This window comes from Vigna umbellata, chromosome 3 (assembly GCF_029865625.1).
Source record: "Vigna umbellata cultivar VRB3 chromosome 3, Vumbellata_1.0, whole genome shotgun sequence".
In the NCBI taxonomy this organism is placed as follows: Eukaryota; Viridiplantae; Streptophyta; class Magnoliopsida; order Fabales; family Fabaceae; genus Vigna; species Vigna umbellata.
Window position 1 is genome coordinate 41,432,320 of NC_142167.1, and position 144,179 is coordinate 41,576,498.

The following is a 144,179-nucleotide window of genomic DNA, read 5'->3' on the forward strand; positions in this document are numbered from 1 at the left end:
ACGTGCTGGAGTTAGAAGACATCCAAATTCGCCCAGACCGGACACTGGAGATGCAACCTGTTTGTGTGGAAGACAGCCGCACCAGACTCTACAAAGGCAAAGATGTTCATCTCGTGAAAGTAGTGTGGAACGCCAAGACTGGTGACTCAACATGGGAGGTGGAAAAGACTGTGAAGGAGTTGTACCCTCACCTATTCCCTGGTAAGCTTTAGAATTTTCGAGGACGAAAATTTTTGTAGTTAGGGGGAATGTGAGAACCTGATAATTAGTACACATTAAATCAATCTCTGATCACTATTTAATGCACCGTGACACGTCAAAATGCACTCACCTTTCCACTGCATGCGCCTGCCATGTGTCACGGTTGGAGCATTCTGAGAAGGTTAGTGGGAGACAAGTGGCGTGTGGAGGATGGGAGTTTATTCTGCAGGGAAAGAGAAAAATAATTCTGGAAAAACTCTCCCTCTTCCTCCTGCATGCTTCATCTTCTTCTCAGAATTTATGCTTCCAAAATTCTCTGCCCTCTCTCTAAACTGTTTTCATCTTCTTCCTAAGAAAATTCACCAGCAAACCTTTGATCTTGTTTCAGACACCATAGAAACCTTCCCTGCACTGTGAACCTCATTCTGATCCGAACAGAATTGAGAACTGAACTGGTAAGTTCTCATCTCTGCACCTTCGTCCATTTGGTTCATGCACACCAAAATTCTGGTTGCATGCATAAGTTAGAAGTCTGATCTGCTTACGGTTTTGGTGTGTTAGATTAAGTGGAGGTGGTTGAGTGAAAGTCTGATAGAAAGCTGTAAGAGCACGAAAGAAACTCTAAACAATTGAAGTGAACTGCTTGATAAGGTAAGGGAAGTTTATATGTTTAATTTATACTGTTTGATTTATGATCTGAGATGCATGTATGGAAAGCATGATGTTTGAGTATTTAGGAACGTTTACTGATATGGAATATGATTTCTGGTTTGTTTTGCATGTGTGAAAAATATGAAGTTGAGTTGTTAGAAATGATCACTGATATCTGATATGCATTCTGGTTTGGATGAATCTGTCATGAACTGATACGGCTTGTATGAATTATATTTGATGTTGAATTTGTTTTAAATGCATGTTGAGTTGATTATGGATGAATGGAGAATGGCTATTGTGTGGTTGGAATGATTTTAAATGCATGATGATGATGTTTGAAGGGAATTAAACCTGAAATGGAAGTATAAAGTTGGAAAATGGAAATCTGGAAAAATTCTGCTAAGTGTGAAAAATCTAAATTTTCTGATCATTCTCTGTTGCAAAAAGGACGTTCGTCACTGTACGGTCTTAGACCGTTCGGTTTTTGGTTAACATGACTTAGATTGGAATTCATTCATTTGGAATGAATTCTGCTCGAGAACGAGCGTCCCCCAATTGAGTGAATGAGCGTTCGTTCTGCTCAGTATAGATCAATATTTAAAACTTTATAAATAAGTGACGTTCGGTCTTAAGTCGAGCGTTCGTCCTCAATGACGTTCGGCCTCATGTCGAGCGTTCGTCCTTATTGTTGTTCGACCTTATGTCGAACGTTAGTTTTAGAGAGCGTTCGTCCTTATACTGAACGTTCGTCCAAAGTTGGCGTTCGGTCCTATACCGAAACGCTCGTCCTATAAAGCGCTTGGGTCATAACCAGCGTTAGTGCTGATTCGTGCTTGGTCATTGACCTAGCGTTCGTCCACAGCAGGGTTCGGTTTCTAACTGAACGCTCGTCCTTATTATTGAATTCTGAGCGAACGTAATTGACGTTCGTCCAAAGTAAATTTCTGAACGTTCATTCATTGACAGTAAGAGTTGTTTCTGTACTTTAAATATTCTGGTTATTTATCTAAGTTATTCTGTAAGATAATTATTTCTTTTGATTCAACCTAAAGTTCTTGTACTCAACATCTTCTAAGTATTATTCTGAACTTCTAAATTCAATCTCATCTAAATTCTTTAAGAATTCTTAATGTCCATCAGTGAATAAGAGTTCGTTTCTTTTGTTCAGAAACGTGAAATCAAAGGTTCTGTAATAAGTTCGTTTTATTTGAGTAAAGAATGCATGACGTTAATGTTAAGAGAGTGGAACACAGAATGAAAATGTGAAAATGAGAAATGTTTAATGTGGACGAATGATATGTTGAACGAATTATTGGAATTGGATTTTTACGAGCGTTCCAGGGAGGAACGTCTCTTATATGATTGAATATTGAATTGTTAAGGTATGACTGTGGTTAGTTAATGCTGGCTTGGTCCATCCTGATATTCCGTGATACACCTCTTCAAGTAGAAGGGGGTAGTCATGCGTGGGAATGGCAGGAGGTCCTTAGTCCATAAGTTAACATGGGCGACGTAAGAACGGACTTACCTTGAGTGGCAGCTGTTTGGTGTTACCCAGTTACTACACCACTCGGGTGCAAGGACGCCTGTAACTACATGGTTCATACAGTCCGGACGGTCTGTCTTATTATATGCCTTTATATGATTATTATTTGATGAATTACATGCTGTATGTGTGTTTAGAAATGTAACTGTATGTGTTGATTGTATAAATTAAATATTATAAGCTTACCCTTGCATTTTCCATTGTGTTGTCTACTGTACATGTATACTCCGTCTTGTCAAATGCAATGATCATCCGTTGTGGATGTGAGCAGATGGTGGTACATCCCTTGAAGCAATGCTGGAAGAAGAAAATTTGGACGACCCCAATCTGGTTGAAGTTGAAGTAAAGGCCGAGCCTTAGAGTGCTCGTTTGATTTAGGCTGTACATGTTAGCATAGTTATAACGTTCGGCCACCTATTTTGTAAGGCCGTTCGTCTTATTCATCTCTGATTGTATTTTGGTGCACGTTAGTTTATGTATTTAAGAGCGTTCACTCTTGGTTTTATTGTATGCGTTTACACGCGTCCTCTGTACTGATGCCGTTAGGCTTTTCAATCCAGTTTTAAATGCAAAGACTGTTTGTGATTACTGTTAATTGTAATTAATTCTGAATTATAGTGATTACTGTATTTTGGGATGTTACATTCAACAACCTATATATTATTAGATATCACTTCTAAAAAAAGCATATTATATAAAAAAATAGAAACTAAAACACAATTAAATTTAGTATGATAAGTATTCAAGGTTCAGATTCAAAAATATTCAATAAAATATTTTATTATTCAATATAGAACTTTTTTGTAAAGAAAAAATCAGAAATTATTTCAAGACACACATATGTTTAAGTTTGTAATACACTCAAAAAAAAGTATGAAGTATTGATGAAAATACTCCAATCAACTTCTCATCTTTATAAACAATTTCCTACATTTTTTTTCTTTATGAAACTTTAATAAATATCTACTTAATAATAACACTATATTTTCAAATAATTTTTTTTTGTTTTCATTTCTTCTAAATCTAAGCTATACGTTGATTTATTTATTCCAATAACTTATTTATAAGCTAAACTATATGACTCTTGGCTCCCCTTAGTTTCTTATCTAAATTTTCATTCTTCACCTTTTTTCATAGAAAACTTAAAATAAATTATTCATTTCTCAATTTTTCATTTTTAATTTGTTAATTTTTTTAGTAATATCTTAAATTCAAATGTTGGATTTAATTTTATTCCATTAAAGATATTAATTTTATTAATAATATATTTATCTATTATAAAGAGAGGGATGAATAAGTGGTCCAATTGGCAAAAAAGGAGCAATATTTTGGTGTGGTATAAGACCCTACAATAATTGCAAACCATAGAATAGTAGTGATGCTTGCATTATCCAAAGAGGGTAAATATGTTAATAATTTAAATTTTGAGACCATAACAAAGGATAACCATATGCTTTTGTTGATCTTGAAAATGACATCACCAATTTGTTTAATTTTATCCACTAACGAAGAGTTTTGAATGAGGGCCACACACATCATCAAATACAACTTTGAACCTCATTTCATACTTCATATAAAGTACAATATTACATAGTGTACCAAATTATTCATTGAATCCCTTCGTCTCACCTTTTTTTCTCATTTTCTTTCTTCTTCAAATTTTCCATTAATAAAGTCAAAGTTCAGTAGTGATGGTGACCGTAGAATAGTGGAGTAGGGAGTTTTAAATAATTCATGCTCTTTTTCTTCTTTTGTCTTTTTCTTATTGAGTTTTTCTGTCTAATATAGACATGAAATAAAAAAAACTATGCATTGTTATAAGTAGTAAAAATAGGTTTGGTTGGTTATATAGTTCATAGGAAAAAAATTACACTAGTTTGTAAAATCATTTATCTTAAATTGATTTGGGTTATTTTCAATTAATTTATTTATTTTTTGGGTTATATAACATCTTATTTTAATACTATTAAAACTATTATAAGAATCGTCACACATTAATAGTTAATTATGTCAAAATGAGCTATAACCTGCGAGCCAATCCAATCCACCACGGGTTTGAGTCGGGTTGTGTTTGAAAAAAATAAAAATTTTTAAACGGACCAATTTTCAACCGGGCTCACTTAGAACCCGGCTTACCACTGGCTCACCCGGGTTGAACTCGTGGTGAGCCGGGTTGACTCACCAACCCACCTAGTTTAATTTAATTATTTATTATTTTGTGTTTTAATATTATTAGTTAACATTTTTTATTGTATTGTAAATGGGAATACAGAAAAGGACGTTTCAAGAGAACAAAATATTATAAATCTATCAATCTAATTTTATAAATGGATAATTGAAACAAAATTTATCAATATTATAAACTTATTTATTCGTTTTTTGGGTTTGTTTTTGGATTACATTTGAGTTATATGTTAATTTTTTATTATTTTGAATTGTCTTTGAAGTTTAACATTATTTTAGAGTGAAATTATTTAAATTTGAATTAGAAAAAATTATAAGTTTTTTTATTTAAAAAAAACTTGTAATTAAGTGAGCCAATGAATCAATTTATTTAACCCACTAACCCGTGGTGGGCCCGGGCGAGTTTAGACTTTTTCAGCTCACAAATAAATGAGTTGGGTTAGGTCGACTCACTAAGTAGCCAACATGTGGTGAGTCGGGTCAAGTTAGGCTGAGTGACCTGTTTTGACAGCACTATACAAGATCCTAATTTATTAAGAGTTTTATCACGCTAAAATAAAACTGTAATATCAGAGTTTTACAAAATATCATATAAATGTAAAAAGTAAAATCCTAAATTAAGTTTTTGCTCCAACACCACTAAGCACCTGCTCAACCAAAATATTCTCACTAAGCACCTGCTCAACCAAAATATTCTCATTTGTTCACACTATCAAGGTAATCATATCAAACAAGAAAAAAAACACACACACACATACATACACAAACAAAGATAAAAGGGTGACGTAATTTTACCAAAGAACAAACTTACAATTGAGTTATGAACATAATAATTAAGCACAAGTGAATCAAACCATTCCAAAGCATACAAACAGTATCTCTAGACTTGACCATCCGAATACATGTATTGATGTAGAACTATGACATGTTATGCATTTGTGGTGGCCTCTAATGTTCTATAGAGTCATTGTTAATGAGTTTCACTCTATCACACACAAGGTTAGTCCTTTAATGCCTTAGGTCAAGGTAAAACCCCTAGACTATGACTTTTTACTCCTTTCACCACATACCTCACCCTTCTCTACTTGAGATGTTAAGACAATATCATATAGAGACCGTCTAGCATCTCAAGTTTTGAAGTTAAACAAAAGCATTAAACAGAATATTATTTTGTATGAAAGGTTATTTTAAAGAAATAGCGTCTAAGAGAAAATTATTTTGGAACATTTTTTGTAGACGAAAACAAGCTTATAATAATGTTTTCTAGAGTATATTGTCTTATGAACAAAGTTTCATAAACAGTGTATAATAAAAGGAAGTGTATTTCTTAATTAATCATCTAATAGACGATATGTGTAACAAACAGTGTTTTATGAACAACATATACCCAAACGAACAACTTTTACAAGCTAGCATTTTATGAACAGAAGCGTATATCTCAATGATGACACTAAAACATAAAATATGTTTTATTAAAAACCAATGTTAATTCAAGCAAACGTCTTATGAAATGTACCATCTAACAAAAGACCGTTAAACGTTGCTTATCTCAAACAATTTTTTATAAAGCATATAATGTTTTACACCATCTGATGATCATATATGTTGAATGCTTTATTAAACGATGCATTTATTAATGAAATGAAAAATGATAAAATGTTTTGAACACGCAATACGACCTAATGCTTATCAATGTTCAAAATATTTAATGCATGTACGATAAAGTGCTTCAATTCTTGTATACCTTGTTCTTGATATTTGTGAAGATCACAAAAGCAGAAAGACTTTATCAGAATCACTACATCCAAGAAAAAAATATTGAGAGATATGAAGAACATTCTAGGAATGTTTCCTTCAAGACTTCTATTTTGACACATCGTACAAGCTACGATTTGCTAAAAGCTATGACAAAGCACTGTATCTCTACAAGGTAGGCTTGAGTTTGACTTCTCACCAAAAGGTTATATGCTCTACATGATGTCAACCTCTCTGTCTAACGGTCATTTCTTAAGAAAAGCTATAAATAGACGGAAGTTTGAAGAGAACACAAGAAGGATAATATAGAGATCATTTGAATGTTAAAACAAGCTTAATGTGCTTATACACCGTTTAAAGCTATATTTTCTAAGAAAGAAAAAAACAATAGTAAAATCTCATATTTCTTTGTATTATTTCTATTCTCTCTTTGAGAGTTATCATTATGTATTTGCTTATAACACTAAATGTGTTGTACATTCTACGGAGAATTAGAACACTTGGTGTTTAGCTTAGTTGAGTTAAACTTCTAAACGAGTTGTTTAAGGTTGAACCATAAGTGGTTAGAATACTTGTATACTAGAGTGGTTAAACATAAATTAGTCGTGTTGACTAGGTGAACCAAAAGTGGTGAAAATAGTCGTTGTAAACTTGGAAAGGTAAAACTTGTGTAATCTTCTTAAAGATTAGTGAAACCCATTAAGAGTTTTTAAGGAAGAACTAGACGTAGCTCAGGTTGAGTGAACTTGTATAAAATTTGTATTTTGTTGATTTTCTCTTTGAAATGTTTTCCATATACACACTTTGTATAAATTATATATCTTTCATAATCTATTAGATGTTGTTTTGAGAAAGAATTTTAAAAACACTACTCACTTCCCTCTATTACTTTCCTGTGATTTCATGAGATTAAATGGTTATTAGAGTGTCACGAAACACCCCAATACTGAATCCTTACATCAATACATGCACACCTTGAAACCACACAAGAAACTCCTCCTCAAAATTTTTTTTTGCAATATACTTGATACATACGCATAATCATATTATAGCATCACAAACATTGCACTAAAGAAAGTTACATAGCATTCACTTTAAATCATCTATGTATATATAGTTTTAATGTCTAATTTTTATGCAAAGTAAAGTAATGTAAGGGAATTTCTTTTTTTTTTTCTCATTCGAATGTTACACCATTTTTATCTTACAAAGTGAATAAAATATATGAATAAATTGTATCTTTATATATTTTTTAATCATCAATAACATCTATTTTCTCGAATAAACATTAAAATCTATTTTCCGGTTAAAATTTGAACCAAAACTATTCTATACCTCTTAATATTCACCCGCTCATAACGATTTTTTAAAATTAACATATATATAAATAATTTGTTCCGTAGTAATCATAAAACGGAGTTAAATTTGCATTCGAATTGCTACTTTTCTCTTTTTAAATGACTAAGAAGTTATATTTTAACTATTTGTATTAGAAAGTAAGTTTAAGCCTAACTCAACCTCACAAAACCAGCTTGTAAGGTGAGGTTTGCACCTCACTTATATATTATAAATTGGCCTTATCTCTAGTCGATGTGGGACTTCCAACAATTTGATATAAGAAAACACGCTTAACCTAATCATCCTTTTTTAAAATTTTGTGAAGAATGAAATATTTTATTGGAAGTTAAATCCAGAATTGAGAAATATAACGAAGAAGGTGGAAGAGTGTGGGCTAATGGAAGTGTTATGTGTTGTTTGTTGGGTTCACTTTCCTTCGAAGGCAAAAGTGATGAGTGAGAGGCGATACTAAATCTAAAGGGTACATATTAAAATGCTCCATGCATGGCTTTTGAGGAACAACGGTAATTATTATTCTCTTCAGACAAACATGTCAATCATTTTTGCTTTTATGCCAAAGCCTGAATTCGAAACTGTTAGTATAATAATCAATAGGGAGAGCCATACATTTCAATGTAGTTTTAACCAGAAAGAAAATCATATACTACTTCTAGTATATTTGCAATTCAAAGCTTAGCTACTCCTTTCACAAAATAAAGAACTTTAATCAAGGACACGAGAGATTTAATATTAAAGAGTTATGAGTAAATTTAAGACTATGTTATTATTTTTAATTTAAAAGTTTAAGATAATAGATTTGTAATTTTTTTTATTTAATATAAATTGCTTAACTTCTTCATTTGTATTTAATATAAGAAGCATTTCATTCTTCAAATTTTAATCATCTTTCGTTTTCCAGTATGTAGCTCTTTCACATTGGTATATCTTGCCTCAAATAAAAATATTTTACTAATTACTTTTACTCATATTTTTATTTATATATTAAAAATTCTACATTAACTAAAAATAAAATTAATTTAAAATATATAAATAGATACAAATCTCACATTATTAATTTTATAAAATTGAATTAAATTTAAAATCTATTTTCTTAATAAATTAAATTCTATTTTAATCATATATATATATATATATAAGTAGAAATAAATCCCATCTTCTCAACTAATTTTATGAAATTTTCATAAATTTAACACTTGAGATACAGTTAGATGAAACTCATATGAGAAAACTTTTGATACAAAATTTACTTAAACTTATCACTTGAGATACAATTAGATGAAATTCATATGAAATTGTTATTGATACAATAAATCTTTATATAAATTATTAAATTGAGCAGGATAAAAGTTATAAATGATATGATAAATTTCTTTGTTTATGATTTATCTCATAATAAGATGCGACCTGTGATATAAAATAAGCAATAAGTCTATTATTTGGTTAGAGTTGTTAATGTGTTTCTCTTGATATACATACATACACACACACATATATATATATATATATATATATATATATATATATATATATATATATATATATATATATATATATATATATATATATATATATATATATATATATATATATATATATGACAGTAACCCATCAACCACACCAACCATGATGTGATTAGTCCTGTATTTAACGCTTGTTCTTTGCACCGCTAACATTGCCTTGATTGTGTGAGTTATTGCTTTTATCTATCTATCTCAGTGTGTGACCCCAGTTGGCAGTGTTAGAGGCTATTATTCCATAGCTAAGACAATGAGACTAATATTCCGGACACATTTTAATAATTATTTCACATGTCTATCTAAACGATCCACTTTTTAATCAAATATCACTTTATTCAATCAAAAAATGCCTACCTTTTCCCCATTAATTATTTGTATTCTTGTCCATTGCAATGTCGTTAGTTCATGCTGTTGTTTGACTTGTTTGGAGGAATCCATCGTTCGGTTCTAATGTCCTTTCATAAAATATTAATTAAAGAAAGGTTCTCATCTCCTTTATAATTGCAAAATCAATGGTTTAATAATGTTTTTAATCTTTATATTTATAGTAATTATTTAATAATTGTTATACCGTATGACCGGATGATCAGCTATAGACAAATGATTAGACGGTCCGTTATAACAGACTGAATGGTTCGAGTACCACACATGTTCAATGTGATGAGTTGGCTTGTTAATGGAAAGGTGATTTAGGATTGAATGGGGTGGGTTCGAGTTTTAGGAGAAAGAAAGTTAAGGGAAACCTTTGTTTTATTTGTATTTTTGCTTAGGGTTAACCTTTATTTAATTGGTGTAGAAATTAAATAAGGGGGTGTAGGAAGTAAAAGAATTTGAATCAAATAAAATAAAATAAAAGGATAGAGAACATGAGATAGAAGGGAATTAAGGATTTAGATAGGTTTGGTTTTAAAAATATATTATTATAAGTGAGGAGATATGAAAGGTAGAGTTGTGTTGATTTATACATATTAAGATATAGATAGAGGGGTGTATTGTGTGTCAGAAACCCAAGGAACTCTAAACCAAAGAGAGAAAACAAAGGAAGAGAGAAGATTGAAATTTTTAGGGATAAGAAGAGAGAGAGCAACAAAAACTCTTAGAGCAAAGGAAGATTGGTGGTGTTTTGGGATTGTAGATAAAGCCCTAGTATTAACCAATGTATGAGAAAACTTACCTTTGTTTGTTTGTCATTGTATGTTATATGTTCTTGATTATCTTGATTCATAATCCTTGTTTTGATGCATGCGTACATAATTATGATTATGATTATATGTGGTTATTGATGGGTAAGTGATGAGTGCATATTTATGCCCACATTTATGGTTTAAATTCAAAATTTTGATGAAATTCTTGTGCTTAAATGGTTGATTTGAAGAAGATTTGTGACAATTGAAGTTATCGGGTTTAGAAATTAAAAAGGGTTTAACAAGTGATTTTTAGTGCATAAATTATTCTTGGATGTTATAACGTTTGTTGGTGAAGTTGGAGTTAAAGTTTGATTGATTCAAAACTTGAAAACAAGTGATCCAAGTTACAAATTATAGTCTGAATTAGTTTACTCATGAAGAGGAAATTACAAGGAGTTGAGCACACCCCTCATTTTTCATTTATACAACAACCCTTTTTAAGCATTGAGTCATTTTATTCCTACACCCCTAAATTTTACAAATACAACCCCTTTTATGAATTGGGCCAAACAGTTAGCTTTTTCATCTACACCCCTAAATTTCCCTACACATACCCCTCCTAAATCAGACTACACCATATCATGCCAACTCATCAGTCCTGCCACATCAGCCCTGCAATGTCAACATCTTCTTCAACCCATCACCAACAAAAACCCTAACTGCCTCTTCCATGCACCACCACTAGTGTCTCGTCGGCCACCTCGCCGTCAGCTGCTATAACCACCATGGCCAACACCACCGTCAACGCCGCAAATTGCGCTGCCACAAAGCCACCATCTCCAAACTGTCACTGAACCTACAAAAAAATTGAAACGCAGAATGCGAGATTGAGCGTTCCTTCTCGCAACAGTTCGCACCACCCAATCAAACCCCATTCTGCAAACTAAATCATATCGCAAACTCCTTTGTGCTTCATCGCGCATTTTATTTTACCATGTATAACACTCCATTCATGGAGTGCTAAGCTTCTAGGGATAATCCACTTTAATTTCATTAGGGATTCTGAGGTTAAGTTTCAACTTGCAAAATAATTGAAATGGAGAATGCGAGATTGTTCCTTCTCGCACTAGTTCGCACTACCCAATCAAACCCCAATCTGCAAACTAAATCATATCGTGAACTCCTTTGTGCTTCATCGCGCATTTTATTTTACCATGTATAACATTCCATTCATGAAGTACTAAGCTTCTAGGCCTAATCTACTATAATTTCATTATGGATTCTGAGGTTAAGTTGAATGCATGTGTTTGTTTCTTTTGATTATTGATTTTAGTTATCCTTCTTCTATGTGTTTCATCTCTTAATCACATTAAAAGTAATGATATTTGCATCATAAGGTGTTTGAATCTACATGCATATTGATCATATGAGTTCAAGGGTTTCTAGGTTTGATTGAGAATGTACTTTGATTAAATTTAGGAACTTTCATATAATTAAATAGGTTTTTTGCTACTAATTGAGAATGTACATTGATTGGTGGTAAGAATTCCAACTATAATTAATTGAGAATTTACTTTGATTAATTAACAATTAATTTGGTTAGGAGATTTAGGAATAGACATGATTAAACACAATAGAATTCGATTGAGAATGTACTTTGGTTGAATTCATTGTGAATAATCTAGAAAGGTCTTACTTTTTTTTATTGAGAATCTACTTTAATTAATTGTAAGATCGCTATCAAGTTAATTAAGAATGTACTTTAACTAATTTGAAACTCGAACAATAATCAATTGAACAATAATTTGTGGATAACCAATGATGAATCTATCTTGGAAAATAGTGGAATTAGCCTATTCCATTACAATTGTTTCTAAGTTTCCTATTTATTCTTCAATTAAACCCAAACATTCTTTAAACATTAATTTTATTAGCATAGCCTTTCACTTTTATTTTTAAGCATTACATAACATTTGCTAACCTTTTAGAGTCTCCATAATAATCAAATATTGAAAAGCAATTTCGTATTCATTGGGAAACGATTTAGGATTACTTGAACTCTATCTAGTTTGTTGACTACTAACTTGACAATACTGAAGTTTCCTTGTAAAAGTAATATTAATTCGATAGCTTCAACAACAACGTCAAATTTAGCGTCGTTGTCGGGGAATACAATTAGTATTTTTAATATTTTGATTTTGATTTTTTTTATATTTCCCTAACGCATATACATTTAATTTAGTTTAAGTTTTTTTGTAGTCTTTGGTTATTTTTATTGTTAGAAAAATCTTTGTTTTTGTTTTAATTAAGAATTTCTCTTGAGAAGTATTTGAGATTTGTTTGAACATACTTTGGGTAGGAAAAAACCTTGGTACTTAAGTTGTTCATTGTGACACACCTCTCTTTCCTGGGAGTGGACCCAAACAAAGACTTACTTATTTCTTATTTGAAATCTTTCTTTAAAACAAGAACAAAAGAAAAAGAAAAGATTCAAGAACAGAGGAACATTTTCCACATCTGAAGCTAGTACAAAAGTCTTACCACTTCCATTATCTCTAATCATAAATATATCCTTTGATTCTTCACCTAATCCTAACCCAAACAAAATGGCACAAAGAACTATAAGATAGCTAGCCACCTCCCACAATACAGTCATGTGTAGTAACATTGAATATGCTAATGAGGAGTGCGAGTTGAGAAATAACTTATTAGGTGTCTTACCTCCATTTGCAAGAAAAACATATTTTAAATGGGAAGGTAACACTTTCAACTCCAGCTTTTGACTTTCAGTTTTCTTTTCTTGCTGTAATTTCTCATATTGTATTTCATTCGATGCAAGTGCTTTTGCTGAATTCAAGTGTATCAAATATTCATCAACTTTCTTCTCATCTTCTTCTTCCAATTCATCACAAACACCAATTAAAGCTTTCTCCAATGGACTTGCTTTTGCCAATTGCTTCCTAGTTGATAGACAAATTTCATCTATCACATCCATTTTGAAACATTGTTGTTTGTCTTTAGGGTGCTGGATTGCTTCAAAGACATTAAAGTTGACTTCATCATCCTGCACTTTGACCTTTAGTTTGCCATCATCAACATCAATAATGACCTTAACAGTCTTCATAAAAGGTCTTCCCAATATCAGAGGAACTTCAACATCTTGCTCAATATCCATCACCACAAAGTCAACTGGGAACATGAATTTATCAACTTTAACTAAGACATCCTTTGCCACACCATAGAGGTATTTCATGGATCTATCAGCTAACTGTAATGTCATCCGTGTAGGTCTTACTTCCAAATCTCCTATTCTTCTTAGCATGGACAAAGGCATCAAAAATATACTAGCACCCAAATCAAGTAATGTTTTACCTACTAGCAATGTCCCAATTATAACTAGAATGGTGAAACTTCCAAGGTCCTTGGATTTATGAGGTAATGATTTTCTTATTATAGCACTACCACCTGCTTCAAGCTCTACTTTTTCTTCAGAAAATCTTCTTTTCTTTGTTAGGAGCTTATTCATGAATTTTGCATAAGTTGGCATCTGCTCCATAGCTTCCACAAATGGAATATCAATCTGCAGTTGCTTGAAAGTATCTATGAACCTTGCAAATTGCCTTTCCCTATCCCTTTCGGATGAGTTATGAGGGTAAGGTAGGTTCTTCAACTGTAGTACATGTTTCTCACCTTTCTCCCTCTTTTTCTCTTCATTTCTATTTATTTCTTCTTTTTCTTTTATTTTATTCACATACTCACTTTTATTTTTCTCTTCCTCTTCCTCACACTCATTTTTCTCTTTCTCATTTTCTTTTTTCTCCAAAATTTCCTCCTCCACAACTAGATTGTCTCCGATCCCTCTTCCCACAGTTTTACCACTCTTGATAGTAATTGATTTACAATGCTCCTTGGGATTAGTTTGGGTGTTGGCTGAAAAATGATATGCCTATTGATTTGATAGTTGTTTAGCCAACTGTCTCACCTGTGTTTCAAGATTTTTGATTGAAGCTTTTGTATTTTTCTGATTGGTCATAGAAGCTTGCATTAATTTTTCTAAAGTATCCTCCAATTTGGTTGTTCTTTCATACACAGATAGATTTTGTTGTTGATGCTAATAAGGAGGTTGTCTATTTGAAGGACCAACATCTTGTTTCCATCCAAAATTCTGATTTTGATTGTTTTTCCACTCTTGTGAAAAGTTATTGTTGTTAGAGAAATTACCCGTTCTTCCTTGATTACTCACGTATTGAACTTCTCCTTCTTGTGGTCTACTTTGATATGAACAATGACCATTGGGATGGTCACCTCCATAGAAGTTACATCTCATGGGTTGTTGACTAGGAGAAGGTTGTACTACTTTTAACTGCTCAAGTAAATTATCCATCTATTTGGTTAATGCTTCCATCTGATGAGTCAAAATTTTATTCTGAGCTAAAATTGTATTTGTAGTACTGAGATCAAGCATTCCTTTCTGTTGAACTATTTGTCTATTATGTTGAGCTTGATGGTCTGTAGATGCTAGTGCCTCAATGATTCTTGTTGCTTGCTCTACGTCTACAAACATCATTGTTCCTCCAACTGTTGTATCTAATATCATTTTTGTGTTTGGCCTCAGACCATTGCAGAAAATATTTAGTTGAGCAATATCTTCAAACCCATGATTTGGGCATCTCCTCAGTAAAGAATTAAATCGTTTCCAAGCTTCACAGAATGGCTCATCTGGTCCTTGCCTAAAAGTAGAAATCTCAGTTTTGCCTTAATGTAACGAGAAGGTGGAAAGAATCTATTCAAGAATTTGTCTTCTACATCACTCCACTTGTTCAAACTCTGGTTTGGATGTGATTTAAGTCATTCCTTTGCTTTGCATGTCAAAGAAAAAGGAAACAAACGCATATATACATGGTCAAGATCTCTTTCTTCAAATCCCATAGTTCCTATCCGTTCATAGAACGTAGAAAGATTAATATATGGATCTTCATTATCCATTCCAGTGAATTGATGAGAACTGATTAGGCTAAGGAAAGCTGGCTTCATCTCTAATGTTTTGGTGGTGGACGGTATTACTATGTTAGAAAAATATCTTGGCCCTTGTTGCATAGCATAGTCTCCTAGTGTTCTTCTAGGTGGGTTGATCCTTCTTTCGCCATATTTTCTATTTCTAGATGTGTGATGGAAGTATTGGAAGATTTTTCCTTTGTTTTTCCTTGCTTCTTGTTTTTTTTCTCTATTTCTTCGAGCAGTTTTTTCTATCTCTAGGTTAAATGCTAATTGATCTTTAGAAACCTGAACTCTTAAGAACATAAATCAAAACAACTCAAGCAAGGATTAGTACAAAAGAGAAAACTAAATAAATTAAATAAACTAAATAAATAAAATAAATAAATATATTCACAAAGCTAGATGAGATAACTTTAAAAATTCAAAAGAAAACTGTTCCCGACAACGGCGCCAAAAATACTTGTTGAATCTTTTGGCAAGCGTACCAATAGTCAACTGTAGTATAACGATTTTTAAGTAACAATATCAATCCCACGAGGAACAACTTCAATTAAATAGATAAATTTATCTCAAATAGCATATATACAAGGGTATTCAATATGATTCATAATGGATTTTGATAATTTATACTACATTGCTTAAAAGTAAAATAGTAACAGCAGATAAGTTAAAGAAAGTTTAATATGAGAAGTTGGGATTGAATTCATCTATCTCACTCGTCTGCAATCTGAATGAATATAAACATATAACAATTGAAATTACCAATATTGATGCAACACACAGAAGTAATTTATATCGATTCCTCGCGTATACAATTCATAAGATCAGTTCCTTGAATATTGATTCTTCACACATCCAACAAACTGTCCAACATTATATTCAAGTGTTATAAGCAACTGATAAACTGAAATATATCCCTAACATCACAGGATATCAAGTATTCTTATTCAGATCAGATTTTAGAAATATTTTCCAATCACTTTTAAAACCCACATTCATAAAATTATTGATCAGATAGAATCAAGCACTAAGAGCAGAACAAAAATACCAATATTAAATAAAAACAAGAATGCTATATATAAATATCACCAGATTACATCCGAGTTCGAATCGATTACATTCAATCCCAAGAGAAAAGATTAGCCACTCATGGTAGCCATTAGCATTCTAAGAGATGAAGAAGAAGATACTACAGCTAAAGTGGAAGAAAAACTCTTTGGATAACTCTGTGATATTTTTCTCCTCCGCTCTCTCCGTTTTTTCTTTCTTTCTGACTCGTGAGTATATATATTGTGCGAATTCTAACTTAAGCTAGATGATTATTGCTTAAGCGAGAAGAAACTTCCTTGAGAAGATAGGTCATTCTCGCTTAAGCTAAATTATTCTCGCTTAAGCAAGAATGACTTTTAAGTTAATGGCTTCCTGGACGAATCTTGCTTAAGCGAGATCATTTTAGCTTGGGCGAATTGTTGCAAGATTTGCTCTTCTATCTTTTCTCTTCTCTCTTAATTTACCTGGAACATATACAAAATAGGGATCAAATGATTTCCTTTCAATCAACAACTCGAAAACATATGATTACATTTCATCTTTCTTAGATTGGGGCAAATTGATACAAATGTACACAATTTATAACAGAAGTGCCAAAATTTCATATGAAAATTTACTACTTTTTTGCACTTATCAGTAGACCTTCAAAGTTTTCAAGTAAATTCTTTTGAAATTAGCATAAGGTCTTCTTTAAATCTTTCATCTAAATACATGTTGCTTGTGGCTCATAAGATTGTTGGTTTTGTGTTTGATGACACTTGCATATGTATCTTTGATCTTGGTGGAAAGATACACAAATTAACCAACAATAAGAAAAGGGTTTTTTTCATAAAAAGAACACGAATATTTGAGGACAAAACCTTTTCAAAAGGGAGGGTATGATGACATATCCTTAAAAATTAACTCTTGCGTTGGAATGGATAGTCTTTCAAACATATACGTCCAACACAAGACAACTAAAAGCTTCAAAGATGCTCATACTCTCGAAGTCCTTGATCATTCATTTGATTTAAGGTGTATCATTTTGGGAGCTATATTCTTCATTTACTCACTATTATAACATTTGTTGAGTTTTAAAATTGGTATTTCATCCTGTGGAGAAGCGCACAAAACTCCAAAGAAGATAAGGAAGTTTGCCTGTTCCATGTTGAAGATTTGAGGGCAAATCCTTTTCAAGAGGAAGGGAATGATTGCAAATCCCCTAGCCATGGTCAAACACTTTCAAGAAAGTGAAAGCCATCCATGAAGATGAAATCAACTCTACCTTGTGGGCCATCTTTGGAACCATCATGGAGCATGGATTGAAAAGTAGTGTAGGATATCTAGACCATTGTATTTGACCATGTAGTGTAGGTTTGTTTAAGGCTTGTATTAAGGCCTAAGTAGCATACGATTTTCCTTAAGTTAGACATCCAAACCAAGTGGAAAGTGTGTGTCATGTGTCATGCTTCCATTGGAGAGGATTTTCTTTTTAGAAGTGGCTACATGGCATCCTAGGAGTGGAGAGGATTTCTTTTAGGTAGTGGCCATATGTCCCTCCACCATTGAAGAAGATTTGCTTTTAGTAGTGGTCACATGACACTCTAGGAATGGAGAGGATTGTGTTTTGTGAGTGACCACATGTCCTCCCATCATTTGAGAGGATTTGTGGACACTTGTCCACTCCTTAGAAGGCCTCATTTTTGGCCAATGAGAGCAAAGGTGGGAGATCATGCTTTTAGGGTTAGAAGGAGACACCCTTGGCCTATAATTAAAGGTGTCCCCACCCTTGTATTTGATCTTGGAATTATGTAATATTATGCTGCCAAATTGTAGTCATACACTCCCTTGATCAAGACTAGAACAATCTAGTGGCCCTTCTAGTCACCTACCTCATGGATTTGGCCTAACCTCTCCTTGAACCATCAAACTACCTTCCATCTTCACTACCTAGCTCAAAATCGTGAGCTTACCTTCTCACCACCACCATTTGTGTGACCGACACACCTCCCCCACCTCATTTCCACAACCATTTTCACCTTAGGGACCATCTCCTTGTACCCTTCTAAGTTTTGGTCCAACGTAGCTAAGGAGGTTGCTATGAATATGTAAGGTGCCTCAAGCTTAGAAGGTCTTCCTACTAAGGAAGGAAGCTAGAGGTTAAGAATAAGAACTTATAATTAGAGTAAACTCAAGAGTAAAACAAGGCTTGATAGATTTCTGCAGCAATTCATTACTTGGCTCAAAAGTATCTTACGAAGAGCTAAGCACTCCTATTTATAGGTAAGGGAGGCCTCTAACCATCTCATCTTTCACTCCTAAAGTTGAAATAAGTTCTAGTTGTGAAGGCCACTTGGAGTAGTCATACTTTTCATGCCAAATGAGCAAACACATGGTATGGCTCGATCTATTGTCATTGGGCGCACATTACGGTCGTTGGGCGACTAAGGTTCTCGCTAGGCGCACATCACGGTCATTGGGCAACGGAAACTCTCGGCCAAGTCCAAGTTTTTGGCCAAATTATTGGCATTGGGCGCCCCTTTGATGGTTACTAGGCGAGTGGACCTTAGTTACCTTGAAAAAAATGGACCAAATAAAATTGGTTAGATCTAGTAAGCATGGTCTTGAGTTTTGTTGGATCCATGACACTTGTTGGAAGTCGTATGCTTCTTCTAAGGCTTGAAGAAAGGCAAGAAAAACCTTTGAAAATCCTTCTTCTACTTCTTTCTTCTAGCCTTAGCTTAAGTTGATGTTCCTTGGATGGATATCCATTTAGTTTCCTAAATGAGTTTCCATCAATAACTCCTTTGAAAAAGTTGAAGTTGTGTCATGTTGTGACGACTTCAATTCTGTAATGACATGAATTAAAGTCGTGTCATGTTGTCGTTACAAAACTAAAGTCGTCATAACATGACATGACTTCAGTTTATACGACTTTAGTTTATTTCATTATAAAACCGAAGTCCTCACAACATGACACGACTTCAATTCATTTTATTACAGAACTGCAGTAATCACACATGGTACAACTTCAGTTCATTTCATTACAGAACTGAAATTGTGCCAATATGATATGACTTTAGTTCATCCATAGTGAAATCGGTTTAACATGACACAACTTCATTTTGAATTGTGCCAAGTTTGCACGACTTGTCCAAACTCGTTTTTTTTTTTAAACTTGCTCAATTCTTGTAATTTCATAAAGAAATTACACTAAAATAGTAAAGCAGTCATTATATGCATGCATAATAAACAATTATTATCACTAAAATGATGCTCTCGACTTTCACTTTGATACTTCTCTAATTTGTTTTATAAAACAAGATTTGGAAATCCACGTTCTTTCACATTTACTTATGACATGTAAAGAAACATAATATAACATAAGCAATAATAATACGCTATTGCAAATTCAAATGTAATATATTCTCAATCTCTAAATTTAAAACCATTTAGTTTTAAAATTTTATATCTTAAGCATTTACATATACTCTTAAATATTATTTATAAAATCCATAAATATCCATTTGTACATGAGTGAAACTTAAAAAGATTCAGGATAACCTCAATCTCAATCCCTCCCTTTTAAATCTTCTTATTAGTAGGATATACTTATTTTTTGTTCTTTGTTCACGTATATGGTGAGAATGCAATGTGTATGTGAAAGGAATGGATGTTAACCACTCTACCTTATAATAAATGGAAAATGAACTCTAATATATTTGCATAGTGATTAAACATTAAAATTATGTTTAGTTTAAATATATTATTTTGATTTTCTTAAAATTATTAGTCAAATTCGGTTATTGCACTCCTATACACCATTTGAATAATTCATACACAATGGTGAGGCTTCATTGGGGTGAGTGGCCTCGACTCCTCTACCTTGTCATTAAATCGATCATTTTCTCAACGAGAATAAATCATAACAAAAATGTTATCGGTGATTAAAGAAGATACACTTATTTCATATGTTTATTCACATGTAAGATAATGCAATATGGTCTAGGAAGAAGAAAAATTCTCACACTATTTACAAAAAATGAACTCTAATAATATAGATAAAGATTGAACATTAAAAATACATTAGGTTGAATATAATATTTTCACAGGTAAAAATTATCAGTAAAGATGGGCATGCAAAATTCAATCTATTTTTAATGTTTGAATACGCGTGGTTTGTGTTTTCAACTTTTTCTTTAAACTTTCTTGAAGAATTTATAAGTCAATAATACCTTTAGTTTTAACATCAAATTAAAGAAACATATGAAAAGTATATGAAGTTTGACTCTTTAGAGAAGTTATGATTGATTGTGATGATAGGTACACGATGCCCATATGGTGATTGGTCGCATGCACGTTTAACAAAAAAGAGAAGCAACCACTGTTCATAAAGATGCACCCTTGGTTGCAAACCTTCAGCATACACTATGCAAAGTTTGTCTAAAAAAGGACGATAATGTAGCATTATTAATCTGGTAATTAGCTTCAATCACCAAATCTAGGAAAAATTAGCATCATACTCTTAATCATGCACCCATCTTAGTTAAAGTGATAAAGTGATGATCAAACACGCACCACGACACCAAATCATTCGGTTACGTTCTTAATTAGTTACACATATAGTATGTGGATAATTATTAGATCACTTCTGGGTTGCTTTCCTTATATGTTTGTTTAGTAGAGGAAGAAAGAAATATGAGAAAGAGACATAAATTAAAAATGAGGTGAATACAGAGATTAATTGAAGAACAATGAAAAATAAATATTATTTATATAATTAATGTTAGAATTGAGTTTTAAACCTAACTCAACCCCATAAAATCGGTTTGTAAGATAAGGTTTGTACTCACGTCCGTTCTAACCTGACTCTGATACCATGTTAGAAAGTGGTTTTAAGCCTAACTCAACCTTACAAAACCGACGTGTAAGGTGAAGTTTACACACCATTATGTATTATAATTTGATCTTATTTATAGTCGATGGAAAACTTTCAACAATTAATCTGTTAATATTAATATTGCTAATGATAAATTTATTTGTTATTCTTTTTCTAATAAAAAAGCAATTCTTTTTCTAAACAATTAGATATGGACGTCAAATAAAAAAACAATTCTTTTTCTAAACAATCAGTGTAATTGATTATGGACGTCAAATAAAGAATGTGTTTTAAAATTTTAAGTAATATATTGAGGAAAAGTAAAATGAAATGTTTTAATTGCTTTTACGATTTTTTTATTTTCTTAAAAAAATTAGTTCCCATAATATTTTTAAAACATTTTCTTTCCACTTCCATTATATGAAAAAACTCTTTTTCTTCCCCCCTCTCTTATTTTTCTTAGTAATTAAAAGAACTATTAATATAATGTAATTTGTAAGTTTCTTCGACAATTGTAATTAATATATTTTTGTAGAAATTAGGAAAGGTATATTACTTATTAAAACAACATTGCCTTGTCCCTTTTTTTTATTAAAATAATTGAAAAAGAGAGAGAATAATATCTCACCCACTGAAATGGAGAGAGAGATACATGTGCTGAGATGCCTTCAATGATTGAAAATGAAACCGAGACATGAATTTTCTGACAAGTTTATGAATTGTCTTGGAATGGGATCATTCTTTCCCTTAGCCCTTAACTCTTCTTTTTTCTTTTCACTAGCCACTTTCTTTGTGGGATGTTTGGGAAGAATGAGCACTGGTATTCAGGTGCACTCACGTGCTTCCCACGTGCTCACTCACTCATGTTTCAAAATTTGTTCATTGTTTGTTTAACTCTCCACTTATTCGAAGAAAACTAAATATTTGAATTTCTCGACAAACTATCAGGTTGAAATCGTAAAACTTCAAGTGGTTTATTATTAACTATATTTAAAATATAGTATGTTAGAGATATTGAACACCACCCCACTTAAAAATTCAAGTTGGTGTATTCCTTGTTCTAAATTTTATTTGTTTTCTAAAGATTGTTGTGCATTAGATGATTGTTTTTAATTCATGTTCGTATTTGAATTATATTATGACCATATTGTACAACAGTTTGTATTAGTAAATTCTTGAATGCACTAGTATTAGGTCTAAGAGTGTCCAATCCCAACAAATTAAATTATTTTATATTTTTAAAAGTTCGTATTTTAGGACTTTTATTGGCAAGATTTTGGAAAAAAATATGCAAACTTGAAAGTATGAATCCTATTTTGTTTTAATTTTGTAAACTCGTAAGATTTTTCTTAGGTGAAATATAAGTGTGACATAATTGTTTGATATTGATTTATTGAATGCAAAAATTTAGTTTGTTTTATTTAACATTTAATGTGTAAATTAGTTTTATATTTCATCCAGTGACCCTATTTTTCTATTTAAGATTCAATATAAAAATTATGTTAGATCAATATGAGAAACTTATTTTACCAATTTCTACAACATATCAGGCCAGATGATATTTTCTAAACTTTGTTTTTTATTTTTTATTTTCACTAATGGATATTATGTTTTAAAACTCTTGACACTTGACATTTCCTATACTTTTTATATACTTCATTTCATTATATCGTTTTCCATTGAACTGTATATATTGATGGTTTATGCATCACATGATATTGTTGATTTTGGTTGGTTATGCAGTAATTTTTCAATACATAGGTTGCTTGGCAAAGAACAAAAAGTAAACATGCTTTTTTTCAAATGAGGATGCAAATGGTTTTAATTACAGTCCAATGTTAACCAATAAAAAACAATCTTATTAACAATCATTTATTTTTGTTAAGATAAGATCGTCTAAACAAACATTGTTTTGAAGTTTAAAATTTCGTCTAAACAAAATAATGTTTAATTGTGTATGATATCTATTAAATGTGTTAAACGCTACTTTTAAAGATGACTAAACAATATGACATAAGAGTGTCTAAAGTATATATAAAAAGCGTTAAATGTTAGCTCCTAATAGAGTGTCTAATTGCCACAACGTCTAACAAAACATATAAAGTGTCTAACAAAAGTTTCGCTAAATGCTTCATTACTAAACAATTTTACAAGTTACTCAAAACAGACTAGCATCAAACGATCACCAAAACGAATCGTGGCTCATCGCCGATGTTGCCGCTCACCGCCACGTTTAACAAACGAATTAAAGTAAAGAAGTTAAAAATAAAACAAAAATAACAAAATAAACTAACGTAAAAATATAATAAAGTAAAAATAAAATAAAAATAGAATTAAAATAAAAAACTAGTATAGAAAATGAAATAAAAACAAATAATATAAAACGAAATAAAATAGAATTAACATGATAAAAAGACATAAAATAAGATAAAATGGAATTAAAGAAAAAACATATATTATTTAGTCACCCGGACGAAATTGGGTGTTGACACCTAGGTCATCTAAGGGTTTGAATGCATGTAAGTTCAAGCTTTGTTTGTCTGTTGTGTTGTGCTATCTTTTCTGTGCAGATTATCAACTTTATTCAAAAGTCTACTCAAAATGAGAATAACTTTCAGAGACATGAGGATATTCAAAGAATATTTCATACATACCTTTTGTTTGTCTCATCCGTACACACCATAATTATTTTACAAGGAAGCAACATAGCTTCTGACTCCATCATACCAAAAATAAAGTTAAAGCTCAGTAGTGGATCTTTATCGAAAATTTCTATATAAAGAGAAGTGTTGTAGAGAAGACAAGAACTTTTCTATTAAAAATATTATAAGTTCGTTATCTTTCTCTAAGCTATTTTCTTTGCAACTCATCTATGAGAAGATCTTTTACAAGTTTTTATAAGTTCACTATATTATTTATATATCCTTTCTGAGAGTAATCTTTTGTCTTGTAAGAACTCAAGAACACTTGTTGTATTTAGATTCAAAAGTGAATTCCAACACTTTTATTATTTAACTCAATGGAGTTAAACGTTCTAGACAGGTTTTCTAGTGTTGATACTAAGAGTGGTTAAACTTGTCTAACCAACTAGTTAGTGTTGTAAACCAAGAGTGGTTAAACTCATATTAGTGGAACCTCTTAATAGGTTGTTGAGAAAGAACTGAACATAACTCAAATTGGTGAACCAATATAAAACTAAAATCTGCCTTATCGCATTTGTTTTCAAACAACATTTTCCATTCAAACACTTTTGTTAGAGCGGCACAGCAGAATGATTAATGCGTTCAACAAACCAAAACGAGGGTGAATTTGTTTCTTATCGCAAATCGTTCTTTTTAATAACTTTTTCGTGAATATAAATTCCTTAAAAGATTTTAAACAAATTAAAAGAGTAAGGAAGACAAAAAATTGCACAGGTAATTTTTATACTAGTTCAGATCACAAAGATCCTACATCTAGTTATTAATCTCAATTGTTTCACTAGCACAAACCAACAAACTATTACAACCACAAAGAAAATAAACAAGTCGAAGGTTAGAATACCTCTCTTGTTACCCCCAATAGACGAAAGTTACTTTCCCTGTAACCCACAAGGGATGAACTGCTCCTCCGAATGCTTCACGAAGGATGACCACCTCCTTTGAATCTTCACAAAGAATGACAGGCGTTCAACTCAACAACAACAATAACACTCAATCACACTTTCAGTGAAAGTTCTCGCTCTATGTCAACACACCAAGTTCTCAAAGCTACAACACAAGGGTTACACAAACCCTATATACTTATCACCGCACAAAGCAGATAAGAATTTCGATATACACTTATTTTGTATGTTGTATTTTAGAATGAGAGTTTCAATCTAATTTATAAAGATCTCACTCAAAGATACCTCTAAAAATTTGTTGTCAGTTGTTTAGCATGTAATAATCGATTATCCTAATATGGTTCAATAGTCAAAACTTATCTGTTTTTGTGTCCCTTATTTTCACACCATCTCTTTTGTCTTCACACCATTATCTTATTTTTGAAAATACTAATATTATTATTTCATGTTTTTAAGCAAAAGAAAAATCCTTTATTTTTTAAATCTCCCTAGTTCCTCCCACCACTCTTTCTTCTCTACTTTTCTTGTCGACGCTTATCTTCATGAACTCATTTTTTTCGCCATTATTCTATAAATTAATAAAAAAATAGTTTTAATGATATTTTTTAGTCAACAATATAAAGACAATGGAATACAAAAGAAAAATGGTTAACCGTCTTATATTTATATTGTGTAAATCTTACATAAAATACAACATTATCATATGAATCCCCATCATAGCTTCCAAGATTTTACCAGATATAAAATCTTACATCATGTATGTAATGTATTATTTTTAATATATTATCGAAACTGGTTATGCATAGAAAGTACGTAAATTAGAGAACTTCCAAAAAGTTAGCTTCTGAAAGGGTAAACTCTCAGAAAAAAATATAAAAATGAGTGAAAGGAGTGCAAATTGAATTCTCTTTTAGGCTATTGCTTTTCCACTTCATAATTGTTAGGTTTAATGTCTCGGTAGGTCCTTTTTTTCGTCTGGAATTTCAAATAAGTTTCTTACTTATTTGTTGTCTCAATTGAGTTCTTATTTTTGAAAAATTGAAACATAGTGTTAAATTAGACAAACGCTGTTTTAGAGACCATTAGGTGACATGCTGACAATATTGTTTTAAATGACGTGGCAGTAAATACATGATTGTGCCGTGCATTTTGTAATTTCCGAATTAAAAACTTGAGGAAAAATTGGGGAAAAGAACTTAAAGATAGCCTCTTTCTCCCCATTGAGAAATGTGAAAACAGATTGGAGAAAGTGTGAGTGGAACCTTCGCCGGAAGTCGCAATTGCGTGGGAGGCGACGATGTCGTTGGTGAGGAGCTTGATGTTGGTGGCAGTTTTCCTCTCGGCAGCGAGCACCGACGCGCCCCTGGGTTCACAGCGGTGATGGACACCGTGGAAGCCAACATTGGAACCTGGGATACAACTACGAACACACAAAACACCAAACCCACGACATAGGGACAAAGCCACTGAACCCGTAAAGCAGTCGGTCCCAAACGCATCGCAGATTTGAAAAACGCAGTGTCTGAGAAGATCTCTCTTCACAGAAACAAACATAAAAAAGGGCAAAGTGAGAAATTGACGGGAAAGTGAAAAGAAAATTTAAAAAACCAAAGAGAACAAATGAAAAACCATTACCAATTGAAAGTTGCGATTGACAAATGAAGATTCAAAGGGAGATGGAGAGAAATTGGAAGCTACTATTGACAGAGGGCAAAGAAAGCTATTTTACATAGATGAAGATTTGAAAAGAAATGTTGGGGCAGTGAGCAAAACAAGAGATAGGAGTGAAAATTTTGAAATTTTGAATGAATGAGAAAGAGGATGTGAGAAAAAATAGGTTCATTAAAAAAATCAAACACTTAAATCTTCGTATATCTTAAATCGAGTGTTTGGTTAATTGTGATTCCTTTTGAAATCTAGTGTTTTTCACCCACGAATCCTAATTTCACAATCCAACAAAAACGTTGTTTTTTCTCTCTCATGAACCCTAATTTCGCATTTCTCAATTGTAGAGAAAGGGGCTACCTTTAATTTCTTTTTTCCAATTTGTCCTCAATTTTTTAATTCAAAAGTTCCAAAATAAACATCACAATCATGTAGTTACACGTCATTTAAAATAATACGGTCAGCAAGCCAACTAATGATCTCTTAAACGATGTTTGTCTAATTTGACGGCAAGCCTTTTTTCGTTTCAATTTTTTTAAAAATAAGGACCTAATTGAGACAACAAATAAGTAGGAGACTTATTTGAGATTCTGGACGAAAAAATTACCTATTGAAACATTAAACCTAATTATTAAATGTATCTCCACAACATGATGAAAAGACTTAACACCTTTCATTATTGCATAATGTCATCTATGTTGTTGCCTCAATGCTAAGAAGAGAGGAAAAATATTGTAGAAAAAAAAGGCCATGTTCTATTTTTTTTTTCAAAATGTATTTCGTGTGCTTTGGAACACATTATATGCGTTCCCAAAAATTTATTCTCAAAATCTCGGTTAAAAAAATTTGTTCTAAAATGTATTTTGAAATTCTATTTAAAAAACCTCATTCTCAAAAGTTCTGTTCCAAAAATCTTGTTTTGAAAATCTTATTTCTGAAATTTTGGAAAGCTTGTTCTGAAAGTTTCGAAATATATAATCCGTAAGTCACTTCTACATAAGATAAATTAGTCATTTTGAAAATTTGAGAGGTAGTGTGATGAAATTTTAGGGGTACAGAAAGTAGCATCTTTTTTATTTTCCGGTGTGTAGCCCTATAATTAATGGGCAAGAATTGCTGGCCCATTTTGATTCTTCTGGATCGCAAAATGAAACCCCCTTGTTTTCTTGAGTAGGAAGTTGAGATCGACACTTTAATACCGGAAGAGCACCGTCTCCACTCTCGACTTCTTCGTTGCACTTTCTCGAAAACCAATACACCACTCTCGTCGCCGCCGTCGTCATCGTCGTCGACCATCGCAAGCGCTGTCGCACTCCGCCGTCATCCGTTAGGGTTAAGATGAGTCGAGGAAGTGGAGGCGGATACGATCGTCACATCACTATTTTCTCTCCCGAGGGACGCCTCTTTCAAGTTGGTACGTTACTCGAATCTCTTCTTTTCCTGTGACCTCTAGCAACAACAGCGACGTTTTGATAAGTGAAATACGGTTTAGATCTTTCACTTCAATTTCTGCAATTCTGTGCGGAAAACAATTATTTTTGTGTACTTTAGAAGAAATCATTGCTGTAATTTTTGTGATTTCAGTTTAGATTAGTGGTAGTGGATTAGTGTGCCAGGATAGTAATGTGGAAATCGGAAGTTAAGAAATGCGCTTGACTCTGAATTGATTGATTGTGTGCTCACTTACGAATGGAATATTTTGTTCTCTTTTCATAATGAGTATCTCTTTGTCCTTTTTTGTGTTCTTTTCTTTTTCAATTTTTGGAATAATGTTATGTTCAGCCTTGTTTTAGCCCTATCTGCCTTAAATCTGTAACTCTCTCTAATTAACGAAATGGCCTGGATTGGGGTAGGTTTATGATTACACTTGTTTGACTTGTTTGGAATGAGTTGACTAGTAAGTTAGGCTATAGTGTTGAGTGGTGGAAATTTTTATGCATCATGAAACAGAGTATGCTTTCAAGGCTGTTAAGGCTGCTGGAATCACCTCAATCGGTGTCCGAGGAAAGGATTCCATTTGTGTTGTTACTCAGAAGAAGGTTCCGGTGAGTACTGATAGTTGGTTCTTTGATCTTTGTTTTGTTTATGTGTGCTGGATGCTTAAGTTAGGATAACATGCAGGATAAGCTTTTGGACCAGACAAGTGTTACACACCTCTTTCCCATCACAAAGTACCTTGGTTTGTTGGCGACTGGCATGACAGGTATATTTTTCATTCCATCTCTGCTTCTTTTGTTGTAGGCATTTGTGAATTTATTTTGCATATCTTTTAGTTAAAGTATATGTATTTTTATCTGTACAAGTTAAATTGGGTAGAGTTTCACAAATGTTGTATCTCGATTAAAACATAAATTACAAGTTCAAAAATATGATATCAACCCAAGCTACTGGTTAGTGAGAGGATAAATAAGAAAGACATGGTGATTATTAGATAATGCTTATAATTTTCCTAGATTATGGCATATAGGAAATTAGATATTCGTTTTGGTGCCAAACCTTTGTGTTTCAGATGTACATTTTGTTTCATGTGTAATATTGATCAATAAATCTATGAAATCTTTCATAAAATATAAATAATAGTTTATGATGAGAAATAACCTTAATGTTACTGTCGAAGTTATGTCTATGGATAACATAAACTATGACCAGGTTCACATTCTGATGGTGATATAACTATAATTAATAATTTATGAAGAGAAAAGACTTTAGTTATACTGTCCAGGTTTTGCCTACTGATAACATAACATACTGGATTCGCAATAGAGACAATAATATTATTGTTTTTTCTGTAAATTAAACTTTGATGTATGAGCACATGTTCAAATTTCAGTCAGAGTAAACAGAGCTTTTTAGTTTTTCAGATCTGTTTAGAACTGAAATTTCCTTACATTATAAATTCATTTTTTGATTTATTTTGGAATACATCTTTGCAGCTGATGCTAGGACACTGGTCCAACAAGCAAGAAATGAAGCAGCTGAGTTTCGCTTTACATATGGATATGAGATGCCTGTAGATGTGTTAGCTAGATGGTAAGCAGTTCAGTTTTTGAAACATATTTTTCCACCATAATATTACAAGCTGCTGATTATTCTTTTTCATATATGCTTGCAAATTATCATTTTTTAATGAAGAATTTCATCTGCACTTCATTTAAGGTAACTGGATAAGTACAAGATAGGCATTGATCCATATTGTTGTAACGTTCTTCTAATAATTGGATTGCGAGTGGGAAGTCCATTGGTCGTCCTACTTTGTTGACTAGGTAGATTGCAAGCTGACGAATCAGTAAACAACCTAATGTACTAAAACAGTGAAGAAACTGCTCCTTTCAAACAGGTGCTGCTGTTAACAGATCCCACAGTAGGAACCGTTAGGGCCATGGATTTATATGCCATTTTCGGACATTAATTTCTTTATTAATATTATCATCTGTTTCTGAAAAGGATGCTGAATGCTAATGAAGAATGGAAGTGTTAGACCTGATATTTAGTTTTATAAGGGTTGAATTTATTTGGTGATTGGTGAGATTGCTCATTGATGTCTTTCCTTTTTCCTAGTTGGTTTGATAAAGAACTTACTGCAAATTTTATAGTAAAGTTGGCGATTAACTTTCTCATGCATTTCCATCTGCCTTGTTTTCTATCTGTGGTTTTTTGTCATCTTCACCTAGTTTTTCTAATTTAATAAGTAATAAACTAGTTGTGTCCAAATTTTCATCCAGTCTCTGGAAATAGCATTGATTATGATTAAACATTTGGGATATAAAGGTATTTGGCAAAGGATAGTAAACCATTTCTTAGACACTTTTAGAGTTTGAGCTTTCTATGGCTGCATTAATGTACTTATAAAAATTCCTTAAATAAAATGCTATCAGCTTTTGCAGCAGTGCCACCGTGGTAGTGTTGTTTGCTTTAGCATTACTTCTAAATAACTTGTGCTTTTGCTTTCAATTTTATGGTTCGATGTGGTTGTAGGGTATTATCTCTGGGTAATCTGGTCTGTCAGGATTCATTTCTGTGATCTCGAAAGGATTATCAAACAGATTTTTAAAGTTAAATATGTCTGCTAGCTTTAACATTGAAGATTGTGATGGTATTTTTGTCATTTTTATGATTTTCTGTATTGAAGTATATAGTAACTGAATATGGGTTCGATGAGGAAATCTTTTTGACATGTTTGATGCATGCAGAATAAATTTAATTGCAGTGGTAGTTGTGTCTATGCACATTGTGGAAGGTTTTCGGCTGCTGCCTTGTTAGTGTAGTATTCAGTATGATACGGTTTTCTTAAGGTGTTTTTATGGTTTACAGCTTTGCTTCTTTCATTATCCATGTAAAAAGAATCCTTGTTTTCTTTTGTACATTTTATCAATACCAATATATAAATAACCTTTTCTGCCTGTCTTCTCTCTCTCTCTCTCTCTCTTAACTTGAATATGCCTCAACATTATTTTGAAAGAGTCTTTTTATAATCATTAATCTCTTAAATTGAATCTGATTGTAGTTTTGAGTTTTATCAAAGGCTACATTATTTTAGCTACTGTATATTAGGATTCTACAACTTGCAATATTTATAACATCTTTTGTGTCTGCCTTTGTTATCTTTTATACTTACAGGATTGCAGACAAATCACAAGTCTATACCCAACATGCATATATGAGACCACTTGGAGTAGGTAGGTTTTCTTCTTAGCTTTTTCCCTGTTGAACAAATGTTTAACTTTTTTGAAAATTCGCATAAATTGTGTTTGTATCATAAAAGATATTTAATAATTCAATTACCTACGATTTTTATTGACACCATTTCTTCTTTCTGTGATTTCAAATCTGTTGTGCCATGAAGTTGCTATGGTTTTGGGTATAGATGATGAATACGGACCACAGCTTTACAAATGTGATCCTGCTGGTCATTACTTTGGTCACAAGGTACGTGGAAGATCTTTCTGACTTTGATTGACAGTAGATATTTTAGTGGTTTGTTGCTATTTAATCAGAAGATGAAAAACATCTTGATAATAAACTCAATTTTATAAAAGTTTCTAAGTTATAACTTTCATCGATTTAAATGTCTCATGCATTGAAAATAATTATCTCACATCATTAAATAGTTAAATGATAGAGGGGTTTGGGGATGACTACACCAAGATTGACTGGTGCCTTTATTCATGAAAGTTGTTTATTCCATTTCTTCTATTACAAGTGTAAGATTGCATTGTATGAGCTTACTGAGATGATTTATTGATTGAACTACTGAACCAAATGAAAAGTTATCATGGCAGTATAACTACAGTTATGATTGACCAAGAAAAGGAGGATTATAACTAGTCAATAATGCCGGTAAGGGAGTATGTAAATTAGTGATTTTGTAAAAATGATTTAGCAACCTTGAATTCATCACAAGTTGTTCATATTTTGAACTTTATGCAGCAATTATCTTTATAATGTACTAGTGTTATAAAATGTGTAACCATATATGTAAAAGATCTTGAACCTTCAACTGCCCCTAAATTGCCCCGTCCTTATTTGGTCTAAATTTTACTTCCTAGTAGAACTAGTAACATTGAGAAACTTATGCATCTTTGGTGCTTAGTGATTTTGTTATTTTAAAAAAAATCTGTATTGCAATTTTTGTTTTGTTAGATCTGCTGACTACATTTCCTTCTGAATTTTTCATTGCTTGTCCATATATATGTAAGATTATGATGCACATTGGTTTCGAACCTTGTAAACTTTTCAAAGCAAGTGATGGTGTTTCTGTTTCTTCATTAGTTCATGCTTTTGTTATCTGTTCGTATTTGTATACAGAAATTCAAGTGTCTAAGAATCTATTATGATGTACTCAGGCCACAAGTGCTGGATTGAAGGACCAAGAGGCAATTAATTTCTTGGAAAAGAAGATGAAGAATGACCCTTCATTTACTTATGAGGAGACGGTGCAGGTAGTGCTCTTTCGATTTTTTTTCCTCCATTTATATCTGTTTAGTTTGAGAAATAAACAATCTTTACACTGGTTTTTTGGTTGATGTGGAAAATGAAGATCCCATGTTTTGTCTCCAAGAATGTCTGTTATCAAAGATATATATTTCATCATGTCAGATTTCCTCCATTCTTTTTTAGATAAACAGTGAATTTTGTTGGTTTTTTCTTCTGGCAACATAATTATATTGTATAGTTGTGCTATTATGTTCTATAACTATTAGTCCGCATGAAACTTACTGGACAAAATGTTGAATTCACTTGTGTTTGCTGAAGATTATCTGTTCTAACAGAAGTTGAAAAGTCTGAAACATGAGTGAGTAGATTTAAATAATCTCAATTTTGGCTTTGCTTAGAATAGGAATGATGGTTGTTATCTTCTGTAAGTGTTAATGCCAGACAGAGGACTTATCCATGGGAATCAGATAATGTTACAAGAACTAAACTTTTGGTTCCTTATTAAAACTATATCTTATTACGTTAGTTATGACATTATAATATTTGTTGTCCCCGCCTGTATCTTAATTTAATTAGTTTCTTATCTGTATTTATCTCATAAATGGTTGTTAGTTTTTGTTTGCAAGACTTTTACCAATATTGCAACTAAAGGCATTTGAAATTGAATTTTTTAATATCAATTTTGTTAATAGTTATTAAATTTCGTTTCTATGTTCTGACTTGAAGATTTCCCTGCCTGTTCTTTTTTTTTTTTTTCTTTTTATCAGACTGCCATTTCTGCTCTCCAATCAGTTCTTCAGGAGGATTTTAAGGCCACTGAGATTGAGGTAGAATTTTATTCCCCTTCCTAATTGAAATTTGCAAACTAAGCCATATCTTTATAAAGTTATTGCCGGATTTCATTCGTGTGTAATCCCTAGCAAAGGACCAAGACTGGTCTTTAATATTAAAAAGATTTTTAACAACTTTCTTGTTCCTTCTTGTTAAATGTAAGCCATATATATTTATCGTACACAGCCTATTGCGTTTGTTTGAACAGGCAATTCGTGTCAGAACATTTTTCTTCTGCTTTCGTTGTTTCATTAGTTTTACTTGTAGGTGAATAGAAATCTAACTTCTCATCCACTCGAGTTGCAATTCTTTGTGATTCTAATGCTTAATTTGGACTGCTAATAAGTGAAACTGATATTGGTGTGTAATGGAGGATTGTGTTGTAAAATGGTGGGTAAACTGAAGGACTGTATTTTAACTTGTTCCAGAAGTGGATACTTTATTTTGAAATTACATTCAGTGGCGTTAATCTGTGTTTACAATTTTTATGTAAAGTGCGACTTGAAGGATTAAAATTGTTGCGGTTATAACCATTGAACAAACGTTTTCTTCACTGACTTATTGCAAATGGTTGTGCCTTGCGTTTTCCAGGTTGGAGTGGTGCGAAAGGATAATCCAGAATTCAGAGTTCTAACCACTGAGGAAATTGATGAGCACTTGACTGCAATAAGTGAGCGTGACTGAGTTCTTAATAGCATGTAATTGTTCAATCTTTCTAATGCTAGATTAAATTATGCATTTGCTTTCTCGGATCACATTCAACGAATTGATTTCCTTGTGATAATTTGATTAGTATGTAACCGAAGAATGTTGTTGAAGATGGTATTTGCTTCCTATTACAAGTTTATTTGGGAGAACATTTTATGTTCAACCAATCTCTCCATACACTTTAAAAGAAGTTGGTGATTACGTAATGAAGTCATGCATGGTGTTAAAAATTTTGGCCTTGCGTGGAGATTTGAACTTCAACTTCAGTTCAGGACGTGATCTTTCTTTATAATTTAAAAAACAATTTTTATGTGATTTTCCTATGAAATCATCCAAATAAAGTTATATAATAAGAAATTAATTTCGCATGTGAAGAAGCTCTATTCCGGTGAGCTCGAAACTTTATGAGAGCAAATACAATAATGTCCAGTTGAGAAGCGAATGTTCGCCAAAAAAAGATATCTGAACGATACATGTTCTCTCATTTGTGTCCGAATTAGGGTAGGAAGCGAGAGTCTTCCAATTGGGTAAAAGAGGTTGAAGATGAGTTGAAATTTTGGTATTTTGATTGTTATAAATAAAAAATAATTATGTTTTTAATATTTTTTTTATAAATATATTATAATAAACAAAAGACAAAATCCCGCGATTATAGGTAAAAGAAACTTACTACTTTTGTACACAATTAATTATGTATATGTGCAAACTTTTATATCCAGTATCTATCTGGCCATCTCTCTCTTTTTTCGCTTCTTTTTTTCAATCTAGTCATCATGGGAGACAACGGTGACTAGGGATGGCAACGGATCGGGTCGGGTACGGATAGTGCCTACCCGCAACCCGACCCGACAAAAAAAAATCCACCCGCTACCCGACCCGCTACCCGTACGGATACCCGCTTAAAAAATATCCGCGTATATTTTAAAACCCGCGGATACCCGTGGATATCCGCGGATACCCGCAAATATTAAAATAATATATATTTTAATAAATTATTAAAATAAAATTTAAATAAAATTATAAAAAATACATAAAATATAATATAAATTAAATTAAATATAAATTTTAATTAAATTTAATATTGTAAAATATAAATTAATGTTAATTTTAATTAAATTTAACTTAATAAAATGTAAATTAAATTTTTATTTTTATTTTTTGCGGGTAGCGGATATCCGCGGGTACGGATAGTATAATATCCGCACCCGACCCGTTTATAAGCGGGTATTAAAATATCCGCTACCCGCAGATTGCGGGTAGTAAATATCCGCGGGTATCAACTATCCGTCGTGGATTTTATCCGCGGATATCCGCGGGCGCGGATTTTTTTGCCATCCCTGACGGTGACCTTCCATCCCTCCCTTCATAAAGGCAATTTAGTTTAATATTTATTAAACAGTTGAAAAAAGCAAATAAAAAAACATTTGTTATCATTTTTCTGGCAGTGCCCTTAAATTTTAAACCGAATGAAGTAAAATGATGAAAAATAAAACACTTTTCTCTTTAAAAGTTGACTTGTTTGTAACTTTGGTTTGATGCTAATTACATTTTATTAATAATGTCAGTATTTAAATTATACCAATTGTAATAAACATAGTACATTGCTATTTGTAATTTTATTTTACTTTTTGTAGTTTAGTTTCTTAACTTGTTTTCTTTAATTTTTGGTTTCTATTTCTTTTAACATACTCTAAATCTTTAATTTTTTATTATTTGTAACTTTATTTAATTTTCAGTTTTAAAAAGTCGACGTCTTCAATCTTAGTCTGTAAAGTAAATTTTTTAGTATTTTCCATAATATTACTATGTAATTGAACAAAAAAAATTTAATAAAGTTACAAATAGTTAAGAATTAAACTATCAAAATTACACAAAATGAAATTCAAGAACCAAAATTATGAATAATCAAAAGTTAAGAGAATAAAATCACAGAAAAAAAATTAGATACCAAATTAGGAATTTTGTAAAACATAGAAATCAAAATAACAATTAAGTAATGTTTTTTTAATAAGAATATTATCAATCTAAAACTTAAAATACAATTGGGGAACAACACGAATTAAGTAATGTATGTAAGTTTTATCCCTAATGAAAGACAGTCACAAAATCATACTAAAGTGAGTGATAATATTATTATAAAGTTAATGATATCATACTTTGTTCGAAGTAAGAGAGTTTAATTCGATAAATCGTCTGATATACTTTGTTATCATTTTTTTTTGTCTTTCACAAGGGTTTTAAAAAAATTATAGGAGTTCATAGGTTTTACGTCTGACATACTGAATTGTTTAATATCTCTTTTAAAATTTAATGATATTTTCTCTCTTTGCCTGATTAGAAGTTTGAGAGAGAATTTGAGTTCTACCATAATATTTATTTCAAATTTTTCTTCCATTAACTAAAAAAATCCTTACAAATATATAATCATACATATACATATACATATATACATATATATATATATATATATATATATATATATATATATATATATATATATATATATATATATATATATATATATATAAAAGAGATAATGTTATTCATCACTTTATTTTCTCAAATGGATATTTAAGGATCTCTTTTATTCATAGATATTGAAACCAAATCAAGATCCATTTCTTAATATATCTTTCTATCTATCGATAAATAGAAAGATATAAATTTCTATCTGGATCTATCTCCATATTTAGGGGGATTTGACCTATGTTGAAGGTGGCTTGCTTACCAAGCCACCTACTTGAGAAATTAGTCACCAGAAAGAAGCGATGAGGACGCAAAGCTATTTATGAAGCTTCCCCTTGTAGTCAAAGTACTTGACGTTACTTTTATTCAAAAGGCTTCCGACTTTATCCGATTTTCATAATTGTAATCATTTGTCATTCTGATGCTTCATCCATCAACCTTTTTTTCAATAACGGTACGCTCTAAAGTAAAGGACAACAATCTTTACTTTAGATAGTTAATCATATAAAAAGGGGATTCAATAACAGTCTAAGACAACAAGGTGCAACCCGTATGGATATAACTTCCATTTTGCTAGTCTGCCCCATAGTTCAAGCATGAAAAAAATAAGTGTCACTAACCTAACTTCTTTCAATTTTGAGCATCAACATCAAATTCAATAGCTATAAAAAAAAGCAAGGGATTCTAGCAGCCTCCTAGGCTTTATCAAGTTGCGGCTTTTAATAGATTATGAAATATGGACGTGTGTCCTAGGATTATTAATCTCCCTATATTAAGTGGACGAAACTATGTCGTGTGCGATGGGGTGGGAGTGTACGGACCACCGTCCCCACCTACAGTAGATCCAAATCAACCCCTTCTCTTCAAGGATCCTATGATTCCTCTCACGCTTGTGCCCCCGAATATTCCTACTTTGCAAGAACCTCTACTATCATATAAGGTTTGAGGTGACATACTTTATTCAAGGTATGATCTCCTCAATTTCAGGAGGATGCCAATCTCTAGCATATGACCTCAACTATAACGAACCAGGTGATAGTTGAATGCTATGTTGAGGCAACATTGGTAGAGGATGGGTTTGACCCATTTTCTATACTTGATAGGTATAGGACCTTTGTATCCTTCTCCATTCTTTGCGAGGGGAACTTCTCTCAAAATGCACCTATCATGCCTATGTTTCTCAAATGAGAGAGTTTGGCACTAGACAGAGCATTTCATATAGGTAGGTCATAGACATCGTTACCAATTTTGATGTGAACCACATTTACGAAAGAGCTTATTGAGGATCTTTAGGGATATAACTTTGAAAGAAATTTCGTAATTTAGTAAAAAATAAGGAACATAATTTTCGAAACTTCAACATCTTGAACTACAGAACTCCAATTGAGGTGTTTCCAAAATGGTGTCAAAGATCACATTTTGAACTACAAATTAGATGTGTAGAACGAAATTTATGAATAAGATATAAAACGGGGCAGAAATTGAAAAAGAAAAAAAAAACAAAGGGACAAAGATAAACAAAAGAAAAGAATCATTCTTCTACAGGAGGAAACACACAGAGGATGGAAAGTCCTTTGATACAACCAAGGATTATTGAATCACTCAAGAACTTAGGAGAATCACTCTCACTAAGATAGAAGGGATAAAACCCTAATTTATCTACATAAAAACCTAACTTGTGCATTTTTTATGAAAATAGTTAAGCTTATAAGGGCTAATGTCTAAGTTTCCAAATTGGGCCCTTATTACAACTTGAACATAAAGTCAAACTAAAGCCCACTAACTGATTGACCCAAAGGCATAATTTTGTCAACCAATTTTACAAATATTTGGCTATTTTAAAAACAAACTAATAACTTGTAAAATAAAACACCAACAAAATGATGTTTTAGTTATCCTCCATTTGGGCCATAATGCAATTCACCATTTTGGCGTTTTTTCTTGAAATTTGGGCTTGTATTCAATTAATATGGACAACACTTGTTGAAGAGCTTCCTTTGCTTCCTTGTTCTAGCCCTTGTCATAGGTCCTCCAAGTCTTTCAAGTGGATTATTTTCATTGCTCATGGTCACATCTAATCATTGGTTGGATTCACATCAAGCTCTCATCTTCTTTTGGAGAAGGCTGGTGGTAGGTGGATTTAACGCTTATAGATGTATTTTAAGTTTAAGAGCGATCACTTTGAACTTTTACTATATTTATAAAATAAGCGAAGGTCATGTACAACAACCTTAACCGCACAAACTTGGGTTGGGCCTACCTCCATCCCTAGAGGAGCCGTATGAGGCGGAAGCTCCACATATGGTTTTGAACCCGAACATTTCCAGCAATGGGGCCTAGGAACCAATATGATGATTGAATTAGGTAGGGTGGTTGGCCTATGATGAGTGCATATTTATGCCTCATTTAGCCTTTAATATTGGATTCTTAATTGGCTTTTGTACTTTAATAGAATATTTTAATTAGGATTTGTTATAATTGGGTTTATTTAGCATGAGATTAAAAAACATGTTAAAAATAACTTTTAAGTTGCATAAATGTTCTTGGGATATTTTTATGTGTGTTAGTGCAACTATAGCTCAATTGAGCTCATTGAGGTGTGAAAATAAAATGATAAAAGTTTCATGACACCTTAAAGATAAATCCAAGAATTCCAAATAATCAAGACCATAAGAAGTTAATCTAAGTATAGCATGAAAAAGTGAAGAAATTTGGCTAAGTCAAGAAGAGGAAACAAACAACGAAAAATGGATCTTGTGGTTTTCTCTATTTCTTCTACTAAGAGGACATTAATAATTGATAAATGTTTATGATTAAAGATAATTTGGGGAAAATGTCTTAAGATATTTTATTTGATATTGTTAAATAATTACCTTATTTAACTATATCAATAAATATGAAAAAATAATATTTACCAAATCTTTTTTAATCTAGCATATATCTTCTCAAATATTTTTAGATCTTTACAACAATCAAATATTCACTCTCCTTCATTATGCACATTACATTTTCTTTCTTCTTGGAGAGCTCCCATGGAGGTTTTTTCGTTTTCCTTTTCTTTGTACTGAATTCGTATTTTAAATTCTCAACTTTATTCCATTTCTCTTTTGTTTCCATTGGCCATTTTCGTTTTCTGTACTTTGGGTTATCTTCCATTTTCGTTTTCTGTTTTGCTAGCTTGTTGTGTTGGTTTTTGTCCTTTCGTTTTACTCTTTTCAACTCGTTTTCTAGCTTAAGTTTTATATTGAATATGAATTTCTGATTGTAGTTTTGTTGGTGCATTTTTGGGTTTGCATTGCGATTTCATTTTTGCATTCATTTTGGTTTGTAGGTTGCATTTCATTTTGTAAGTAGGTGTTCATTTTCTAGTGCAGTTCCGTGTTTTTCTAGCTCTTTGTTTTGCGTTTTTAATGCTTGGTTGCAGTTTCAATTCGTTCATAATTGTAGCTTAATCGATTTGGGTTGGTCATTGGTGATTTTGCAACGTTTTCCATGAGATTCTATGCTATTATTGCGATTATGCTACTGCCACTTTGCATCTCATTCTCTGTTGTGCACTTGTGATTAAGACACGCTTAATGGTCTAATTTGGGTTAATTATCGCTTAGTTAATTAATATATTCGGTGCATAATTGATTGAACAAGGTGCATTTCGTTTGCTTAATTCAAATTTAGGATAACCCAGTTGATCTTCGCTTAGTTGGTTGATTGGTGTTGGAATAGGGTAAAGCAATGTTTAGTTAATTATTAATCGAGGATTAGAAGTGTTGTAACTGAGCTGATGACCAACCTGTCTCTAGTCAGTGTTTTAATTTCGAGTCTTAATTAATTAGTAAAACTGTCCACATAACCACCACAACCACGTGTTCGACCTAATTCCTAAACCACATTTGGTCCTTGAGAGATGACCTGTGGGTCATTCTCCTAACTTATACTGCACTTAATTGTATGTTAATTTAATTCGGGTACAACCTCGATCAAGAGACTTAGGAAAACACATTAAGGGAGCTTAGGAACCCTTTGAGGAATTCAAAATTCATCCACCCTCTTTTCTCTCATCTTCTCCACACTCTCTTCTTCTATTTTCATGTTATTTCAACATTTCATGGAGTGTTAAGCCTCTAGGGTTGATTATGCTGTAATTTCTTAACTGGATTCTAAGATTAGATGAATAAATTTGTTTTTTCTTTTGATTGTTTTTGTGATTTATTTTTATATATGTCTTTTGCTTCTTAATTAAGTAAAAGTAATGATTTTTACATTATAGCAATTTAGCATGATGTCAAATCTACATAACATATCAATCATATGAGTCCAAGGGTTTTTAATTTTAATTGAGAATTTACTTTGATTAAAGTTAGAAACTTTCATATGATTGAATGAGTTTTTGTCAATAATTGAGAATATATTTTGATTAGTGGTAAAAGCTTTAACGAGAATTAATCAAGAATGTAATTTGGTTAATTAGCTTTTTACTTTATATAAGAGGTAAAAGAATATACATGATTAGGCATAGTAATATTTAATTGAGAATGTACTTTGGTTATATTTACTATGACTAATCTAAAAATTATTGCTTTTAATTGAGAATTTACATTGATTAATTTGAAAATCTAAGGTAATAATTAATTGAACAATAATCTTCTAGATAACCAATGATGAATCCTATTTTGAAAAAGCAATGAAATCAACTTATTTTCTTTATCATTAGTTTTTATCCTTTTAAATTTCTTTATAAATTTCTTTCTTTCTATCTTTTGTTACTTCGTTCTTTAATCATTTCTTTATCTTTATCTTCTTTATTATTTTACTAACCCTTTCGTATAATTTTTATAAGAACTAATATTTTAAGAATAAGTTTCGTCTTCGTTGGGAGACGACTTAGGGTTGAATTTACTCTTTCTATTTTGTTGACTACTATCTCAGCAATACTTAAGTTGTTGTAGTTTAGTAGTATTAATTTGATCGCGTCAACGACAACGTTAACAAATTTAGCGCCATTGCTGGGGAACATGGTTAGAATTTTTATTATTTTTATTCTTATTTTATTTTTGTTATTTTAATTTTTTTATTTGTTTATCACTAACATTTTCTTTTTCTCTATTTTATTTTCCATTATTTATTTTATTTTATTTTCTTTAGTGGTGATATCTGTTGACTTAGCTGCGGAACAAAAAGAAAAGTTGTTACAACATGAAAACAAATAAGACTTAAATTCATTTGATATCATTGTAGATAAAAATTTAAAGATACATGCATGTTTATTTTCTTTTTTAGCATAAGTAGAAAAAAAATTATTAAAATTCTAAAAGTATTTGTTTTTATTAAAAATAAAAAATTTAAAAGTTAATAAAATTGTACACAATGACTTGTACTTCATAAAATTAAAGAAAATAAATTTTGACATATGATAAGATTGAGCCAAAAGATTCAAAAGTTTTTTGTCTTCTCCCCAAAATAAGTCTATAAAAGATAATTTTTGAAATAAGTGTGGGGGAGACAAATATTAATTAGAATTTTTTTTCTTGTGTTTTTCAATTTTTGTTTTATTTTCGTAAAAAGAATGTGATTTCTTTTTGAGAAAATTGTGAAAGTATTAACTTTCTTGGTGAAAGTTTTACATAATAAGTCTCATAAGAAATTCACCCAAAAATATTTTTATTGTTTTCAATAAAACATATTGACATTAAATTTTAGGATTTGATTTAGTTATTGGAATTATTATAATCTTGAAATAGTAGTCATGTTTTATGTTGAATGGATTGTTGAATTGATTAGAAGTTAGCCTAATTGATTCATAACTATACATTATTAATTGAGTTAATTTTAGAATTACTTGGTTGAATCTTTTGTGAAAGAGCTTTAGTCTTGTGAGTTTTTAGCCTAAGTGTGATGGATGAATCATCGTGTGCCATTCCTATTTTTCTTGAGTGACTTGTTCATGTTTTGTTTATACTCTAATATTTAGCTTGATTATTTTGTTTTGCAACTTAGGTATATATGCACTATTTGATATGATTGAGACATTTCTTGTGTTTAGTTATTTGGCCAAATAAGACCACCCTGATATTAATCTATTGATAGTCCTTTTGAGCCTTAAACTTCTTTTTCTTGTTTTAAGCCACTACAAAATCCTGAAAAGAAAAAGACCATATTATCCCTTATCCTAGTATGAAAGAAGGAGCTAATGAATTATGTTAGGAATGAGTGATGAATAAAGTGTGTAAGGACCACAAAACAATAAAAATGGAAAAAAGAAGAAACGAGTTTCACGAAAAAAAGAGGAAAGAAAAAAAAAAGATAAGAAAACGTAAAAGTGGGAAACAAAATGTAGAAAAAGAAGGATGATTGTTTTCTCATAAAGTGAACAAAGAAAATAATATATTTGTTTTCCAAAATCTTTGCTCCTTAATTCTTTTTATCCAAACTTTTTAAGTCTTTATATCCTAAATTTTTCCTACCTTTACCTTGGCCACATTACAACCTTTGAAAAGTCTTCATGATCTTTGAATACATGTTTTCCATTAGTGAATGAGTATACATTTTAACTTGAGTGATATCTTTCATACAGTATTTCCTCATAAATTCAAAGGATTAACTCGTGTTTAACATAGAGTTTTTCCATTCGCATGATTCATGACAACTCTATTTCTACACTTTAGAGAACAAGGCAAAACCTTTCCATTAGAAACATGACACATGACCACTACTAAGGAGAAATCTTCTCTATTAGGAGCATGACACATGAACAATATTAAAGAGAAATCATCTCCATTAGGAGCATGACACATAACAACTACTAGGGAGGAATCTTCTCCATTAAAAATATGTCACATGGTCACTACTCTACCAAAGGTTAAAGACCAAGAAGCTCTTAACCTTCGAGAGCAAGCCACTCCATGCGTATGTTGACTATGAAGTCAACTACGAGATGCGCCTCAAGCTAGGTCATTTCCAAGCCAAAAACCCTACACTACTTAGTCCAAATACAAGTTAGGTCATTTTCAAGCCAAAAACCCTTCACCATTTGGCCCAAATACAAGGTCCAAAAGAAATATCAAACCACTTGACTCATTATACAAGACTCAGAAGAAAACCCTATACTACTAAACTATAATATAAGACCCAGAAGAAACAAAAACTCATTAATGATCCATGATGATAAGAGACCTACTTTCATAGATAACTCTAACTATTTTCAAGTGTGCTTAGTCATAAGGAAATATATCATCAATTAACTAACTACAAAAAGAAATACTAGAAATAAAATTTTAAAATATTTATTATAAAACTCCCAAAAATATAGTTAAATAATAATGTAAAACATATATTTTATTTAACATATTGATACAAAATTTAGGTTATAAAGAATTATGGTAAATTTGTCAAATTAAGCATTTAAGTGAACACAATAACCGCCACAACTAAACTTGTCGGGGTCTGGATATTTTCAATCTCCTATTCATAGGTTCCGTGTTTCAGACAGTAAGAGTCTCTTCTTTTTTCCGCTCTCTAAGACTCTGTTTGGATCCCAATAAAATATAAACGCTGACTCGTTCAGTGCTAAACAAACTTAGAACAAAATATTTGGTTCCCATTTCCCAAATAGTTATCTTGTTCTCAATCTTACATTTATTTTTGTCTAATTGTATATTCAGATGAGTTTGAGTATGAGTTTGTGTGGTAGTTATAGTCCTCAGTTTCCATGTCGCAGAATTGCAAGCTGCAATCTTCACAACGATGGTAATTCTTCCATTTTGTTTGCTTCCATGTTTATCAATGGGTATTTTTTTATTTCTTAAAAATCGCAATTTTCTGATTTTGTTAATGTTTATCTTTTTGTTCCTTTCTGAAGAAGTACCAGGAAGGTCATATGAAATTCTTGAAGAAATAATTTGCTGATTTTGCCATTGTTGTTGGATGTAGCTCTGTGTATATAATTGTTAAATACACCGAAGAATTGTTTTACTGTTTATACTGGTCATGTGTGGCATGAGTGGATTATGTTTGTGGAGAACATCTTGCTCTATTTAAAATATAAATTATTGGATATGTATGGTTTCATTTTTTGTTGAAATGAAGGTGTGGGGGATCTGGAAAGGTATTTCATGTTCTTACCATTGGGATTTAGAACAATGTAGTGCCTATTTATTTCACCGGGTGTTGCTACCCTTATCATGTTTTTGAGTGAAATATTAAACATGATATCCTTTCTTTGTTTTTGACACTTTTGTTGTTGTAGGCAGCCATGTTATTCCCATCAATACGCACCAAAAGCCTTCGGAACCTAAAAATTGTCTTCAGCCAAAATGGAAGATTAATGGCAATAACTTGACCACATGGATTGGAGTCATGACAGGTAGTAGTTGAAAATAGGGTTATTGGGGATTATGGATTAGCCTCTCAGTTATCCCTTGTTTCTTTTGTCAAATTTATCACAAGATGATGTGTTATCTGATAATTTTTTTCCATCTAATTTAATCATGCTTCTTCTATTTGAATAAGACGTGTTATTATTTAGTAAAACAGACTTAATTATGCTGCACAGGCCTCTTTTACACACTTGTTAATTTTTTTTCTATTCATGCATTTTCTCTAATTGTTTTTTCCTTCTGTTGGGAACACGGAACTTGTTAGTGTCAACATTTTTTACGGTGGTTATATTTGGAACTTGGTTTAGTTGACTTATAAACAATCCTCCTCAAGGATAATTCAAATGTATATACGTGAAATAAAATGGTGAAGAATTCGTTGCTTCTGCTGGTATTAAATGCAAATTTTAGACCTATAGCTGTTTGCCTGAATTACTGACTCAAATATTTTGTCAAATTCCTGATCTTTTGTCTATTCTCAAACTTTTCTGTGGAATGTGCTACTGCTACAATATCGATTATTGGGATTAGTTAATTGTCTTGGTGAATGACTTGTGTTTCCATCTTTTTCAGCAGCACACTTGGTTGCTCCAGTTGCTGCAAAAGCTGTAAGTATAGATAACTATGTTATTGATTCATTTCAATGTCTATTTGCATAAATAATTTCTGGAGTTATTTTCTTATTTATGTAAAGTAAACTCATTCAATGTACGTAATGGTCTTGTTAAAATTGATTATTGCGAGTAGAGAATGATACAGAATGGTTCTTTTTTCTTCCTTTTATCTGTATGGGATATTAAACTTAAGGTGTTAGTTTTTTATGAGCTAATGATAACTGGAAAAGGTTGTTCAACGAGGTTATTCTGTGAATGTCTCTTTGATAGTTGAAATGACACAAATTGTTCTAAATCCTGATAAACTCTAAGGATCCAAGTGACAGTGGCTGCCTCTTTTTGTGTCATGCTTTGTATAGCACTCTGTGACTATAATTATTTTATCGACTCAGGAAGTAGCTTCTTCTATTTATGCTTTGGCTGATGGAAGCCTCAGTGACTGGTTTGGAGGCTTTCTATTTTCAGCTGGACAACAGGCAAACGAAGCTGTTCAGGGCCAACTATCATCTCTCAGTTTCACTAGGTCCCCTATAAATTCCTATTCATTATTTTCTTTCTATTTCCCCTCCTCAAAATTGGAAACATGTATTAATAGTTTTTGTTTGCTGTTTATTTTTGTTTATAGTTTGGCTGTAATTTATGGGGCAGGGCTTGTAACCAGCCTCTCTCCCTGTACACTTAGTGTCTTACCGCTGACCCTTGGTTACATCGGTGAGCATGCTGCTGTTATTATTTTTAGTATTACTGTCTCTTTTAGTTGCCTAAATTTGAGGTTTGGAATGATTTCAGGTGCATTTGGCTCTGGCAAAAGCAAAGCAGAGGTAAAAACTAGTTTATATGACATTATTGCCCTCTCCTTTTACGATCATGTTAGAGGATTGAAGTTTTTCTGATTACTAATGCTAAATACTAGCAAGGGAGATGATTTTAGGAATTAAATCTATGTTTTTAATCTTTTAAGGTTCCTACTAAGATGCATAGATCTGACATGTAGCAGAATTTTACAACCAGTGTCTTGCAATTAATTTGAAGAAGGCTTTGTCTGTAAAATGCATGGATCTTTGGTCTTTAATTTTTATTGAAACTGTATATACATTGACCTTATTAGTTCAATAGATTCATAAATGAGGAAATCACTAAGACCCATAGAATTGCATTGATAATTTTTTTCTAAAGTGCTTCATTTTCTCTACTCATCTTATTTACATCAGTTCTGTTTGAGACTCTCTCATACCGACACCGACAAATTAAGACAGCATTATCAATCTCTTCTTCCTGCAGGTAGTTGGAGATTCCATTGCGTTTTCCTTGGGTCTTGCAACCACATTAGCACTGTTGGGTGTAGGAGCTTCATTTGCAGGAAAAGCTTATGGACAAATTGGACAAGGATTGCCCTTGGCTGCTTCTGGTTTGGCAATAATTATGGGGCTGAATCTTCTCGAGGTACTGAAACAGTTTCTTCTCCCCTTCAGTGTTCTAAAGGTTACAAACTTTCTATTTATGAAAATCAGTGTTTATATTTTTTTTCTGCTATTTTATTTCATTTTGCCCAACAACACCCATAACTCACTCTCAGTCAGCAGGGTTATTTTTTGGAATCATTTCTGTACTAGATCTTTAAATCTCAACGAATTACAGTGGATTAGGCCTGTCAAAGGACTCAAAGATCAGTCTTGTAGTTATTTGATATATGTTGAGATCATTTCTTCCTCTCTTTAAGTTTTATGACTAAATTATGAATTTAAATGTTCATGCAAGCTTTACATTAGTTACACTTGAAGAGCTTAGAAGTAGCTAAAAACAGTTTATTTTCTCTTCAGTCATTGTTAGAATTTACCACTATATTTATAGAGTACAGTAATGCACAATACAAAAGGTCAAGAAATCCTACAACCCTAACCTAATAGTTGGGTTCCCTTACATAAATAATAATAAAGAATATTACATTTCAACAGTTACCTTAATCTCTGCGCAGTTACATTTAGAGCATTTTCATCAAAGATAGTCTGATATGCACTAATGCTTAGGAGGCATGCTTCACAGTTTTAAGCTTTTTACAATAGAAAACAAACACGCATAAATAAACTTTAAATGCTTATCTATTACAAATTTTTTCTTGAATAAAACACTTCATTTATATTTGAATTCACTTTGGGGAATTTTGCAGATAATTGAATTACGGCTGCCGTCATTCTTTGACAGTTTTGATCCACGTGCAGCTGCTGCCAATTTTCCATCCAGTAAGTTTATGCTCTTGTGCCGACCTTAATTATTTTATTATTTAAGTTTGTACGCAGAACATTTTATGGTGAAGAATTCTATTCTTAGGTGTGCAAGCATACCTGGCTGGGCTTACATTTGCATTAGCTGCCTCACCTTGTAGTACACCTGTTCTGGCAACCCTTCTGGGCTATGTTGCTGCATCCAAGGTACAACTTATTAATAACCATTAGGTCTTCATTTTTTAGTAGTGACGCATGGTTGCCAAAGGAATTTTGCTCACTAGTTTCAGTTAATGAATTAAAAACTCTGGAGAGGGTTCTTGATGACAACCCGATTGAAAAATGATGAAAAATGGTTCGTATGGTGTGAACGGAATTGAAAATTATGCAGGTTTCTAGAAAGGTTGGGCCTAGGGAAGGAGGCTAGAGGAAGCTATGGAGAACCTCTAGCCAATGACTCTCAAGAGAAGCAAGTTTCTGGAGTGACTCAATAGAGTTTCTCTAATCATCAAAGAGTATCTATACAGTGATGTTTATCTGTGATATCCCCATCTTCATTTAGCCAATGAAGTTTGTAAGGTTTGGGATGGGGTGTCAGCTAAATTTAGCTTCTCAACCAATCTAGTGCTGCTCAAACAACTATCCACAATTAGAGAACATGTATTGTTTAAAACATTACATCTTGTATGAAAGATGTTCTTTCTTTGGGTGATGTGTGAAACACTAGGTTGATTGCTAAGAAGCCTTCTAACCATAGGAAGATTTCCTTCACAAGGGTATGCATTCTCTCCATTAGACTCTTGTGTTTTATCACTCTCACTGTCACTAGCCTCTGACTTTTCTTCACTACTATAGAGATCAATGCCTCTCAAGATCATAGTCCTTTTGGTGGGGCACTGAGCAGCTATATATCCTCTTTCTAGACACTTAAAGCACTTGATGTCACTAGTGCGAGTGTGTGTGGATGATTCACCCTTGCCCTTTTCTCTCTCCTTGGCTAAATTCTTAGGTGGTTTTTCCTATTTAAAAACTTTCTTGCCATAAGAACTAGAATGATCTTGATCTTTCTTTGAAGAAAATTTTCTCAAATTTTGTTATTCTACCTTTATACACATTTGAACTAAATCATTCAAATCTCTATAAGGTAGAAGTTCGACTCTATCCCTGATTTCTAGGTTTAGACCACTGAAGAACCTAGCCAAAGTGATGTCCTCATTCTCAACAATGCCTGCCCTCATGTATAATTCCATTTTCTGTCTATATTCTTCTATAGTCATAGACTTCTGCTGAAGTCTTTGGAGTTCATCCATGAGTTCTCTATTGTAGTAGGAGGGAATGTGCCTCCTCCTAAGGACAAACTTAAGATCATTCCAATATTCAGTGGAAGGATCATTGTGGTGGCGCTTCTCTTAGACTAAAGAGGTCCACCAATGCATAACATACCCTTGAAAGCTAAGTGTTTCTAGAGGCACTTTTCTTTCTTCATTGACTTAGTGACATGCAAATATTTGCTCCACCTTCGTTTCCCAATCCAAGTATGCCTCAACATTATCCTTGCCATGGAAGTAAGGCAAGTCAACTTTAATTTCCCTAGGGGTATGTTCTTTTCTTTAGCTGTAGAAGACTATTGATAATATTCCCCTATTCTCGTCCCATCTTAGTCATAAGCTGACTCCTCACTTCTACTTCCCCTTGATTTTTCTTTTTTTTTTTTAATTTGTTCTTCTTTTAAAAGCCTAATGTCGCCATAAGTGGAATTTGAAGTTCTTTTGTCAATTTTATCTCTTCTCCTAAGTTGCACTTTCTCATATTGCCATAGGTTGAGTTCTCGAGTTCTTTAAAAAATTGTTTCAAAGTGTGAACCGATTTCTCGAGTCACTCCCCTCATGGTGAGACGGATGTCTAGACATCTTTTAATTTCAAAAGTTTTCCTAAAATGAAAAAGGTTAAGTTTTCACTAGTTCACTCTCAGGTAAGAGAAGTGAGTCAAAGACTTCTTAAATACTAAGTCTTACCTAGCCAGAGTTTATCCCGCTACTTATTCTACCACTTTTCACAAAAGGATGTGCTTCTGAAGTTAGAAGATTTTAGACCACAAACAAGCAAACAATTACTCTAAGACCCCTAAACACTAAAAGAACGGACTCCTGAGTAGCAAGGCTTAGAATTTAATATCTTTTAGCCAACCACCTAAACGTACAATAAAGACAACTAGGCAAATCCTATGGTGAGGCTTGTTAGCTTTGGCTTCCAAGACACTTTCACAAACTACACCAAATTTATTACAAGAAAAGTGAATTCCAAGATACGGAAGAACACCAAAGGCTCTTCCAAGACACTTACCTTAAAGGCCTTTACAAACAAAGAAAATGGTAACTGTTACAACTATCAGAATTAAGAAAATAGAAAATGCTCTCCACAGCTTCTCGTGTTTGCACTCAAGCTCCTCTCCAATTCTGTGTTTAACACTTCTGAGAGGTCTCCTTGGAGTTTCTCTTAAGCTTCCACCCCCTAAGATGCTACCACTAGAAGTAGTCCACCTTCCAAGAATGATTCTGCACCACTAATTCACACCAAAACCGAGAATCCAAGAAATAAAATAAAGAACGGCTTCAAACAAGAAAAAATAGCTAAACTCAAATGAAGATAAATTGAGACATTACAAGATAGCCAATAATGACAAGCAAAGAAACAAAAGCTGCAGAAACAAAGTAAGCACCCAAAGTTTGGACCTATAGAAAAGCTCTAGAACAGATTTAAAAACAGCATAAGACCAAACTGGAATGACAAGACTGGTTCATCTCACTTTGCCGAGTCCACAACAAGTGAGATCATTCACAATTTGTTAAGGTCGGGCTTACCATTGAACAGACCAGACACTGATTACAGAGGTCAGCATTTATAGTCATGTGCACACTAAACCGGAGAGCTACCATTCATGCATATTTTCTTGTGGTTTTCTTCTGTTTCTTTTTACTCTTTTTACTCTTTTCCTTTTTTTTTTTAAACTGAATTTTTCTTTCAGAATACTCTGCTAGATAAAAAAAATAACAGCTCTCAAGATAATGTAGTAAACTGAATGTAAAACTGAGAATCTGCATAATTGAAATCAGACAAGCTATGAACTTGATATTGATCTAGTATCAAGCATGACTTCATAATAAAACATAAAGAATGACGTTCAACGATAAACCACTTCGGTGAAAGTGGTACATATTAAAACTGCATAATTGAAATCTATCACCGAGCTCATTTTAAGCCAATTCCCAGCTCCAATGGTTGACAAAGTTTACACAATGCAGAAAAATCATTTTGAATCACTGGAAATTGAATTTAATCGATTTAAACTTTGGAAATTTACAAGTTACCATCAAGTTATGAACTGTAACTTTAAAAGGTTTCTCATCTTACTTTTCTGTAAGTTGATTGCGTTTCGTAATAATGTTCATTTGCTTGTCACTTTTCATATTTTGTCCATCTTATGTGGATGAAGAAAATAATGAATTCATGACAGGATCCTGTGATTGGAGGCAGCTTGCTTTTGACATACACAACTGGTTATGTTTCTCCCTTACTATTGGCTGCGTCTTTTGCTGGAGCATTACAAGTCAGTACATGTCTTTTCAGGCTATAGATTAACTTAAAATATCACCCTTTTAAAATGATATCTCGTGGAAAACATCATTTCTGATTCAAATCTCAATTCGCAGAGCTTGCTTTCATTTCGCAAGTTTTCAGCATGGATAAATCCTATAAGGTAATTTTTTAACTTTTCAATGGGGGATCACTTTGCATATAAAGGGTAAACCCATGCCCCTCATACAATTTATGTGCTGATAATTTTCTAGTTTCTAAAGACTGGATTATCCACTTCCCTTTTGAATTTCAGACTTTGTACGTTTCTTATGAATGCTACAATTTTCTTGTCCCACAGCGGAGCAATGTTGTTAGGTGGTGGTGTATATACTTTCTTGGATAGGCTGTTCCCAGCTACAATGGTGATGTAGAAAATCTCTTGGCTCTTGATAGGCCATGATCTCTTACTTTAACAGTTACATGTAATATGTATATATGTCATACAAAGTACTTAATTAAATAGAATCAAATATGAGACTATTGCACATCACAGCCAAATTCTTCCCCTATGTACAAAATATATTTGTTGGTCTAATTACCTTCAAAGAAGAAAGATTTTGATAATGATAATCAGTGACCAAATCATGCTCTCCTTAAGGGACGTGAATTACAGTTTTATGGTTTCGAGCATATGCCCTGGTGCCACATTCATTACCAGAACAAAAGTTTAAAATGAAATATCACCTACAGTGTAAGCTGAAAATTATTAATTAGAACGAATTAGCACGTTAGCGAGTGGAGCTTAATTGATAAGAGAATAAGCCATCATGGCATTAAAAAAATATAGTAAATCTTGAAGAATTCTCATACTTACGTTGTGTCCTCCATTGAAGTTAGTCATTTAAACACATTGAACGCATCGTATAAAGCCTTACACTTCTTTTATTGTTCAAAGTTTTGAATAAATATTACACAACTTCAATACTTGAATGAAATGAAACAAAATGCTCGCCCAAGGAACTATGACTATGTTTTGGACATAGTTCACATGAAAGACTGATTAAGATGTAAAAGAGAAACAGAATAAAATAATTAATATCACTAAACTTTTATTGTGAGTACAACTATGGACACAAATGAAGCAATCACCCGATACAAGAAGAAAAGTGAACTAGCTCAGCAGGTGTAGAAATGGTTTACAACCCAACGACACGGGGCAAGGGGAAGAGAAAAAGAAAGGGCACTTTGTCTGTAATTTTAACTAATCTTCTATGGTATGACATTGCCGGCCAGCCCTGGTAAATTAGTGCTTTGCAAACATTCCTTGTGTTAAAGAGGAGAAATCATAATCGCTCCCTGTCTTTGAAGTGGTCGATGATATTGGATATGCTGATGATACCAGAGATCCCGACTCAGGTTTACTTGCTCCACCCGTTGTAGACGAACCATTAACTGGAGCAACTTGCCCCATAGGATAGTAACTGCAACAATAGGCTATTAGTTAATTATAAAAGAGAAACGTAAATAAAAAAAATAGAAAAATCAACAGAAACAATATGGACATATATTTTCCTATGATGACTTCTATGAAGTAGAAGCATTGCATGGATTCTGTACTATGAGCAGAATCAATTATTTAAGTGAATGAAATTTATTTGCAAGCGTTAACAGCATATTTGAAACATAATCTTCAGCCACTAAAGCCTTCACAATACGCGTAAATTTGTAAAAAATGTTGTAACAAGAATGTCTCATTGTCATGCGTTCACTATGAGATAACGGACATAAATTCGAAGTAGCATATGGGACAGTGAAACCAGAAATTGATCGATGTGAGAATTCTGTAACTAGTTGGCACCGGCACTTGACTTTGAAAGGAAAAGAATAATTTTTTTTATCACTTTTTTTTTTAATTGCATGTGTTCTTTCCATTTAAATGACTTGACGATGACCGTGGTCACAAAGTATAAAAGTGACTTGTGAATAATTTTGCTAACACCATAACGGTAAATTTAACGAAAGGAAGATATTGACACAATTTTGAAAATGAAGTAACCAAATTAAACATTTTATTAATTTAGGTTAATAAAATAAAGATTAATTTGGGATCAAATTAAATGAAATGAAGAACCAAAAGATTAATTTGGCCAAAGGAGAAAATTTTATTAAGAGAAATCAACCTTAATAACTAAAATTAAAAACAAATCCAAATAGCCTTTTGGCAGCACACAGCCTATAGACTCTACACATGATTTTGGGAATGACGAGTCCTTCTTGTTGACATCAATATCAACCTAAGATACTCAGAATCTAATGGTTGGCTCATAGTTCAGGCCAAACTCCTAATACCCATGCTGAAATTAAATACAGTGTTTAGAAACAAAACAGTGCTGTACCTAGATTGTGGATACTGAACTGAACTCCCTGCTGAATGCGCTGCAGTCAAGTTCATTGTCTACCATGGAAGTTAGAAGAGAAATAAATGAATAGCTGAACAGTTAAGAACAAATCATTAATCAATTAACTTGATGCTTCCATGAATAATTTACCTGCATTAGTTTTTGCAACTCTTCCTGATTTCCCATGGGCATTATACCAGGGACTGGATAGCCAGCAGCTGGCCAACTTTGGACAGGAATATTGGATCCAGGTTTTTGTATGCCAGCTGGGTTTTTGGAATCCCCACTGGCAGGTTTAGCAGCAGCAGCCATTAGAAGAGACTGTTGTTGTAAGCTGGCCAAGTACTTGGAATCCACACCACCAGATTTAGCAGCAGCAGCCATTAGAAGAGTCTGTTGCTGTGCCAGCATGGCTAGCTGCTGTTGATGCATTGCAAATGGAGACACAACATTTCCCTGCAGATGTCCAGTTTACTGGGTCATAAAAAATCTTATTTGCATACCATAACAAAGCAGCACATCTATGGATAGAGAATCAACATCTAAATTGACTTCTTCTGATGTCTTGGATAATAATAAGTCACATTGGGCAAGGAGAAATGCACAAATAGCAACAGAACGTTTATATTTTAAGAAAGAGTGCTAACCATATATCATGTTAACAAAGAAACTCAGGCTTCAACAAACATATTGAAGCACCTGCACATACCTTCTCAAAGAGGCTCATGATATCATTTTTTACATCTTTTTGTGGGTTTTCTGGAGTTGAACTTGTTGTAACTGAAGGTGAGTCTTTAAATAAATCCTCAATTCCAGAAGTGGACTGAGGTCTACTGTCAACTGATTTTGTGGTATCATTCTTCGCAGCTGGCAATGCCTCTGTAGCAGCTGAACAATAAACAACAAAATTAAAAACTAAGACAAACACAGCAGATTTAAAAACAAAAAGTTTCAAAAACAATGCCTATAAGCACTTTCATTAGTGCTTCCATGGTGTACTTTTTCAAAAGGATGCCTGTGACATACACTGAAAACCTGCCCAGTTATTATCATCAGCAATAGCTTCAGCTGCACCTGAGCCCTTTTCACTTGGATCATCCATGGATAACATGTCAAAAAGATCCGTAGAAAAGTCAACTTTTGGAGGGGAGTTTTGTGTTGTGTCAGTAGTCTGTTTTGAAGTTTCAACTTGTGGTGGTGGTGAAACAGGTTCTGCTTTATCAACATGTTGAGGTTTTCCCACGGGAGCTACCTGTTCGGAAATTGATCATTGTCACACATCTAAAATAGTATAAATAAACCATGAAACTTTCAACTTCAAAAAGAAAGTCAAAAAATTCTATTCTACCGAAAAGAGAAAGAAAAGACAAGGTCCTTTATCTATGTTATCATATAAGTTATTGAATGAATACACTGATATAAATGATTTTATATATTATAGTTGTCAATTAATGTCTCATATCTATGGGCTTGACTACAATCCTACTTTTTCTCCAGTGGCTAAAATGGCTATTGTCAAACTTTTGTCGTTGGGCTATGCCAATAGGGTTAGACCTAATGTGAATTGTATGGTTTGTATTGTAAGTTGTGTCGATCTTTCTATGGTTTCAAGCAATCTCCATGTGCTTGTTTTGGAATGTTCAGCCACATTATTCAATCCTTTGGGTTGAAACACAGTGAGACAAACCATTTTATTTTGCATTTGTCACACCTCCCCTAGAATATGTGTACTCCACAAAATATGTTGATGATATAGTCATTATAGCGAATGATGTTGCTAGAATATCTAAGTTAAAGGAACACCTATGCAATCATTTTTTAGAGAAAAGATTTTGGAAGTCCCAAATATTTTTTGGGCATATCAAATAAAGGAGTTATAATCACTCAAAGGAAATATTCTCTTAACATCCCTAAAGAGACATGTATGATTGATTGTTAACCACTGAATTGTCCTAAGGATCCAAATCAAAAATTAATGGCAGAACATGAGGAAGTTTTCAGTAATCTAGAAAGATACAGAAGATGGGTTGAAGAACTTATTTATCTTACCACTACTAGACTAGATATATCATTTGCAATTAGTGTTGTGAATCAATTCATGCATAATCCTTGTATTGATCATTGGAATGTTGTCATCCATTTTCTAAGGTATCTCAAAAAAGCTACAGGACAAGGACTACTTTATGAAGATAATGGGAACACCCAAATCTATAGATACTGTAATACTAATTGGATTAGTTCTCTTATGGAGAGATGCTCTACTACAAGATACTATCTCTTAGAAAAACAAGAAATAAAATGTTGTTGTTCAATCGACTATTGAAGTTGAGTATAGAACAATGGCATCCCTCACTTGTGAGCTTATATGGGTGAAAATAGGTTTTTGTGAGATTTAGCCAATAAAGATGTATTGTGATAACCAAGCTCCTCTACGTTGCCTCTAATCCATTATTTCATGAAAGAACTAAACATAGAAATTGACAATCATTTTATTCAAGAAAAGTTGTTGTCCAAAGAAATATGTATTAAGTTCGTCATATCAAATGATCAACTTTCAAATGTATTAACAAAATCCTTGAGAAGACCTCAGATTGAATTTATGTGTTTCATGTTTGGCACATACAATCTGTACACTCCAGATTGAGGAGGAGTGTTAGAATAAGTTGTCTAAATAGAATTAATTGAAAAGTTGTTGTGTTGTACCAAGTTTTGAGATATGTTTTTTCCTATCCTCTTATATTCTCTATCATACATTGTATCTGATATCTCCTAAGAGAGGGAAATTCACTCTCTCAAATTCATTCTATGTTCTTTTGTATATTTCTAAGTCCAATAAAATTTGAAAAATGCCATGATGGGTTCTTTTATTCATTTTTGTCATGATTAGAGGAGCATTACCAAACCACCAATCCGATCATTGTTCTTTCAATAGCTATTTGGGCCATTTTTATTCCTTAAAAATAAGGAGAAATCCTAAATTTAAACTTGACAGCTTATTTCTTATAGCTCCATGCATTCCCTTTTTTATTAGTTTAATTGCTAAAAATACTTGTTGATCATGAGTCAAAACTCTGATGGCAGAGCAAACACTACAACCACAATGCCACATATAATTCACCATATCAATATGAGAAATATTGTTAAATATCTGATATAGTGCCACTACAAGGCTATATAGCAGAATTTTGGCATATTCTGCTATCCACCACTGGTAACCTTGCAGGGGGAGAGAGAGAACAGGGGGAGAGAACGCTTACCAGTTCAGGCCCTCTGGGAGGAGCAGGAACACAAATTCTTGTAGCAGGAATAGCATTTGAAGGTTTGATTTTCTTCCTATCCTCAAAAGTATTCTCAGACACAACTGCATGATTATGGCCAACCCTTTCCACGGGCCTTTTCTCTTCTCGAAAACTAGAAGGTGATTTTGGTTTCTCATTCCTTGCAACCCATCTCTTCTCTTCATACCTTAAATTATATGCAATGATTTGAAAGCAAAGAATCATCTTCACCACGTGCATATAATAAGCATACATTTCTAACTATTTAAAGATTGAAATGAACAAAAATTCAGTCTGGTTAAAGTGTTCATCAACAGACATACTTTGCACGAATGAAATTTTCAATTCCAACTCTATCATAATTTGGGGGTAATTCTGCTTCCCAGTAATTGTTTGCCTTCTCATTTCCCATATCTATATAGGGCCAGAGAAAGAAAATCAAATATAATGAGAAGACTATATAACTAATGCATACATACTAACAGAACTCGAAATAACCACAACGTCCTGACAGTTTAGATTCCCTTACGTTGAATGAATGCAACCTGCTCTGGAAGCCAAGTGTCCAAAGTTGCTGAGCGAACCTGCAGTCAAGCTACCAATTAAACATATAAATAAATAAGAATTTTGCTACCAAGTTGAAATTTAGAACCAGCCTTTATTTAACACTAATATTTAGAGACTTACGGTGACAACCGAGATGCAAATTACCAGCTAAAGAAGGCATATATCCTTCTACTACTGCTACTCATTAAGAATCCTTGTTGACAGTATTTAGCAAACAAGCAAGTGAAATGAGCTTGAAAATAATACACCTTGCCTCAATAAATAATATCGTCTAGACTATTAATTAACATTTCATAATTGAATTCGCAAAGATTTTATTTCCACACAAGATGACTATAATACATAATTTCCCCTATTGATTTAGATTCTGATAGATCAAATAGAAACCATTTTAAGAAACAACATTACAAGAGACCGACAGATTCAATCACTTTTACAATACCGAGGAACATAACATTACCTTTGATATGTGTACCCCAAGACTTCTATGTATACCAGAACACTGCATGCATATAAAAATGCCAAGATTGACACTAGCCCATCTTGGGCCCCTGCAAATAAAATTTTAATAGAAATTTGTGAACAAGAAAAAAGAAAGAAAAGTCTCAGAAAATTCATACACAAAGAAAATCCAATTTTCACAGACAGATTAGCATCAGTATATTCTGCTATGCTTATTGACATCAGGATGTGAGATAAAGATTCGATCATTTATAAGCCAGAAACATACTTAGCTTTGCAGTCAGCACACTCCTTATTCTCTGGTAGTTTAAGAAGTCCTTCTAAAATCTGCACAGTCAATTTAAAGTATATATGAAATATACAATCAAAGGATAAAAGGGAAAGGGTCAAAGAAAGTGTATATAAGTTTCAATGCATGAAACAATCCATAAGTTCATATTTAAAAAATAAGGATTTCAAATATATATAGCAAAAGAATATATGTAAACTGATAGACATTCTAATGAAGAAAATTAACCAACCATCCAAAATAAAAAAGGAAGTATGGGCCTTTGCAGCTCATATAATATATATATATATATATATATATATATATATATATATATATATATATAATAATAATCTATTTATTTCTTTCTTTCTTTCAAATCAAATAAAATCCCCACAAAGCTTTTTCCTTATAACCGCAACCAACTCAACGAATCAACTTCTCCGCAATTATAAGCTCACAAACACCCAAATACTTGTGATCATCGAGGAAAATCAATAAAACAAGAAACACCAAAACAAAAAAAAGTCTGATCATTTCTCCAGATCAACGACAGAGATTTTGAGCTACCATAGCTTTCCAACCGACAATGCTTCCAACGGCTCCATAATATTTTACTACAGCCTTCAGTCCACCATCACCAACATTCGATCCATTTCTACATAACTTTTCTTTTAATTTTAAATTCAATCCCGAAAATTGCTACACATATAACACGCATATCAATTAAGCTATAACCATTTATCCATTACCACCGATCATCGATCCATTTCCACACATCACATCTAAATTTCTTTTCCTTTTACTTCAAAAATACGCATCAAACAATTACGTCATACAGTATGCAATCACACAACCTCGCGATTCCGAAGTTCGATTTCTGGATAAGTGAATCGGAAAGCGATCGAATCAAATCCAGCAATTCGGAATTCTCCTTTCACCATTCCATCGTTGAATCAAAGTTTACGAAATTCGGAAATGGCGCATTAGCGTATTGATAATATTCAGAGGAAAATCGTGGAGAATTGGATAGAAAATGGGGAAAAACCTTCTTGTGTTTGGCGTTGAGCTCTTTGGAAACGTTGGCCTTCTCGTTCATGATGCTAATGAAAAGGTTGGGCGTCGGCGAGAGAGAAAGGCGAAGAAGATCGAAGGGCAAATAGGTCTTTCAATGCGCTTTCTCTCTCCTCTCTCTCTCTCTAGTTTGTGATCTCTGTTACGAAGAGAAGAATGAAGAAGAGGAGGAACGAAGGAGAAATAGATATCGCACTTTGACTTTTAATATATGCGATTATGCCATATTTTCTCCCTTCGCTCTCTTATTTTGGCTTTTCGTGCATATCTCTTTTTTGCGCGTCAATTAAGTTAAAGTTTTATATTAACTTTTTAAAAGTAAGCCAATTCAAATTCGAGGAAAATGCTTGTTATACTATTTTTAAAAAAAAAATCATAAAACTTTATATTAGTTTAAAGATTTATTTTAGTATTTATTTATAAAACATTTATTTTAATTCAATTTTAAAAATTTTATCAATTTTCTCGTAAAACAACAATTAATTGATTTTAAGATGGGGACATCATATAGTTTTCTCACAAGACCGACACAAGACCCAAGATTTTTATGAACAACTTTTCAAGCGTGTACCTTATATTTAGTCATAATTTAAGTATGGATTAGTTTTTCGTTTTCTCTTTGTACGGGCTATTTAATGCCATTCATATTACTGAAATAAATTAAGCTTTTGCATTCTTATACATAGCCATTAGAAATTAACATTGGTATCATTGCCACTCACGGGCCTGATATTCAGAAACAAAAACACAATGGCTAACAGTAATAGTTTCCTTAGTATTCCTAGGTTTGATGGTGATTATGATCACAGGTCCATGCTAATGGAAAATTTATTGAGATCCAAGGAATATTGGACAATAGCGGAACAAGGGTATAAAGAGCCGAAGAAAACAACAACGTAATCCCTTCCCAAAGAAAAGTGCATGAAGAGCACCCAAACCTCTGCAAATTATTCATTCAGATATCTATGGTGTAATTTCCCTAGAGTCTCACAGCCATAAGAGGTACGTTCTATTGCATACTCCCTACAACAAAATGGAGTGCCTGAGAGGAATAATCGCACACTGATAAATATGATCAGGTTCATGCTTATAGCTTGTGAGGTTCCACATAAGTACTGGCCAGAAGCAGTAAATCAAGCCACCTATGTTCTCATTAGATGTCCTACCTCAACTTTGACAGATATGACACCAGAAGAAGAATGGGAAGAAAGAAAGCCAACAGTGAGTTGCCTCAAGGTGTTTGGTTGCATATGATATGTGCATATTCCTGATGCAACCCGCCAAAAGCTGGATGAGAAAAGTATCAAATGCATGCACATAGGAGTTAGTGAAGAATCCAAACCAAAAGTAGTTGATGTTGACTCAGGATTCACCGGGAAATCAAATCCTGAAATAGCCGAGAGTTCATAAATTATAAGAAGCAGAGTCCTTGAACGCAACAGAAAGCCACCAATATGCATGTAGGACTATGAATTTGGAGTTGGATTATCAGAAGAAATAACTGATGATGTGAAGCATCTCACCCAGGAAATGCAACAACTCACTATGATTATGACTAATGATCCTCTCACTTTTGAGGAAGCAGCTAAAAGTCAAGTATGGAGGGATGCTATGAAAAATGAAATTAAAGCAATCGAAAGAAATGACACTTGGTAACTCACTGATCTATCGCCAAGAGCAAAGAAGATTGGTGTCAAATGGTTTTTCAAGACTAAGATAAATAAGAAAGGTGAAAATGACAAGTGTAAGGCATGACTTGTGGCTAATGGATACGCTCAACAAGCTAGCATTAATTACACTGAGGCATTTGTTGGCTAATTTTGTCCATTGCAGCAGGTAGGGAATGGCAAGTTCATCAACTTGATGTCATAAGCACATTCTTACATAGAGAAATAGTAGAAGAAGTATACGTAGAACAATCTTAAAAAGGCTCTCTATGGTATTGTGAGGTATTAAGTGTTGAAAACAAACTTTACAAACTTAAAAAGGCTCTCTATGGACTTAGACAAGCCCCTTAGGCATGGTTAAGCAAAATAAAGTCCTACTTTATCATAGAAGGATTTGAAATAAGCATGACACATAATACTTTTGAAGTACTCCATAAACTATAAGAGGTTGAATAGTGTTAATAAAAAATCTTTTTCGCAACCATCCTTATATAGCACTTTCATCGAGTATAAGTGTAACATCCCAAAAATTCACACTTTAATAATTCAAAATTTAAATATCGTAATAATACATTTACGGTAACACCACGTAATCTCACACTTAAATCTATACATGTTTTAAGCTCAGATTTAACTGCAAATATAACATGGAATCCTTCTAATTTGTTCTTCCATCTCTTTCTTCATTTGCACAGGATCAGACGACGTTCCTTCATCTGCTCCTGTATAATGAATTATACGATCATCGCACAAACACAAACACAAACAAGTAGGATGAGCTAACATGCAACAAATCATTTATAAAGCATGTATAATTACTTCAATACAAATGTCATATAATAATTAAGTCAGACACCCTCATACCATCGTACCACAATTACTATTGGACACTCGTCCCACAGTACCCAATAAACACTCATCAGGATGAACGTTAATGAGCAATTCAACGAAAGGTTCCCTACTTGTGATGCCATTCTTAGTCCCCTCACTATGTCCAAAACCGGCACATAGACCAGGACATCTGACCCTCCATATCATTCACAAGATTAGTCCCCTCACTATGTCCAAAACCGACACATAGACCAGGACATCCAACTACAGGACCCTCAACATCAATATATACACAAATACCATATCATTACAGAATCTCTCCAGGAGACTCATACCATGCTCATATTCCTTAACTCATATTATACCATTACAAAATCTCCCCATAATACTCATATCATGAGCAAATGCATAATCCCATATCAACATCATAAAATACATTCATCACAGTAATTTATCATATCTCATGCATTCACATATATCACATTACAACATATATTCCAAACATTTGTACACATAATTCAATTCAAACTCAGAATCCAACACTATTTGTAGAATACTATTTGAATGAGCACTATTCACCGAACTCTATTGAACGAACGCTACAGGACGAACGCTACTGGACGAACGCTACTGGACACCGCTATTCACCAAACACTATAAGACCGAACACTATTTGGACGGACGCTATGAGATCCAACACAATCTGGCCGAACGTTCCATACTGAACACTATTTGATTGAATCCTATTTGAACGAACGCTAGGGGATCATGTACTATTGAGACGAACGTTAAAACCCAGAACACCATATTGACCGAACACTCTTAGAACGAACACTGAGATCAAACACTAGGCCGAACGCTCAAAACCGAACACCAGATCGAACAATATTAGGCCGAACGCTATTTGATTAAACGCTACTGGGTCGAACGCTAAAACAAAGAACTCCATATTATATCGAATATTATTTACACGAACGTTAAGATTGATCACTTAGCCTCGACGCTAAACGCCAAACGCTATTAGACCGGATACCATTAGGTCGAACACCAAAAGATCGAACGCTAAGATCAAGCACTTAGGCTTCACGCTAAGACAGCGAACTCTACTAGAACAAATACTATTATTTCGAACACTATTGGAACGAACGTTCAAAGATCAAATCTCATTGAACACTGCCTCTGACGAACACTATCTGAGGGCAACATCATCGAGACCGGACGTTCCCTACAAACGACCACTAACTATTAACGATCCTTACCTGAGACAAGCATCATCCAAACCGAGCACTACCTATGAATGATCACTACCTGAATCATGCATCATCACGACTGATCACTACTTATTAATCGATCGCTACCTCCGAACAACATCATCAATAAAGATCATTCCTTATAAACGATCGCTATGAGACAGAACACTATAAGACCGAACGCTAAGGTCGAAGCCAATTTAACCGAACACTATAAGGACGAACGCTAAGCTTGAAACCCAATTAACCTAACACTATAAGAACGAACGTTTTGAGTCTTACTTGAACGCCTAGAGCACTCTGCCGAACACCTAAAGTATTGGCCGAACGTATTCAAACTAAACCTTAGGGTACCAAATTAAGACCAAACACTAGCTACCTGAGAACAAACATCATCAAGACCGAACGCTCGCTACTACCTATGGACATTCGCTATCTGAGAACAAGGAACATCAAGACCGAACGCTCGCTACAACCTATGGACGTTCGCTATCAGAGAACAAGGAACATCAATGCCAAACGCTCGCTACTACCTATGGACGAACGCGAACGCTCGCTATTACCTATGGACGAACGCGAACTGTCGCTACCTTAGAACGCCAAAACCGAACGCTTGTACTATTTTGGCCGACCACTAATTGGTCGAGCAAATTGGACGAACGTCCAATTTTGACTCACCAAAATTGGACGTACGCGCATTCTACAAAATTCGGCAGAATCACACCAAATTTTCCAGAAACCCAAAAAACCCATTGTTTCACCCTTTTTTCCAGATTTGCAACAATATAAATCACTCATACGGATTCATAGCAAAGAAGGATACACTAAACACAAAATTATTCATCAAATAATCATAATATGATCTCAAACATATTATTCCTACAACCATCCTACAGCCAAGAACTTTGCCCCGATCGGAACGACGAAAACGTTCGGTTGAAATGAAGCCCTCTACTTCGCGGAGGCCATGGTAGCATCAGAATTGAATTCCTATGGTTCAAGGTGCTGGAAATCTAGAGAGAAGTCAGAGGAAGTATTTGTTGAAGTTTTAGAGAGAGGAATTAGTTTTGGAGAAAAATGACACCCACACACAGTTTCACTTCCACTTTCTACTTCCATAGAATGAATGCACAATCATTTCAAAAGAAGCCAAAAAAAAATGACAATTGCTGCTCTCCATTTGCCAAATACAATAATCAACTTCTTCCTATGGGGCGGCTGGTGCTTCCAAGCAATAATTGTGCTTCTTAAAAAATTCAATAATTGAAGGACCCCATCTTCTAAAATATATATAAATACATAGGATCTTACAATAAGATTTTTAAATAGTTGTTAAACGCTCGACTTTGTAAATGATTTTACTCAATGAATTATTTTCTTTGTGCTACATAGGATAATTGTTGCAGAGTTTGTAAGAGCTTTTCTTTTTAATGAATAATCATTTAGTATGGAAAGCTATTATATTTAAAACTAAAATGCAACTGCAGGTTTAGTAAGAGAAGCATTTAGACAAAATTAAAAAAATAAATGAACAGGTATTTTTATACTGGTTCACTCCAACTAAGCTACGTCCAGTTTCCTCTATCCATAGAGGGTTTCACTATAATCTTAAACAAGATCACAACTGAGTATTATCACCACTCCTTGTATCCCTAGGCATTCCTGGCATCCCCCAATATGCTGCCTAGTTGAGTTTCATCCACTTCCGATTGTGTAGTATTCTTCACCACTCCTAGTATCTCTAGTCAGCGAATAACTTCTCGTTACCCTAGACTAGCTGAGTATTCGCACCACTCCTGGTACTAAATAATCTTGGTATCCTCTGATACGCTGCCTGGATTTCCTTAACTCCTCTAAGTTTCAACAATAAATGTTTTACTTCTCTTCAGAATTGCAATCAACAATTGCTTACAAGTCGTTTAGACTATTACTTTCGTAGAGAGGATATATGTTCAATACAATATAATATGTAGATTTTGTTATCAATGAGGAGCATTGAAAATTTGAAGATAAATGATATTGATGCATTTTCCATATTATCTCTGTTTCCAATTTTGACACTCTTGCAATTCTCTACATATTACTTTTGTTCAACATTATATAGCTTAAAACTTGAAAAGGGTTGAACCAGGAAAGCTACATCTGCTATAGGTTGTCAAGAACTCCATTTCTTTGATTTAAAGAGCTGCATCAACCTCAATAGCAGGTGAAGAGGAAGACAACTGGACTTTGGAACCTACTACATGGTAAACAAAAAGAAAAATTACTTTGGAAAGAAAAGCTTATGCTGGAATTTACTTGCTATAGGAAGTTGTTTTCACCTAGGATAGTTAGCCAACTAGTTTTACAGTTAGTTCCTATGTATAAAATAGAAATTATGTAATAGAATCAGGGAGTTTTTGAGTGTATCAGTTTTTGACAAATTAATTGTATTTCTAACGTTTATAGTTTATTTTATATAATAATATTTAATTTGGTTATTTATTAATTCTGATTTATTATTAAAACATTTGTTATGATGATTAAATAATTTAAATTACTAAAAAATTAAATTACTACATTACCGACGGTTTTGGAGGAAACCCTTGTAAGTAGGGGCGGTTTTGTGCAAGCCCAACTATTTCCGGCAGTTCTGGAGACAACCCCTGCAAATAGAGACGGTTTTTGTGAAACCTTGGCTATTTCCAGCGGTTTTCGTAAAACTCCGGTTATTTCCGACGGTTTTTATAAAATCCCGGCTATTTCCGGTGGTTTTACGAAACCCGGGATAATTGCGACGGTTTTGAAAAAAAACCGCTGGTAATGTTTAACGATGCTACTTTTACCCGCACTTTTTTCAACTACGGAAAACATATTTTTCAGGGTTAAAACCGTCGGTAATGCTAAAAATAACTCCTCGAAAATTGTGTAATTTTATAGTGCGTGATATAATTAAATTACTAATTTTTTAACAAAATTTTCTTATAAAATATATTTTATGTTGAATCTTACTAAAAAAATTATAAATAATATTTATATTTATTATATAATATAATTTATTCATTTATACAGTTGATGAAAGAACATATCTAACATCAAATGTTCGAAATCTCGCGTTTGAAAATAAATTGCTATGAATAATATGGATGACACAACAAATTTAAAAAGAAATTGATAAAATAAACTTTAATAACTCCTAAAATAATAAATTTAATTAATTTAATTTTATAAAATGAATTTTTTAAAATGAAATATATACATACTAAAGTAAATTTACATCATAGTTAAGACATCTGCTTCTATTTTTCACTTTCACATTAAGATTTACCTTATGTAATATATTATGAGAATTGCCCTACCTGCAAACTTTTTAACAGAAGCTCTATTCATGTAACTTTCATAATTGTAACTCCTATATGATATGATATTTTGGAAGATTAGTTCAATATACTATATAAAGTATCGGGAGATATCTTGAAAAAACTTTGGTGTGAAGGCAAAGCAAAACATGGTGGCAAAACCTTATTTTAGGAGTAAAATGCATTGTGCGGAATGATGAAATGCAGAATGCCAAAGAAATTATGAGAAATAAATATTAGTGAACAAATTATAAAATGAGAGTGGGTGTACCAAAGTCATAGGAGCCATGTGACTTCCACAAATGGTTGGACCTACTTTGCCCATTTTTTACCCTTTGCTTTCATATGGATAATGTCCTTAAAAAAGAAAACAATATTATTTATATTCACTTTGTTAGTTAATTCATCTTAATCATTTGACTAATTGTTCATTGTTTACCTTTTGTGATAGGGAAATCAATTGCTTAATCATCCACCGCTTTAATCATTTTGACTATATTATTTAATCATACCAAACTAAAGATGTTGAAAGCTTTCTTTTTCTGTTTTCTCTTTTCATTTAGTTAAATAATCATATAGAATCAAATTAACATAGAAGTAGTTAATATCCCAATTCAAAGTCTTGACATTATTTCCATTTGTTTTTTAAAATTATTTATTAATTAGATTTTATTCATCTTCCTATTGAGATAAATTAATCCAAGACAAAAACTTCATAAACCATATACATTAAAAAAAATATCAGAGTATTTATTAAAATTTTGTATAAAATATTAATTACAATATAAATTTAAAAGGCATTTTGTTTTACTTGTAATATGATATTGAAAGTAACCATCATTTTATTGTAAGACTCTTAACTTTTATATATAAGTTAGCTATAGAAATATCTTAGTTAATATAAGACTTATTTTCACTAAGGTTATGTGATTAATATGGTAAGAGCTTGTTGTTATGGGTTAAAAGTTGTGTGTGCAAACCTTAAGTAGTGTAAGTAGTGTGTGTTATTTTAGGAATTGGTAATTGTGATAGTGTAGTAAAGAATGAATTATACATTTATTATATGATCATATAATCAAAACACGATTTGGTGGCTATTGTTGTGTGTGATAATACAGAGGGGCAAGAGTTCGAACTTAGGTGAGTTCTTAACTTGAGGTTGGGTAGGATGAGTAGAAGGCGCCATGAGATAGACCGGTTGCACGTCAGAGAATGAACGCAAAAGTGGAAAGCCATAAGTGGCAAAGTTCGAATCGAGAGTGGTTGTGTTTGATAGAGCGAACTAGGTATGAGGAGCTAACTTTATAATGTGGTGTTGTTCATTTGTTTCAAGTCAGAAAATGTATGATCTTGTTCGGTGCTTGACTACATTGGTTTATTACATATGTTTGCATGCATTTTGGTGTTGCCAAGTGATGTTTCAATGAATTATAGTTTTAGACACCTTGAGATAACACCGTGGATCTATTATAATGGGTGATATGGTTGTGTGCAAAGTCATGTGTCTATTGGAATGTGTTTCTTGATGATGTATGACTCTCTTGGCACTAAACTATCTATTTAGCTTAGATACACCATTGGGTAACATGGGAGTATTTTGTTGGAGTGATTTTGGGACTGGTTACAGGATAAATAATTGAGTGAGCCAAATGTGAGTTGTGAGATCTTTAAAGCTATTATTGACTTCTCCAAAAGTAGGAAGTGATCCATTATGGTTGGCGATGATACCCTTAAAGTTGGGGTTTATCTTTCGCTTGTACAATGCAGTGGAAAGAGGTTATTATTGCCTTTGTGAGGCAAGGGAAGAGGATGAGTTACGACGAGAGAGGTAATGGTTCTGTGAATATTGTTTTGCTTAGTGAAAGAGTCATGGTGTTGAATCAACAATGTGGTGTGATGGTGGTTATGTTTCTTTAGTATGTTTTCTTGTTATACTTCATTAATCCGGGGTTATACTTTTTCTCTTTTGAGGAGGTAGAAAGGTAGTCACCTTTTCTCTTGTGAGGGGCAGAAAGGTAGATCTCTTGTTTTTAAGATGTCGGTATCAGGACAACCGGTATCGTAGATTCACACAACGGAATAAAGTAAGCAGAATGCGTGTAGCGGTCAATAAATCAAGTTAAAATAGTCGGTTTTCAAAAATTTCTTTTCTTAGAGAACTTTTATCAAACAGTTGATGTGCTAAGAGTTTAAAGAGGGTAGAGTTCAAGAAAATCAACACAAAAATTTTATCCTGGTTCGAATCAAAAGATTCTATGTCCAGTCGTTAATCACTATGAATAGTGATTAACCTTTTTCACTAAAATAATGTTTATACAGATTACAAGATATGAAGTAAAGATTAAGAAACGAGAACACCTTTCGTCCGACAAACGAACGAAAGAACCTTCCTTCGACAAACGAACCGGAAGAACCTGCTTAGCCAACTTGAAGAGAACCGCTCCGACCTTAGACACACTAAGCGCGAGCTTCTCCTATTCACAAGACTTGACTTAAGCAACTCTATCACTTGAGAACTTCCTCAGACAAACTGTATTCTCAAATGACATAGATCCTTTTTCACTCTCAAAGAGCTTCCCTTAGGCACAAAGCTCTAATACTCTCAAAATGAAAAGTTCAGGTTAACCCTCTAAGGGTTTTAAAACAACTATATATAGACAGCTGGTCTGAAATTGAAAAGACACATTACAACTGCCAGTGATAATCGATTATTGTTAGTGATAATCGATTATTCAAGTCCGTTACAGGGTTTTTCAACAAGTGATAATTGATTATCCTGAGGAACAATCGATTATTCCAGGGACTTGGGCAGTTCTCATCAGGACCAATAATAATCGATTAATTGAAGTAATAATCGATTATTCCAGAGCGAAATGGTTTTTCAGGAAAGCTCATGATAATCGATTATTCTACCATATAATCGATTATATACGTAACTAACTTAAAGATACGAGATTTCTAAGTGTTTACAAGTTGAAATATTTCCTAATACATTTGCAAACTATGAAAGTGCTTTTAAAACAATTATAACTTGATTCTTCGAGTTTTATCACTTGCAGCATCATCAAAATCTTTTATCTTCAAAGTACCAATGCTCCTCATTGGTAACATAAGAGACGGTGGAAGAGATGAGTCTCTTCGTCTAGAGGGGCGGTAGAATAGATTAGGATTCGAGTGCTGCCTTTTCATTATGAGGGGTAGAAAGGGATGAATGTCTCGTCGTAGGGTTTTGGCTCATGTTGAGTTTAGAGTTGATGTGAGTAGCTTGAGGAGCAGGGGAGACAGGTTCGAAGTTGTGGTGGAGGAGTACTCAAATTGTTTTATTTTAGTAAACAGGGATGGTGCGATGAAGTTTGGAAGGAGACATACGTTTATAGAGATGGTTGGTATTGACACAAGATTACCTTTAGTGGACAAGTTGTGTAGAACTAGTGTGTTGGTCATGGTTCCTTATAAGGGAATGTATGGGTGGTAATTTTATTGCTTGTTAAAGTCTTACTATGTGTTAATTGTATTTGATGTGATAGGATTGTAATAAGGACTTAACATTTGAGATATAAGTGTGATATTGGTGTTTTGATGTTTATTTTGTTAGCTCACTCGTACATTTATTTGTTTTGATTGTATTTGTTGCTATGATCGTATAAGATATGCGTTATACGAGAATAAATAAGTATACAGATGCTTCTGGAACTATGTAATTGATGAGAATATGGAAATTTTATAAATATTTGCTTATGTTTGTTTGTGTAAAAGTTTAATATTTTTCATTTATTTTATTTTAAAGTTATAATTAAGTTTATAAATTTACAAAATGATCCATCCTAATTTTAAAATAAAAAAAGTTCTTATATTTAACACGCTTAAATGATATGGGAATTGGAACTTTACATTTATAAACTTTGATAAAATAGATTTCTTGTACACAAACTTATTTTAATAAAATAATTTTAAAAATGAAATATTTTACTCATTAATTTATTTGTTAAAATTTTCTTTCGGTACAAATTAAATTTAAGAAAATTGAGTTAATATAAATTAAATTTATAAACTCTGTTTCAAATGTGTTTTTATAAATGAAGTTAAATTAAATTTATTGTCGAAACAATCGGTACCGTTACAGAGTCGTATAGCGGAATAAATTAATAAAGCGGAAAGCGTGTTCAGTCAAACTCGTAATAAGATGGTCCGTTTTAGAAATTTAATTTTCTTAGAGAAAATTTCTCAAACAGTTGATGTGCATAAAACAGTAACGAGTATAGGGAGTAGAAAAATTGACACACTGAATTTTTATCCTGGTTCGATTCAAAAGAATCTACGTCCAGTTGTTAATCACTATAAGAAGTTATTAACGTTTTCACTAAAATCAGTTTCACAAATTACAATAAGAGTGAATAAAAACAGATAGATAAAACCTTCCTTCGACGAACAAACCGGAAGATGATCACCTTGCCAACTCGAAAAGAACCGCTCCGACTATCGACACACGAAACACGAGCTTCTCCTATTCACGAAACCAGGCAAAGCACTTGAACTAGCTTTTTAGAACTTCCTCAGACAAACTGTATTCTTAAAAAGCTCAGAGTTGTTTTCTAAGAGTTTTGGAACTACCTTATATAGCCAATTGGTCTAAGTTCGCAGAGATGAATTATAACTGCCACAGATAATCGATTATTGTTAGTGATAATCGATTATTTGAGTCCGTTACAGGGGGTTTTTCAAAAGTGATAATCGATTATCTTGAGGAATAATCGATTATTCCAGAGACTTTGGCAGTTCTCATCAGAACTAGTGATAATTGATTATTTGGAGTAATAATCGATTATTCCAGAGCAACGAGGTTTTTCAGAAAGGCTCAGGATAATCGATTATAGCTTCTTATAATCGATTAAATGCGTAACAGTTCTAGAAATACGAATTTTTCTAAGTATTACATGTTTAAGGCTTTTCCTAATACATTTATAATCTACAAAGTGCTTTTAAAACAATTATAACAGTCTATCGTCTTTCAGAATGATCAAAATCATTTATCTTCAAATTTACCAATGCTCGGTAACATTTATCCTCACACTATTATTTTTATGAACTTTAACTATTTTAAAGCAAGAAAAAATATATTAAAAATAAACTATATTTACAATTAGAGTTTAAATATCAAGTAATTACAAGCCATCAACAAATTATAAAGTATGTTTAATATGATTTTTAAATTATAAAATACACAATTATGACATATTTTTCTTTTATAATTATTGATTAAAAACTCAACAATTATAACTATAATTAATTTTAAAAGTCATTAGTGAAAACACATGTTCTCTATTTACTTTAATAAAAAGTAATAAAATTATTATTATTATATATAATTATAAAATTAAATATAAATTCTTTTTATAACTTTATTTATTTTGTAGATAGTTTTATAATTGAAAAATCGATTAAGTTTAAAAAGCAGTCAAATTGAAAAAATCAATTAAATGTAAATAAACAATTACTTAAAACATAAGATTTATAGAATAATTATTTTAGTTTAAAAAAGAATTTTATTTAAAAAGTAAAATTAGAAAATAAACGTAAACATAAAAAAGAAAAATCTCTTATTTTTATTATAATATTAACCATCAAGTTTTTAATTATACTTATTGTGAGAACCTGATTAATTAAGCACTTAAATCCACACTCTGATCACCATTTACTACCCCTTTGCCACGTCAAAACCCACTCACTTCCACTCTGCATGCGCCTGCCATGTGTCACTGAGGGAACGTTCCAAAAACGTTAGTGGAAAACAAGTGGCATGCAGAGAATGGACGTTCGTCCTGCGTGGGAAGAGAAAAATATTTTCTGGAAACCTCTTCTCCATTCCTTGCATGCTTCATCTTCTTCCCAGAAAATCTGAATTCAAATCCTCCAGCTTCTCTCTAAACTCTTTTCATCTTCTCTCTAAGATCACTCACCACCAGCATCTTTGCTTCCATTTCAGAAACCGTAGGATCATTCACGGTGTTGTAAGCTTTCATTTGAACCGAACAAGTTAGAATTCTGTGACTGGTAAGTCCTCATCTCTGCACTTCGTTCATTCAGTTCATGCGAACCAAAATTCTGGTTGCATGCGTGGGTTAGGGGTCTGATCTGTCTACGATTTTGGTGTATTAGATTAAGTGGAAGTTGTTGAGTAAACTTCTGGATAGAAAGCTGTGAGAGCAAGAGTGAAACCCTAGCATTTGGAAGTTCACTGCTGAACCAGGTAAGGGAAGCTTTAGTAATTTAATTTAATACTGGTTTGATGTTCATGACAGTAATGAAGTGTACTGGATGTCTGAAATACATGAAATATTTGATGTTTGATTATGTATGAAAGAGCTTGTTGCACTGGCTGTATATGAATGATAATGTTTGAAACTGTATGTTGATGCTGGTATGTCTGCACTTGAAAATGGATAATTCGGGTTGATGAGATGATGAATATTGTTGAATCTTATGCAGAAAGTGTGATGTATGGTTTGGAATATGATTGAATTTCTGTATGATTTGGAATGATTTGTTTGGAACTGGAAAATTCATTATTGATGATGGAATAATATGAATTCTGTAATGTATGAAATTTATGATGGAAATGAAACTTTAAAGTTATGAATCATATGAAAATCTGTGAAGTTATCGAGTTGAAAAATCTGGAAATTTTTATCTTCTCTGATCGATCATGTACGCTCGTCATCGAACGGTCTTATACCGTTCGGTTTCCCTGGAACATCACTTAGAATAAGGATTCTTTCATTTGGAAAGAAATCTGATTAAGAACGAGCGTTATTGGTGTCAAGAGTTAGGTGAGCGTTCGGCTTAGCCTAACGTGTCCAACAATTGAAAATAAAGTGAAGTGTAGTTAGGACGCTTGGTCTTGTTTACCAGCGTTCGTCATAAGCAGCGCTTAGTATTATATTAAGCGTTCGTCCAAATGAACTCTCGATCTTAGATTGAGCGTTCGTCCTAGTTAGCGTTCGGTCTGATACTGAACGTTCGTTCAAATGTGCGTTCGTTCTATTTGGTGCTCGGTCATTGACCTGGCGTTCGTCCTAAGGAGGGTTCGGTTTCTACTGAACGCTCGTCCTTATAATTGCTTCGTGAGCGAACTTCAACAGCGTTCGTTCAATTTATTAATTAACGTTCGGTCTTTGACTGGCAGTGCTTGTTTCCGAATTTATTAATACTCTGGTTATTTATTTGGATTCATTTAAACTGTGATGGTCCTTTTCATTTAACCTCAAGTCCTTATACTTAGAATTTTCCTAAGTATTATTCTGATATTTTAGACTCAATCTCAGTTACATTACTCCTTTGTCTTAACGTCCGTGAATGGGTAATGGTTCGTTTCTTTTGTTCAGAAACGTGATATCAGTGTATTGTAATACATTCGTCTGGATCTATTAAAAGATAAACTTGGTTTAAATTAAGAGAGTGGAACATAGAATGGAAATCTGAATAAGAGGAATGTTTAACAATGTGCGAATGATAGTGTGAATGGATTTATTGGACTGGATTGTGAATGAGCGTTCCAAGGAGGAACGTCTCCATGATGTGAATATGAGAGGTAGTGTAGTATGACCATGGTAAAATCGCTGATGGCTGTTCATCCTGATATTCCGTGATTGCTCATCCTCATGTAGAGGAGAGTAGTTCATGCGTGGGAATGGCAGGAGACACTAGTCCTACATAGTACTTTGGGCTGATAGGGGTTAACCTCGGGTGGCAGCTGATGCGAATTCCAGTTATTACGTCACCCGGGTGCACGAACGCCTGCGGTTACATGGATCATACAGTCCGGACAGTCTTTAATTATGAGAATTTGCATGAGTTACTGTATGCGTGGATATATATGTATCTAACGATGTATGAATGGTATGATTGATTTACTATGTTTAAAAATTATGCTGATTGTATTGAATTAAATTACCTAAGCTTACCCTTGCAATTTCCTTGTGTTGTCTACTGTATATGTACGTCCGTCTTGTCAATGCGATGATCATCCGTTGTGGATGTGAGCAGATGGAGAGGCACCTCTTGAAGATATGCTAGAAGAAGAAAATTTGGAGGACGCCAACCTGTTAGAAGTAGAGGTTAAAGCCGAGCCTTAGCGCGCTCGTTAAGTTTTAGTCTTTGGTTTATCTGTATAGTTTTTTTTTTTTTTTTTGGGACGTTCGGTCAGTTATTTTGTAAAACTGTTCGTTCTGATTTATTTCCTGTTACTCTGAAACGCTCGTTAGTTTGTACTGCAGCCGTTCAGCTTCGAAACCTTGAACTCTGTTTAATTTTAAAGACTGTTTACTGTACTGTTAATTGTAATTAATTCTGATCTATGGTAATTACTATATTTTGGGATGTTACATTAGTGGTATCAGAGCAGTTTTGTTCCTTAAAGGAACACTGTAGGTTATGAGCATACTATGCTTTTGCTGTGTGCTCAACGTCCGTTTGATGAATGATTCAAACTTCTTAAAATTTGCTAATAATTGTTTTCTCTGCTTCTTAGAGAACTAATGGCACCAATACCTCCTTCCCAACCTCAACCAACCGAACGTGATGCATCTGCCCACAATAGGCTATTGAAATCAGTAATAGGAGTACTTCAACAACAGAACGCTGCATTAGTGCAGCAGATTACCAATGTTTTACAAAGTTTGGAAGCTGTACGTGCCAATTCTGAAGCGACCCAAGAACAGCTGGTGGAGATCCTAGAAATCACTGAGAATATTTCAGGAGCATCCATTTCCTCTGGGAATAAAAGGACCGAGTGGAGCTTGGAGAGTTTCCTTCAACATCATCCATCTAAGTTCAATGAGGAGTGTCTCCCTGGGGAGGTGGAGAAAGTTAATATATTAGAGAAGAACGTGACAGAAGTGGAACAACATATGAAGCAACAACAGCAGGTAATGAGAGGACCCAAATCTTCAAGGAATATTACTAATTCAAGGAGGACAAGGAGGACGCCTTACGCTCGTACTGGATTACCATCTACTCCTAATGGGTCTCGAGCACAATCGTTAGTTGCTGTCAATCGGTCTGGACAGCAAAGGGCAGTGAAGTGTTTTAAGTGTGGAGGACCACATTTCCGATCGTCGTGTCCCCAACTGGTGGAAGCAAAATGCTGCCTTCAATGTGGGGGAAGCGGACATGTCAAGAATGAGTGCAGCAAGGGAGGACGAGCAGAGTTTGGGCCACCAAATGCTGGCAGAGATCAACCAGGAAGAGGTGGCCGAGCATAAGAGGGATGAGTCTATGTCTTAACGTACACTGAAGCAACAAGTCCAGGTACGCTTATCACCTGCACTTTCTTGCGGTATGAAATGTCTTGCTGTACGCTGTTTTAATTATTGTGATAAGGAAGCAGTCTGGTCTGATAGTGTATACACCAACAATTGGATTAGTTTTAATATCCGACAGTGAGATAGACGCTTATTAGGATATTAGGGAGGGTGTAAATTTCTATAATTGACTACCCTAGGAGACTACTTCCCGAGAACGGGGTGTTGACGTTCGGCTTCTTTTAAGATTAGACCATTCTGTAGCAAAAAGTAACAGAACGGTAATAACAAATACTTGGACTGGTGAGTCTTCCTGGAGCGATGCCAAGGATACATACTTAGAGTAAGAATTGAGTCTCTTTCACACTTATGCTAGATGCTAGATTAACATCAGTAAAATTTTTTCAAAATAACCTTTACCGAGTGGATGGGAACCAAGAATTAGTTAAGTAAGTTGGATTTTTTGTTATGTAGTACCCACTTTTTACTAGCGTATAAGAAGGATGAATAAGAATGAAACATTTGAGAGCATTGCTAGGAGTGTTAAGGATAAGAAGAATTGTGAGTAGAATAGTTCAAAGTGTGGATTACTGGATGAGCAAAATACAAATACTAGGGCGTGTGTAAGCAGTGACAAATCGAGAGTTGGGTTAGTTGAAAGATTCAGGCACTTAACATTTTAAGGGATGATATGAACGTTATTAGGGGCCTTAATTGGAAGTAGGAAGTGAAGCGCTCGGTAGAACCAATCGAAAGTAAGTAATGAGCAGATTTTTAAGTTACGAATGGGTGGTGTATTGGAAATTCAGCTAAAGAATTTGGTCCTTTATAGTGGATTTGGAGATGGATTTTTGCAAGGTCATCACGATCAACTTAGTAGATGGGTTTATGAGCAGGAGTAGCTAGGTTTACGTGTTATAAAGTAACATGTCAAAATGTAAAGGTGGAACTTTGTAGATCACACGACAACAGGATAGGGTTACCTAGAACTTAAGTCAATTACCTTTATAGATCGGTCATAAGGTAGAGGTACTATTAGAATTACTGAGGATAGGCTGACCAAGAAATTTTGCTTTATGATCATCGGTTTGAGGACTAACCATAATGATGGGTTTAACTCCACAGTAGGTAAGTAGATTTTTTTTTTTTTTTTAGAATCCAAACTGGTAGCAATTCTGGTAGACATTTTCAGTTCATCTCTAGGTTCCGTACAATCATTGAAGAGTAAGTTGGGGGAAACCAATTGATGATTTGTTCAACTTATTACTCCAAGCGAACGGCCAGACGGATAGGAAAAAAATCCCAAAACAGGAAGACCTGGGCATACGCATGTTTTGAGTCTATTATGGGTTAGAGATGAAGTCTCATTTTCTCCAAGAACCAAGCAGTTCAGTCCTTGCATAAACTGAAGAAATTTGATACTCTCCACCAATCAATTGGAAAAGTTTCTATGCTCTCCTTCTTAAACAGTAACTGTCAGATAGACCAACTTTTAATTCATTTAGTGGGTTTTCTTGCTGATTAGTTGTTCGGTTTTCGTTTAAACGTTCGTAGTGAAACTTTCTATTCTCTTCTTTCTGCACGTGAGTTATAAACGAATGTTCTATTTTTCTCTTCTTGGACATTCGTTATCTCCATTCTTTACTTGGATTAGCTATATATATATATATATATATATACATATATATATATATATGTATATGTCTTGAATTTCAATTAATAATAATTTTTCCCCGTGTTGATCAGATTACTTGTGTAGGTGTTTTCTCTCCTCTATTTCTCTGATTCCTTCTGTTTCTCTGTTCACACTCGAATCAAACAGTGATAAACTTTCCCATTTCACCATTTTCTTTGGAAAGACTCGTGATTTCCTACTAGTAATTTTCCCATTCTGTATTTATGTCATGAGTTGGTCGACCTTTCAAAGCTATTATCTCTTTAATGAAATGTTGTCAACCAGTTCTTTACGTCAGCGTTCTTCTGTAGTTCATTTTCTTCCCATGATCATTCAGCCTTACTCAAATATAACCGATCGGTGTGGTTGAAATCGATTACGCGTCTGCCAGTCAAAAGTTAATAATGTGCTCGCATGGCATTTGATCGTGCATCTTCCTGGGTATTATGGAAATGGCTCATGGCGATTGTGTAAATGTGGTATCAATCTGCTCAAGGCATTTCAGTAGTGCGGCTATCGATCAAGCTGTGCCATCCCACAAATCCATTCTTTTCCGTCATCAACAATCGCTACAAACGAACACGTTCGCTATTTCCATCGTCGCTCACAAGTTACTGTAAACAGTGAATTCCCTTCAACCGAACACACCCTTAAGGAGAATAGGGCCAGTTGCGTACGACATTGCCTTGCCTCCTCAACTGTCCAACCTTCACCCATTTTTCCACGTTTCCCAACTTCGGAAGTATATAGCTGATCCATCACACGTACTGGAGTTAGAAGACATTCAAATTCGCCAGACCGGACACTGGAGATGCAACCTGTATGTGTGGAAGACAGCCGCACCAGACTTTACAAAGGAAAGGATGTTCGTCTCGTGAAAGTGGTGTGGAATGCAAAGACTGGTGACTCAACATGGGAGGTTGAAGAGGCAGTGAAGGAATTGTAACCTCACCTATTCCCTGGTAAGCCTTAGAATTTTCGAGGACGAAAATTTTTGTAGTTAGGGGGAATGTGAGAACCTGATTAATTAAGCACTTAAATCCACACTCTGATCACCATTTACTACCCCTTTGCCACGTCAAAACCCACTCACTTCCACTCTGCATGCGCCTGCCATGTGTCACTGAGGGAACGTTCCAAAAACGTTAGTGGAAAACAAGTGGCATGCAGAGAATGGACGTTCGTCCTGCGTGGGAAGAGAAAAATATTTTCTGGAAACCTCTTCTCCATTCCTTGCATGCTTCATCTTCTTCCCAGAAAATCTGAATTCAAATCCTCCAGCTTCTCTCTAAACTCTTTTCATCTTCTCTCTAAGATCACTCACCACCAGCATCTTTGCTTCCATTTCAGAAACCGTAGGATCATTCACGGTGTTGTAAGCTTTCATTTGAACCGAACAAGTTAGAATTCTGTGACTGGTAAGTCCTCATCTCTGCACTTCGTTCATTCAGTTCATGCGAACCAAAATTCTGGTTGCATGCGTGGGTTAGGGGTCTGATCTGTCTACGATTTTGGTGTATTAGATTAAGTGGAAGTTGTTGAGTAAACTTCTGGATAGAAAGCTGTGAGAGCAAGAGTGAAACCCTAGCATTTGGAAGTTCACTGCTGAACCAGGTAAGGGAAGCTTTAGTAATTTAATTTAATACTGGTTTGATGTTCATGACAGTAATGAAGTGTACTGGATGTCTGAAATACATGAAATATTTGATGTTTGATTATGTATGAAAGAGCTTGTTGCACTGGCTGTATATGAATGATAATGTTTGAAACTGTATGTTGATGCTGGTATGTCTGCACTTGAAAATGGATAATTCGGGTTGATGAGATGATGAATATTGTTGAATCTTATGCAGAAAGTGTGATGTATGGTTTGGAATATGATTGAATTTCTGTATGATTTGGAATGATTTGTTTGGAACTGGAAAATTCATTATTGATGATGGAATAATATGAATTCTGTAATGTATGAAATTTATGATGGAAATGAAACTTTAAAGTTATGAATCATATGAAAATCTGTGAAGTTATCGAGTTGAAAAATCTGGAAATTTTTATCTTCTCTGATCGATCATGTACGCTCGTCATCGAACGGTCTTATACCGTTCGGTTTCCCTGGAACATCACTTAGAATAAGGATTCTTTCATTTGGAAAGAAATCTGATTAAGAACGAGCGTTATTGGTGTCAAGAGTTAGGTGAGCGTTCGGCTTAGCCTAACGTGTCCAACAATTGAAAATAAAGTGAAGTGTAGTTAGGACGCTTGGTCTTGTTTACCAGCATTCGTCATAAGCAGCGCTTAGTATTATATTAAGCGTTCGTCCAAATGAACTCTCGATCTTAGATTGAGCGTTCGTCCTAGTTAGCGTTCGGTCTGATACTGAACGTTCGTTCAAATGTGCGTTCGTTCTATTTGGTGCTCGGTCATTGACCTGGCGTTCGTCCTAAGGAGGGTTCGGTTTCTACTGAACGCTCGTCCTTATAATTGCTTCGTGAGCGAACTTCAACAGCGTTCGTTCAATTTATTAATTAACGTTCGGTCTTTGACTGGCAGTGCTTGTTTCCGAATTTATTAATACTCTGGTTATTTATTTGGATTCATTTAAACTGTGATGGTCCTTTTCATTTAACCTCAAGTCCTTATACTTAGAATTTTCCTAAGTATTATTCTGATATTTTAGACTCAATCTCAGTTACATTACTCCTTTGTCTTAACGTCCGTGAATGGGTAATGGTTCGTTTCTTTTGTTCAGAAACGTGATATCAGTGTATTGTAATACATTCGTCTGGATCTATTAAAAGATAAACTTGGTTTAAATTAAGAGAGTGGAACATAGAATGGAAATCTGAATAAGAGGAATGTTTAACAATGTGCGAATGATAGTGTGAATGGATTTATTGGACTGGATTGTGAATGAGCGTTCCAAGGAGGAACGTCTCCATGATGTGAATATGAGAGGTAGTGTAGTATGACCATGGTAAAATCGCTGATGGCTGTTCATCCTGATATTCCGTGATTGCTCATCCTCATGTAGAGGAGAGTAGTTCATGCGTGGGAATGGCAGGAGACACTAGTCCTACATAGTACTTTGGGCTGATAAGGGTTAACCTCGGGTGGCAGCTGATGCGAATTCCAGTTATTACGTCACCCGGGTGCACGAACGCCTGCGGTTACATGGATCATACAGTCCGGACAGTCTTTAATTATGAGAATTTGCATGAGTTACTGTATGCGTGGATATATATGTATCTAACGATGTATGAATGGTATGATTGATTTACTATGTTTAAAAATTATGCTGATTGTATTGAATTAAATTACCTAAGCTTACCCTTGCAATTTCCTTGTGTTGTCTACTGTATATGTACGTCCGTCTTGTCAATGCGATGATCATCCGTTGTGGATGTGAGCAGATGGAGAGGCACCTCTTGAAGATATGCTAGAAGAAGAAAATTTGGAGGACGCCAACCTGTTAGAAGTAGAGGTTAAAGCCGAGCCTTAGCGCGCTCGTTAAGTTTTAGTCTTTGGTTTATCTGTATAGTTTTTTTTTTTTTTTTTTTGGGACGTTCGGTCAGTTATTTTGTAAAACTGTTCGTTCTGATTTATTTCCTGTTACTCTGAAACGCTCGTTAGTTTGTACTGCAGCCGTTCAGCTTCGAAACCTTGAACTCTGTTTAATTTTAAAGACTGTTTACTGTACTGTTAATTGTAATTAATTCTGATCTATGGTAATTACTATATTTTGGGATGTTACACTTATCATGCGAGTTAATTTTAGGTTTAATTTCTAATTTAGTTTTTTATTTTTATTCGAATTTTAAAAATATTATAATTATTGATTTTTTTTTCAATTTAATCTTTTGATTTGTAAAGTATCTAATTTAATCTTTTAATTTTTTCAAAATATTTAATTTGATTGTTTTCACTAATATGTTTGTCGTCAAGAATGAAAGTTCTCGATACAGATTTATTTTCATTAATTTGGTTATTTTTTTTACATATATTGTCGTATTTGTGCAGAAGAATTATTATTTATAACAAAGGGCATTAATAAAAAAAATTCAAATTAGACATTTTAAAAAAGGAGTAAAACCTAAATTAGAAAAATAAAGACCAGAGATTTTTAAAAATTCTAATAAAATTAAAGAAAAATTAAGCCAATGATTTAGGTTGTTGTGGTAGGCTCTTTGAATAAACAAAGCATTTTTGTTCCAATACGGGACGGTTTGAAGGAAGTTCTTCTCTCTTTCTCTTCGTAAGTTCCTCTTTACCTTTCATGCTAGGGTTCCAATTCCTCTTTACTTCTACACGTAATTTTGTCTTAGTTCTTTCCCTTCTAATTGTTAATACTTTGAAAGTAGAAAGTAGAAGAGAAAAAGAAAACTCAGAGGTCATTCTTCCAACTTTGAGAAAGGAAATAAATAAGTTGAGAATTTAATTTTGATTCACTTTGTGTGTATTTTAGGCGATCCATTGTGTGTTGTCCATTTAGAAACAAGTTAAACACCTTCGGCACTGAATGAAATATGCCTAACTAATGTTTACTCATATTGTTTTTGTTGTAGAATAAGTGATATAAGATATTGTGTAGAATTTCATTTTATTTAGTGGTGTACTATATTGGAGATTGTACTGTAATAATCTTTGGTGTAACTGTTGAATTCTATTTGAAAATTTGCTTATCTCTCTGTTGTCCAGTTGACGATGTTGGAAACTTGCTCTGTCTTTTGATATGTTGTGGGTTTTAGGATTCCTTATGGTGGTGATTTCGTTTAAAATGACTGAAAGAAGGGTGCTGTTTTAAATCAAATAAATTTTTAATTCTTGCGATGATTACAAAGGAAGACACTTCAAAATAAACTCGATGCATATTTAAGTTGAAGACTTCACATCAAATGAATACTGTCAGTTGTACTTTACATTTTTCATTTAATTCTGCTTACTCGTGTATGTTATATAATGGTTGTGGAATATATTTTTATATTTTCAAATTTGAAGTACCTTCATGTGTCTTATAATGTGTGAGGTTGTTTTCAAGCTTTGTAGGTCAAGAGTCTAGAAATGTTCATTGGTTATATATATGAATACTATAAATACTCAAGTTGTTTCTTACCTTGTTGATAGTAATTTGCTAAAGACTAGAGGCTTATCTCAAGCTTTTAGTGTTTTAGGATAATTGGCATCATTAGGCTGCAATGAAACTGAAGCATTTTAGGAAAACATATGTGGTTAGTGTGTGTAACCTAAGTGACTGGTCGGAGAATTAGATTTATAACCAGTGTGAATTTTATCATGTTTTAATGCTATTATGTTGTTATTGATGAGGTTATATATGTCCCTTTTGAAGTCTTTCTACTCTTTGATTTTTTGGTGTAGTTGTGCTGTCTGAGTATTTCTCTTTTGATGTTTGCTCAGCTGAATTAAAAAGTGGATTCCTTTGATCATTTGAAGGGTAGCAATACCCTTGATCAAATGATGGAGAGTGGACCTATTGATCAGCCTAAACCACAACAACAAATGTGGTGTGAGAAAAAACAGACTGCTGTCCATGAGGAAATCAAGAGAATGAACCAACTTCCTGCTAATAGTGCATATGGCATGCATCGTCTTAAGGTTCTTAATAAAATTCTGCAATTAATGTCAGTTAAGGTAAACCATTCTTTGTTTATCAGCCTTAGGTTGTTTAGTCATATACTTTGTCTTATTTTTTAGTTTCATAAGCATGTATTTGAATTTTGGTCATAACAAGTGACTAATCCTATTACACTTTTATGCTGCTATTTCAGAGAACTGTATCACAGGAGCAGGAGTTGGAGTTGCTTTTTGCGGGCCTTTCTCTGTAAGAGTTATCATTGATGATGGTAAGTTCCGGGGGAATCAATAGTAGATTTATAACTATTTTGCAATGTTCTTTGTTCTGTGCATATGAAATCTAAATGCTTGTTCTTTTCGCTTTGGAGAAAGGATATTTTGACAACCATCTATTACTTACACAACTATTTGATCACTATTTTTATTAATAAAATATTAAATTACGATATTTAATTAAAATATAAATTATGTTATTAAATAAAAATAGTTGTATAATAGTGATATTAAAATATGTTTGTCAACATAACGTGGCTCTTTGGCTTTATATATTTTGTTCCTGAAATTCATAATTGCAGTTTGTGTTTTTGTTTTTAAATTACATTAATGTAATTTGGGTGCTTTTTATGTTTTTAAAACCAACTGATCCAGGTGTCTTTTATTTCTCATTCAGCCCCTCATAATCTGCACCTTGAAGGTCAAAGGGGAAAGCACAAGGCTTGTGGCTGTCTTTAAACAATCTTGCTCCTCTTTAGCTACTGTGTTTAATATAATAATAATATACATCATGTTGCATGTAAAAACAGCCTCCATCCCCTGTTTTCCTTCATGTCATTAGTGGTTCATTCATGCTATGGATGATGATCTTTCTTTCATATTCTGCTCATGGATCATCTAAGTCCGTTATTGATAAATTACGTAATTCATGCTATGGATGATCTTTCTTTCACAAGCTGGTCATAGTTCATCTATGTCCATTGTTGATAAATTCTGTAATGGCTCTGGAAATGACCTGAAAAAGAAAATGTTGAACCCCAGTGCAAAATATATTGTCAATGTTGTTTGAGTTTTTTGAGTTGTTAGAACAAAATTTTAGGGTGATGGTATTATTTTTTTGTGTTGTTTAATGAAGACACACATTAGTGATTTTGGGTACAGTCAAAGCATGTGTTTTAAATTTTTTTATATGGCTACTGGTAATTAAATAATGACAAGCTCATTTGTTTTATAAAATATTTTCTTTACATTTGAAAGTAATAAACTCCTTTATAATGTCAACTGCGAATAAAATTATCATTTTGATTGAATTTTTATTTTGTTGGTGAACTGATATTTGAAACATAGCATAAACCATGGTAGTTGAATCGCTTCGCCCATAAGAGAGTTTAAATTTTGAATTGTGACTCGTATTGTGAATAGGAAGATTTATAAACATTAAAAATTATAACATATATAAAATTGTAAGATATATAAATATATAGTATGTAAAAATGAAATTAATAACAAAATCTCATAGTTAAATAGAGTGGTCGTATATATGTCTACAAGAAACTAATGACGTGAGCTAGGAACAATCTTGGTAAGAATGTCTACAACTTGAAGTTGAGTAGGGACATGAGGGGGTGAAATAACATGATCATAAACTTCACGAATAAAGTGACAGTCTACTTCAATATGCTTGGTGCGCTAATGATGACTCTTGACTTGATGGAACAGTGGCCAAAAGAGGAATGAAGGATGTAGTGGAATGAATAAATAAGAAGTAGAGGTGATTGGTGTGATTCAACATGGTTTAAACGATGGATTGAGATGAGGTAATGATGAATTTTTATGGTTGGAAGGTGGTTAGAGGAGGCCTCTTTAAACTCTCTAAATCGTGACTCTCAAGGTGAGAAATGTGCTATGGAGTACTCTCAACAGAAGAACAACTCATTCACTCAAAAGTCCTGAATACATGGGAGGAGCTTTACTTTTATAATGACGCAAAGACTCCCGAAGTGTAACTACCAAGCTAATCATTAGCCTACATTCACAGATGAAGTGCCACATGGAAGCCTACATGTACAAGGTAAGAAAGACGTGCAAGACATGTGTGAAATACTATAGAAGCCTCTAGACAAAAACGTTGAGTGGAAGACACTAGTCGTTCGACGCCTGATATGCGAGATGGGTGTAGGTAGCTACTGTAATTCTTGGGGCTAGCTACCCTGGGGTTTTGCTGAGCACCCACTAGTTGAGTGACTTGGCCACGTCGTTGGGCGACCATGGAAAGCCTTGATGGGTTGATCTTGAGCTTTCATGCTCCTTGTTGATTGGTCTTGACAACCTTATTTGATCCTTGTTTAGTTATTTTCCTTTTGATAGGTCCATTGTTTGGACTCAAGGTACAATCCACTCCTTCTTGAGAAAGATATGTCCTCAAATTTGGCGGGTCGTCTTTATTCTAAAGACATCTGGATTTATTATTGAAGTTGCTCCCAACATTCTTGGAAGTTGGTCATTCTTGGATGACTTTATTTTTTTGGGGTCCACATGAACCCTTCCTGGATCAAATATCCTTCTACAATAAACATCAAACATAATCTTAATTACTTTTTGTTTTATAGAAAAGGTAGATAGAAAGATAACATTAGAATAAGACCTCCTCATATTTTGATTTATTTTATTGATGAAAATTGTGAGTCCTACTTCATAAAAACTTTTATTTTTGTCTTGAGTTAGTTGGAACCTTTATAGCAACCTCTTTAAGCTAGGGCCAAAACATGAAGAGATGTTATGGTGATGATGAAGGTGGGGAAGCTATGGAGGATAAGGGGTAAGGCTCACAACCTTTGGTGTTTTAATGGTGATGGGATGATGTGTTGAAGATGCTCTTAGAGAGTTAGGCAAACTCTAGAGGAAGGTGGCTACAGGAGACCACATGGGATGCTCTAGCCTTACCTTTAAAGACTAATAGAATGACTCAACAATTTGACAGTATTTCATTACTAATCTCAAAGTGACTACAAGGGTGGAAACACCTCTATTTATAGGCTAAGGGTGTTTCCAAAATGTAAAAGAAAAACCCTAAAAACACTTCCTTGACCTAACTTCGAGACAAAGGCAAAAATCATTTCCTATAAGAGAAGGACATGTGACAACTACTTATGGGAAACCCTTTCCATTCCTAGAGTGACATGTGACCACTAATTATGAGAAAATCTCTCCAATGTAAGCATAACACATGGCCACTCTCACATGGGACATCCCACACATTCTTGTCCACCAAGCTAGGTTAAAACTTTGACCACATGATCAACCTAAGCTCATGGACATGCATTTTGGGTCAACATTGGGCCTTGGCCTTTGTTGACTCAAGTGGTATAAAAACCTTACATTATTTAGCCTAAAATACAAGGCCTAAATTAAATCCAACACTACTTGACTCATAATTCAAAGCCTAAATAAATCTTAGACTACTTGACCCAAAATACAAGGTCCAAAAATTATTCCTACTCTAGAAGCTCCATGAAGGCCCAAGATGGCCTTGAAGAGAGAGTCTAGGCCCATCTTTCACAGATGACTTCAACTCTTCTTAAAAGTGATTGGTCATGGCTAGAGGGTATGTCATCAAACCTAAAAGGTAACACTAACTCAAGATGTTATTTGGAAATTTTGTTGAGGAGTTTAAAATAATGGAGGATGGAATTGGAATATTTTCACAAGAGAAGTTTGGAGAAAAACATAAGACTTAATGATAATGGGAGAAAAGATTAAGGATTGGAAGACTCCTTTAAAACTCTTGAATCCATCATAATTGTGGGAGTGGAAGGTGTCTTCATAGCACTTCTTTGAATAGGCTTTCTTCCCTATGCTTTTCTCTTATCTCAATTTCATCTTTCTCTTTCTCTATTTCTCTTCTCTCATTTTCTGCATTCTCTTTCTTTTCTTTCTCCTCCCTTTCTCTTCTATCTTCCTCATCTCTGACTCTTTTAGCTCTTAGAATTTCTTATTCTCTAACTTTTAAAGCTTCTTTTTCTTTCTCTTCTAACTCTCTTAATTTCTCTTCACTCTTTTTAGCCTCTCTTTTTCAAGTTTTTTTTCAAACTCAGCTTCCCTACGAAAGAACTCATCAACACCTTTAATGAAATCCTTTCCCTTTTTAATGAATTCTCTCATTAGTTCTTGGTTTCTCTCAAACGAAGGAGGAACAAAGTTTCTTCTCAAGCAAGCTTTCGATTCACTCCAATCTTGAATGAGGGATTTTCTTCCTTTTCTACTCTAGACTACCTATGAGTCCACCATTCACTTGCATATCCTTCAAACCTAGAAATGCATAAACTAAGAATATAGGATGTATTATTTATAGTAAAGAATGGATGCAATTCATCAATTTTCCTTTCCTAAGCTAAATATATTAATGTATTTATGTCTTCACCAAAGAAAGGAATATCTCTCTCAACCTTATATTGAAATCCATCATTATTCCTATTTTCTCTTTTCCTTAGATGCACTTCTTCTTGTTACCATAGATTGAATTCTTTGAGTTCTTTAGAAATTTGTTTCAAAGTACTTTATTTCTCATAATCACTCATTTTATGGTGAGATTGATGTCTAGACATCTTTTAATTTCAAATTTTATCCTAAGTTGAAAAGGCTTAAGATTTCACCAAAAGACAATTCTTAAGTAAGAGAGGTGAATCAAAGACTATTTAAGTACTAAATTTTACCTAACTAGAATGTCTTAGACTACTTACTTGACCAATGTCAAAGAATGACTTTTGAAATTAAAAAGATAACTCATACCAGCAAAGTTGAATTTTAAAACAACTAGACACCTATTCGGACTTTGGTGCGACAAAGCTTAGAGTTTAATCTTTTGTAGCCAAGTCACTCCTAAAAACGCAAATTAAAAACAAAGTGGAAATCCTAAAGTGAGGCTTGTAGCTTTGGTTTCAAGACACACTCACCGTCTAGGTTCAATTTTAATTTTGAGTTCAAAAAGGTTGGCTAAGAGATGGAAGAACACCAAAGGTTCTTCCAAGACACTTGGTTTCAAAGGCCTTTTACAAAGTAACAGCAACAAGAAAAAATTACACATTCAAAACAAAGGAAATTAAGCAATCTCTCAAGTTGTAGAGGTATTTTGGAACAAGACAATAAGGTATCTCTTAAAACTAGTCTAAACTATTAAGGTTTTACTCTCAAAATGGGTCTGCATATTGCTATTTTAACTCACGGACAATTGCATTCTACTATAGTGCTTTTTTTTTCTCCATTTTTTTGCTGTCAATTCAAACCAATTTGATCATTTGCAGCCTTTTAGATTGGCGATTCTGGAAAGCTTCCACCTCCTAAGATGTTACCACTAGTTATGGTAAGCTTTCTAAAAGGAAGTAAAAGATATATAATTTATATAAGATGTTTAGGCGACAGGTTTTATGAAGTGCGTAAGTGGAAAACGTTTCAAAGAGCTAAGCAGAAAACATAAATTTTATACTGGTTCACTGATCCTAAGCTAGGTCCAGTTTTCCTTTAAGAACTAAGGGGTTCCACTAATCTTTAAGAAGATTACATGAGTTTTACCTCTCCAAGTTTACAATGAGTATTCTCATAACTCTTAGTTCACTTAGTCAACAAAACTAGTCAGAGTTTAATCACTCTTGGTTTATAAGTATTCTAACCACTTTTGGTGTCAACCCTAGACAACACGTATAAATTGTTTACCAAATTTAGGTAGACTGTGTACTGCATGACTTGAGCCAACTCGGGAGAATTTTACCAAATTAACCCGAAAGTTGAGCGAAACTTCCATAAGCTGCGAAAAAAATTACAATTTGGGTGTTCTACTAAGGGAATACCTTTCACGTCTGAAGCCACACTTGAAGCCATAACACCTCTATTATCTCTAATTATAAATACATTCTCCAATCCTTCACCTGATCCTAACCGAAACAAAATGGCATAAGGAACTACTAGACAATTAGTCACCTCCCATAATACAGTCATTCGTAATAACACTAAATATCCTAATGAGGTATGAGAGTCTAACCTATTAAATGCCCTGCCAAAATTTAGTGGGTTATCAAAGGATAATCCACACAAACACTTGAGATAGTTCCACATGCTGTGTGAAAATTTTAAATCTCCCAAAATCATCGTGCCTGCATCTCACGACTACACCACTCCAATCCCAATCTGAAACCCTAATTTAGATGGGGAAGGGGACTACCACATAGCAGTCCCTAATTGAACAGTAAAATTTTTCAAATATCTCTCATCTGGTAAACTCTTGTTAAACCCTAGATCCAAAGTGTAATTTTAGACAACATAAGAAGGACTAAAGTGCAAATATTGGAACGTTTTGGGATTTTATGCAATTTTGGAGAAATAAAAAGGGTTGAAATGCAATTTTTGGGAAAATTCAGTTGAGAATAATTTATTAAATATTTTTCAAGATAATTATATATGAAAATATCAACAGAAATATCTACCAAATATTTTAAAAACAGATAAAATCTATTAGGAAGATATTACACTACGAGATAAAAAAAATGTTATCAACAGAATAACCAAAATCCAAGTCCAATCAAAACCTATATAAAGAAACCTAGGGGAAGCAGAAAAAAAATCATTTATTCACTCAGAATTCTCCACTAGAAAGTAATCATTCATCACTCCTCTCACTTTTATTTTGATCATGTATTCCACTCTATTCATAGAAGACTAAATTTCTAGGACTAGATAAAGTAGATGAGACAAGAAATGTGACACAAGAATAAGAAAACGAGAGACTCTTATCTCATTAAGAAACGAGTAATAATAATCTGACAAGGAGATATGAAAAAAAAAACAAATTTACATCATGTGAAAAATAGAAAAAAAAAATTAAAATTTTCAAAATAGATTGACCGACTTGACCATTCACTAATCACCGACTCTCGAATCACGATTTACCTCGCCATTCAAATCTACATATTGTGCTATTGAAACATAATTAAACAAAGGTTTAATCATTCAGGAGGTCCCTTTTTTTAGTCAGAATCTCAATTTGGTCCTGTTCTTATTCGGCGTCTCAATTGAGTCCTCCTATTTTTGTGAAAATTGCAACAATTGGGCCCCTACCGTTAAATTGGGCCCAACGACGTTACTCTATGGTTGACGTGGCACGCTGTACTGACTTCTTAATTGACGTGGCTGACATTAGTAGGGGCACCTGAGTCTCACGTGGATATTTAATTTTTTTAAAAAATAAAGAAATGGAAAGTAGGAATGAAATATTAGGATTGAGATTGAATTTTATCGAATTAGGGATTGGGATTAGGAGAATTTTGTTTTGACATTGTGGGGTTCTTGTAGGGTTCGTGCAAAGTTCAATCAATTTCACAAATTGGGGTATCAATTTGGGGATTTAGGGTTTAATCGTAGTTGACATTGACAAAGAGCGTGCAGTTCTCCATCAGGTGGTCGTCGGAGTTGTGGGACTTTCTTCTGCTAGAATCTTGAGTGGCCAGGTTAGTAAAAGTTTGGTTTTGTATTGATTATTGATTAGAAGGGTCATATGTTGTGTTCTTTTCATTGCGATGTTGGGTGGTGGTCCCCCTCGTTGTATTGTGTTCCATTTTTTATTGGGATGTTGTGGTCTCCCCATGTTTAAAGTTGTTTTTCTTTGTCTATGTTAGTGCATTTTGTTTATGGTTTTAATACATGTTTTGTCGTCATGTGATTACATTATAGGTGTATAAATACATATATATAGTGTTTTACATCATGGACAAGGATATTGAGGTTGTCTTTCACCATGGAGGAAAATTAGTTAATGATGGGGAAGCTTAAGTATGAAGGGGGGGGGGAGACATCTAGGTTTTTTTTTGACCTAGATGTTTGGAGTTATTTCGTGGTTGTTAGTGTAGTGAAAGGTTTGGGATACAATGGGTTTAAAGATTTGTGGTACTCTGTAGGAGGGGCTTCAGTGTTGGATGATAAATTAGAGTCTTTGTGTGATGACACTATTGTCATGCATATGGTTAATTTAGCTAGGCTGAATGGTGAGGTGCATGTGTTTGTGATACACTCTGTTTCTGAACCCGAAGTCATACACATGCTGGAATATGTTGGTAAGGATGAAGGACAAGTTGAAGAGAGGGTTGATGTTGATGGTGAACAACAAGTTGATGGTGTTATGGAGGAAGAGGTCCATGGAGTTGAAGAAGTTGGTGGTGTGTTAGAAGAGATGGGTGATGTTCATGGACAAGTGGAAGTTGAGGCTGTTATGGAGGAAGAGGTCCATGGAGTTGAAGAAGTTGGTGGTGTGTTAGAACAAATGGGTGGTGTTCATGGAGAAGTGGAAGTTGAGGCTGTTATGGAGGAAGAGGTGCATGGAGTTGAAGAAGTTGGTGGTGATGGTGAAGTAGAACGTGAACAAGTGAATGAAGTTGAACAAGATGTTGATGTGCGAAGTTGGAATTCCTCTTTTGACAGTGGTGGTGGTGATGGAAATAGTGAGTGGTTGGAGGGGCTTGTTGATGTCAATGTTGGTTGCGATATAGATGATGATATACATGTAGATTGGGAGGGGAATATGGAAGTTGAAGACCAAAGTGTGTCAAATGACTTTAGTGGACCATGTTCCAGTGAGAGTTCTGACAACATGTTTGATGTTAATGTAGAGGGTGGGAATGACAAATGTGGGAATCAGAGGTTCATTAGATGATGAGTGAGAATCTAAACAATTAGTTAGTGGAGCATATAATGATGACAAAGTTAACGATGTAGAGGGTTATGAGACTTTTGCAACATTTGTTATGCCTAAAAGTATGGTTGACTTGAAGTGGGAAGTTGGGACATATTTTGCTGAAAAGAAAGACATTTTGGATGGTATAAAAAGTTATGTGTTGGATAATAGAAGAAATATTAAGTTTGTTAAAAAGGATAAGAAAAGATTAAGGTTCAAGTGTGTGGGTGCAAAAGGTAAATGCCCATGGAGGTTATATTGTGGTTATATGGAGGCAGTCAATACATGACAGTTGAGAACTATGCTAGACAACCATACTTGCATCAGGGAGTTCAACCTTAAATTAATTGATGCCAAATGGTTGAGCAAGAAGTTACAGAAAACAGTAAAAAAAAAATCCAACAGTTAAGGGTGTGGATATAAGGGAAAAAATTCAAAGAAAATGGAACATTGGTATATCAAGGTGTATGACTTATAGGGCCAAAAACATTGCAATAAAGCATATTGATGGCTCTTTCAAGGAACAGTATAAAAGGTTATATGATTATGCCCATGAGTTGCTGGCTAAAAATCCAAGATCAACAGTGAAAGTAAAGGTTGAGGATGTGGGGGGTGAAGTCCTTTTCAAGAGATTTTATGTATGTCTAAAGGCCTGTAAAGACAGTTTTCTGCCATGCAGACAAATTATTGGTTTAGATGGAGCATTTTTGAAAGGTAAGTACGGTGGTGAGTTGTTAACAGCTGTGGGCCGAGATGGAAATGAGTAGATGTTGCCTATTGCGTACGCTGTTGTTGAAGTTGAGAACAAGGATTCATGGAGGTGGTTTTTGGAACTATTGGTGGATGACCTTGGAGGGGCTAAACTATGTTCTTCATTTACCTTTATATCAGACCAACAAAAGGTAATACTCATCATTAATTTTACTTGTATATTTTAACTTGAGGGCCTGAAGTTTTTGTTGCCTTTATTAATTACTTGTATATTAAAATTGCAGGGTCTACTTCCAACAATACAAGAATTGCTTCCTGGAGTTGAGCAAAGATTTTTTGTGAGGCACTTGTATGCCAACATCAGGAAGAAATTTCCTAACAAAAACCTCAAGTATTTAATGTGGAGGGCAACTATAGCCACACACCCACAAACCTGGGAGATGGAGATGAGAAACATAAGAGCACTGAACGAAGATGCTTTTAAGCATTTGATTGTCATCCCTCCAAGATTAGTCTTCAAAACTACAACACAATTCGTTATTGATATAATGTGAATAATTATTTTATTATTTGTTGTAGGTATTGGTCAAGATCAAGGTTCACTACAACAGCTAAATGTGACACCTTAGTTAATAATATGAGTGAGGCCTTCAATAGTGTCCTCGTAACTACCAGGAGTAAACCCATAATTACCTTGTTGGAGGAGATACAACTTTACATCATGCAAAGATGGGCCAAGAACAAGTCAAGCATATCATCATTTACTGGATCCATTTGTCCCAAGGTCCAATCCAAATTTAGAAAGGAATCTCAGTTAACTAAAAATTGGATTCCTAGGTAAATTCCATTAATGACTTATGTGTTATGTTAATTTGTTATTTTGGTTCATAATTATTGTTGTCTTCTTCTCCATAATTGGTCAACCAACAAACTTTTTGAAGTTCATCACATCTCTAACAGTGGAGATAAGTTCGTAGTCAACCCATGCACATGCAGAACTTGGATGGTCATTGGAATTCCCTACTGTCATTCATTGGCTGCAATGAAGTTCCTCAACATTGATGGAGAACAATTTATTCATTCTTGCTACATGAAGTTCACATATAAGGAGACATATTCATCAATTATATATCCCATAAATGGAGCCAACATGTGGAACATTACTCCATATCCTGATGTGTCCCCTCTACATAAAAGAGTATTGCCTGGAAGACCAAAGAGGAAACAAAGACTAGAGCAATGGGAAATGAGGAATGATGATTCACGAATGACCAAATCTGGGTTGCGGAAAAGATGTGGCATATGTAGGGAACATGGCCACAACAACAGTCGTTGCCCATCGGCAATCCAAGCAGAACTTGTGCATTGCGAGGAACAAACTCCATCCACTCAACCATTGATGCCATCAACTTAACAATTTGAAATAGCACATCAGACTCAACCTCAAGCCTAGTATAGTGTAGGAATGCACTTGTGTAATAGTTTAAGCCTACAAAACATTATGTAATACTTTAAGCCTACAAAACATCATTTAACAGTACATGTAGATAACATGGAAGATTCTGCTTTTGTCATCCAAATTTTGGTTTCATAGTTATTTTGGTATGTTTTATATTTGCCCAACCATTTTTCTTCATGCTATAAGGGCTGATATTTACAATATTGTTTAATGCTTTATCAAGTTTATGTAATCTGTACATGTACTTTTAATCATCTAATTTGAAGTTTGTTTGGACGAAATGCTTCATTTTACTGATTGTCATCCAATTCTTATTTGTGCTTATTAGTTCACTATGAACTCATGTCATATGATGGTTGTTTTTTATGGTGTTATGTTGTTTCACAGTTCTTTACCAAAAGTATTTTGGCCAAAAGTTAGAAACAATATTCTGAATTACTTTGTTCATTACCAAAAGTTAGAAACAATACAAACTTTTCAACTCAAAATAACTTTGGTTCATTGCATCCTAAGTACATTCCATCATAATTACAATGAAAACACTCCTATGAACGAAAGAACACTAATGTAACTACAGTAATGTTCACCACACAAAGAACATAAACAACCCTTAAGAACACGTTAAGCCTATTTTCCAATTTCTTCACTGATTTGTCCGAATCACTTATAATCTTCCATCCACCTTTCATTGCTTCTCTATTCAAGAAAGACTCAGTCTTGCCTTCACACTATACACTCCTTTCCCTTTCCACAACCCCATCATCAACACACCATCTGAAGTAATTGCAACCACCATCTTCACCACCATTCTGTGACAAAAAAAACACCAATTAGGGCAACCTCCAACTCAAAAAAACAACAACGAAAATACGTTACCTTGATCTTAGGGTAGCCCCATAATTGCTTGCCTCTGTTCTTAGCTGTTCTCGCAGTTCTGACAACACATTTCATCCCACAATAGCAAAACGGAGTAACACAATCACTGCTAGATCTTCCTCGACCACCACCACAGACCACATTATCGTCTTGCTTTCGCCACCCAGTGCATGACGAAGACGAATAGGGATGGGTCATCTTCAAGCACAACGAAGTTATCGACCTTCGAAGAAGAACAACAAGCTGAACGAAAATATACCCTTTTATTAGGGATTCAAGTAGGGATTTATACCACGTTATCTCCCTTCAACTTTTATCCCAGATTTTACCAAGTTTTTAATTTTAAAACTACCCAAATCCACATCATTCAGTGTGCCACGTCAACCATAGAGTAACGTTGTTGGGCTCAATTTAACGGCATGAGCCCAATTGTTATAATTTTTACAAAAAATAGAACCCAATTGAGATGCCGAAGAAAAACATGACCAAATTAAAATTCTGACAAAAAAACGAACATCCTAAATTATTAAACCTAAAAAAAAAAAAGGAGTTTTCAAGATTTAAATTTATTAGAGTAGTACAATTTATATAACGAATAATATGGTCCTTATACCATCTCAAACTATTTCGATGATTAGTTTAAAAGTTAGAATGATTTTATAATTATAATTTTATGATTTAATAATTATATGATTATATCATTTTTGTAATTTTATAATTTTATAATTTTATAATTCTATAATTTTAGAACTATATAATTATACAATTTTATAATTTTATATTTTTTACTTTTATAATTTTATAATTTCATAATAAAATATTAAAATAACATATGACAATAAATTAACAAAATAACATAACAACATACTAATTACATCACTTTATAATGGTATCAACAGTTAATAGAAAAAGTAAACAACAAAATATTAATTGAATAATATAAATTTATTTAGTATTAAATATTTCAAAAAAATTATTAAGAACTTAATTAAAAGTTTCTAATTTTATCAGAAAGTTAAAATATAATTAAACCTAACATTAATATATAACTGATAATTATAATTAAATTTCTTAATTAGCATAAATTAATTTCATTTCATTTAGTTGAGAGCAAGAGAATATAAATTTGATTTGGCTCTTTGGTTACAAATATCTGATGTTATAAATAACATCTAAACTAAATAACATTGAAAGCTCCTCCATTACAACACAACCACATACACTTCCTTAATCCCCAAAGAAGATTATCATCGGAATCGAACACTACCACCGGAGAACATGGTCGCCGCCGTCACTGATATGGCCCGACGCCATACGCTTAGCCAAATACTGGTGGATCTCGTCAAGTTTGCCGTGGGTTCTGCCATAGATGGCTCTCGCAAAATCATCCCAGGTCATTTCTTCTGCCTATTTCAAACTTTTGTTTTCATTTCACTCTCATCACTAACTGTTTGTCTAACTCTTCATATAGAATCTCTGAAACGGGTTGTTGCACTTCTTTTCTATCGGAATCCAACCTTTAGTGTTTGATTTGGGATAAATTTAGGGAAATAAATTAATAGTCTTGTTTTTTATCAAAACATCTTCACACTCAACTGTAAAAGGAAGGAAATACTTAATCACAGTTGAATTAATTTGTGTAAAGGAATTAAATTATTTCTGTAATTAGTTTGAGTTTTTGATCGACTGAGTGCTCAACCATGAATTACTAATGTTGGGTAATTTATTTTGGTTTATACTTCTATTTTAGGTTTGTATGCTCTTGCTTTTACGTCTATGCTTATTTCATGTTGTATTTGTGCTTTCAAAAAGTGCATCTAAAAATTGTGGAGGAGAGTGGAAAACGAGGTATTGGTATTGATATTATTTTACCTAAATAAAGAATTTTAAATAACACTCATTTAATATGTTTTAAGAATTGAAGTGAATGTATATGTGAAAAGTGAGTCATTAAACATTTCTGTGGAGCAACTTCAGAATTGGGAGTATCTTGTCCTCTGTTTGATTATGAATTTGTCAATTAGTCTGGTATTACTTGTCATCCATATTCTTGATTCTATGTCATAGGATAGCCATTGACTTGTGACTTTATTAACTGGAATTAGTTTTTCTTAAGCGAGGAGAGTGAAAAAGGATAAAGTAATGGTTGATATTAAATCTAACTGGAATTTTTTTTTTCTTTTTTTTTTGTGTTCTTAATTTTATCACGATTTAACCATTGACATTAATAGATATAAGAGTATTGTATCCTCTAAAGGGTACTTCTCATTTTGTAAGAATCATATCCTTGATACTCAGCTGTTATTTCTGGGGAGTTAAATTCAAATCTTTTGCGATTTCTCACATCTCCTCCTTTGGTTTTAGAGATAACTGAGTGCTTTAAACATTTGGTGAAGAGTTTGGTTTTCTGTCTGTCACGTGTATGAAAATGCTTTTTTGGAAGAGGCAAAACTCACATCGATGATTTTTACACTGAGAATCAATTTTTAACCATCAGCTTGAGGATATACTTACCTAAAACCAAGAAAACTTCACTCCTTATGACTTTACTAAGAATTAAGGGGAATTTACTCACTCAATGAGCTCTTGAATCACAATGATCCTTTTTAATTTTTTTTAGTTCTCAAAATTGCATCCGTTTCTAATTTCTTGTTCTTCATTTAATGCTTGAAGGTTGAGAAAATTCTTGCAAGTTTGTCTTATACTTGAGATATTCCTGCTACATTGACTATATACATTATCAATGTTAAATGGAAAATTAGTTCCTTCAGTTACATCGTTTTTGGTTTAGTATTTGTGTGAAAAAAATGTCTCTACTGACGTACATATGCAAATATCATTACTGTATTTGTTACAGGTAGGAAGCAGGTTGATAAGATGGTGCCAGAAGGATTGATTAACATACCCTTGCCAACCCCTGTAAATACCAAGAAACATCTTGACTTAACGGTTACAAATGACCTACATTATGAGACAAAAACGGAGGAAGTGAAGGAAGACATGAACAGCATAAAGCAGCAGTACAAAACATCAGCCAAACGTGCTGATCAGTCACAGATTCCAAACAAATCGGATGATGGCTTGAAGGAAATCAATCTCGTGCAGGGCAAGGGAAGGAGAGTATTCATCCGATCTCGTTTATAGAATGGAATTTACATAACATACACCAGAGATTCTACATATAATTAAGATAGTGTAACATGATATGTGCTTTGGTTTTCTTCTCTCCCCTCTCACAATGTTAGATGGGAAGGGATAATAACTATCTTGCTTGGGGTTTCACCGTTCGAGTCTGAGTACTGTGACTCGTTGTGTATCCTATCAGTCACCACTTGAGGTTACCAAATCTCCTAGGTCTTATAACATGTCCTTCCCCATAGTATTGATATCATCATATAACATGCAGTTTAAGATCTATTTTTCAATGTCCTGTATGTAACGTGTCCTATAACATCGGTTTTTCAAAGAATTTACAACAATTTACAAACCCCACTTACTTTTGTTTATTTCATTGTATTAACATAGAAGTTGAGGGCATAGTTATGTGTTTAAAACTGGACGAATTGGTGAGATTATGAAATCTGAACTATGTATTTGTTATGAAACATTATTCTATTGGTTTGGCTAACTATTGCCATATTAAGATAACAACCGGGGAATCTTTTATTTAATTAAATATTTAATCAACTAAAGGAATTTGTAAAAACATTGGTTTATTTTCAGTTCTTGGGCCTGTTTTATTTTCAGTTCATGCACCCCCATATTTTCTAAACTTCACACTCCTAATCTTTATTTTATTTCTTATTTCTTTCTTTTTATTTAGGCTTGCTCTTATTTTATTTGCACCTTGTTAATTTGTTTTCTATTTTCGATCATTTATAGTATTTTATCTTAAACACTCACTTTTTAAAAATATAATATAAAAATAATAAAATTACAAAATAAAGAAAAAGAACAAGAAGATGATTTCTTGCATTTGAGAAGGTCGAGTAGTTGTGATTGCCTGAATTGTTTGTTTAATATCCTTCTTTTTTTGAAATAACTAAATAAAGTTTTAAAGATATAAACACTCGTGTGACCGTGGACGTCGTTTTAGTACTTAATATTTTTTTTCTTAAATAATTAACATATGTTTTAAAAGCTGAATACTCGTGTGATTATCGTCCTAGTGCTTACTACATTTTTCGAAATATATAAATAAAGTCTTAAAGATAAAAATACTCATGTGACCGTCCGCGTCGTTCTAGTACTTAATATCTTTCTTTTCTTGAACATATGTTTTAAAGGTACGAGTACTTGTATAACCGCTCGTGTTGTCGTAGTGCTATATACCTTTTTTGTTTATAAAGAAATTAAAATATATTTCTAAAGGTACGAATACTCGTGTGTCCATCGGCGTCGGTCTAGTACTCATTACCTTCTTTTTTTTTCTCAACCATGTCAAAAATACAAAAAAAATATAAAATCTTCAAAAAGTAAAAACATATACATTTTCAAACAAACAAACAATCTTCTAACCAGAACTATGTGATCCCTAATTTTTCACTGTGAATGAGAATACGTAGAAGTAAGGTCAATCATTGTCGGGTTCACTTCCCAAAAATCCAAATCATTTTCGAAAATCATTTTCAGAAATCCAAATCATTTTTAAAAAACTATCTAATTGTGATTGATTATTTTGGATGAAAATAAGTAAGAGGAAGATCAAGCATTCTCAAGCCAAAAAAGCTAAAAAAAATATCTTTTATTTCTTTAGAGTGCCATTTTTGGGATAATTAAAACCACATCAACTTCACATATTTAATTAAAGATACTGTCTTCAGGCCTCGGTAGGTATTAATACATTCCTTACATGTAACTGACTCCCGAATCCACAATTTGGTTTTCTTAAACCATGTCTTGTTTTATGGTTTTTGTGTAGTTTTTTCGAATAAACTATGATGATGACTCCAAAATCTCTTTTTCAAACTAGACTTTTTCGTTTCGTTGTTCCGTCACGATTTTGTCTTAATTTCAAAATTCAGCAGTTGGAGGCCACTGAGGATTTTTCAAGATGTAAAGAGAATTTCGACCTTTGTATATTGAGAATGTATGCGGAAGATATTCAGCAGTATGTTGAAGCGTGTGAGGTTTTCCAACAGAATAAATATCAAAATTTATACCCAGCCGCTGTGTTGCAGCCGCAGCCAGAAGTCACAGATGTTTGGTCTGACATATCAAAAGATTTTGTGGAAGGTCTTACAAAGACACGTGGGAAGGATACCATAAAATAATAATGGTGGTTGTGGGACTCAATAAGTACGCTCATGACAAGGGTAAACTAAAATTGTAAATAAAATGATTTTTATCTAAGGTTTTTGACAGGAAGCAAACCAAAAGTGTGGCCTTAATGGCTAAGCTGGGCTGAATTTTGCTTCAACACCAATTATAACAGCTCCACTAAATTGACACCATTCAAGGCCTTATATGGATGTGACCCACCTCATCTCCAAAAGGGTACCACAGTACCTTTAGCAGTAGAAGTAAACAAACATACTAACACATGTAAGAGACGATATTCTCCACTACTTGAAGACGTACCTTTTGAAAGCACAAAATAAGATGAAAAAGTTTGTTGATCAACATATCGCACACTTGGAGATTGGTTATATCTAAAATTAATACCCCACAGACTGAAATCCTTGGCAAAGAAAAGGAATGATAAATTGAGTCCGTGATTTTATGGCCCTATACTTTCCTTTATATTCAATCTATTCCTTACACATACTTTCTTTGCAATTGCAAGATGAAAGAGGTTATGAAGCACATGAAAAAATGGCTATAGTAGTATATGTAATAGTAAATAGCTTGTAACTCAAGGGTTTCTATTGGAGTTTAGATCAACAAAAATAACAAGGTATGCAACGAATTAACACAGACACAATGAAAGCAGAAATGTGTGGAACAAAACTTTCTAGATCTTTAGAAGTAGTGTCAATGTATCTGCATCTTATTCAAAAGACTTTGGCATTTCTTGCACATTTATTTACTTATTGTCTCACGCACAAGTGAGGATCAGCACTGATATAGAAAGTAAATACATTGAATTTAAAAGTACTCAACAATCCTTGTCCTGGAATCACTTTGACTTTTTATCTAAAGCTACATTACTTTCGTTATAAGCCTTGTATGGTGCAGCTGTATACGCATATTGCTGATATATAGAGAAGAAAACCATCTCAATACAAACCAAAATGTTTTGGTAGCCTTCTTCAATGCGTTCCACAGTTAACCAGGAGTGACGGGATCGGATTATTCCCAATGCTGCCAGGAGATCAAGCACAATTCCCTGCATAATTGAATGAAATTAGCAGTTAACTTAATATATCATCTGCACTAAACCATCACAATTTTGTATATATAACACAGAGATGCCATATTTCCAGGATTCTTCGTGCGTATAGTTCAGAATCCTGAATAAGTTTAAGTGTAATTTGCTAGTCCTCAATATACATAGGGTGTGTCTGGAAGAACTTATTTATTGTTTATTTGGATTTATTTATTGCTAGTCCTCAATATAACAGCATATGCTAAGTGTATAAGCTGTTTTCAGCTTATTTCAAATAAACGTTTTTGGATAGTTCATGAAAATGACTTACAACTTGTATGAAAACAATTGAATTTATTTCCTCTTTGGTTAGAAATTTTTTATAAGTTCTTCTACCAATAAGCAAGTGATTTACCTAAACAGGCCTATAATCTAGAATCAATTAGTTAACTAAGATTGATGTGCAGAGACGGAAGACTAGCAGTGATGATAAATTAGAAATTCCAAACCAGATAAAGCATTTCATCTTAAAAAAGGATATGAATTTTAATAGAACAATCTAAATTCTACAGAAGCAAAATCTTATATAATTGTTTATCCATCATGGTTCAAAATATCAAGCTAAGGCATAGGAGCATACCTGCCAAAAGCAGAAAAAGACAATTCCTTTTATGCACAAAAACTTGGCAAGAGGCTTATGCGGTTCCAACTCTTTAGAAAACACGTGGTAGAAAACAACAAGAGAATAGAGTGCAAGTGACACTGAAATGTTTAGGATGATTGTGTTTGCCCAGCTGACCCAACTGGGATAAACATCAAAATACTGCAGTGTTATCATCAGGATTGAGCACACCGGACGTATCACAACAAATTGCCAAGTCCAGTTTTTGAGAAGCTTCAGTGTCTTATGGTCCAAACGTGTAGTGTGAGGCTGCAGATTGTGGCCATGACAAGTAGAAATGTTCAGGAATGTAAGCATTACAATGTTTAGTGTAATTAATTGACGAACAAGTGTTGCTGATGATTCTAAGTATCTTATGAAGCATGCAACGTTATGCACAAAACCCCGCCTGCACTACGTAACTAGATCTCTCCTTCACTTGGCAAGAAGAAATGACTAGAGTTTTTTTCCAAAGTGAGGGCTTAGTATGGAAAACATGTAAAACCTGTACGTTTAAAATACCCTATTAGTTAGATTTTGTTTTTTATGAAAAATAAAGAGAAAAGAAAACAGGCAGGCTATTTAACTTTTAATATACTGCAAATGGTGGTTTTAATAAAACATATTTATTGTTATGTTAAATCCTAATGTCACTTCACAGTCATATTATGTGTGTGTATAGAAAACCAGGTTGTTGCCCCTGAAAAGGAAACATCAAATACAGTGAAAGTGGTCTCAGTGTTAGTTGTGGCTTTAAAAATGCAATATCTCAAAGTAACAGAGGAGAAATAATAAAAACAATAAAGCTGATATGATAGAAATATGATATTGATCTTTATTCATCTAATACTTCTTGCTCTCTCTGCTGCTCTTGTTGTAATATCATTAAAAAGGTGTGATTAAGAGTTGGGAGTGGATCCATGAGCAGGATCTGTGATCTAACTCCACTCAAAGACATTCAAACCCATAAAAAAACCGCATAACATAATCGTGCTGCCTATATGATCTAGCATTTCTCATAGCTAACAGGTTGTTGGGCTTACACACCGAGGAATTGATCTATAATGCCCAACTCTTCCCACATTGATTTCAACTCAGTAAAATACTCTGTGACTGTCAAAGTACCATGCCTGAAATTGTATAACTCTCACTGAAGTTCTATTGTATCTTGCAGATTCCACATTGACTATAAAAATAACCAAATAATAATATATAACTGGATGTAAAACTCACCTTACAAACTATTTTATAAAGTTGAGTTAGGCCTAAATCAACTTTCTAATGATATCTTTTTCTATCAATACAGACTCATTGTTTATCACAATGGAAAGACAAATAACACCAGTAATGGATAATACTAACGAATAAAGCACCCCTTTTTCGTACATGGTCCAACAGGCCATACATCTACTACTCCAAAAACTTCACTTGTGTGATGCACCATTTCTGCAAACATAATTATGCAGCGGAGCACATTCATAAAACATTACAAAAAAGTTTGAGTATCAACCACCTGAAAAAGTGTCATCGGAAATGAATGGTGAATCTCTCTTCCCTTGATCTCATCCGGCACTATGTTCTTACTCAAGGAAATGTTCAAATAACTGTACATCAAGCTCAAAAACTTAGCAATCACCTGTTGGCAACACATTGAGTAAGTTGTGAACTACTGAATTATAATGCCTTAAATCTCTAAAATGAACTAAATTTAAATATACGTAGCATGAAAATACTAGTAAGGGTTACCCAGAAGACCATAATAAAAATTATCTGTATAAATCTTACCAGAGCCTCATAACACTCTTTAATGGAGTCCAATAGTGTGAAAAATGTTTCACTTCCAAAGAAATTGATCAAACCAACATAGGAGTCTACAGCATACAATGGGGCCATAAGGATTATAATTACTATGGCCTTTTGCTCCTTTGGTTTCCTCCAGTTTGAAACATGTTCTGCGAGTAGCTTCATAGCAAAGTGAACTGTTATCATGACACACAAAGTGGATCCATACAACACGATCTGTGCAGGATGCATTTGATTGTCTCTGATGTTGAGCTTGATAGTACCTTATTGAACCTGCAAAAGGATGACTAATGTGGTCAAGGGAACTCAGCTGAAGATAATAATATCGTGAAAGGTAGCTCATAGGACTGTAATGCAAAGCATAACCAGTTTTAGTAAAGACTCATTTATGGTTAACACTTAATATGAACATTATAATCAGTTACCATAATGACAGTTAACAATAAGGATATTAATTTTACAAGTTTGGAGTACGATTTTCACGATGGTGAGTCCGTTGATCATTTGTTACTTCTATGAAAATTGACTATTCATTTTCCACTTATCTGGTGAACCGGTGAACATGAAACTTCAATACTTCCATTCTTTTCCACTGATGGTCTGCCTTACTCCTATTACATTCCCCTACCCATTTCTCCCAACAGCTCAAGATTGACTAAACCCCACCAAATAGTCTTTTATACCACCCTGATTCTTTTCATGACCAGGCTTTACTGTGTCTCTATCAAATGACTCACATGACAACAAAAGAAGAATTCTTGCATCCAACTCAAAATCACAAGATAGAGGTAAAGATATAAGTTGTGATACAGAACAATCAGGCACTACGATGTTGGACTGTCCCAACTGAACCACACCATAGATGAGACACCCAAAAATCACAGAGACTATTCTCCAGGGAAATAGAGTACCGATCAAGCCACAACTTCTGTCCCTATTGGTGTTGCTCTATTTGCATAGCTAGGAACTGAACCCCTATCATATGTTTAGAAGGTCCAAGTTTAATCACTCATTTAGTACCACGTTTTCTACAAAAACAGCCTCATTAATCCCCATTATTCCGTTCTGTTATGGAATCAACTACCTAAATCGCTCCATCAATACTCACTCTCCTAAACCCCTCCAATAATCAATGTCCTAAACCCCTCCATTCATTGCCAAGAACCCTAAACCCCTTTTAAATAGTCACACCTTCTAGAGCACAGAACTCGCCCTTGATCGAGCATAATAACACTTCTGCCAAAAACAAGTGTATTTCCCTGACATCTCAACAAAAGGGTAAGAAAAAAAAAAAAAACTCACTTCGAGTGAATGGTGTGACTGACTATAACACCACAACTACTAAATCTTATATGCCCTTCTGTTCTGCACCCTAAACCAAAAGTGAAGCCATGAATCTAGATTTATAGAGATTCCGAATGAATAAATGCACTCAACAAAAAAAAAAACAAACATGTACACTAAATTTGTATCTCAAAGAAGCAAAATCATTCCAAAGAAGTGAATAAACCATATGATAGTACCACGACAGAAATATAATCACACAAATCATGAGCAAGTTTGGAAATACAACAGCAATGGCGATGTTACCGAACTTTGATTTACCTTCTTTGGTGATTTGTGTAATTGTATTTTGAAAGTAATAAACACCACAATTAAATTCTTGCCGTACCGTAGTAGGGAGTGATAGATTAAACTGGTGATGGAGAACACTATGATGCACAGTCAAAGTCCGGATCAACAACTTTCTGGAAATTATGAAAAGTCCAACAATAATATTTAATTTATACAATAAACATTCATATCATGTTTTTAAATATATAAGTTGTAGCATAAGATTTTATTTTACCTATTTTGGTTTCTCTTTTGGTACGGTCTATTCAAAGTGGTGTTCCTTTTTTTCAAAAGTTTACTAACATCTTACTTCTCGCAAAAACGATGCACGTTAGTCCTTCTTGATTACGGCGTTAAAAAGACTAACGGCACAGCTGCCCAGCTGACACAAAACTGATGAGTTATATAGTTATGATTGAGGTGACAGTGTGATTTGCTGATATGTATTAAAATAAAATAATTTAAAATGAACCTACTTTTTTTGCCCACACATGCATCTCACCCTTACCCTACGGTTATCATAAAAGTAGGTTCATTTTAAATTATTTTATTTTAACACATATCAGCAATTCACAGTGTCACCTCAATCATGAATGTACAACTCATCAGTTTTGTGCCAGCTGGGCGGGCAGCTGTGCCGTTAGTCTTTTTAACGCGGTAACCAAAAAGGACTAACGTGCATCGTTTTTGCGAGAAGTAGGATGTTAGTAAACTTTTGAAAAAAAGGAGGACCACTTTGAACAGACCCTACGAAAAGAGGAACCAAAATAGGTATTAAACCGATTTTATTCACTTAAATGGATTTGGGCGAGAGTGATTGAATTTGAGAGGATTTGAAGATAACTTTTTTTTATTGTTTATTTGAGTGGATTTGAAGGTAAATGAAAGTAAATTTGGAAGTAAATTTTTTTAATCTGTCACATGAATCAAATCCTACATTAATTTTCACAGACATTGTTTCCAAATCTACTCTCATTTATCTCTAAATTCACTCAAATAAATAACAAAAGAATTTATCTTCAAATTCACTCGATCAATCTCTCTAAATCCATGTAAACAAAGATAAGATTTGTCGAAATTAATGATTCAAATCTATGTTTGAATGTACAAAAAGAATACTTTACATTAATTCTGTTAGTATGCAGAAATTGCACGTTTCTTCCCCTACAACACATGCTTTATTCTATATAAGAGAAGAGACACGGCGTTTTTTAATATTTAAAAAATAGAAAGAAAAATCAAAGTGATAAATATTAAATAGAAAGACTATTTAATGTATAAATGATAAATATTTAAGTAAGAGCTTTTTGGATCTGTTTAATGTATAAATGAAAGTTTAGAGAATGTTTAACACTTCCGATGCTCTACTTTTAATAAGATAATGAAAATATTTAATTTAGAAACAAATTAAGAATATAAATAATGCTTAAGTTGAGAACGTTAGTGAATTTAATTAAAAAGTTAAAACTGCGGTGATCTTAAGTTACAGTATCCTACCTCTTAATAAATCCATTACTTTTTTTTCTTAGTCGGAAAAAATAATTAATATGAAAATAAATCAAGAGTAAAAGATCGACTGTTTCATTAGGTAATGACAACATGGTCCACTTTTTTTAAGAATAAAATTATAGTCATTTTGCGATAGTAATACTTATATTTAATGTGCATAATTAATTATATTTTACATCATCACTAATGCCATCAACAACAAAGTTTAAGAGTTATTATTGCTAGGTATGATGAAAATACGTAGGTGCTAGAAATGGTTAAATTAAATTATTAAATCAAAAGTGTTTAATATATTATGATTTTAATCATAGTTTTATTTAAACAATACAATTCATATGGTTTTTTGTAATGAAAAATACAGATATGATATTGAAAATTTATCAACGATAAACTTATTACGACACAATATAAATTAGTTAAATATCATTTAGTAGCCTATTTAATATATTTCTAGATATTATGCATTTACAATTTAGAAAAAAAAAATCTAGAAAATCAATAAAAAAAATTTGAAAACCTAAATAATAAACAAAAACTAAAATATTTATATTGATTTTAGTTTTGTTTTTTAATTTATCACGCCACTAAAGTTTATATTTTTATTTCTTATAATATACGTGTAGAATTATACTTATTTATGACGAAATAAATTCTTTTACCCATTTGAGTAACCAGTAAATGTAAGTATCATCTTTAATATTTTATATTTAAAAAATTATACCACTATTAGTTATTATTTTTTTTTAATAAATTTAGTATCAAGCTTTAACATCCTAATTAAATTGACATACTAAAACTCCAAAAAAAGAAATATAGATGACATATTTGATGTTTCTAACTATTTTTTGTTATATCCAAGATATATCTTACTATATCTTTTAATGTATTTTTTCAAGAAAGGAATAAAATAATAAATAAAACTGATCAAATGCAAACCGTCTTGTCATAAATTAGAATGGATCATATCTTAAACCAAATAAACTAACTAAAGAATTAAGAAGACCAAGGTAATTGGATTAGATAATTTTTCTCTCTAAAATCAATCGAATTCAATTCAATTCATAGACATTAATTTGTATAATTTTCGAGTAAATACATTAAAAGGAAGAAAAACAAATTAAATTGTAACATTTTAATTTCTAAAAAGAAAAAAAAGAGTTAATTTGAAAGGAATGGAAATTCAATACCTATTTGGGGACAAAATTTACATTGCACAATATGAAAACAAAAAATGAAAGTTGAATTACTAAAGATTACACATACAAATATGAGAAATTACTTGTTGAATTTCTACAACTCTGGACAAGATTTTAATGATCAACTAAGTACAAACTATAAAGCATCAAAATCTAATCCCCGCAAACATTTTTCAAACAGAATGAAGAGTGCGATAAACTAGCTAAACACTAGCTACAAATTCTACCAGTGAGGGTATATATAAATTTTAACTGGTGTTCGTGAAGTGTGATTGCATCCGTACTAATCTGAATCACTCCATCATCCGAATGTTGAATACTGAAATTTTGTATGAACTTACTCTCTCAAAAATGATTCTGTCAAAGAGATTTCAAAACTTCTCCAAGGACTAGTCCCCATTGAGTCCAATGGCTGCCACCCTGCATTTAGAAAATCAAATTAAAACCTTAAGAAGTGAGATCTTAAGAATGATTCGACTTATAAAACCGATTTATAAGACGAGGTTTGTCTCCACTTATATATTGTTCACTTATATATTGTAGATTTCTCTTATCTCTAATCGATGTAAGATTTCTAACAGTATTATTGAATGATACAAATGACCTTACTTGACAAAATACAGCAAAAGGCTCTCTAAGAGGTCCATCACACGAAAGCTCACTTGTACTTCCATCAATGAAAGTCCCATCAGCAAAGATCACCTGAGATTGATAAAAGGGTTGATACTGATGACTAGGAGAGCAGAGTAAAACATCCTAAAAGGTTCAAAACTGACAAAAGATGATAGATTGGGGAGACAAATCTGAGTAGACCTCTGATGCATATCCGGCAGTGGTGCCTGCAACTGGTTTGGTATATGAACCGACTGGAGAGCTTCTCTGAACAGCCTCACAGAATGCAAGGAGACGCTCACGGCTTCCTAGCTGGACGGCCTATTGCATTGAAGATGAACTTTATTTTTCATCTTAGTAGTTATCATATTTATCAAAGATAAATTGATCAATAAGTACTTACAGAAGAAAATGAAAATGTGAAATGAATCTAACTTCTGCTATAAGTACTTACTGAAAAGTGTATCCAAATAGGACTTAAATAGTTCTCTAATTCATCGATAGTATTTCAACCAGTAACAACTTTTTGCTAGAAATGCAGACAACATTTTATTTAAGAAAACAGAAGATTTAGAAAGAAAACCTGAACTATATCAGAACGGGGTACACGGGGGAGTGGCTGCACTTTATATCCTTTAGATGCCAACACTTCAGCAATCAGGAAGGAACCCTTAAATAGATTAAATAATTGTCTCACTACAAAGCATGAAGAAGAAAAGCACAATCTACTGATTAAAGTGAAGAATTCAGTACCTTGATTGCTTCCCCAACCATTTGAGGTGAAAGAAATAATCCCTGGAAAAAGGCTCGCATGATATCACCTGGAATTGAGCCACAATCCAAGCCAAGTCCAGGTGCAGAAAGACGAGCTGCAGCTGCTTCAACCCATTTTTGCTTCCCAGCAATATATCCACCACATGGTGCAATTGTTCCACCTGGATTCTTGATCAAACTGCCTGCAATCAAATCTGCACCCTGCTACCAATGTACAATATAAATATGTAATACTAAACATACAGGAAATCAACAAAAGCCAAAACTATCAAGTTATCTCATACCACCATGGGAGGTTCGATGCTTTCAACAAATTCACCATAGCAATTGTCCACCATGACTGAGCAGCTGGGATTTTGCACCTGTACAAGTATAAAAAGTTACAGCCTTAAAGGAGAATAGCACAGACGAAATAAACTGCAAAGGTACCCCTTATTGTGAAACCTAACCTTGATTATTTTTATTGCTCTTGCTATGTCATTGACACTCAAACTCCGGCGCCATGAATAACCACATGACCGTTGTATGAGGGCACATTTTGTTTTGGGTTTGACAGCACTCATCAGTGAATTCCAATCAAGTCCACCATCCTCAGCAAGCTGGAGCAAAATACCCAAGAAGAGTCTTAGAAAGCAGACTAGTGAATTACAGCCAGAAAAAGTATTAGTATGTAGTGTCATACGGGAACTTCTCGGTACTTCACCCCGAAATCTTGGAGAGAACCCAGTCCACCAGAGTCCCTTTTCCCAATTACTTCCTCTAGTGTGTCATAGGGAGCTCCAGCAACTGCCAAAAGCTGCCAGCTATATCAGTCTAAACCTTGTTCTAGTTACAAATACAAGTATTCAACAGAAAAATATTCTACAACGGTATAAGGGTAACTTTTAGCAAATAATGAAAAACAGAGAATGTGATAAACAATGTTACCTCATCTCCAGGCCTCAGGAGGGCAAATAAAGCACATGTGATAGCATGAGTACCTGAGAAGAACTGTTGACAGATGAGAATATTATAAATCATATACCTAGTGTCGTCTAAAACGGATAGATGCATGCAATTTTTTCCCCACAAGTGCTTAGTGTGTTTCTTGAATCTGAACTCATGATATCCTGTTAGGATATAAAGTGGGAGGTAATGAGAAGGAGAAGAAAGGTAGGAGTGAAGTGAGGCCGAACGGTATTGACAGTAAAGGCCGAACGGTGGAAGGCATGGAGAGGTATGTCCGAACGCTAAACAAGGGGGAGCGACCAGGACGAGCGGTAGAAGAGGGGGAGTGACCGGGACGACCAGGATGAACGGTGGGTAATGATAAGGTTTGGAAAGTATATGAGAGAAGAAAGTATAGAAGGAGAAGGGGACCGAACGGTGAGAGAAGGGGACTGAACGGTGGAAGATGGGGAGAGACCAGGCTGAACGGTAGAAGGCAGGGAGCGATCAGGCCGAACGGTAGAAGGTGGGGAGCGACCAGGCCGAACGGTGGAAGGCCGAGCACTAGACAACGGGGACCGAGCAGGCCAAACGGTAGAAGGCAAGGAGCGACCAAACCGATCGGTAGGAGGCGGGGAGTGACCAAGCCGATCGGTTGGAAGCAGGGAGCGTGCGGACTGAACGGTTGGAGGCAGGGAGAGTGCGGACGGAACGGTTGAAGGCGGAGAGCGTGCGAACCGAACGGCTGATAACAGGAGCAACCATACCGAACGGTTGGAAGCAGTGAGGAAGCATCGGAACTGCCACAGCCATTAGGATGGGCGGGAAATCAATTAGAATAATGAGAGAGATATTCTGAGCGGATATTCCGCAAAAGATAATTAGAGTAATCAAGGTCATATCTTAGGGCAACACTCGGTATAAGTTAATTATAGTAAATAAAGATAAATATATTCGGTAATTATAGCAAATAGGATTAATTGCTATTATTCAGTACAAGTTGGGCGGGAAATAATTAATATAAATAAAGAGGGAGTCTAGGGTTAAAGGTATGCTTTTGATTATTGAGTTTTGTAAAGGAGGTTATGCTCCAGGATAATTGACGGAGGTTATGCTCCCAATTATTGGTTGACTGAAGGAGGTTATGCTCCCAATTATTGTTTACTTGTGTTTACCCAGATATTACCATCAATAAAAGAGATTCATTCGTCCATTATCATTCTCTCATTATTATATTGCTTGTTGTGAGAGTGTGAGAGGTTGTATTTGGGCTAGTTTACGTACTCAGGTATGTAACATATCCAAAATATATAAGGAAATATCCAAAAAGGAACATATTGGAAAACTAAGAACCTGTGAACGAACAATAGCTGACTCAGCCCCAACAATTTCTGCAAAAGCCTGGTCAAGAGCCCCTCGACCCCCAGCTTCATCATGACCATAACCAGTGCTACCACCAAAGTGCTGATAGAACATAAACAATAATCAAATTATTAGGAACTGATTTGAATCCACAACACAGAAAATAACTAATTCTGCAGAAATTATAATGAAAAAGTTTGATATCATGATTGTGTTAACTACCAAGGCTCACAGGCAAATAGAAATTTATATCCAACAAAGATGACAGTGACCAACCATGGTACCACACACGTAAGCTCCTAACAAACAAATTTAGGACAGAGTACTGAGAAACAGAAGTAAACTAATGAGATGATGACTTTGCAGATAAAGCTTTCACTTTCACAGAAATTTATTTTATCCATTTTAGGGGAAGGAGAGTCTTTCATTTCCTCTTTGCTACATATCAGTTACAGTGTACAGAACTGCAATTTATCTGCACCTTCTGCGATAAGTGTTCAATAATTGAGTGAACTGAATGGCAAATATGGGAGGGCAGAAAAATCATTCCAATGGCTTAAAAGGCATATCTAGCAACAACACTAAAAACAGGTAAAGTAAGTTTTATTAGCCTCAAACCCATGATGGGCATCATATAAAATAATTATTAATACAATAATATTTTAGCATCTTTGAAAACAGGTTATGCAAGCTTACATGAGATCCAACTCGAGCATTCTGAAAAGCTCTAAGGACACGGGTGGTATTGCAGGCAACCAAATTATCCACAGCCCTAAACTCTAAATGTAAGGCATCTACTGCTGTTACAACCTGCACTACAAGAAAAGGAAACCATTTACCATTACTATTCTTTACCAATCCACAAGCATTTTCAGCATGTGAATCAAACACCACTTCAAAATCAGAATTTTTCCTCCAAATAATAAATTAAAGGTTCGTAACACTCTGGGCTCAGAAAACCAGAAGATAATCTCTAAAATTCAGGGAAAGAACATAATATACATATTTTGAGGAATAAAAAGGAATTCAAATCATATGCCACGTGCCCTTTCCATTTAGAAGAAACAAGAATGCAAATTCAAATGTCCATTTCAACTGATCCAAGCAGTTTTGCGCATTCAACAGAAACATTCTCTTTAACATTCTCAGAGAGAAGCGAAAATCTGAATCCTCTAGAACCAGCTTTTATTCATTTCCTTCACATCGTCAACTCATGAAGTAAACCCCAAAACCAAATTCTTAACTGAAAAAAAAAAAAAGGTTATTCAACCAAAACAGACCTAATTGATTCTCTCCTTCCCACAAATTCCAAACATTTTGTTAAGCTCTACAAAGCCTAGCAACACAATTCATATATCTCAAACTAAAAGGAAAAAACTTCATAATCTTTTTAATCACCCAAAAGAAAAAAAAAAATTTCCGGTTTTTATAATTCCTAAATCTTCCCAAGCCATCCAATGATGCCAAATAGTTCTGGGTTTCAAAAGGTCTAACTTTTTTAACAATTCTGAAGGCTTAGAAGGTAAAAAAGTGGTAGAGTGAGAAAATAAGGATGTGGGTTGACAGCACATACCTCTGGAACAAAGGGGTTGGCAATGGCATGATGAGAGTTGATAACATTGAGAGGAATGGAGAGAGGAGAGGTAGCCATTAGAGTGGAAGCTCGAATGGTATAAAGAGGAGAGATAGCCTGCTAAAAGTCATAATATCTAACATTTTTCTTCTAGTTGATAAGTCAAGGTTTCAAAAAAAAAAGAAAAATTATTGAAAATCATTATTATCATTGCCATATTCCCTTTTCTTTGTATGATATCTGTTAAATTTAATATTTATACTAATTTATAAATTTAATAAATGTATTTAAATGCAGGATTATCATTTCTTATTATTGATGTACGCAATTTACAATTTGAATGAAAATAATTTGTGTAAAAAAGAAAAGAAAATATTTATTTTGCGTGTAGTTAATTTTAATGGATATGTAGTCTTTTTTTACATTTTTTTATACTATTATGTTGCATAAATAAAACAGTTAGTTGATATATGATTAAAAAAATATAAAAGTTTTATAGAAAATGAGAGAATTTTATTATATATTAATAAAACCACATGTGTGCTATCGCGTGTTTGTTTTCTTTACATATAATAAAACATTATATTAATAGATAATAATATTATAATTTAATCAAGTTAATATACGAAGTAAATTCATATTTATTGTGAGTAAAGAATATTTATTTGTATACATATATTTTTTTAAAAAAAATTATATTAATTTTTTAAAAAAAGTAAAATATATTTTTAAATGAGTTTCTTAGTTATGTATAAAGCACATCATTTATATTTTTTTCAATTTAAAAAAATTGAAAACAAAAAATAACACATTGATAATATATAATGTAGTATAAAAGAATGAATAAATAAGTATAACTCCGTATAACAGTAAAATTTTTCTTAAACTATTTTATTTAATTATTTTATATTTTAATAGAAACTATTTATTATTACATGTCGCACCTGTATCTATGTGTTTTCTAAATATTTGTATAATAACATAAATTGTTAATATTTATAAATTGATTACGTCGATATAAAATTAATAAATTTATATTCGTTTTCAAAGTGAAATATATCTTATACACAATTATGATGTAAAACAGAAAGTATGATAGATTTATATTATTAAACTTTTCTTTAATTGGGAGACCAAAATTGATGTTTTAGTATAGTTGTTCTATCATTTATAAAAAGTAAATATTTTTGTTAATTTATACAGTGGAATCCTTTGTGGAGGATTATAGTGAAATCTTCTACGGATGAGACTGGACAACTTAGTTAAAGTGAACCAGTATAAAAATATTTGTGCACTTACTTTCTTTCTTGTCGAAACGCTTCTTTTACAAAATCTGTGAGATGTGTTTTTATTTCTAAATGTAAGAACCTTCCAAGCTAAACTATTACTATTAAACATAGGAAGTTCTTATAAACTCTGTAGTGTACATTCTGAATAGCATGATAAAAGCACTTCTTGATATAATCTTTTATTAGGTAGTGTCTAAGTATTCAAAAGAAAATCGTAAACCTCTACAATGTGCTATATCAAAAAAGTTGATAAAAGAATTTTTCCATTAACACTATTCAATCCCCCCTTCTAGTGTTGGTCAATTATTTCAACAGACACCAACACAAATATGAACACAGACATGGACACGGGCACAAGCACGAACATGGATACAAACACTAACATTGACATTTATAAGGATATTAACACAAACACGAAAAGGAACACAAATAAAGAAGCAGACACGAACACAACTCTAGTTGATCCAATGTGGGCTTGATTCAACTTGGCTCGAGGTGAGCTGAGTCGACTTTGCCTAAGGTAGGTCATACTTAACTTTACCTTAGGCAAGCCTAGTATGACTCAATTTGAGGTGGGCCTGACTTTACACTACCTGATGTGAGCCTATGACAACTCGATTGGACGTGTGTCTAACTTAACTTGACTTAGCTTGACATAGATTTGGCTTGTCTCAATCCAAGGTGGGTGGTTTAACTAAACTTAGTCCAATGTGGCTTGACTTGATTCAACCTAATGTAAACTTAACTTTATTTGTCCAACATAGACTTGATTCTAATTGGCCTAATGCAGACCCAACTCGACTAGGCTTAAGATGAGTACAACTTGATTTAACTCGACTTAATTGAACTTGAGTAAACCATACTCAACTTGATATACGAAGTGTGTCTAATTCGCCTCATCTTGAAGTATGCTTATCTAGACCTTATAAAGACCTGATTTGACTAAACATTTTGTGGGCCTAACTCGACTCAACAACACGATCTAACCTTATCTAGACGCAACCAAACTTAAATCCAAGCTAAACAACTTGGTTAATTTGGACTTGATTTAACTTTGCCTATATTAACCTAAGACTAACTTGAATAAACCAATCTATCAACTTTGTTTCAGGACTTTTGTTCTCATTTTAGTCTGGACTTTTTTTATATGAGATTTCTAGTCATATAATTTCTTTTGTCCCTATTCATGTACGTCTTTTTGTTGTCATTTTAATCATGTGGACTTTTTGTTTAGTTTTCTAGTCATATAACTTTTTTTGTCCCCATTCATGTACGTCTTGATCAACATGGTATATTTGATCAAATTGACAGATTTACCAAAAGTAAATGATCGAAACAAATTTTTAAAAAACATTGTAATAATATTTCCATCCGTAAACATTCATGTAACTTAGAATTTAAGTTATGTCGTGTTCGCATGAACGGATGACAGTGTTCATGCGAAATTGCGAGCGATGAATTCAGTACGGTGTGTTGTTCGTTTGAGAGGATTATGAGGGATCAACGACGATGGATTTAGAGGATTCATCGAATTTTCGTCACTTGCGTATGAGAAGAGATTTGCGCGGATTGTAAGCGAAAAGTCATGTGTGCCCTCGTCCTATTTGCTAAATTCCATCCCTGTATATGAATTTACCATTTACAACTGATTCCCTAGCACAGTGCAATAAGCAGAACCGATTCGAAGGGGTTAATATTAAAAAATTTGATAACATCAGGCTTTTACCTTTACTACTGTACATGCACGAGAGTGCTTGGGTTGGCGTGGTGGCGTGCTTACAGAAATATTCCTGAAGCTTTCCTCAGCTAATGTTACCTTGCTTCATACAGCCATTCAACAGTAAAGATTCCTGCAGCCAGACACAGTGATAGTGCAGTATGGATATCAAAGCGCCATTGACCAGAAGACGGACTTCAAATATGTAGTTGCTAGTGGGTAGGTCATTTTATTTATTGAGTGATCAGAAGCATAATATATTGGTTGCTAGTGTTGAAAGGTGTGTGCGAAGAGAGCCTTGTTGGCTGTTTTGCTGAGTCGACGAAGACAAAGTGGTGAGGTTAGTAAGATAGTGTGATGTATGTTCAAGCACATATTGTTGGTTTTCATTTGCAGGGTTGTATACGGGGAGGAAGAAGGACATTGTGCTTGTTAATGGCATGAAGAAGTTGTGGGTTGAAGAGGAATATGAATCCGCGTGTTTGAGAGGCGAAGAAGATGATGAACAGTACGCATAGGGTGGCCTAATCGGTTACAGAAGAAGGACGGTGTGCGTGTTGATGGCATGAAGAAGCTGCGGGTTGAAGATGAAGATGAATCCGCGTGTTTGGGAGGTGAAGAAGACGATGAACAGTAGGAAGAGGGTGGCATAATCGGTTACAGCAGAGAAGTATGCAGTTACAGTGGTATGAAGTTATGCGGTTACAATGGTATTCGGTTACCTCAAAGAGGTATCTGGTTACACGGCAAGGAAAATGTTTGCAAATTTGGTTACGGGGAGGGGTGAGTGGTTATGTGGTGAACAGAAGCTTAGCAAACGGTCTTCTTCGTAGGCAATGAGAAGGTTTCGGTGGAGGCTATTATGGAGGACGTCGTGAAGGTGGCGGAGGCCATCTGAGAGATAAGAAGGTGGAGATTGAAGCAACGATCTGATGAGAAACGAAGTTGGAGAAGGAAGCAAGAGAATGATGATGAGGAGTGAAACATGTGTAGTCCATGTAGAGGAGTGACTGGTGGTGGCTGAATAACGATCACCTCTAACAGTGTGTTTGTGATGCAGGTGTTGAGTGGTTGCATGTATCGTGATCGTGGTGGACGTACGTGCGTGAAGGTGGTGGAGATTGGCAACGTCGTGGAGCGGTGTGAGCTACGAAAGGTGGTGGAGGTTCATCAACACCATACTTGGTATTGTATTGGTGTTTTGTTTTTGTTTGTTGAAAATGAAAGCAAATGATCATGACTTGGATAATTTAAGTATGAGTTCTTAACCACTTTTTTTACACTTTTGATACAGTTGCATTGGTAGGAAAGACGTGGCTGTGTGGTTGGTTGTGAAAGTGGGGGACTATGGTGCATCAGTGGAGCAAAGTGGTACATTTGAAAATGTAACATTCAAACTTATTTTCAATCTTGTGCAAGCATTGAAAAATGGGTTCTTATCTGATATATTTATTTTTGCAGGTTAGGTTTGTTTAAGAGTGATTTTGTAAATTGAGAATTGAACGTAGCATCTACATAAGGACAAATTGGTTACGTGATTGGACGAAAAATCCTAGTGCCCGTCATTTGTGGAATTTTTTTGCTTAATCCAGCTTGAAGTGTGCATACGGGTTGAAGGTCTTCAAGAGGTAAGTGTTCTAAAGTTAAGTTGACCATAATATATATATATATATATATATATATATATGAATCATGGAATCAGTGGTGGCTATTTGTAGCTTGACGGGGTTCAATATATGAATGGAATGTATTATGTTGATTTATATTTCTCTGTTATTTAATATATGAATGTATAATTATTTTAAATAAGAATTTGATTTGTTATATGTATATGTATGTAGTTGATAATAAAGAAATGAAATGTTGTTGTTCTGTTAGGTTATTTACTGTTGTTTATTTATAATGATTAGTTGAATGTATTAATGTATATATGAATTATGTTTAATAAATATATGAATGCATGATTTTGATTACCTATATGTGTAATTGTTTAAGTAAATCTAGATGGATGAATATATAGATTTATCATATTTGGACCGCGAAGATATAGATGATGATGTGGTTGGTGTAGACTTCAATATTATCGCAATGATACGTCGACAATTACAAATAACCACTTCATTGGTTGCACTAACAATGTTATGCATTGTTGCACACGCGTTGAGTATCTTGAAAATGTACTCCAGTGATTCGAGTAGTGTAAGCAATTACCTACCAGACAGAGACCATCGTAGGGAGCAATTAATGTCATATCTTGTGCATACTAATCGGTGTCGCGACATTATTAGGATGGGTCCAGAGGCATTTATTCATCTTTGTGAGAGACTAAGATCAACAGGGTTAGTTAAGGACGCCATTCGGTAGACAGTGGAGCAACAAGTTGCTCAATTTCTTCATATAATTGGCCATAATGTTAAGAATTGAAGTGTCGCATTTTTCTTTCATCGATCTAGTTCGACGGTTAGCATTTTAACTTTAGAATCTGAATTTCTAATTCAACCCTCAGGAAATGAGGTTCATCCATATGTCTTGAACAACAATCGATTTTACCCGTACTTTAAGGTACTCATTTGAACATATTTGTAGATGTTATTTGATCAAAAGATGATAAGAAATTTTGATTAATATGATGACTTCTTAATTTTATGTTTAGGATTGTTTAGGGGCCATAAACGGTACTCATGTTCGGGTAAAGGTGCCAAGATGTGAAGCTCCAAGATTTCGAGGAACAAAAGATTGGCCAACTCAAAATGTGTTTGCGGCGTGTGATTTTGACATGAAATTCACATACGTTCTTGCTGGGTGGGAAGGCACTGCATCTGAACCACACTATGGATTGGAGACAATGACAAACATTATATTAGCTTGTTGTATCTTACACAACTTCCTTCGTGGCGTGGATAACGATGACTCATTACTTGATGAAGTTGATAATGAGTTGAATGAAAGGGAACACCATAATGTTTCATCATCTCAAGTTAGAGAAGAGGACCATAGGATTGGTAGTAGTATCAGGGATTCTATAGCAGATCATATGTGGCGAGATTATCAAAACTCGTAGTTATTGTATTTTATTGTGTTGTATGAGTATTTCATGTTATGGGTATGACAAGTTAAATTATATATAAATGATGTTTAATGTTAACTTCTTACAATTTTGTTTATGAACTAGGTATAAAATGAACAGAGGTAAGGCAGCCGCCATTGAGTCCTCTGGTCCTACTAGAGAGTTCATGAAGTGGACATAGGACATGGACACACGTCTTTTACACTTTATGATTGAGGAATCACGAATCGGTAATAGGGTTGACGGAAGTTGGACATCCCAAGCATATAGTAACATAGTTGATCATCTTCATAGCTCTGGGTATGTCACAATTACGAAAAATAATGTTAAAAATCATTAGAAGGTGTTGAAAGATAAATGGCGTGAGGTACATGACCTGTTTTCTAGATTGAGTGGATTTGTGTGGAACCCGGTTAGTATGACCTTTCATGTTGAGGACGAAGTTTGGATGGACCTGATTCAGGTATTTTTAAAAATAGGGTTAAATATGTTTTTGGTCCCTTAACTTTTAGTGAAAATTGGAATTAGTCCCTCTTCAAAACTTTGGCCTAATTTAGTCCCCAAACTTTAAAAATGTGTGAATTTAGTCTTTTTAACTAAATTTTGTTAGGTTTATTTAATGTTTCAAGTGCGTTTCATGATAGCATTTGAGTTATTTACACCGTTTGACACATTTTTGCTTCAATGTTAACTAAGAAATGCGTTTGAAACATCAAATAAAGTTAACAAAATTTGGTTAAAAGGATTAAATTCACACATTTCTAAAGTTTGGGGACTAAACTAGTCCAAAGTTTTGAAGAGGGACTAATTCCAATTTTCACCGAAAGTTAAGGGACCAAAAACATATTTAACCCTTAAAAATACTAAGATGTTGTGGATCCTTATAATATATAATATGAACTAGTGTGTTTGTTCTATTTGTTGTTTCAGTCGAGGCCAACTGCTACAAAGTGGAGAGTTAATAGTATGAAACATTACGATTTAATGGTGGAGTTATGGGCTATTGATCGAGCTACTAGGAGTGGTGTTCGGACCGCTCGTCAAGAACGTCGACAGCGGGTTGGACCTCGTGTCAGTGTTGATTTGAATCAAAATATTGAGTACATTCCAAAACAGCCTGAGTGGATGGGGTATAGAGACCCAACTCCACCATCACCTCCTCCATCTATGGATGAATATAGTCCAGGACAGACTCAATCTGTGTCTTCCGTCCCATCCGGTGGAACTTCATCCTCACGAGGCTCGAAAAGAAAGGCACCTATGGTCGATGTAATTGATTCTCAATTTGATAAGTTGACGACCAGCCTCGATGGTTTCACAAATGTCCTAAGCTCATCAAATGTACATTTTGGTGTAATTTTTGATGCAGCTGTGCGTCAAGTCTTAGCAATGGAAGATAGAAATCAAATACTACGTTCCCAAACGAAGATCCTTCGTCGCACCCCGAATTACACATATACAGAGGCAGACATTTATGAAATGTTGAGTGCTATGAACATTGCTGATGAAAATTTGCTAGAGCAATGTTATGATTTCTTATGTGGAAACCCCACATGTACAAAGAGGTTGATGGGACTTCCACCACACAAGCAGTGGAATAAATTATGTAAAATGATCTCAGGAGGTGACTGTTAGGAAGTCTTATCTGACTAGTTGTATGACTATTATATTCAATAATGTATTTGTGATGTAATGATGACTTATTGATTTTCCATCCATCTTGAATTTTTAAGTTATGGTTATGGTTACGATGTTACGGTTTGTCCTTCCTTGTTGTTATTTTCAAATATAAATAATTTCAAATAACTTACTTTATTATTGTTTTCATCATTTCCTTTGTTGAAGAAATTGTCAAATGGCCTCATCATCAACCAAAAGGCCAAGAAAAAGTCGTAAGGGAAAAGAAACCCTCACTGAGGCAGAAGATGCAACCCATGTCAGACCATCTGTAGAGGAACGATTAGATTGGCGTCGTTTCTTCACTCACAGCCATCAAATGGAAAAATATGCAGCTGATTTCTATACAAGGAGTATTGTTGGTCCAAAGATAACGAATTTTGAATCATTTGCCGGTTCAGGGTTATTTTTCCAAAATCATCTTCTATTTCAAGGGGTGGTCGAATTTCTTACATTGTAGGGACCCTACTATCCGGATTTAATCAAAGTTTTTTATTCAAATCTGAAGATTTTTGGAAATGGATATTTGCTCAGTGAGCTAAACAAGAGAAGAATAAGATTGAAACCTACTGATTGGTTGAATGTAGCTAATATGAAGTATGAGGGCCAAAAATTGTGTTTTTCAAATATCCCAGAGGACTTTCCATATGACCGGGAGATGGCATTAGCTACTATGGTTATACCAGAAATGCAGGGTCATTGTGTTAAAACGGTTGGTTGTTTGAATATTAATGATAGACTTCTGCATTATGTTATTGTGCACATGTTGACTCCACGGCCAGGGAATTTTGCTAGGTTATTGCAAGAAGATATCTTTATGATATGGGTGCTTAAAAATAATATAGCTATCAATTGGCCCCATCACATCATGCAGCATATGATTAAATGCAAGGCCAGTGACACACCCCTACCATACGGTGTCCTTATCACACAGATCATGCAATATTGTGGAGTTCATGTTGATGTCGATGCCAGCACTCATATTGGGACCCGACATCATTTTTCAATTAATTCTTTGAAGAGGTTGAATATTGTTAATGTCAACGGTGTTTGGCAACACGATGTCGGTGATGATGAAGAAGAAGAGCAACCAGACCATCATGACAACCCTGTACAACCTTCTCCACCTCTTTCAAATCCTAATACGATGACTCAAAATGTGAGAAGGGGTACAAGACTTGCAACACAAAATGCAGGGTATGGAACAAATGCAGGTGCGGGTTCAACGTATTGAAGATAACTTGGCAAACATTTCCCTCGACACGAACCGCCAATTTGCTCACCTCAATCAGAATGTTAACTTGATTCTTCACCGTTTAGATGATTGAGTTAATTTTTATTCCGATAATGTATTACATGACTCTTTTTTGCTTAAATTGACTTATGTGTTTGAAATATTACATTACCTATTTTTCAATATTATTATCTTTCACATCAGCTTTGCTAGTTTTATTTATTGTGAGCCTACTCATCTGCAAATTAGATGGACTCTCCAATCATTGATGAACTGCAAAAACAAATTAATCAATCAAGAAGACTATGTGCTGATATTGAACGACATACACAGGCCATGGAGCGTCGAATATCCCTGGTAAATGCTAGGATTCAATCATCTAATCCAACTACAGAAGAAATTGAAAACTTATTACGGACTATGAACATTGAAGATCATAATATATTCAGACAGTGCTTCGACTTTTTATCTCCACATCCATCCCATACAAGACGTCTAATAGGGATGCCAATACAATATCATTTCAATGCATTGCAACGATACCTTACTGAAGCAACGCCATCATGAACTATTACAAATATATTTGTATGTTTAAATGTTGCCACTTTTTTTAGGACATGTAATATTATAACTTCCTTTAATTATTTGTTTGTTTAAAATTATTCATTCTCACTTCCGTAACAAATAAATTGATACTGCTTGGTAGTAAATTATATTACAAACAAATACTACATTTAAAAATAAATTCATTTTACTACATTGGCTCTGCGATTGTTGGTGCAAGACCCAATCCCGAAATTGTTGACATTGTCACCATCGATCTCAATTCGCATGAGATGCGGGTCGAGGAGCGCGATTCGGGTTCGTACTCGGGTTTGCCTGGTTGGGTGTTTTGTTGTTTCCCTCTTGAATGCCAATTACTTCATCTTGTTCAAATGAATTCAAAAATAGGAATGGTAATCAGATAATGGGTTGAATGAGTTGTTGTTAAGTTGTAGCTAATGAATTCAGCTTGTGTTGGTATTTGTGATGCGGAAGGGAGGGGAGGGTCGTCGGTGGCTGAGGAGGCGGTGGGAACATCCATGGTGGGGGAATGGAGTTGGGTTGGTGGAACGGGAGATAATCTGGAAAGATTGATGTCAGAAAAAAAATGGTGTGACACTCCACCGTCAGCCAGCTCAACATTTTTTTAAAGATGTTAGTTTTGAAAGACGAAAAATTATGATTTCCTTAAGAAGAAGAATCAAAATGTAGCTTAGTTTGAAAGAGGAACTAAAAACAAATTCGCTTGATAGTTTAGGGACTAAAAACATATTTAACACTACCGAAAGGAGTATATAATAATTGACTTCAGTTTCAAATTTGTGATTATACATAACTTGTCAATAGTAACTTTGTTTGTTTATATAGTATATGCAACTGGTTGGGAATGAATACAGAATCTTAATGATAAAATTGTAAATGTAGATTATGTTTACTTATATCTATATATACTACAAATATAACTTCTCAACAACCTTTTAAAAATATAAAACAATATAAATTCATTTTTTCTGTAAATTAGAACCAACCACCCGACTTCTAATTATTTTTATTTAGAAAAATTGATTAATGCATTTTATTATTTTTTTCCTTCTCTTTAATTAATTTATAAATAATTTTACTTAAACAACGTCACAGTTACTTTTTTTTTAATCCATACATTTAAAAAGAGTGGACTTTTAATCCTCAACTAAACAAAAAATTCATCACTTTTATAGATTTTAAAGACCAATATATAAAAATAAAAATAAAAAACTAAATAGAAGGCTAAACTTATAAGAAACAAAATATCTTTTAACCATATTGTTTGACCTGGACAAATATCTTCTAAAAATAACTTGAGTTTTAGTTAAATATAACCACTTATTTTGAAAGCCACATTTCTGATCCTAAAACTCCGTTTCAACAATACAAACGTGAAAACAAAAGTTCTAAAACTCATCCCCTGGTTTTCTTCTGCACAGCATATTCTTCTAGCTAGTATTATAGATCGGAGGTATGAAGCAATTCTACTAAAAGCAAACCTTTCATGGATGTGTGGACCAATCAAGGAATTGAGAAACAATTATCATATTATACAAGTACAAATTAGGCACACAGGCCCTCCAGAAAAAAATAAAAAAAAATAAAATAACAACTGTGATGTCCTTTGTGGGGTGGGGTATATGTAAGTACAACTTCTACATGAACACAAATTTGAATACATGATACACTCGGGGGAACAGTACCCCTCTGTTTACAAATTCTTCACCCCTCTCTTGGACTGTCATACTTCTCTGTCATCAAATTTCATCTAATTTTCCTGTGATTACATAACTGATCTATGACTGAAGACTTATATTCTAAAATTGAATAATCTCACTAGTCAAGTCTTCAAAAATCCTCTCTATTTCTAGCAGCAAATCAATGATCTACGAAAGTCTATTATATACAGACTTTGGACCCCAGAAGCAGAAAAGAAAAGTCATGATAATTCAAAAACAATTCTTTTGTAAGGGTGTTTCTATTATAGCACAAGGTTTCATTTAAAGACAAGAAGCAGAAACCCTCTGGTGTTTAACAAGTAATTAAGCGGTTCCTCCCACGGCCTTTTCGAGAATATGCAATGTTAGCTACTAATGTGTTACCTGCTGAAAACAAGGCACTTGGTCCCATGAGCTTCAAGCCAAGGCTTTTGACCAAAAATGATAGTCTGCTTTCATCCCCTCCCTCAACTAGTTGTAGTTGCTGGGCTTGCTCACGGGATAATACAGTGTACAGCTGTAATGGCCACTTAATCGAATTCTGATAGTTGTATAACAGCTCCTCATGACTTTCATCGGTGTCACCAAAAGTGACCTGCAGAAGACCCATTGAGGGTAGGCTTTCTGATGAAGAATAAAAAATGAAAGCAAATTTCCCACATTCAAAATCAGGCCTCTTAAATAATTCAACCAGAATATCATGGTTTGGTCCAATATTCTTAGGCCCATATTTCTTAGTACTGTTTTGCAGACGTGATGATCTGTATATGCGTGAAGCTTCCCTCAAGCCACTCAAGAAAGCACCATGCATAGTTGCTGGATACTGCCTGCTTGTGGCCTCACCAGCAAAGAACAGTCTGTTTCCCACGTTTTCGGCTAGAATATCATAATCATCACCAGATGAATGCACACTAACATGAGAGTAGGAACCGTAAGAAAGGGGATCGCTTCCCCATCTTGTACAAATTGACTGAATTGGATAAGGCACAATAATACCTTTAGGATGAAATATCCCTGCAGAACAAGTAAAATTTCAAAGAAGGCAGATGAGGTAGAAATTGGAAATATCCGTAGTATTCCACTAGCAAGTGTCACTCGAATGAGAATAATACATACATAATGTATACAAAGAGAATTCGGTTTATTTGGTGACATATTCTTTTTCCAATTTTATCTTTAATAGGTATCATTTACCAATTTTACCCTTAAAATGATCTTTTTTAAATTCAATCTTTTTTTCAAAAAATTTAACCATTTTTAATAAAATATTATTTACAAAATAAATAAAAACTATCTACAATAAAATTATAATTTTATATTTACTTTTATAATTATAATTTTATTATATTAAAAAAAGTGAATACATATGTGCGTAGAACATGCGTTTTTACTAATAAGAAAGAGAATAGATATAAAAACTATCTAATTTCAAGAACAATACAGAAGAATAGAACATAAAGAAACAAAATGGAATGGAATGAGACATTATTGTTCAATTTAATGTGTTCAGTGTCAAGATATTTTAGAAAGTTTTAGATTTTATTCCTATTGGTTTTAATTTAGTATATTTGTTGTATCTTGATTTTATTATTAGCATAACAATCCCACAATCTTGGGGATTTATTTCCTATAATAATAAGAGAGAAATTATTGTTGCAACCTTTATTGTTGTGTAAACCTAATCGCAAACTTCATTGACACATGTTATGCATCTAATCAAGCCTTCGTTGCTGCATAATTTCATACCTCCATTGTTGTATGTCTCAATGGACAAGCCAAAGAGAAATGCTATTCCCACTCTGACCAAGCAACTTTACTTGCTCAAATAACAACAAAGGTGAACCGTCTATGTCTAGTTCACTTATCAATTTATTTCTCTGCCTTAATTGCACATAATTGTAATGGCTGAAATGAAAAGTAAATAAGTATGGTGTAATTATTGCAACAAGTTACAACGCCCTAGGGACAAATGTTGGAAGTTCATGGAAAACCCTAGAGTAAAGATTAGGGTACAAAGGTGGTCCTCCAAAGAGAGGGGCCAAGCAGCTCATGAAAATCAAGGAGGATCTATCCAACTCAACCATTAGGAAATGGAAAGAGTAAGGTCCTTCCAGAATAATGTGGAAAAACACGTGTTCATTTACATATTACTGGACAAGAAATCAGGGAGGATGATTGGACATGCTAGAGAATGGAATGGGGACAAGAAATCGGGGACAGCGATTGGACATGCTAGAGAATGGAATGGTCATAGAAGATCTGAATCTGCCTATCAAGAGTAAATTTTGATGTTTGAATCCTCCATTACCAACAAAGAAAAAATTCAATTGTTTCATTGCCCTCTAGGACATCCTTCATTTCGTGTAATAAAGGTATTATTTCCAGTTCAAAAATTGAAATATGTGGAGTCTACACGGCGAGGTGTGTGAGCTGGCAAAGCAAAAATGTATACCTTTTCCTATGAGTAATAAAATAAGCACTTCTCCCTTATACTTGTTCATAGAGATGTGCGGAGTACCTCTAATATTTCAAGGACTAAACGGTTTATTAAGGATATCATTGCTTTTTATCCTTAAACACAAATCTAAAGTTGGCTCTATTAATATGCAGTTTGTGTCATTGATTAAAAATCAATTTGGTGCTACTATCAAGAAACTTAGGTTTGATAAATCTAAAGATTATTTCAATCATACCTTGAATTTTTTTTTTGAAACAAAAGGGATAATCCATGAATTCTCATGTATATACGCAGCCCAACAAAATGGATTTGTTAAGCGAAAAAATAGGCACTTACCATACAAACAAAAGCACCCATTTTTTTAGAAATAATGTTCCAAAAAACTTTTGCGAGAAGCCATACTTATTGCCACTTATTTAATTAACGTATTACCTTCCACCATTTTGTCATTAAAAAGACCCATGAAAGATCTCCACTCATTTTATTCACATATAACTTATACACTTAACCTTCCACCAAAAATATTTGGGTGTCTCATTTGTATAGGTTTGCTGACAACAAAAGGAAAACTAGACTCAAGGACTATTAAATGTGTTTTCTTAGGGTCCTCTATCGCATAGAAAGGGTACATGTGCTTTCATTCTCCTTTCAACAAAACAGTGTCAAACAAGCAAGTTAGCTATCTTAACTATCTCATCCTAATGAGGAGAGTTTAAGACAGGAAGATGATGAGCCTTATATATATAGTCCCAAATCTATCTTTTGCACCCAATAATGAAATTCAAAAGAGTAATATCATTGAATTTGAAGCTGAGAGGAAAAGAGTAGAGGTGAATCAAAATCCTAAATCTACATGTCAAAATTCTGAATCTGCAAAAACAGTTATTACATCACATGATGATACAATATTAGCAAAGAATCTGGTGCACACTCAGAGGAAAAGCTATAGTAAGATCTACTGGAACTCAAGAGTTCAACCCTATATTATTACATAAAGTAAATGTGTCTGATCCTATAAATTCTAATTCTACTAACTGTGATGAACTTCTTTTTGTAGAACCAATAGGATAGGTAGAGTAGAACTTAGATCTCCCAATTGCTCTAAGAAAAGTAACCAGAGCCTACTCTAAACCACCTTATCCTTTGAAAAATTCTCACATATCAATAGAACCTTCGCCACAAGCCTAAATACTACAACCATACCTTCTTCTGTATTTGAGGCATTAATTAGTGGCCAAAGGGTTCACACAAACTAGTGGAATGGATTACTTGGACATCATTGCACTAGTTTCAAAAATGAACACGGCCAAAGTAATTTAGTCTTTGGCAGTTTCTTTAAAGAAGGTTCTGAAAGTAGTGAAAAACTAAGTATAAGATTAATTCTCTTGTGTAGTAGAACATACACATAGGATAATGTATTTATAACGAAGAATCATACAAGAAAATATGGACTAAACCAAGAAACACATAATATTTTAAATAACACAAGATATTATAACTCAATATCTAATGATATCTTAACAATATTTAACACTCTCTCTCAAGTTGGTGCATATAAATCATATGTAACAAGTTTGTTACACAAAGTCAATTTTAGGTCCCCGTAAAGACTTAATGAAGATATATGTTAATTTATCACTTGAGTTAACAAACTCAATTCTGCCCACCATGGTACGCTACATAAATAAATATATTTGGAGTTCTTCAAGTAGGACTATCAGCTTCTCTCTTCCCACTAGGAGAAACTGCATTGCGAGACTTGCCACTTCCACATGAGTTGTTGAGTTGCAATTTTCAACACTAATCCAACAAAAACACGACTTTCAGACAACACGCGATTGGAGAAGGAGAAGAAGATCATTGTGTCATACGACCTTATGTTTTGAAACAAAATTTTGAGTACCATGGGGAACACATTTGATAGCACTTACAAAGAGCTTGGTATACCTAGGGAACACATCATGAACAAAATACACGTCCAGAGACATGAAAAGAGACGTGAAATAAATATAACAGTGGCCAACGATAAGCAAAATGGGGCTCAACAAACAATGACAGAGAGCGGGATTTACTCACTCTAATACCAAATTGAGAGTGCAAATGGAAAAACTACCTAAGAGATAGATCATCTGTTAACTAATTCGCATAATTATAAGGATCCTTTTATCAAAGATACTCAAAAAAGATATAAGCAACTTACACATAGGTGATGGAAAGGAAATACAAAATAGATATGTTAACCCATTCTAAAAAGCTAATATACTAAAATTTGTTAAGAAATTCTAACAAATAAGTAATACAAAACTAATAAGTAACCAATTCTAATAAGCTAACTTATTCAAAAAAAGTTTATCACAAGAAGAAATGAGAGAGAAGGGGTCGGGCAAGTGGATTTCAGACATGCTAGATAGTGAGTGGGAAAATAGAGCAATAAGGTGAAAATATATTAACAAAGAAGATTCTCACAAACCCAGAATCAAACCTGTAATCTGAAGTTTAAAAAATATTAGCATTGCAAATCTTAAAAAGACTCTAACTTTCACTTCGATTAATCGTTTTCTATTTTTACAAAAAAAATCAATGTTTTTTTCAAACTTTGCAAAACGAAAACATCAAAAACTTAAAATGAAACTAACCTTGAAGGTGGCTTCTATGCTGAAATAAACCAAACACACATCCAAAGAGCACATGTGGAAAAAATTAATCGGTAAAAAATGGAAGACAATGATAGAGAAACAATTAATCAACAAAAAACGAAAGAAAAAAATGAAAGAAATTGAAGATGATGGTCTGGAAGGCGTGGAGAGAGCAGCAGCGGCACAAAGGAGTTTACAAATGTGCAAGACACTCGGTTGCGAAATTTAACCCTAAAAACATGTTATTACCTCGGTTATTTTTTTAACCGAGGCAATAAGGATCTATCGCCTCAGTTCTATACAGAATTGTTGCCTAAACCCTCTTAAAAAAATAAAAAAAAAATCAGTTATTTTATGCCTCAGTTCTCTAAATAACCAAGGCATATACCTTTGCACGAATTGTTGGTTTTTAGAGAATAAAAACAGATGAATATTGGATGGCTGAAGTATTTTATCTTATTAAATGCAACTTAATTTAAATACATTTAGAAATAACTAACTAAAATATCACATCTCGTGATTCTAGCAACCACTACTAACGACTTGGCTAAAAAATAGAAAATAACTAATCCACTAACAACCATTGACTAATTTAAAAAAATAAAACTGAAATTTTCCTAAATTCATGCAACTAACAAGGCAGTTCTCAACACTCCTCCTTCCTCCTTGCCTTGGAGGCTGCAGACTCCTAGCTTATTCCTTAGGAATTCGAACCTGTTGAGTGAAAAAGATTTGGTAAATATGTTAGCAGCTTGGTCTTCCGAGCAACAGTAAACTAAACATGCCTTGCCACTTTCTTGAACTTCTCTTAAGTGAAACAACTTCACATTAAAACGCTTGGTCTTCCCATGAAATACAGGATTATGTGAGATTGAAATTGCTGCTTGATTATCAACAAAAACTTTTGTGCATTTATCTTGCTTCATACCCAAATCTGTTAAAATATTCCTCAACCAAATAACTTTTCACAGATGCTACAGCTGAAATGAACTCAGCTTCTGCTGTTGACTGAGCTATGACCTCTTGCTTCTAGGAGCACCAAGAGAAAACACCTGAACCCATACTAAAACAGTACCCTAAAGTACTCTTCATATCATCCAAGCTACCAACCCAATCACTGTCAGAGAAACCAAATAATTTAAAGTTGTGTACCTTGTAATACTTAACTCCATAATTGACAGTTCCTTTGATGTATCTTACAACTCTCTTTGCTGCCTTCAAGTGCAATTCACTAGCACAATGCATAAATCTTGACAGCAAGCTAACTGGGAATAAGATGTCAGGCCTTGTGGATGTAAGATACATTAGACACCCAATCAAACTTCTAAAATAAGCTTCATCAACTTTATTTGTTCCATCCTCCTTGATAAGCTTCTCTTTTTGATTCATTGGAGTGTTAATTGGTTTGCATTCACCAAGGTGAAATTTCTTTAGAATCTCCTTTGCATATTTTTTCTGGTAGATAAAAATCTCATTCTTCTTTTGAGTGATCTCCATGCCCAGAAAATAAGTCATAAGACCAAGATCTGTCATCTCAAAGACCTTTTTCATTTCTTGCTTGAATTCTTCAATTAATCCTAGGTTGCTTCATGTTATCAAGAGATCATCAACATATAATGAAATAATTAAAGTATCAGCACCATCATGTTTGATATAAAGTGTAGTTTCAGATACACTCTTTTGAAAGCCCAAGTGCAGTAAATGATCATTAATTCTACTGTACCACACTCTTGGGGCTTGCTTTAAACCATATAAAGCCTTTTTTTAGCAAGTAGACTTTATCTTCTTGTCCTTTGATAACAAAACCATTTGGTTGTTCAACATAAATCTACTAGTGCAGAAAACCATTAAGGAATGCTGACTTGACATCCATATGAAACACTTGCCACCCTTTTTGTGCTATAATGGCAAGTAGTAGCCTAATTGTATCATGTCTTGCTAATGGAGCAAAAGTATATGAATAATCTATCCCAAATATTTGAGAATAACCTTTTACAACAAGCCTTGCTTTGTGCTTGTTTACAGAACCATCAGGGTTGAATTTTGTTCTAAACACCCATTTCACCCCAATGACATTTTTGTCATAAGGTCTTGGAACTAGCTCCCAGGTTTGATTTTTCTCAATCATGGATAGCTCCTCCTGCATTGCAGATAACCATTTCTCCTCCATAATAGCTTCTTCAAAACTGACAGGTTCACAAATAGTTATATTACACAGTGATACATTGCTTTTTTGATAGATTTCAAAGAGTAACCTTGTGCCTCTAATAGGTGGTTCATCTACAGTGTCTTCAACCTCCAATTCAATGTTCTGACTTTTCTTTGAATCACTTCAGCACCAGTTTTCATCTTCCATGAAATGCACATCTCTGCTCCAATTCAGTGTACTTCAGGGTACAGTTTTAGTATGGGTTCAGGTGTTTTCTCTTGGTGCTCCAAGAAGCAAGAGGTTGTAGCTCAATCAACAGCAGAAGCTGAGTTAATTTCATTTGTAGCAGCTGTGAATCAAGTTATTTGGTTGAGGAATATTTTAACAAATTTGGGTATGAAGCAAGATAAATGCACAGAAGTTTTTGTTGATAATCAAGCAGCAATTTCAATCTCACATAATCTTGTATTTCATGGGAAGACCAAGCATTTTAATGTGAAGTTGTTTCCCTTAAGTGAAGTTCAAGAAAGTAGCAAGGCATGTTTAGTTTATTGTTGCTCGGAAGACCAAGCTCCTAACATATTTACCAAATCTTTTTCACTCAATAGTTTGCAGCCTCCAAGGCAAGGAGGAGTGTTGAGAACTGCCTTGTTAGTTGCATGAATTTAGGAAGATTTCAGATTTATTTTTTTAAATTAGTCAATGGCGGTTAGTGGGTTAATTATTTCCTATTTTTCAGCCAAGTCATTAGTAGTGGTTGCTAGAATCACGAGATGTGATATTTTAGTTAGTTATTTCTAAATGTATTTAAATTAAGTTGTATTTAATAAGATGAAATACTTCAGCCAGCCAATATTCATCTGTTTTTATTCTCTAAAAACCAACAGTTTTGGGCATCGGTTCTTTTTGAACCGAGGCATATACCTTTGCGCGATAATTACAAAAATGTCACCGCGCCAGTTTTAGACAACCGAAGCATATACCATTGCACGATAATTACAAAAATGCACTTGAGAATTAAACTGTAAAATAATTCTAGAGGGCTTGATTGATCCCTCTCATAATCTTCTATTTATAAAAATAAATTGATACAAGAGTACATGATAATTAGGGTAACCCTAGACACAATATAATCGTAATAATTAGGGTAACTCTAGACACAATATAATCATGATAAATAGAGTAACCCTAGACACAATATAATCATGATAAATAGGATAAATATTCTAACACTCCCCCTCAAGCTGGAGCATACAAATTGTATGTACCAAGCTTGGAACAAATAAACTCAATCCGAGGACCCCTTAATGACTTGGTCAATACATCTGCGAGTTGATCGTTTGACCCAATAAACTCAATACATATTTCTTTAGTCAACAACTTTTCACGAACAAAATGACAATCAATTTCTATATGTTTAGTCCTCTCGTGAAACACTGGATTTGATGCAATGTGGAGAGTAGCTTGATTGTCGCAATACATCTTCATAGTATGGATGTCACAGAATTTAAGCTCTTGAAGGAATTGTTTCACCCAAGTTTACATGTTAGTGACGCCATTGCCCTATATTCGGCTTAGCGGTTGATCGAGCTACTACATTTTCTTTTACTTTTCTATGAAATAATGTTTCCTCCAGAAAAACACAATATATTGTAATAGAACGTTTTTCAATAGGTGAACCTGCCCAATCTGCATCACAATACCCAGAGACATGAATGCTTCCTTTATATTCATATAACAATCCTTGCCCAGGAGCCTTCTTAACATATCTTAGAATGCGAATGAGAGCATTCCGATGGTCAACACATGGAGCCTGCATGAACTGACTAACCACTCCAACTGCAAAGGATAGATCTGGCCTTATAATAGTGAGATAAATCAGTTTTCCAACAAGCCTCCTATACCTCTCTGGATCGGAGAATAAGCCTCCTATACCTCTCTGGATCGGAGAATAATTCACCTTCTTTTGTCCTTAATTTCTGGTTTAGGTCCAAGGGACTATCTATCGATCTGCAATCAATCATGCATGTTTCTTGTAATATATCAAGAGCATACTTCCTTTCGGAGATTACAACTCCATCTTTTGATTGCGCTACTTCAATGCCAAAGAAATATTTGAGACTTCCAAGATCTTTGGTTTAAAAATGTCTACACAAGTACTCTATTAGTTGAGATATTCCAACAGCATCATTTCCTGTAATGACAATATCATCAACATATACTATTAAATAAACACATTTCCCAAGAGAATGATAGTAAAAAACCGAATGGTCTGCTTCACTGCGTTTTAGCCCAAATTTTGAACAATGGAGCTAAACTTTCCAAACCAAGCACGTGGGGATTGCTTGATGCCATATAAAGATCGGTGCAATTTCCATACCATCCCAGACTCCCCCTAAGCAACAAAACCAAGAGGTTGCTCCATATAAACTTCTTCCTCAAGATCACCATGTAGGAAGGCATTCTTAATATCCAATTGATAAAGTGGCCAGTGACGAACGGCTACCATGGCAAAGAAGAGGCGAATAGTAGTCATCTTGGCTACAGGAGAGAAAGTGTCACAATAATCAAGACCATAAACCTGAGTGTAACCTTTTGCAACAAGTCGAGCTTTGAGCCGATCAATTTCACCATCAGGGCCGACTTTAACTGCATACACTCATCTGCAACCGCCTTTTTGCCTAGGGGAAGGTGCACTAGCTCCCAAGTATTACTGTAGTCAAGAGCCTACATTTCTACAATCATAGCTTGTCGTCATCTAGGATGATCAAGTGCTTCTTTCACATTCTTGGGTATAACAACAGAGGACATTGAGGATAAGACAAAAATAGGAGGGCGACAATCGATGATAGCTAAGAAAATTATAAATGGGATGAGGGTTTCGAGTGGAACGAGTACCTTTTTAAGGGCAATAGGCCATGCTGAATCATTTTCACCGAGAGGCGTGGGAGGAGGTGACGAGGGAGAAGAATCTGAAGTAGGAGATTCACCATTGTCTTGGGGAAGTGGACTATCCATTGGGGCCCTATGTGGGATGATCTCAATATGTGGAGAAACGGGTGTAGGAGGATTGTGATCAAGACTTGGAATGACAGAGACAGTGGAGCTATTTCACTCAGCCATTGGCAGACATGTAATACTTCTTAGTTTCAGGAGAGTAACACCGATATCCTTTTTGAAGTCCTTTCTGAAGTCGAGAATAGCCTAAGAAGACACATTTGAGAGCACAAGCGAAGAGTTTGTCTAGACCTTGTCATGAACAAAACATACACAACCAAACACTCGGGGAGATGTATGAAAGAGAGGATCATTAGGAAACAAAATGGAGAAAGCGACTTTATTATCAAGAGAGGAAGAGGGCATCCTATTAATAAGATAACATGCAGTTAAGATGACATCCCCCAGTGATAGACAGGAATATGGGCACCAAGCAAAAGGGTACGGGCAGTTTCAACCAAGTGTCTATTTTTTCGTTCTGCTATACTATTTTGCTGCGGTGTATGAAGACAAGTAGACTAATGTAAGATACCATGGTAACTCAAGATGGCATAAAAAAGGATGAGAAATACTCTTTTGCATTATCACTTCTTAATATTTTGATTACTTGACCAAATTGATTTTTGATTTCATTAAAAAAAAAGATGTAAAAATAGCTAACAATTCAAAACAATTTTTCATAAGATAAACCCAAGTACATCTTGAATATTCATCAATAAAGGTAACAAAATATCTAAAACCAAAGGAGGACATACGACTAGGTCCCCATATATCAAAATGGATGATGGAAAAACTAGAATTACATATTGATTGAGACCTTGTAGGAAAGGAAGATTTAACATGTTTTCCTAATTGACATGACTCACCTTCTAAGGTTTGGAGACCACTAAGTTCAGGACACATCTTTTTTAATTTGGACAAATGAGGATGGCCAAGTCGATCATGTAGCACTTTAGGATTAGGAGGAGCAACACAGGGCACCCTTGGACAAGATCCAAAATGGTATAATCCGTCAGCTTCATATCCTTCTCAAATCTGCCTCCCCGAACCACGCTTCTGTATAACAAAAGATTTATGATCAAAGGTTATTGAACAATTTAACATTTTGGTCAACTGGCTTAGGAAAATTAAATTAAAAGGGCAATTAGGGACAAAAAGGACAGAGTTGAGATTGAGGGAGGGAGACAAAGAAACATGATCGACTCCTTTGGAGGAAGTTTTAAATCCATTTGCAAGGGTTATGAAATGAGGTTTTTCTCGAAAGGAAATAGATGAGAACAAAGAGGTATTATCAAAAATGTGATCAGAAGCACCTGAGTCAATTATCCATGAATTTTGACCTTCCATAGATTGAGAAACGCAAGCAGTTGATGTACTGGGAGATTGGGATGGTTGTGCCAAGCTGTTAGACTTTAACCTTAAATACTCTTGATATTCATCCTCAGAAAACATAGAAGTGGAAGTTTCAGTCTTCAAAATATTGGCAGTTTTGAAAGGAAAATCATGTAAGGAGTAGCAATTTTCTTGAGTGTGACCCATCCTTTTACAGTATGTGCATTGAGGACGTCCTCGACCTCCTCGTCCTCCTCTTCCTCGTGTGGCAACCATGACAGATGGTTCCACTAATTCATGCGCTTCTTGAATTTGAGGTATTAGGACACGCAGAAGGCGAGTGATCAATGTTTCCATGGAGGGGACCTCATGACTAGTTAGAAGTTGATCTCTAAGATGATCAAAATCGGGATGTAGGGCACGAACGATCAACACCATGTAAAATTTGTCTAATTTCTTTTTTGATATCCTCTAATGGGTCCGCTCCCAAAAACATCTTGAGTTCTTCGACAGCAGATTTGGCATCAGCCATGAAGGACACCATATCATGGCCTGCCATTTTAAGAAATGCAAGCTTGTTTGCAGTGTCAGAGACGTTGAATATTGTTGGCATAAATGCTTTGGGCTTTCTTCCAAAAGGAGTGACAAGTTTTGAAAGCCCTCAGAGATACAAGAAGTTTGGGTTCCACTGATTGCCATAACAGGGCACACAACTGGAAATCTGCTTGTTTCCACTTATCAACTTTTTCAGTAGGCAGGCACATGGCTTCCATCTCGCTCAAGGTGGTCATAATGCCCTTGGCCAAGGAACCACATTTCAACGGCAGCAGACCATGATAGATAATTTTTTCCATTTAGCTTCTCGGAAGTAATTCATGGACTTCCGGTAAAAGGAAAGAGTACTGTCAGACACCATCTATGAAGAAGACGAATAGTACCGGCAAGGAACAAGAAAACCCTAAGGGTTTAGACGGACGGAACTGTGACAGCGGTGGACGAAGGCCGGCGGCGGCCGGTGATCGACGGCGGCGACCGATGGCCGAACGGTGGCCGCCGACGGACAACGATGGAGGCCGGTGGCGGACAGTGAAGGGCAGCAACAGACTGTGGTGCCAAACAAATGCTACGAGACAGAAACTGTAAAATAATTCTAGAAGGCTTGATTGATCTCTCTCATAATCTTCTATTTATAAAAATAAATTGATACAAGAATACATGATAATTAGGATAACCCTAGACACAATATAATCATGATAAATAGGGTAACCCTAGACACAATATAATCATGATAAAAAGAATAAATATCCTAACAAATATCACCGCACCAGTTTTAGGCATCGATTCTTTTTGAACTGAGGCATATACGTTTGTGATAATTACAAAAATGTCACCGCACCATTTTTTGCTTCGGTTACAACTAAATCAGTGTCAAATACACGAGTTAAAATCCTTTTTTTTTACTAGTGTAAGATCCCATGAATATAAAAGTATAACTTACCATAAAGTAAGAGAATATAATTAAATAATGCATGTAATACCCTTACAATTTAAGCAAGTTTATTTTGTAGGATTACTAAATCTCAATCTATTTATTTGGTACCATTATATAAAGATAAAAAAAATATCCAAATTAAAGCCCAAAGGAAAGGTTCAATTTTAAATGAATGCAATCCAAAAGAACAATATTTCATGAATTTCCAAAATAACTAAATAACATCTTCAATAGTGTTATGATGCAAGGGGATCTGCAAGTAAGTTGCAATAAACAAAGACTCAAGGGTTGATAGGGACAAATAGGTGAAATCATCAAGGGTGCCTTATAGAGGTTGAGGCAGCCAAACAACCAAAACAAAGAAAGTTTCATGGTGCTAAGTGAACAGAAGGTGTTACATGAAGAGAAGATGAATTTGTGGCAATAAAATTGCAGTGAATGAGTTTTTTCAATTCCAAATGGCACAAGTCTTGCCAAAGGCAAACAGCAAGTTGCAAAGTAACTGAAGTATATGATATATATCAATTATATATGCATAAAAAAATGGCATGCAAAATAAAAATAAATTGCATAACAAATGACATATTAAATCAGTTTAATTTGTCAGATACTAGTTAGAGATAACCGGCAAATGAAGAATGCAGACCACAACCACAAAATTATAGTGGCCGCTATTGCATATCCAAAATTATAGTGGCCGCTATTGCATATCCAAGCAATTCAGTAACGCAATTGTTATTAAGGCTATTTAACAACACTGTTTTTATAATTAAAACAATATTTAATGAACCTATTCTGTCCTATTTTACATAGTTCCACCTTTTAAATAGAACCATGTTATATCAACCTTTTAAGCTTATTTTCAGTTTTACTATATTTTTAAGACAGAACATATATGTTAAGTTCACCCAATTCAAATATGCCTACAAAACATCACCCTAATTGGATAAATAAATACAATAATAACACAGGCATTCAATTTTTCATTCACATTGATAAAATAGATATGATACCTTTTAAAACACTCAACACACGATGGAGCAAAATGGAAGGATTTGTGGATTCAAAGACTTGTGCCGCTTCCCCAGCTACCAGCGCAACAAGTGCTGGGCCTCCAGAAACCGTGTGGTAACAGTAAAATAGGAAAAACTCCCCACGTTGATGACTATATTCGTTGAGACATCCAAATGTGTCTTGATCTTCCCCCCAAAATACATAAGGAAAAACCATAGCAACTTTGTTCAGCAGCCCAAACCCCATCCTCTCAACTGCTGCCAGTTTCCTTGCAGGTAATTCAGGTTCAAAATTGATGGCCTTCTTTTTCAGAACTCCAAGGGGCACAGTACATAAGGCAATATCTGCTTGAAAGACTTGGTCCCCAGCAATGACCTCAACACCCTCATCTCCATATCTTATAGTATTGACCGTCTTTCCATAGAAAATAGGAACTCCTTCACATAGAGCTTTTATCAACCTCGTATTCCCTCCAGCAAGAAAGCAGTGATCACCACTCATTTCATAAGGATCATCCTGATCCCAATAGGCAGCCGAAAGATTTGAAAGGCACCCAGCATTTGCATATTCCAAATTTGCAAGATGCCAATCAAGCAACTGCCTCTCATCAGTACTTTTGGTCACACTATACAACTGCCTGAGCGTCTCCAAGACTGAACCAAGTGAAGTATCACTTGCGAACCCACCCATAATTTGCCTCAGCTCCATAACCTTGTCAAGCAACCTATTAAATACATATTCAACACTTGCATCCATTTCTGTATCAACCGGTGCCCCATTTGGCTTATATAAAGGGCAATTATCTCTGACTTTATGAAGTGGTATAGAAAGTTGTCTAGCCAGAACCCCCAAAGGGTTAGCATGAATGCCAGTGATAATACTCCCACCAAGATCAATGGCAGAAAATTTCCCATCACGCCCTACCTTCTGAGTATAAACTCGCCCACCAGGCCGACTTCTGCCTTCCAAAACCACAACCTTGTAACCAAACAACAACAGCTGCCTCGCAGCTGCCAACCCTGCCAGGCCAGCACCAATAACAATAGCAGTTCCCTCATTTGACTCAGACAATTGAGAAGTAAATGCTGGTGAAACCCCAAAATTTATGTAGCCATTGTACAAAAGGAAGTCATAAGCAGAATTAATCAAATGCTCATACTCATTACTCACAGTTTCTCTAATCATCCCTTTACTCAACCACAACCTCACATTCCCCCTCCTCCACAAAGCCAATATATGATTCCTTATGACTATGTAATCATTCTGCTCCTTCCCACCCAACTGCCTCACAACCCCAGCCCTAACCTCCTCATCGAGCAAAGCATCAATTGGGAAACCAAGCGACATCGCAATCATAGCCTCAGTCTCAGTCTCCTTCTCCAAATCCTCTTTGGTCCTACTCCTCTTCTTCAAACCGCCCCCCAACTGCTTCTCAAACAACTCATCCATCAGATCCTCATCATAGTTTCTCAAATTCACTTTCCTCCTCAGTGAACGCTTCGAAACCGATCCATTCGAAGACGGGGTTTCCATTATTATAACAGGAGTTCACTAAAAACACAAGAAACCCGAACTCGATAACGTGCCTACCCTTTATTTCAACTGTTTTCACAACTGCATGGCACGGCAACCTACGCTAGATTTGAGCAAAAGGGAACCATTCACCAATACCAATCAACGTTAAACAAAACAATCCTATCAAAATTATTTATTTTCTTCTTTTGCTGGAAGAACATTTATAACAGTTTTACATCATTCTTCTGCACAGCAAAAAGGAAAAGTTCTACATCACAATGTTTGAAACCCCTGAGAAACATAACGAAACCAAGAACATAAAAGGGAAGAAAAAGATAGGAAAGGCACATACAGTGATAAGGCGTAAAAGCTCTCCTATGGAGTCACGACCTGCAACGGTGGGAAGGGAACTGTTGCAAAGGGCACAGAAATGATATAACTGCTTGTTAAAATGGATAAAATATATATCATTTTTGTATTGGGCCTATTGGGCTACTTTACCACAATGCTAAAGATAATTCCTTTTTGTACCCTATGTTTTCTGATTTCACTCCATCAAAGTGCCGGGAAAGGTATAAAATGTTCAAAGCTTTAGATTTTCAAATTGTAGAATTTGAAAACATGTTATAGATTTAAAATTCTAAATTAAGCGGAATTTTGAATTTTATAATTCAAAATTGTATTATAGATTACATAATTTTTAGATTGCGTAATTTAAAAATATATTTTAGATTATGTAATTTGGAATACATTCTTAGATTATATAAGTTAGAATGTGTTTTTAATTTTTAAATTATATAACCTAGAATGTATTTATTGATTGCATAATTCATATTACATTTATGAATTAGGAAATATTCAATGCATTTTTAAGTTATGTAGTTTGAAATCCATTTATGAATTTTATGGTATGAAAATCTATCCCAAATTTTACGAATGGATCTTCATATTACATAACTTAAAAACATATATTGGATTATATAATTTTGAATGTATTTTGCATTATGTAGCATTGAATACATTTTGAAATCTATAAATGTATTTCAAATTTTACAATTTCTACTGCATTTCTACATTGTACAATTTTAAATACATTTTTTAGTTCAAGATTGTATAATGTAGAATAGATTTCCAAATTATGCAATTTAAAATGTTTCTAATTCATAGATAATTTAGGTTTTTTTTCTTCACATGTATGAACAAGAGTGTTAAAGTAAATAAATCTAGTTAAAGTAAATAAATCTAGCGTGCACGGCTTATTACATATTGAGTTAAAAGTGAACTTAATGTAACTTCTTTTTTTCTTAATAAAAAATTTATAACTCGATCTATTATAGATTTGTGGATTGGCTCATTTAATTCTCCCAAAATGTTTCATATTTTCGTTTTCAATAAATTCATTTAATTCACCTTTTTATGGCAAGATAATAATTAAATTAATAACTTATATATTTAGATAAATAAATAAATTATGTATTCAAAGTTTTCAAATAGTGTTATACAACATTTTAATTTTGAATCTAGCTATTGTAATTGTTAAAGCGAGTAAATCTAGTTCAGGTGACTTATTATTACATGCTAAACTAAAAGTAAGTAAATTTAACTTGATTCTATTTTTTTTAATTGAAAGATTATAGTTAGGCCTACCATAGATTTGTAGGTTGACTCATTTAATTCTTCCAACTTGTTTTATATTTTTATTCAGCAAATTCACTTAATTAACCTCTTTATAACAAAATAGTAAATTAATAACTTATATATTTATATGGGTTAAATATATTTTTAGTCCCTCAACTATCATGCGATTTTAGATTTCGTCCCTCTTTTAAACTTTTGTACACTTTGATCCTTGACTTTAAGAAACTCTAATTTTTAGTCTTCGAAAACCAACGGCGTTAAATTTAATTTGACATGGTTAACGGTGTACGACGTATGATGTTAACTTACTTGCTCACTGTGTACCACGTTTGTGTCACGTTTGATATCAGCGTTTGTGTCACCACCTTCCATCATCATCGTTTTCATCTTCGCCACCGTAGAACCTTCACGCTGCCATGGCGAAGAAAACCTGCAAACTCAAACCACCATCGCGAAGCCAAATCGAAGTCTAGAAATCTTCATCGTGCATCAGTTCATCTTCCTCCACCACCATAGAGACCTCTATCAGAACCCAAGAAATCCCCAATTTTTAAAATCCTCCACATCATGCGGCATCTTCCTTCTCATCGCAATCATCAATTTTAATTTCAATTTCACAGTTGAACCTAAACAAAAGAGAATTATTGTCTATGATTCAAGATTGGATGTCAAATTTGGAAGTAAATGTTTCATGATTAAAGAAGAAAGTAAATGTTTCATGTAGTTCAACAGTTTACGATGCTATGATTCAAGATTGGATGAAAAATCTGGAAGTGGGCATTCTAATGTTTTAGGCAGAATTTAGTTTTATTTATGAGAAATTCTTATATTAAAAAGAGAAAATATATTGCTTGAGATCTACCTTTTTTTTTTTTGCATCCTTCCCAGATTATCAACATTGAAAGCCGCCACACCTCAAAGCCAAGGTTCATGAATCATGTCTTTTTATTTTCTGATATTCTGAATAAAAAAGATGGAGAAGAAAAGGAAGATTGTGCACTATAGGGAGAGGCTGGGTGCGGTGGGGTCCTCGCCGGCGTACCAGGCATTCACCTCCTCACACTGTTTGCCAAAGAAAAAATGATGTGACACACCGTTAGCCAGCTCAGCCTATTTTTAGCAGTATTAGTTTTAGAGGACGAAAAATTATAGTTTCCTTAAGAACAAGTATCAAAATGTACTAAAGTTTAAAAGAGGGACTAAAACTAAAGTCGCTTGATAATTGAGGTACTAAAAACATATTTAACCCTATTTAGATAAACAAATAGATTAAGTATTAAAAGTATTCAAATAGTGTTATACAACATTCTAATTTTGAAAAAAAGATATGTACACTACATAATTAAAAATGATAAATATTTATAATTAAAAGAATGATTGGTAGTGCATTATAAATTAGGATAATATACTTTGACACCATTTTTTTACAACATTTTAACACCATCTACGTGTCATTCTGTGATTGGTCCATGTTGGTGTTTATGATTATTATTATTGATTGTGGAGTAATTTTGGACCAATCACATAATGACACGTAGATGAAATTAAAATGTTATCAAAAAATTATTGTCAAAGTATCATTACCCTATAAATTAACCTAACTCAAATTCACTTAAAACAATAATAAAACGAATTACCTTCATCATTAAAATAAGGCTTAATACCTCTTTTTGTCCCTCTTTATAAGGGAAATGTTCAAGTTTGTCCTACCTGTTTTAAAAAGTTCAATGTGGTTCCATGTTGTGAAAAAAGTGTCCAATTAAATTCTTTTTGGTCACGACGTTAAATATTTAACGATCCAGTTGACAGCGTGGACTGATCTGTGCAACGTGGTCGTTTACCTTCATCATGTGGCAGTAACAGTGTTTTTCATTAAATTTCACTATGGTTGCAAACTGCTTGATTGACATGTATGGGAAATGCGGGCCTGTGGAACAAGTTGTAAAGGTGTTCTCCGAAACTGTTGAACGATATTTCTTGGAACTCAATCATAGCGGCAAGTGCTAACAACGGATACATTGAACTTGCTTACAGGCTTTTGCACCTTATGCCCAACCCTGATACTGTTTCCTATAATGGCCTCATAAATGGAATTGCTCAGGTGGGGAACATGGAAGATGTTGTTCGGGTTTTGTCAAGTCTGCCAAATCCAAATTCTTCTTCATGGAATTCTGTAATTACGGGATTTGTGAATAGGAATCGAACTTGGGAAGCACTTGAGAAATTTACAGAAAGATGAGTTCACATTTTCAATCATTTTAAGTGGAATTGTCGGTTTGGCTGCCTTAAAGTGGGGAATGTTGATTCATTGAGTTGATTTTGCCGGTTTGCCGGTTTGCTTGTCCTCATTACAAGGTTTGTATTATACCCTTCTCAGTTAATGTTTTCTTGAGTTGATTTGATGCATTTGTTCATAGACAACTTTTCACACAAAACAATTTCACCCATAGTTAAACCTCCTAAAACGCGACAACAATGAAAACAAATCGAAAAACCTCAAACACTTCAAATTATCAAATGTAAACTCTAACCTGATTTGCGAAATTGGATTTGCTATGCAGATGTCACCTTCAAGATCACCCAATTTAGATTTCCAGTTCCTCCAAGATGCTTATCCCCAAATCGCGATTTCGAATACCCAAACCCT

The 144,179-nt window shown here is 33.9% G+C and overlaps 8 protein-coding genes, 1 long non-coding RNA gene, 1 other non-coding gene and 2 pseudogenes across 17 annotated transcripts; 7 read left to right on the forward strand and 5 right to left on the reverse strand.

The window, feature by feature from the left end:
• The first annotated feature begins 14,995 nt into the window (after positions 1–14,995).
• LOC148202497 (small nucleolar RNA R71) lies at positions 14,996–15,101 on the forward strand. The gene has a single exon (XR_015785369.1). It is a non-coding gene; the product is annotated as a small nucleolar RNA R71 (small nucleolar RNA).
• A 12,587-nt stretch (positions 15,102–27,688) lies between these two features.
• On the forward strand, positions 27,689–34,154 carry LOC124824307 (proteasome subunit alpha type-6). The gene is made up of 9 exons (XM_047296726.2): positions 27,689–27,932; positions 28,469–28,563; positions 28,640–28,721; positions 29,452–29,548; positions 31,136–31,194; positions 31,362–31,444; positions 32,362–32,457; positions 33,220–33,279; positions 33,875–34,154. Exons 1-9 carry the CDS (start codon positions 27,857–27,859, stop codon positions 33,965–33,967), a joined length of 741 nt encoding a protein of 246 aa, XP_047152682.1. The 5' UTR covers positions 27,689–27,856; the 3' UTR covers positions 33,968–34,154.
• A 9,714-nt stretch (positions 34,155–43,868) lies between these two features.
• Positions 43,869–51,793, forward strand: CCDA (cytochrome c biogenesis protein family). 3 transcript variants are annotated; one of them, XM_088110274.1, is made up of 13 exons: positions 43,869–43,942; positions 44,116–44,200; positions 44,700–44,816; positions 45,403–45,437; positions 45,836–45,966; positions 46,069–46,154; positions 46,233–46,264; positions 46,725–46,886; positions 47,611–47,683; positions 47,772–47,872; positions 51,180–51,272; positions 51,376–51,422; positions 51,555–51,793. In XM_088110274.1, the coding sequence occupies exons 2-13, from the start codon at positions 44,116–44,118 to the stop codon at positions 51,670–51,672; spliced, it is 1,080 nt and encodes a 359-aa protein (XP_087966400.1). In that variant the 5' UTR covers positions 43,869–43,942; the 3' UTR covers positions 51,673–51,793. The 3 variants fall into 3 exon arrangements, with proteins under 3 accessions (XP_087966400.1, XP_087966401.1, XP_047152677.1); XM_088110275.1 differs by lacking the exon at positions 43,869–43,942 and having other exon boundaries at positions 43,950–44,200; positions 45,406–45,437; XM_047296721.2 differs by lacking the exon at positions 43,869–43,942 and having other exon boundaries at positions 43,952–44,200; positions 51,600–51,793.
• A 516-nt stretch (positions 51,794–52,309) lies between these two features.
• On the reverse strand, positions 52,310–59,496 carry AGD5 (ARF-GAP domain 5). Of its 2 annotated transcripts, none has more exons than XM_047296718.2 (11): positions 59,264–59,496; positions 58,216–58,274; positions 57,946–58,036; positions 57,448–57,502; positions 57,242–57,332; positions 56,898–57,105; positions 54,667–54,892; positions 54,350–54,528; positions 53,791–54,096; positions 53,638–53,696; positions 52,310–52,722 (listed from the first exon to the last, which is right to left on the reverse strand). In XM_047296718.2, the coding sequence occupies exons 1-11, from the start codon at positions 59,312–59,314 to the stop codon at positions 52,545–52,547; spliced, it is 1,503 nt and encodes a 500-aa protein (XP_047152674.1). In that variant the 5' UTR covers positions 59,315–59,496; the 3' UTR covers positions 52,310–52,544. The 2 variants fall into 2 exon arrangements, with proteins under 2 accessions (XP_047152674.1, XP_087966399.1); XM_088110273.1 differs by lacking the exon at positions 59,264–59,496 and adding an exon at positions 59,073–59,229.
• Positions 59,497–81,464: 21,968 nt separating this feature from the next.
• LOC148202498 (uncharacterized) lies at positions 81,465–84,092 on the forward strand. Of its 2 annotated transcripts, none has more exons than XM_088108754.1 (4): positions 81,465–81,601; positions 82,762–82,995; positions 83,133–83,207; positions 83,609–84,092. In XM_088108754.1, the coding sequence occupies exons 2-3, from the start codon at positions 82,819–82,821 to the stop codon at positions 83,187–83,189; spliced, it is 234 nt and encodes a 77-aa protein (XP_087964880.1). In that variant the 5' UTR covers positions 81,465–81,601; positions 82,762–82,818; the 3' UTR covers positions 83,190–83,207; positions 83,609–84,092. The 2 variants fall into 2 exon arrangements, with proteins under 2 accessions (XP_087964880.1, XP_087964881.1); XM_088108755.1 differs by having other exon boundaries at positions 81,511–81,601; positions 82,723–82,995.
• Positions 84,093–90,736: 6,644 nt separating this feature from the next.
• On the forward strand, positions 90,737–92,415 carry LOC148202499 (uncharacterized; annotated as a pseudogene).
• Positions 92,416–95,871: 3,456 nt separating this feature from the next.
• LOC124832463 (uncharacterized) lies at positions 95,872–98,119 on the forward strand. The gene is made up of 2 exons (XM_047306670.2): positions 95,872–96,087; positions 97,552–98,119. The coding sequence occupies exons 1-2, from the start codon at positions 95,973–95,975 to the stop codon at positions 97,836–97,838; spliced, it is 402 nt and encodes a 133-aa protein (XP_047162626.1). The 5' UTR covers positions 95,872–95,972; the 3' UTR covers positions 97,839–98,119.
• Positions 98,120–100,662: 2,543 nt separating this feature from the next.
• LOC148202500 (uncharacterized) lies at positions 100,663–105,258 on the reverse strand. Of its 3 annotated transcripts, none has more exons than XM_088110437.1 (5): positions 105,138–105,258; positions 103,448–103,738; positions 103,176–103,298; positions 101,642–101,932; positions 100,663–101,022 (listed from the first exon to the last, which is right to left on the reverse strand). In XM_088110437.1, exons 2-5 carry the CDS (start codon positions 103,694–103,696, stop codon positions 100,813–100,815), a joined length of 873 nt encoding a protein of 290 aa, XP_087966563.1. In that variant the 5' UTR covers positions 103,697–103,738; positions 105,138–105,258; the 3' UTR covers positions 100,663–100,812. The 3 variants fall into 3 exon arrangements, with proteins under 3 accessions (XP_087966563.1, XP_087966564.1, XP_087966565.1); XM_088110438.1 differs by having other exon boundaries at positions 105,071–105,222; XM_088110439.1 differs by lacking the exon at positions 105,138–105,258 and adding an exon at positions 104,989–105,010.
• A 2,549-nt stretch (positions 105,259–107,807) lies between these two features.
• On the reverse strand, positions 107,808–113,183 carry LOC148202501 (uncharacterized). 2 transcript variants are annotated; one of them, XM_088108451.1, is made up of 12 exons: positions 113,033–113,183; positions 112,156–112,269; positions 111,451–111,561; positions 110,098–110,160; positions 109,853–109,966; positions 109,620–109,769; positions 109,455–109,532; positions 109,150–109,371; positions 108,980–109,066; positions 108,598–108,717; positions 108,394–108,486; positions 107,808–108,204 (listed from the first exon to the last, which is right to left on the reverse strand). In XM_088108451.1, exons 1-12 carry the CDS (start codon positions 113,108–113,110, stop codon positions 108,145–108,147), a joined length of 1,290 nt encoding a protein of 429 aa, XP_087964577.1. In that variant the 5' UTR covers positions 113,111–113,183; the 3' UTR covers positions 107,808–108,144. The 2 variants fall into 2 exon arrangements, with proteins under 2 accessions (XP_087964577.1, XP_087964578.1); XM_088108452.1 differs by lacking the exon at positions 112,156–112,269 and having other exon boundaries at positions 113,033–113,162.
• A 7,777-nt stretch (positions 113,184–120,960) lies between these two features.
• Positions 120,961–122,110, forward strand: LOC148202502 (uncharacterized; annotated as a pseudogene).
• Positions 122,111–124,071: 1,961 nt separating this feature from the next.
• LOC148202503 (lysine-specific histone demethylase 1 homolog 2-like) lies at positions 124,072–140,331 on the reverse strand. Its single transcript, XM_088110284.1, has 3 exons — positions 140,247–140,331; positions 138,379–140,139; positions 124,072–125,315 (listed from the first exon to the last, which is right to left on the reverse strand). Exons 2-3 carry the CDS (start codon positions 139,910–139,912, stop codon positions 124,615–124,617), a joined length of 2,235 nt encoding a protein of 744 aa, XP_087966410.1. The 5' UTR covers positions 139,913–140,139; positions 140,247–140,331; the 3' UTR covers positions 124,072–124,614.
• Positions 132,568–138,371, reverse strand: LOC148202504 (uncharacterized). The gene is made up of 2 exons (XR_015785109.1): positions 135,855–138,371; positions 132,568–135,597 (listed from the first exon to the last, which is right to left on the reverse strand). It is a non-coding gene; the product is annotated as an uncharacterized LOC148202504 (long non-coding RNA).
• Positions 140,332–144,179: the final 3,848 nt, after the last annotated feature.

Bases quoted from the DNA above. Each gene is read 5' to 3' on its own strand.
- CCDA (XM_088110274.1), top strand. From the start codon at position 44,116: ATGAGTTTGAGTATGAGTTTGTGTGGTAGTTATAGTCCTCAGTTTCCA. The intron at 44,817-45,402 runs GTAGTAGTTGAA...CATCTTTTTCAG, and splicing joins ATGGATTGGAGTCATGACAG to CAGCACACTTGGTTGCTCCA. The intron at 47,873-51,179 runs GTACAACTTATT...AATTCATGACAG, and splicing joins GCTATGTTGCTGCATCCAAG to GATCCTGTGATTGGAGGCAG.
- LOC148202503 (XM_088110284.1), bottom strand. From the start codon at position 139,912: ATGGAAACCCCGTCTTCGAATGGATCGGTTTCGAAGCGTTCACTGAGG. The intron at 125,316-138,378 runs GTATCATATCTA...CTTGTTCTGCAG, and splicing joins TGTGTTGAGTGTTTTAAAAG to GGATATTTCATCCTAAAGGT.
- LOC148202500 (XM_088110437.1), bottom strand. From the start codon at position 103,696: ATGCATCCTGCACAGATCGTGTTGTATGGATCCACTTTGTGTGTCATG. The intron at 103,299-103,447 runs GTAAGATTTATA...TGTTGCCAACAG, and splicing joins AAGAGTGTTATGAGGCTCTG to GTGATTGCTAAGTTTTTGAG. The intron at 101,933-103,175 runs GTGGTTGATACT...CACAATCTGCAG, and splicing joins TTCCGATGACACTTTTTCAG to CCTCACACTACACGTTTGGA.
- LOC124832463 (XM_047306670.2), top strand. From the start codon at position 95,973: ATGGTCGCCGCCGTCACTGATATGGCCCGACGCCATACGCTTAGCCAA. The intron at 96,088-97,551 runs GTCATTTCTTCT...TATTTGTTACAG, and splicing joins CTCTCGCAAAATCATCCCAG to GTAGGAAGCAGGTTGATAAG.
- AGD5 (XM_088110273.1), bottom strand. From the start codon at position 59,159: ATGGTGAAAGGAGAATTCCGAATTGCTGGATTTGATTCGATCGCTTTC. The intron at 57,503-57,945 runs GTAATGTTATGT...GCTTGACTGCAG, and splicing joins TTGGGGTACACATATCAAAG to GTTCGCTCAGCAACTTTGGA. The intron at 53,697-53,790 runs GTAAATTATTCA...CTTCCATGGTAG, and splicing joins AGTTGCAAAAACTAATGCAG to ACAATGAACTTGACTGCAGC.
- LOC124824307 (XM_047296726.2), top strand. From the start codon at position 27,857: ATGAGTCGAGGAAGTGGAGGCGGATACGATCGTCACATCACTATTTTC. The intron at 28,564-28,639 runs GTGAGTACTGAT...GATAACATGCAG, and splicing joins TTACTCAGAAGAAGGTTCCG to GATAAGCTTTTGGACCAGAC. The intron at 28,722-29,451 runs GTATATTTTTCA...ACATCTTTGCAG, and splicing joins GTTGGCGACTGGCATGACAG to CTGATGCTAGGACACTGGTC.
- LOC148202501 (XM_088108451.1), bottom strand. From the start codon at position 113,110: ATGGCTACCTCTCCTCTCTCCATTCCTCTCAATGTTATCAACTCTCAT. The intron at 109,770-109,852 runs GTATGACACTAC...ATTTTGCTCCAG, and splicing joins TGAAGTACCGAGAAGTTCCC to CTTGCTGAGGATGGTGGACT. The intron at 109,067-109,149 runs GTACTGAATTCT...AATCTATTTAAG, and splicing joins TGGTTGGGGAAGCAATCAAG to GGTTCCTTCCTGATTGCTGA.
- LOC148202498 (XM_088108754.1), top strand. From the start codon at position 82,819: ATGATGGAGAGTGGACCTATTGATCAGCCTAAACCACAACAACAAATG. The intron at 82,996-83,132 runs GTAAACCATTCT...CTGCTATTTCAG, and splicing joins TGCAATTAATGTCAGTTAAG to AGAACTGTATCACAGGAGCA.